A 140,683-nucleotide genomic window follows, 5' to 3' on the forward strand; every position below is an offset into this window, starting at 1 on the left:
TACTTTTATTTATTGTACCCTGCTCTGAGCTTTGTTTATAGGGGGCAGGTTAGAAACAGTTCAATAAACAAATAAAGGCTAAGCAACTGCCTCAAATGGCATATAGTGGGGAGCTGTAGCAGTACCCTGTGCATTTCCTTTGAGCCCTCTGGCCACTTCTGGGCCACAGGGCTTGTTCTATAACTCCTATACAGTACAGTACTTTCAAACTGCTGGATAGCTCAGTGATTTAGGTATCTAGCTGTGGAGCTAGAGACTGGGAGTTCAATTCCTCATTGTGTTTCTTTGACAGGGGCTGGACCATAGGATCCCTTCCAGTGCCACAGTTTGATGACTGACTGATTTAAAATATTTTTACCCCACCTTTCTCCTTAAAAATGTGGCTCACATCACTGAAAGGCAATAGTTGAAAACAATGAGTGGTTTACATCATTAAAAGAAAATATTTAAAGCTAAGAACAGTGAGTATAAAGAGGCAGCTTGCCTCATTAAAAGCCAATATTAAAGCTAAAACAAGTATACACATATTAAGAAGGAACAAACAAATACAACTCTGAGAGTTGGCAAACGTAATACAGTACTAAAGCATAGTAAAAGCAGTAATGCATCCATCTCAAAGTCACACTCAGGGTCCAGTCATTGAGACAAAGTTTGCCTTAAGAGAAAGGTCTTCGCTTTCGGAAGGACAGCAAAGACCGGCCAGCCTGGCCTCCTGTGGGAGGGAGTTCCAAAGTCTGGCAGCAGCAACAGAGATAATGACGATGACTATTGCTACTGTATCATTATTTATCTCATTTCCGGGGGAGAACACTGTCCCCTCCTCAATGTTTTCCTAAAATCCCCCGGCCATTCCTGTTGGCTTCTGTCCCTAGAGTCGGAGAGAGAGGGCGCCCCTTCTCCCTTGGGTAGCAGAGCGGCTTGGGCTGCGTCGGCCCAAGGGAGCGGGGCCAGGCCCACCGGGACACGCCATCGCAGCCCACCGCCGGGACTACTAATGACAGCCGGCGGGCAACACACAAGCAAGGCCCCAGCGCGGAACCGCCCTGACCTCCGGCGCCGGTTATGGCCTCCTCCGGCTCGCCCCACGGCCCAAGCGAGAGGCAGGCCGGTGGCTCCCCCTAGCGGCTCCCGGGGGGCGCCCGCGCTCGGCAGCCTGTGCGAAGAGGGCGCCTCCTCCTCCTCCTCCTCCTCCCTTCGCCTTTGCCGGAGATCGCCTCGGAGGCTCCTCCTGTCGCCGCCGTGACCGCCGCCGCCTCCGAGCCCGCGGTTCCCTCTTTGTGGCGGATCGGCGACGGCGGCAGCAGCAGCAGGAGCCCGCGGGGACCGGAGGCGCCCATCCCTGAGCGACGGGGAGGCCCGGGAAGGAGGAGGAGGAGGAAGAGGCGAGGTAGAAGACCCGAGCGCCCAACATGGCTGATGATTTTGGCTTTTTCTCCTCCTCGGAGAGCGGGGCCGCCGAGGCCGCCGAAGAGGACCCGGCCGCCGCTTTCCTGGCTCAGCAAGAGAGCGAGATTGCGGGCATCGAGAACGACGAGGGCTTCGGCACGGCCGACGGGGCCGCGGGAGGCGTCAGCCTGGAGGCGGGCGATGCCTCGGGTGAGTGAGTGAGTGAGTGAGTGAGCGAGTGAGGGTGGAGGGCAAAACACACACACACACACACCCGCCACCCCTTCTCCGCAACCTGGGAAGGGGGGGCCTACGGAGAGGCTGAGGACCAGCCCCTTCCCCTCCGTGCTGTGAGGATGATTCCCCTCGAAGGGTGTGTAGGAGGGAGGGTTGTCACATCTCATTTATGAAGGTGCTCTCTGCCCCCCCCCCCGCCGCCGCCGCCGCCGCCCCACAGCCCCCACTCCACCCCCACCCCCGGGCTGCGTTTGAGGAAGGGAAGCTGCACCTGCCAGGGCTTGTCAGGGTGAGGCAGAAGGACGAAGCCTGAGGTGGTGTCCCCCCCCCAAAAGCCTGAGAGGGTTACCTGAGGAGAAGGGGGGGAGAGACAGGGGGGAACAGGGGAACCTGGTAGTGGTTTCTGTACCTAATCCCAGAGGCTTTGGTTTGGAAGATCTGGCATGACCACCAGCCTCTGCAGGGATGCAGAGTGATACTATAATTTGTCCTTGATTTGCTAACTTGCCCACATTTTTATCAGGCGGATGTTCCAGTTTTACAGATAGAAGGCACTCAGGAGGAAGGCAGAGATTCTCTCAAGGCCGCAGCACAAAACCATCTGTGGCTGTGGAGAGAGTTGAACCCAGATCTCCCCAGGTTCTGAGCTTTTGATCACTGGAGCACACTGGGTGTCCATGCTCTCTTCTGGGCCTGCTCTGGGCCTCCCCAGGTATACGCCAGGGATTTTACCTGGGACTGCAGAGTGGCATTCATAACAAACACTTCCTGGTGTTTAGAGCAGTCTCAGGTACTCAGGAAGGAAAAATTAATTGGAGAGCATGGAAAGTTGCTTTTAACAAGGGATGTAACAGGATCCTGAGCATCATCCTGCTTCTGCTCATTTATGGATGACTTTTAGCATGTCATTATTTTCACTCCTTTCCCCCCCCCCCAACTCTGTAACTGACTAGGATATTTTTGCCCAATTCTTGACAGTGTGCTGCAGTGGATAGAAAAGTCAATGGAGATACGGGTTCAAATTCTCACTTTACTATAAAGACTCTTGCGATGTGTGGCAAAACCGCTCCTTGAATATATCACAAATCTTGAAAAACTTACTAGGGTTGCTGTAAGTCAGATACAGCTTGATGACACAGAACCAAAAAAGGGACCCCATGTTCAGGGCAAAACAGACTTGGTGTGACCCACTGGGAGAATCCGCTTTCCCATGGCAGTATCTTCCTTAGCTGAGAAAGGAGGGATGGTTGTTAGGCTCAAATTCTGGACTGGGAAAGAGGAGCTGTGGAAGGGAAGAACAAATACGTGTGGGTGTGTCCCGGATGAGGCAGGCTCCGTGATGCCCTGGAATGGCTTTGGGTGGAGTATCTAGAAATGTTGCCGGACCAGACCGAGGCACTCAGGGTGTAGCCAGATGTATTCAGGGAGGGTGTGACGCCAAAGAAGGGAAGGAATATCTGCAAAGCTGAACTTGGTAAAATTGCTCATTCAGGTGACAACTTCCACTATCCCTCAGCCAACACAATCACTGGTCCCAGCCAGATGAGAGATTCTGGAAACTGTAGTCTCAAAAAGTAACTTTGCTGAGCTATGCAAAGAAGTGGCATGGGGAAGATAAGGGATATGGTTATTTATCGTGGGATATCACAAGGAATGACCTTGGAGCCTTTGCCAAATTCTCTTTGTTAGCTGTAGCTTTCCTTTGGGGTTTTTGACTATTTTCAATGCACCCTTATTGCTTTCCCATCTGCCTGGCTCATGGACATTGATCTGACAAAGCTTTTATTTCCTTCTCACTTGGTTTCCTTGTCCAGAAAAGCATCAGCTCCTTAATTTCTGCATGTCATCCTGCTATGATGAAAGCATTGGAGCAGAAGAATAATAGAGTCATAGAATAATGGAGTTAGGAGGGGCTTATAAGGCTATCAAGTTCCACCCCCTGCTCTGTGCAGGAATATAAATCAAAGCAGATCTGGCCAAGGGTTGTCTAAGTTTCCATTGGAGCACTCACCATCTCCCGAGGCGACTGGTTCCATTGTCATACTGCTCTGACAGTTAAGAAGTTTTTCCTGCTATTCAAACTGAAATTTGTTTTCCTGTCACTTGAGCCCATTATTATGCACCCTGCAGTCTGAGATGATTGAGAACAGATCCTGCCCCTCCTCTGTATGACAGCCTTTCAAGCATTTGAAAAGTGCTATCATATCTCCCCCTCAATCTTGCTTTCTCAAGGCTAAACATGTTCAGTTCTTTCAGTCTTTCCTCACTGGGCTTGGTTTCCAATCCTCTGATCATCGTTGCTCTGCTCTGAAGAAGATATGGCCGTCCTTGACTTGAGGCAGAAGCCCCCAAATTATCCTATTCCCAAGCAGGAAATACACCTTCTATTCCACCATTGTTTTTATTTTCAAGATCCTTCTATTGGAGGTACCGTGTTCCCATGTGACTTTTCCAAGTGTCCTGCTAATGGGGCCTCTGAAGTGTTGGAAGGTGTTTAATTTTTGATAAGGATGTTCTTACATCCTTAACAAATTATTCTGTGTTTGATCCATCTCTTCCTCTATATTTTCTGTTCTTTACAGTTTTCATTTAGCCCAGCACTTTGGGAAGGTACACAAAACTTTCCCTCCCTTTATTGGATAGCAAAGCCTTGCAATATACCACTTCAAGGAGAGAAATTGGATCAGTTGGCTAAGATGTTTTTTTAAAGATAAAACAATCTGGATACTGCTTGTGAAACAAGGATGCAAACAATTAATTATATTTCCCAAGGTATTAGTGTTATGTGTAGCAAGGAATTCTTCTTTTCAAATTACTCGCATCTGGCAATGTCTCATAAGAAAACAAGCAAATAAATACAAGCTGGACATAGAAGTGGAAACATAATAAAGCCAGAGGTGGGGCACAAGATGTATTTCAGACATTCTGATCATTCTGTTTCTAACCTTGAAAACAAAAGAAACATTTAAGGAATAATCAGAAAGTGAAGTTGCAGAACAGTTAATTATTAACATTGTTTATACATCTGACCTGGAACATTTCATTTTTAGTTTTGTGTCCTTGTCTTCTTAGGAAAAGCAATGTATTTCATGTAACAGTATTTTTTTTAACTACCCATCTGTTAAAGCCCCAGGAAATGCATTCTAGGTTTTAATTATGTGTTGCCCCTTTCTACCAGGATGTGTTTCTCACATTTCTCTTAGCATAAAGGGAAATTATATGCACATTTACCTGATTATCAGGCTGACTGAATATAATCAGGCTGATGTCTGGGTAAATAGATGTTACACCAGGCTGCGTGTCTCATTTTAAAAATGTTATTTTCCGTGCACTTTACTTCTTTCTATGCATGCATTTCCATTATTATTCCAGTTATCACACAGATTGAACTCTTGCTGGCAAGGGCCCATGTGAGCAATACTTTGGGTTTACTCCTAACTCTGTTTATCTGGAAACATCTTATTCTGCTTTAGTTCTAGCAAACTTAAGCACAGATGACTAGAAAATTGTTGTTGCATGCTGTCTTATAGTGACCCTATGAGTGAGCAATCTTCAAAATGTCCTGTCCTTAACAGCCCTGCTTAGCTCTTGTAAACTTAAACCTATAGCTCCTTTAAGGAATCTATCCATCCTATATATTTGGTCTTCTTCTTATCCTGCTACCTTCAACCTTTCCCAGTCTTATTGTATTTTCCAGAGAGTCTTGTATTCTCATGATATGGCTGCCTCCAGATATGGTTCAAACTTAATTAAGTCTAGGACTCGCTTGTTCATCTTTCTGGCAGTCCAGGATATCTGCAAAGCTCTCCTTCAGTACCACATTTTTTCCTGACTTTTTTTTTTTACTGTCCAGCTTTCACACGTGTACATGGTGATTGGAAATACAAGAGTATGAATGATCTTCGCTTGGTCTCCAGTGACACATCCGTACACTTGATTATCTTTTCTGAATCCTTTGTTGCTGCCCTTATGAGTCTTGGTCTTCTTCTGATTTTTTGGCTGTAGTCTACAGTATTAGAAAGTACCTCCCTTTAAACTTAGTGTGTGTGTGGGGGGTTCTTTATATCCTGTATTTACTTCTCCTGTTTGTCTTTTTACAGAACTGGACAAAGGGTGTTTCTGACCTCTACAGTACTAATATTCAAGAGAAGTTGCATCTTAGCAGTGTCTTCTGTGCACAGTTGCCAAGTAGCTGAGTCCTTGTGTAGATTCTGAAACAGAATGAATCACACACTGGCTTTTATTGAGATGGTTGCCCCAATAGCTGTAAAAGCCAGGTTACTGGGGCATAATTTTAGAGTGTTGGAAGATACGAATGTCTATTGCCCTCTTTTCTTCTGGACATTCAGTATCTCTTTTTACAGCTCCCATGTTTTGCTATTCCTTGCATTTCCCAAGATAAATGAATTCAGCTTCATCCTTTGCAACCCGTAACCCAAAGAGCTAGAGTTAGCCCTGTTCCTCCATCTAATCAAAGACATCTTTCAGGGTCAGACTTGTTCTGCTCCCCTTTAGTATTGGCTAACATATTTCTCTTCTCCCTCTTCTGCAGCTGATATGAAGAGCACAGGGGCCACCGTGAATGGAGATGTATTTCAGGTAAGAAACTGTGCTGGCCTCAGGGAGGAGGCTACCCCAGCTTGGTGCCCTCTGTACGTTTTGGACACCCACCTCCATGATCCTTCACCCTTAACCCTTCCAAGGGAGGGGGGCATTGTTTGAAGACAGATAGGGAGGGAGGGACAGATGGGTTTCAGAATCCTCTTTCCCTAGACCAGAATGGGCAGCTCTTACTGTTGCTGAACTGTAGTTCATATCATCCTTAGCCAGCCTGTCTAACAGTGACAGGTGGCGGGTGTAATAGTTCATCAAGCATTTGGCTGACCAGAAGATCTCTAGCTCTTGGTCTCAACTCTTGGTTGTAGATGCTTAAGGGGACCACATGTACGGAGTTGCAGCTGATGCCTGCTTGAAGGCATGGTAGTGTGGAGAAAGACTGTTACATTTGCAGGAAGGGGACGAATCAGCCATAGGTGCTGTGGAATTGGATATTAAGAAGACAATTTTCGGGGTGTGAGAAGAAACATGAGAATAAGAAAGTTTCTTTTTTAAAAAAAAATGTAGACAATGGTGCACAAGGACAGCAGCAATAAAAGGGGCCTTTTTTCTTTGTAGTGTGAATCTTACAGGTACACTTGTTTAGACACCTAGGGTTGGCAGCCTGTCCTTGCTGAGTGGGAAAATTAGGATCGTTCCTTCACAACATATGAAAGAGAGCAATCACCATGGGCCTATATCACAGCAGTATGTCTGCCAACATTTACCAAGAGTGTGTCCACACCTTTGTCTATTTATAAGTCTTAGAATAAATTTTTAAAATCCTCAGAAATAGTATCATCTGGTGTGTAGGCACAGAGACATACTGCTTTTCCATTGCAGTTTTGTGACAGCACTAAATCATGTGCCTATTAATATAGAAATGGCTGATTAACTATTTTGTACCATTTTTATAGTGTAGTATAAAGTCACTGCACTAGTAGGACTGGGAGTGGTGTTACCCATCTTAGTTCTTTTGTATAGGAGGATACAATGCTGACACCAGCTCTTAGTTGTATTGCACCCTCACTCATGCAAGCTGCAAAGGAGGGGGTGGGCATGCACTGCCCTTTGGGGTGCCACCCCTTGCCATGATCTATAAACCCAACCTGTCTGTCCAGATGGATGAAAAGGTGGCAGCAGCTATGGATCATTTCATTTCCTTTGTGCCATGATATCAGCTTGGTTTACAGTAGTGTAATCCCATTGAAGATGGGTAGACTTAATTAGATTAGTGGATTTGGGTAAAGGTGGAGCCTAATCTGATAGGCTTGCTCAACACTGTAAGAAGCAGCAGTATTTCTGGAAGCAGAGCTCTTTTTTTAAAAAAAAAAAATTGCAACTGCCTTCCTCAGTCTTCCCATCTCCTTCTCCCTGGAGACCAACTGCTGAGCCCAAAAAACAACAACAACCTGCCTTCCTCCTGTCAGCTCACAGATACCTCCAATTCTGAGAAATGTTGTGGGCCATAAGTATCCAGAGCCGGACCGCTGGCCCCAGCGTGAAAGACCAGCTTCAGAATTTTCCACTCCCTTGTAGGAGGCACTTGAGTGGCTGGCTTGGGGAAAGCATATACTTTGAGGGGAGTGGAATTACATCATTGCAGCCATGCTGACCTCTGAATAGTGCTTGCGTGTTCAGTTGTCAAAGCACATTGGTGTCTCTGGGTAGGAAGTAGGTCTTAAGGCAGAGATGACCAGCTCCTTAAGACCATGAGGTTATTTGTATTAATTGGCACTTTCTGCAGCAGACAACATTTGTGATGGAGGTGTCATTCCTCAGGAACAGAGAAGGGAGAGAGAACTAAGTTGGGGAAAGGTGAGGAGGCTTCAGGAAGGATTTGTTGCCGCAGGAGGGCTGAGGAAGACAACTTCCCCATCTCTTCCTCAATGAACACAGCAGTTGGTCTTTAAGGTGCTGCAATGTTTTTGTTTACATTTTTCAATGTTAATTTTGTTTTTGGCTTAATGAGGCAGTCCACGTTTCTACTAGTGAAGTAGTAGAAACTCATCCCTCTCTGGAGAAACATTCTTTTTCAACCTCACCGCCTCTCATGGGAAACTAGGTGTGGCTGAATCTATGTTATAATGACACCGGCTTTGCATCCTTCTTGCAACAACTATGTTGCAATAAAGGAATGCCAGGAAATTGGATGTGGGAACCTGATCCACTAGTTGTCGGGAGCACTGTAAGACTTCATGCAAGATCATCATCGTCTTAGAACTGTAGAGCTGGAAGGGACCCTATGGATCATTGACTTCAGCCCCTGTCAGAGAGGCACAGTCGGGAACTGAACTCCCAGCATCCGGCTCTGCAGCCAGAGACCTAAACTGCTGATCTGTCTGTCCAGCAGCTCAAGAGAAATTCATACTATGAAATTACTATTATTAATCCCTCCAGCAGTGGGACTCTTCTGATGTCCAACCTTCTAATGTCTGCCCTTCTATATGTAATCTAGCAATTGAATAACTCCCTACCTTCACCTTCCAGAGAGATACCTGGTTTTGTCAGTTTTGGAAGAGGTAGCTGTATTAGTCTGTGCAAGCGTATCAGGCAACATCCAAAGAAACAAAACACGTGGCATCTTAAAGATTAACTGTCATATCTTAATGTGAGCTTTCATGGGCATGTCCAGTGTGTCAGATATATGGAAAGAGAATACGTCTGTGCGCATGGAAACAGAGTATGTCTAGATAGGATTTGGGCCCACCACAGCTATTGTGTTGACAGCAGTCAGGTCACGGTTTTTGACTTCCACTGGTAGGCTGACTCCTTGCAGAGTGTTGACTTAGAGCAGTGGTTTCCAACCTTGGGTCCCCAGCTGTTCTAGGACTAAAAGCCCCAGAAGCCCCTGTCACTAGGTGTGCTGCCCAAGATTTCCAGGATTTGTCTTCCAGGAATATCTGGGGACCCAAAGCTGGGAGGCACTGACTTCGGCGTGTGATGAGATTGGCATTTAGCTTACTCTGTGAGTTGTTTCACCCTGTTTTCCAGAGATCACATGACATATTTGTTGCAGAAAACCAAATTGTCCTCAAGAGTATTCCTACCTACAGTTTCCTAACCCCTGTCAGGGGCTTCTCTCTTTTTTTTGGGGGGGGGGATAAGTAGGATCACTCTGGTTTGGTGTGTTGATAGCATGTGTGACCGCTGGAAACAGACCAAAAGGGAGCCTTCTTGCTACCAAGGCTCCTTCCAGCAACCCTATTTAGTCTGCACCAGCCTGCTCCAAATGAAGTAAAATGAAAAAAAAAAAAAAAAAAGATACTGTGCGGGGAGGCTTGTTTTAATGATTTCAGCCTGAGATTGTGAAAATGGTTTCTTATCAGACTGGATGGCATCCAAATAATTTTAAAACCTGCCAAAATAAACCTCCAGTTCTCCTGAGACAAAGATCTCCATGAGAATGCTTGATTGTGACATCACAGGATGTCATCACAGAGGCACAGCGTAGCCATTATTACTTAGAACTTCAGGAACTCTCCTGAGGCACAGGCCTGAAAATAATGTTGTCAGTGGGTGGCAAGGCAAGTTGTATATGTTTTGGAAGCTACATGGTTATTGAAATACAGTGGTGAAATAAGCTCATAAGGACACAGACCTTTTCCTTAGCAGAAACAAAGTTGTCATCTGATATACACGTCAGACTTCCTGTTCCCTCTCAGCTCATAATAGTTAGTGGAGTAGGACAGGATAGTAGAATGTGATGTGTTGCCTTTGAGATACAGGCCTAAAAACAATTGCTAGCTCCAGTTAAACCATAGAAGCATAGAACTGTGGAGTTGGAGGTGACCCAAGAGATATGGAGTCATCCCTCTTGCTGGTGTAGGAAGCTGACAGCTAAAGCAATTCCTGACAGATGGCCACCTAACCTTTGTTTAAAGACCTCCAGTGAAGAAGCATCCACCGCCTTCTGAAGTAGCCCTTTCCAATGTTGAACAGCTCTTATCTATCTAATCTTCCTAATGTTTAGATAGAGGTTCTTTTCTTGTCATTTGAACCCATTAGCAAGAGACCAAACTTGTTCCATCCTCCATGTGAGAGCCATTCATATCACTTCTAGTCACTTTACTAAGCTAAACATAGCCAACTCCCTCAGCTGTTTGTCACAGGATCCAGAGGAGACCCTCTGAATTGGTGTTTTTATATATAGATATATATAGGAAAGAATGAATGAAAGGAAGGATGGAAGGTTTCCTATATATAAAATTTCCTATATATATAATTTTCCTATATATAGGAAAATTTTATGATTAAGCCTAGAAACATATATAAAAGGGATGGAGGGGTGTGTGTGTCTGGGTCTGGGTCTGGGCCCAATCGTAAAACATTTTCCAACTTTCCTTACTATATTCTCAATTCTTAATATTCTTAATATATTCTCAAGTTCTCACGTAGTGTCTCTCTCTCTCTCTCTCTCTCTCTCTCTCTCTCTCTCTCTCTCATAGGCAGGACTAACAGACAGATATTTTAGCGAAATGTTTTGGCTTCTGCCTTCTTCAATTGTCCTGGCACTTTTACCAGAACAAGTGAAGAAGGTAGAAGTCAAAATATTTTGCTAAAATACTTCTGTTTGTTAGTCACTCACTCTGATTAAGTATATGTTTACTGATTTAGGGATCTCCTTCAGGGATCCAAAAAAGTCTTAATTAAGATGCTGCTCTTGGTGTCTGTTTACGTACCCACCCACCCACAAAAGCACAAGCAATGCTTGGGAAATGTAACTTTTGGGACTGTAGCTCTTGGGTCACCTAGCCAACATAGCCAGTAACTTTTCCAAAGCTGGGCACTAAAAGGGATGGATCCACACAGCTGCCTGCATTTGTGGATTCTCTTTGGGAGGTACAGCTGTGGAGAATATTCATTCATTCATTCATTCATTCATTCATTCATTCATTCATTCATTCATTCATTCATTTATTTATTTATTTATTTATTTATTTAACTTATATAGTGATGGGTGCCTGTAATTCAAAATGTACTATTTTACTTTAAACACCTGCAGAGCAGGCTCTGTGAGCGTTTGACTTTCAGAAGGATCTCTTCTCCTTAACGTGCTGGAGTTCTACATGATGGCACATTCAGACTGCCTTCATTCCTCCCCCTCCCCCATCTCTTCTAATCTTGTTTACTGAATGGGGGTAAATAGTCTTTGTCTTCTGGACAACTAAGGTTAGGTCTTGCCCATAATTTTGTTCAAGATTTCTTACTATGATAAGAATTGGATGCTTTTCATCAGGAAAATAGGTGTTGAAGGGACCCTGGCCCTCCCAGTGTTTTCTGCTGCTATCCCCTAAATGCCTCACCATTGGCTGTGCTTGCTACTGCTGAGGGAGCTTGAAGGGCCAAAACATGTGGAGGGAACAGTTCCCCATGTCTAAAATAATAGCCTTGGTGGGAGAGTGTGGGAGCAGAGCCTGGATTTCACACACTGTTGCTTCTGTCTAAAGGAATCCAATGGACCCACAGATGCCTACGCAGCTATTGCCAGAGCAGACCGGTTGACACAGGAGCCTGAAAGCATTCGTAAATGGCGAGAAGAACAGAAAAAGAGACTGCAAGAGTTGGGTAGGAGTAAAAGTTTGTGTGTGTGTGTGTGTTGCACAAATTGACATTGGGAAAATGCAACATTGTGTGCCTGTGCTCCTATAGTGAATGGCTTTTGAGGGGCTGAAGAAAGGGCAAAGTGTGTGTGTGCGTGTGTGCATGTGTGCACACATGCTGAGCCATGGAAGGAGGCTACAAAATTTTGAGGAGGGCTTATGAGACCTCCCCATGCCTATAAACAAGCTGCAGATCCTGGAAACCTCCAGGAGCAGAAACCTGCCAGTTTTGGTTAAATATGGATACACAACTTGCTCTCTCCCCCCCCCCCCGGGAGAGACTGTCCTTGGGAACCCCTAAAGGGCCAAAGAAATGCTCCTTAGGGACTGCCTGTGGCCCACGGGCTGCACTTTGCCCACACTCCTCCTGCAGATCTTGAAAGTACAACTTCTCTAGCCATGTTTGTGTGGCATTCCAGTTGTGACAAGGGATTCCCGTCGTCTCTTTTGGCCTCTCAGTCATGTGCCTGTCTTGTTTTTAGATGCTGCTTCCAAGGTGTTAGAACAGGAGTGGCGTGAAAAGGCTAAAAAGGACTTAGAAGAGTGGAACGTGCGGCAAAATGAGCAGATGGAGAGGAACCGGGTCAACAACAGGTAGGTCTGTGAGGAGAAAGCTTTGTGCTGGTTTTGGGCTCCTACCAATAGGAGCAGAAAGAGCTTCTCTCCACGGCTGTCCCCATCAAAGCATTTCAGGCTGCAGCAGTGGAGCTGCCCCTTGGAGCCGTAACCCAGCTTGACAAACAAACGGAGGCACTTCTGGCCCTGGGGGGTGGGCATGCCCAGGGGTGGGCTGTGTAAAGAAGCCGAGAGGCCGATGGTCTGGGACCTTTTGTCTCCTACCAGCGGTTCCCTACATCATTCTTGTCTGTGGAGTGTTGATGATAGGAAACGGCACCAAATAATGGCTTCCAGTGAGAGGCAGGAAGCTTAGTCAGTCTTTTGGGTAAATCTGTCACTCATGGGCAGTCCTTTCTGCATTATCTTTTGAACACGAACTTTCATTTCTTCAAACATCTTCCAAATACTTACTGCAAACATCCAGCTTTTTTTAAACTTTTATTTACAATAGTCAGCAAGGCTACTCTGGGACATATAATTTGGTAGCTAGAAGCTGCTCTGTTTTAGGCCTGTTGCAGTGGAGGCACTGTGCCAAATATTTTATCTTTGTAAGGGGCTTTCCTGCTGTCTTTCCTGAGTATTTGACAAAAGAATCTTTTTAAGAAACTCATGGCAGCACCTATGCGGTCTTGCCATGTCTAATTCTGTTGCTCCCTGCTCCGAGGTCACTAACCCATCTTTCTCTCTTTAACTCTTTGCTGCCTCTCTGCTCTGCGCTTTCTCCTGTCTCTGGGTCACACCATAGGATTGCTGACAAAGCCTTTTACCAGCAGCCGGATGCCGATGTGATTGGCTACGTGTACGTCTCTCTCTCTCTTGCTCTTTTTACTTTGTGCCATTTCCTATAGGGAGCATTATACGTGGATGACAATGCGCTATGTTTCCCACCTTAAGGGAGCTAGTTAGTTGTACTAGAACTCTAATTCTCCAAGGGAGAAAGAAATCTCATAAATGTCACAAAATGCCTTAACAACCCGACATCAATTTCTTCTTTTTATGGAGAGAACTTCCAGATTTTCCCATATAGTGCATGAATATAGTTGTTTGGCTCTGTAGCATCTTCATTTCCCTGAGACAAACTCAAGTGTTTCTCCAGCATATTTATATTCCATGCCATTCCTGTTTTTAAGAGCCAAAAGGCACAGGGTGATCTCTGTATACTATTTTTGGTTAAATGTATTTTTAAAAAAACTATTAATTGGATGCTGTCTGCCCCTTTTTCTGTACAAGTAATGGTTATTTTTAATGGAAGTAATATTTTGCCACTAGGATAAAAGGTTGCGAGGCCCAGAGTATTCACATAAATTGATAGAAAAACTGACAGAAAGTATTGGAGGAGGGGCTTATGCACTGATTTAAGTAGGGAAACAACATAGTGCAACAGAGCTACTTGTTACAACAGTCCTATTACATTGTGTTGTTGTCATTCTTGTATATCTTGGAGTTGCAAAATCCCAAGGGTCCTGCTCAACAGATATTTGTCCCTCCATGGCTGGCAGGAATATTGTGGTATTTGTTTTGAACAAAGATCCTCATCAGGTGTGTTTATGCAAACATTGGATTTCAGAGCTTGCTTTTTATTACCCGCCTTGACTACTTTAACATGCAGGGCATCTGCCTTCGCTACCTGCAACACTGCTTGTGGCACCACTTATATGCTTGGGGCCTTTCTGCACTATACGTGTGCAGGTACTCTTCAGCTGTTGCATGGGGCAGAATCCTCTTGTTCCCTTGTGTGTGCAAGGACCCATTGCATGTGCTTGTGCAAGGAGGTGTTCAGTACTTTCTTGCACAAGCACTGTTTCAGCAGGGTGATCTGTGGCTTGTGTAGTAACAAGCTGGAGGTCAGGGGAAGCTCCATAGGCAAATGCTATACCCTGTCTGACGTCAGTAGGGAACTGGTTATGGACACCAAATGTCTTTGGGAAAAGCAGGATTCTTATTGTGAAAGTTCTCCATTCTCCTGTCATGTTGCCCATAACATTTCTCAGCAAATACACTTAGCAAATACATTGAAAAGATGGAAGACTCTCAGTGCTACCAGTCTAAAGACAGCATGCAACTATTTCATATTTTCTTGTCTACGAAATGTTTGTTTTAGTGAGAGAAAAGACATACGTAGCAGTAGGAAACTCTAGGAAACCCAGGAAAGTTACAAATGTGAGATTCCTCATAAAATTCTGGGTTTGAGGCAGGGAGACTGGATGATGGAAGCCTTCTCTCAAAGCATTCTGCATGGGCCTGGGTCAGCAAGCCCTGCTGGATAGTTCTTGCCATATCACTGCGACAGACAACAGACAATCTCCCGTCTCCTTCGCCTGAGTTCTTCTTTGATCTTTAAAAAAAAAATCTATACTATTTTGAACTACAAATTATTTAGAGTTGCCCCACCCTGCCTCTGATATAGCAGGCTGGATCCAGCCCACCAGCCTTCTGTTGCCCACCACCACAATTTCACAATCCCAGGCAGGCGGCAGGCACACTGGAAGAGGAAGTTGCTTTATATTGATGTAGACCCTTAGTCGAGGTTCCCTCTAAAGTGCATACCTGTGTGCACACATGAAACTCCCCCCCCCCCCCCGTATAGCCTTCCTCCTCCATGCACTGACAATGATAGCTTCCCATCCCTTTCATTCTGGTCATAGCAGAATCCTGCGCATGGGGGTGAAGTCACACACGTGAGAGGCAGAGCCGTGCCCAGTGGGGCTGAAAAGTAGAGGGAACATTGCCCTTAGTCTAGCCCAGTATTGTTAAAACCAACTGGCAGCCATTTCTTATGGCTTCCGCCTTCTTTCTTAGCTCTACCTGGAGATGCCAATGATTGAGCTTGCAAAGAAGGTGCTGTGCCACAGAGTTATGCCCTCCTCTCTGAACAAGGTGCTTTTCAGACTCCTCACTGGCTGCCATAAATAGCTAGGTTCTGTTGCTTGGTTATGTGTTACTATTTTTGACTTTTTGATGGTATCTCTCTAAAAAAGTAGAGCTTGGAAAAATCACGAGGAAGCTCCTTTGGACATACATTGTTATGTACATCTACATGCCCAGTTTTTTTTTTTTATGTCCACAGGTATTTCCCTCAGTAATCACATGAGTGTCACCTCTGAGTTCACTAGTTCAGGGGTTCCATGTTCCTAATATAACATGGTTTGCAGGCTTTACCTGTCCTTCTGAAAAGAAGGAAGACCTCAGATCATTCCACAAACAGATAAAAATATTAACAGGCCTCTCTCTTTTGAGGTGAGAGGATCTGTCTGTCTATTTCTTCTTTATGGGCCTGACTATTTGCTCACTTGCCTTTTTCTCCAGAGCCTCTGAAGAAGCATTCCTGAAGGAGTCCAAGGAAGAGACACCTGGCACTGAATGGGAAAAAGTGGCCCAACTCTGTGACTTCAATCCCAAGAGCAGCAAACAGTCAAAAGATGTCTCACGCATGCGCTCAGTGCTGATCTCCCTCAAACAGACACCCCTGGCGCGCTAGCCTAGCTGAAGAGGGGCTGGGGCTGGGACAAGGACGCAGATTGCTCTTTGGCCAGCAGGTTTAGCTGCAGCACAAGCTTAGACGGCCACCAGTAAGGAGGACACAAAAGCATCCCATCCCTGCTCTTTCTTCTTTCCCCTTGATATGTTTGTGTCACTCTGGTTGGGTGGCTGCCTGCCTGCCTGTACCCCTTCCCTTGATTTTACTTTGCTTTAAAAGGGTGCATTGGTTTCTTTTGACATATATTTATTAAGGTGTGGTTCCTTGGCAACTGCCCTCTTCAATTTCCACACCTGCCGCCTTCAGGTAAGGCCACTTGTTGTTGCGGTATTGGGGGCATTTATAAGGTTCCCAGTTTTCAAGGTCTGGCCCCTGTATTGTGTCAGATGTGGCCAATATATAGTAGGTAAAACAATTCATCTTTCCACTGTACGAGACCTTCAAGGCAGCACCAAACTGGAGCTTACACCTGCGAGCAGGATTCCCACATTTGACTTCTCAATCTGCAGCTGTTTGTAATCCCAGCAGTGAGTGGTGACTCTTAGAAGCTGCTTACAAGGGAGTGAGTTGGAACTTGGTACCACTTCCCAGTTGGTATGTGACAACTTTGGCACAGTTGGGAAAGGGTATCAGTTAGGAAGTGAGCCCTTCAGGAGGAAGCGTGCAAAAGGAAGAGAGTCCTGTTGAAAACTGAAGTCACTCTAGACTTGGGGTATTGCAGTGGTAATGAACAGTCTGAAAGTGAGGTCTTTGTGAATTCTTGAGAGAGTCATGGGGAGAAGAGAAGCCACACCAAGCCATCACACTCTTCAGTAAGGACTAGTTCCACTGAATATAATGCTCTTTCTCCTAATTGTAAGATACCACTGGATTTAATAACGTGTATAAGCTTAAGTGAGTAAGGAGAATACAGAAGATGATCCCATGCAGGTTGCATTATTACATACAAACAGAAACACTCCTCGAGTGGAGTTATTCCACATTTGCTTAGGAGACATTAAATGCAAGGGTATGATGTTGGATGAATTGGATTTTCTTGTGAGTGCTTTTCAGACTGACAAGTGGCAGGAAAGGGGTGTTGCTTCACTCGGGATAATTTGTCACTGGCCAGGCTTGTGGGGCATCTTTTAGGCATTAGACAAACCAAGGCCAATTCTCTTACAATCCGTATCCACGGAAGCAAGGTACCCAGTTCGAACATAGTAACTTATAAGACACTCCTGTGCATGTTTACTTGGAATTAAGTGTCACAGAGGTAGTGAGGTTGACTCCTCTCTATGTGCACCTAGGGTTCCAGCTTTTCAGCATTTGATACATTTTGTCTGGAAGCTGATTCTCCAAACCATTTGACCTTTGAGATGTTTTTGGCTTATAACTTCCGTTAGTCCTAACCAGCATAGCCAGTGGTGAGAGACTGTAGAAGATACAACACAGAAACATCTGGAGGGCCATAGTAGCCCATCCCTGCTTTAAACATTCAGAGATTTACTGGTGTTAGCCTGTTGCTGCTAATGTCCTTGTTCCCATGACAGTCTCCCACCCCAGCTAACAGGCAGGAAACAGCTATAGCCAATTCCACTGAGAAGAACCCACTCCCCCAGGTTCTGTGTGAGCAAGCAATGACTATAATTTTTCTCCTTTCCATATTATATTTGACTCCTGCAGTCTCCTCTTTTCTAATTGAAGGAAAGCTAATACATTGCTCCAGATTCTCCTTTGGATGCATGTTCTGATGCAATGGTGCACTTGGATTCCTTAATGAAGATTCTGTAACTTAAGCAAATGTATAGGAAGTCATCCTAACTTCAAATACACAAGTCTTTAAGAGAACAATGGCTAGGTATAGCTGTGAGATGACTTGGGGAGTACATGCTTTGAGGAATTTGGAATGCATAGACAGGTAGGAAGATCTGGACTTCCAGTTTGATATTTATTTTTGGTGTACTGGGGCTGAAATTAATCCGTTAAAAATAGCTATGAGTCAGTTGTGTGAGACCTCTGGCTCTAGATATGTGGGATTACAAATCCTACAATCCTTTACCTTTGGTCATGGTGGCTGGGGCTTCTGAAAACAAGTACACAACCTGCCATAAGCACAACATAGATTAGCTAGGTTCATTTCCTTGTGTAAGTTGGTTTCAAAGGGAGCTGCTTTTCTTTTTCCTTTATACATGTTTGTTGCTTAATACAGGGATGACAACCATGATCCTCCAGATGCTTTTAGCGTAACATTCCTATTAGTAATGTAGGCATAGCCACTGGTTAGAGATCAAGGGTGCTGCAAACCAAAACAATCTGGAGGGGCAGAGTCCCTTAACCCCATTTTGATGGATTCCACTTATCATGCATTTGCTGTGCTCATTTTTGCACAGTGAAGCATTTACAAGAAAAACATCTAAAAAGAAAATGAAAGTTCCTATTCCAGTGAATATTTTGAGCGGTTTCCCTGATATGTTAACTTGGAATTTTCCACAAATAGGCTATGTCTCATTAGTGCTTCATCCTGCAAAAATATTTTCTATAATTGAAGTCATCCCATGCCAGGATCAGACAGCGTGTAGCTTCCTAGATGATGTTTGTCAGCCCTAACCAGGATTTCAGCAACATCCAGAAGGTTAAACGTTGCTCTGTCCTGCTTCACAGTACCGAGAAAGTTTTTTTCCATAGGAATGGGCAACTTGGATTTAAAAAAAACAACAACTACAATTTAAGATATTCCCTTACCCTTGGCTGTGCTGCCTACAGTTGATGGAAGTTTTAGGTCAAAAACTACTGGACGGTCTCACTTATGTACCCCTGGCATAGGGGAAAGGCCCTTTCAGATAAGTTATTTCATTCACAGCCCTAGATTTGAAGATTACACACATGCAGGGCACCAGCTTTGTAGTATGTAGGCATCTTTGCAAGACAGGGCTCTGTACGTCTCACATCCCCCCCCCCCCCAAACCCATAGTAAATCCTTCTCTTGCATGTCTTGGGCCTTGACCTGTTGGTTAAAGATACATTGATCTGAAATGTAACATTTGCAGTACTTGCACTACATCTAACATTTCTGGGCCACCAATAACTTGGAAACAGAAATGTGGAAAAAAACTAAGACTACATTGATGAATTTTCATTCTAGGGATGTTCTGGGTATTTATTATTTAGAGGTGAAAGCTGGTAACGAATAATCTATATTCAAACCTTAAGTGACAAGACTAAGTCAAAGATCTCAGCTGCCAGGCCAGTGGTGGCCGCATTTTCCATTGTCAGCTACAGAGAGGTTTGTAACCTAGAGATAACAGCCTGATTACTATCTGGGAGTCAGCAGTGACCTGTGCAACCACTGCAACCTGTGGAAATGTTTTTCACTTATTCTGACATTTAGTTCTGGGTTGACATTTGCGCTGGCATCTAGAAGCAAGAAACATCCTCTGCTTGGAATTGCCCAGCCAGCCCCTGGTTTTACCACCACTCCATCTTGTGTCCAAACTTATGGCGAGGCAGCAAGCTGGGGTGTCACTGGGGGAGGGCAGAAACTTTGTGCAGCGCTGCCTTCACATTCCACTACCCCCAGCTTTAAAATCTGTGACTCTGTTACTATTAATAAACTACCACTGCTCCTGAGACAAAGGGTCACAGGATGGTCTCTTTCATGCTGCTTCTTTGCTGTGGGGAGGGGGGAAAGGGGGGAATAAATGGATAGTCTAGGGGCCACTTGCCAAAACCACTGTGTAGAGGGAAGATGGATACCCATCTCTGAGACCTCTCACTGTCCAATTGCTAGTCCCACTGGAGTAGACCTATTAAATCAGTTAGTGAAGAAGGAACCAACTCTTATATAAATCCCATTGGCCTATTGTAGTTCAGATTACTAATTGGACTCAGGCCACAAACTGATCCTAGGCATGTTTTCTTACAAGCAGGTTCCACTGTGCCCACTAGAACTTACTTCCAGAAAAACACCATGCTATAAGTATATGGAAGAAAATACTGTTGCAGCAGTACTTGAGAATAACAATGATACAAGCAAGAACTAACCTTATTTATTCTATCTACAAAAAAATAAAAAATAAAATTAGTTTTTATTGTGTCTATGGCACACTTCTACAGTTGCAAATACCATTTTTTTTTTAAAAAAAGTTTTCTTCCCAAATATAGTGAAACAGATATGAATAATCATTTTTCACTTTAAGCATTCTTGGGAAGATCAGTGAAAAGGCCATTCTTTTATTATTAATTAATTACCAAAAGAAAAAAAGAAAAAGATTTTTGAAAGCTTGTTAGTTTGTAACTCATCTTTGTACTGTATTTGTCACCTAAGTATGACATACTGTAGTACTAACTGACTGGGGGGGGGGGGGGAGCCACCCTGCCTATACACTTGTCTCCAAAAAATTTTCCGTCCAGCTATTTACTAGTGGATGTTGCTATCTGCAGCTGACTACCAATCAGCTGGCTTTCAGTAATCTAGTAAATTACTTTTGTTGCCTTACTGACAAATAATACAATTTGGTGCTACTCATTTTATGTATAATGGACTGATACAAAGCAACACTTAATAGTTTCAGTTTGGATGTCAACATGAGAAAGCTCACCAAAACCTGGACTACGCATTAATAAATCCTACATTCTACATCTCTGGGTGCTGGCAACTGGCAAGATGAACATGGGTAGTTCTGTAATGAAAAAGATTCAGAAAAACTGGAATCTGAAGTGCAATGTAAATGAAGAACTACTTTTACCAATTTTCAGATACCCATATTTACATATGAGACAAAATAGTCCTGTCTGTAGATATTTATGCTGCACCTCACAAACACACTGTCATAGATGGTGGTTGTAAGAGAATCTATAATACCAAATAAATCCTTATACCGTTGTATTGACCACATTTAGTTAGTTGCAAATTAATATTTATTTATTTATTTATTTGATTTATACCCCGCCTATCAGGGCGACTCGTCCACTCTAGGTGGCTTACAATATAGGATAAAACAATAAAATGCAGAAAAGTACATAACTGTATGATAACAATAGTAATAAAATAGAGGGATAATAAAAGGGGAAAATAAGAAAGATCAGGTACTGACTGGAGGGAAGGCCTGGAGGTATAACCATGTTTTTAATTGGGTTTTAAAGATTCCCAGCGTAGGGGCCGTGTGAATCTCCGGAGGGAGGTTGTTCCATAGGCAAGGAGCCACCGCTGAGAAGGCCCATTTTTGTGTTTTCTCCTTCCAGGCCTCTCTCGGCGTCAGGCTCCTCAGCCTCACCTCCTGGCTCGCACAGGTGATCCGGGTAGACCTTGGTGGGAGCAGGCGTTCCGCCAAGTATCGAGGTCCTAAACCGTTTAGGGCCTTATAAGTAAGCATTAAAACTTTGAAGTCGACGCGGAAACGAATGGGCAGCTGATGCAGTGCAAGAAATATATTGGTATTTTCTCACTCCAGTAAGGAGTCTGATCGCCGCATTCTGCACCACCTGGTTTCCACATCAGTCTCAAAGGCAGCCCCACGTAAAGCGTGTTACAGTGGTCTAATCTTGCCCCCATGTCTAGATAAGGCCGCAGCTGGGCAATCCGCCAAAGGTGGCAAAAGGCAGTGCAGACTACCAACGCCACCTGCATTTCCATGGTGAGCGTTGGGTCCAAATATATGCCCAAGCTGCGGACCCCACTCTTCGCGGCCAGGGTCACCCCCCAAACATAAGTCACCCAAGCCACCAGCCACGGGGGCCCCCACCCTCAGAACTTCCGTCTTGTCCGGGTTCAGCCTCAGCCCATTCTCCTGCATCCATTCCAGTACGGCCCCCAGGCAGCGCTAAAGGGACTGGACGGCATCACCTGCAGTTGGTGAAAAGGAGATGTAGAGCTGGGTGTCATCGGCATATTGATGACACGATGCCTCATATCTCAATGACCCCTCCCAGCGGCCTCATATAGATGTTAAACAGCATTGGGGAGATAATCGACCCCTGTGGGACCCCACAATTGAGATTCCACGGGGCCGAGACACTCTCCCCAAGCTGAACTCTCTGGGGGCGGTCCTCCAAGAAGGAACAGAGCCAGGCAAGCGCCAGGCCACCTATTCCCAACTCGGAGAGCCTCCCCAGGAGGATACCGTGGTCGACGGTATCGAAGGCCGCCGAGATGTCGAGGAAGACCAGCAGAGACATTTTGCCCCTGTCAGCCTCCCTCTGTACCGTGGTGCGGCCTGAAGCCCGACTGAAACAGATCCAGGGCATTTGTTTCATCCAAGTAGGCCTGAAGCTGATCGGCCACCACCCTCTCGACCACTTTGCTCATGAAAGAAACATTGGCGACGGCCTGTAATTGCCAATTTCATCCCCGGCCAAACTAGGTTTCTTATGGGCCTAATGAGTATCTCCTTGAGGGCAGATGGAAATCTGCCCTCAAGGAAAGACCCATTTATTATTACTGTGGCCCATATAGATAAGTGGTTGAATTTCTATTGTTATTTAGGAAACAGATGGTCTTTCAACGGAAAGCATGATTCATATAAGGCTCTCCCTTTCCACCTGTTTGCCATTCAGATTTTTTTAGATGCCTTTGATTTAAATGAGCCCATTAGTCAGAAAGGCATATTGGCTGAAATCCTGTTTAGCATCGTAAATTGCACTAGAGTACAGTAGTTGCACTGAATTAGTGGGGAATGAGCTAGACCTACTGTGACTTATTATCCTAAAGTCAGCCACAATTAGAATAACATTTGAATCTGTAGAATTGCTGGAGGAGGTGACTCATCAAATCACCATTGATTTAATAGGCCTACTCTAGTGCATTTTACTATGCTAAGCAACAAGACCTCAGCCATTCTTTTCTAAGCTCATAATATCAACTGTAATACTTTCCAAATAGAAGAACAAATTTTGTGTGGGCAGGGGATGCCCAATAATTTTGACAGCAATTGTTTTCTCATATTGACATAAACCATTTATTCTTAAGATAAAGAAAAGTGATTTCAGCAGATCTAATGATTAAACCCTTTATTTCCATGTGTCAGCTTTTCTCAATCGTACACCTAATGGATACAAAAGTTAACCAAAGTTGATTCTACCATGATACATATAGGTAGTCAAAAGAGTTTGCTCCTTTAATAGCTCAATAACGTATCAAAAGCCTTATTCAACAAAGCCAGATGCCAGTAGGCTAGTTACAGCACACAACATAGCTTTCCATGTGCATCTATGGACAGCCATGGCTAAATTGACTATACAGAAAGATCTGCACTGAAAATAAAGCTTTGAAAATAAAGGGGTTTTTAAAAAATTGATTTACTTAAAAATATTTTATGTGATACTGTGTCCCAATCTACACATCTATTTTACTTCCATAATCCCATCCCTTATTAACTGCATGAGCAGCATTTATACCCCTGCAAATATTTCATTGGACCACTGTCTTCATCAATCACAGTACACAGCACATAAGCAAACCTTATGCAACTTTAAGCATGCTATCCCATATATGTGTGCTCACAGGTGAGCCTCACTGATTTCACTGGGGCTTACTCCTAAGTAAGTGGGTGTAGGATTCCAGCCTGAATCACATTACCCTTTGAACAGCATTATGTGTAACCTCCTTTTCTCTACCCTTCCTTTTCAACAGCTTGATTGCAAACGGAATTGAGAACAGGGGACTGGAAACTGGCACAAGTTGTTCATAAAACAAGAAATCCACCAACATGTGCAAGAGAAGCACATGGCTATACCAAAAGTTGGCAAAGAGAACAGAGTACAGAACAAGCTTGTAATTCTGCTGCCTTTCAGCAAGTAGAAACACAAACATGTTCAGCAAAAAGATGTAACCCACCCTAACCCTTACTTGTGGACATACTTTAAAAATACCAGTCACAGACAGTGGATTTCTAACATTACATAAGATTAAAAATGTTATTGATTTTGTTTGTTATGCCTAGCCCAAGGCCCTATAATAATATTATTTCCAATGATTGTAGAATTATGCAAGTGCCCACAAGGAAATAAAGACACCCCTTGGTTCCAAAAAGTTTTACTTATTCTGGACACTGTGACACTGGACTTCCCAGGAAAATCAGGCTTACAATAAAACTGTATTGATGCAGGAAAAAAATAGATTTTTAACAGTATATGCTGAATAAATTAGGAGCCAGACCAACAATCTGGAAGCATCCTAGCAATGGATGGTCTCCTCAAAAGTATTGAGATTCCATCCAACAACATGTGGCAGGTTCTCATTCCAGGGTAGAAGGACCGACTTCTCTCTTGCATGGTAAAAAGAAGTCACATGTTAGTGCACACTGGCAGTTATCTTCACTTCTTGGCTGCCATCCCCGTAAACAGTGAGCCCATCACGATGGCAGTAAGAGTCAGACCTTGAGCTACAACTCGTGCCCGCATCATTAGCTGGGACCGGCGAGTGTCACCCCTCTTGAAGCAGATGAATCCATAGGTCAAAACACCAAGTGTGACAAGGCAGCCTAAGGGGAAGGACAAGAAAAAGCAGTCTAAAAGAACACACCAGACTCATGTTACCTCTGTGGCACAGTGGTTAAACTGCAGTGCTGTAGTCAAGACTCTGCTCATGATCTGAGTTCGATCCCAACAGGCTCAGGTAGCTGGTTCAACGTTGACTCAACCTTCCCTTCTTCCAAGGTGGGTAAAATAAGCATCCAGATCGGGGAGGGGGGGCACATGTAGCCTGCATAATTAAATTTTAAACTGCCCAGATAGTACTTTAAGTGCTGTGGGGTGGCATATGAGTTGAAACAATAATAAAAATCTTCAGATAGTCAGTCTTTGACTAGAGAAACCTTTGTTCACCTACATTTATCCTCAGGTTCCCCTTCATAGAACTGATTTCCTTCAAACAAACTAAACTAAACTACCTGGCCTCAGGGCAGGGATGGTAAAGAATTCCACAAATAGAAAGGATTAGGACAGTGAAGCCATTCTTTTCTGGCATCCAGTTTCTTCAAAGAGGGAATGGCTAAATGTATACTCACAAAGGCAGCTTTATGCTTCACAGAGTGTCCTCATTCTGACAGGCAAAGTGGTAATCACATGGTAGTTTAAATACTCCAATTTTTAGCTTGAGAACCACTCCTTTAGCTGCATGGATAAGTTTCAGTGCATGAGTAATATGCTGGGGTCCAGCCCTAGAACATGCCTGGCTCTCCAGATGTTGTTCAGACCTCTGTTCTTATTAACCCTAGCTAGCAGAGACAATGGTGAAAGATAATGGAAGGTGCAATTCACCAACACAGAGTCTCCCTGATTCAGATATAGCCAGACTTCACATGTTGTTGTTGTTTAGTCCTTAAGTAATGTCCGACTCTTCGTGACCCCATGGACCAGAGCACGCCAGGCCCTCCTGTCTTCTACTGCCTCCTGGAGTTGGGTCAAATTCATGTTGGTAGCTTTGGTGACACTGTCCAACCATCTCATCCACCAACATGTGCAAGAGAAGCACATGGCTATACCAAAAGTTGGCAAAGAGAACAGAGTACAGAACAAGCTTGTAATTCTGCTACCTTTCAGCAAGTAGAAACACAAGCACACATTCAGCAAAAAGATGTCACCCACCCTAACCCTTACTTAGCATGTGGTCACCCTAACCCTTACCTGTCTCATCTTATGAACAGACTTCACACAGAATCTAATAAAAACCCTGTGACAAACTGCTAGATATACAGTAGCGTACTGCCTAGAATCTTATGGACAAGTAACACTTGTATAAAGGTAAAGGTTCCCCTTGACAATTTTTGTCCAGTCATGTCTGACTCTAGGGGGCGGTGCTCATCCCCGTTTCCAAGCCATAGAGCCAGTGTTTTGTCCGAAGACAATCTTCCGTGGTCACATGGCCAGTGCAACTTACACACGGAACGCTGTTACCTTCCCACCAAAGTGGTCCCTATTTATCTACTTGCATTTGCATGCTTTCGAACCGCTAGGTTGGCGGGAGCTGGGACAAGCGACGGGAGCTCACTCCGTCACGTGGATTCGATCTTATGACTGCTTGGTCTTCTGACCCTGCAGCACAGGCTTCTGCGGTTTAGCCCGCAGCGCCACCACGTCCTGTATAAAGGAAAACTGCATAAATCTTGGCAGCAAATTTCTACTCGCTAAGGAGGTATTGGTTGCATTCCTGTCTGAGCACCCAACTATGTGATTCGGCCCACACCTAGGAATGCAACCAGCAACTCCTTGATTTCCTGCCACGATTTATGCAGTTTCCCTTACACATGTATAAATCTGCAATAGGATTTTGGCCATTTTGGCCATTGAAGCCTTCATATACAAAAATCCTGTCAATTTCTCAACAGTTCTCTTAATCTTCAGTCTAGGCTACTGTTGATCATTTGACAACTTGAATCCAGTTTCCCCTCTTTCCCCTTCGCTAGGAAATATCTGGCTTCGCTCCCATAACCTTGGGCAATATTCTGGCATTGCTTAGAAGCAGGTTAAGCGTTTCTCATAATTTTTAGTACCAGGAGACACCGCTCCCTCTCTCTCCTGTTGAAGTCGATCAAACGGTTTCGTAATTCCCTGAACTCGGTCGCTGCATGTAACACACCCCACACGGGATTTCTTGCCTTCGATGAAGTTTCCTGGGCCTTCCACAGTTATGCAACAGGCAGAGACATTCAAAAGGTGAAGCCTCCACTAGCGCGGCATTTTCCCACACTGGCACCAGCATCACCCGGTGGTTGCCAAGGAAACCTGCAGGGGCCCTGACCGGGGGGGGGGACCCCAACCTCAGCCTGTCCCCCCCCCTCCCTCCTTAGACCGCTGATTTCCCCTTCCCTCGCTCACCCTCCGGCTCCTCCCGCCTTTCCCGGCCTCCTTCTCAGGCTCTCACCAATGGGCACGAAGGGGTTCTCCTTGAACTTTCGTGGAAATTTTTCGGAAAAGGTCTCCGTCCTGTGCATGGAGGTTGGAGTAAAACCTTCAATCACGGGGGGTTTGTTGGGGTCAAACGAGGGTGGAGAGCCCTGATCCATCGTCACCTACACCGAAGGGCGTGCAGACCAGCAGACTTCGCTTTAGCCACTTTGAACCTCTTCGGCCGCCGTACAAACGAGGCGATGGGGAGACGATGCGATGTTTCTGACCAATCATCTCTATTTTACTAGGATCTCGAAACGACCAGCATGCAATACGAGCTGCTGGTTCTTCCCCCACACCGCAGGGTTGCTGGGAGATGTAGTCTTACTAACGCATTCCGGACAGGAATTCAACCTCATTGTACGGCAAGGAGAACTACAATTCCCATCGGCCATCGGGGGAAAGGCTCTATCTCTCGTGGTTGCTCGGATTGCGCCGCGGAGGCTTCGACAGTAGGAACCGCGTGTTATTAGACCCTTGGTTCCGTCTCGGGGGCTGCTGCTTCTAGTCCGGTACCGCGATGCCGAAACTCAAGAAGAACCGGCGGCGCAAATACAACTATAATGTCAACCGGAAGAAGCTGAATAAGGCTTTCCGCAAACGGGCGGCGCCTCGAATAAAGTGGTGAGGGACTAAGAAAGAAGAAAACCTGGCTGGATTAAGGGGAGGGCGAGGGACGCTCAGATCTGGCTTTCGGTCTGGCACTAGATATCTTGTAGAAGAGATTTTATAGATGTTGTCAGTGCGGGACGTTGCTTTTTTAATGTCCTTTGCAGTAGTACTTTGTTGTGTCGTTTCGGTACTGATTTTCCAGAGGTCCCTGAAATGTGCTGGATCTTACTCATTGTGTTGGAATCAGCGCTGAACTGCAGGGCAGACTGCGGTGAAGGGTGCTGTAATTAAAATATGTTTTTTTGGGGGGGGTCTAAAGCTAAAGCTATCAGACTTCCGATGTTTCTGTGGATGAATATTATGGCGAGGGCTTCACATTTAGTAGCTTCCCGACGACTTTTTAAATGTATAAGGGCTGGAACCCTTCACAATGACAAAGCTGTTTGTCAGTGATGGAGTTCCAGGACGTACCGAACAATAACATTCAATATTTTAGAGATCTCCCAGGGCAGGGACATGCCAAGTAAGTCAGCTGTATGGTGGTTACCAGAAGAGACTTTATTTGTTCATCTCTGCAGTTCCCAAATCCGGCAAGCCTGGGATAGGACCAAATCTGTATCACAGAATTTGGCTGAAATGGGCCTGGCTGTTGATCCTAACAAGGCTATTCCGATTCCAAAGGCAGCACGAAAGGTGAGTGCTTTGTGAGCTCCCAAGTGCAAAGGTATGAATCAAAGTTTACAGGTTGGGACAGCACATAGGTTTTGGCTTGGGTGTCAAGTGCAATGAGAGGGAGGGATTAATGACACCCTAACAAATCAGTGTATATGAAATTCTACCAATTTTGTGGTGCCCTTAGTGCACAATTGATGTTGACATTGAAATCCAGATGATCTGGGAGATAATTAAGATGCGTTTGTGGTGACTGCATATTCTCAGAAAATTACAATGACTTGAGTTACATTGGTGTTCATATAAGGTTTGTGTGACTTTCTGCAGCTAATTGCAGCTAACTGACAAGATGCCAAGGTGAAACCCAGTTGTGTAATGGAGCAGGTGACCAGAGACATGACTGACATACCCTAACATGTGGTCACTTACCCACAATTAGCCATGGAAAATTACACAGTTCTGACATGAACACCAATAGGATTCTGGCCCTTGTGTCTAGTTTTGTTCAAGTACACAATTCTTGCACTTTTCTAAAGACAAAGCATGTGTAACTTTGATGTTCAGTAGTGTGTTACTGTCTAGCATAGTTTCTGCAAATCAGCATGATAGTATTTTAAAAACAACCATAAGATGAATAAACACTGGAATGTTAAAATGAAGTTCAGAGCTTGAAAAGTTATGAAGTGATGTCCATATACACTATATTTCTGTGTACAAGTTCAAGCATATCTTCTCCCTTTTTTCACCCACAAAAAAAGGTGATGAAGATGGAAGTGGATGGACAAGAGACACAGACAAAAACTGTACGGAAGCCGTATGTACTAAATGGTTGGTATTGCCTTTATTAAGAATGTGCCTGAATGAACAGTGCACTGATTGGAGTCAGTGTGTGCTATGACCTTTAGGTGACACTGAAGCCCAGTCCTTGTCTGGGTCCATGCAAGGATTTGTGTTTCCAGTTTTCTGTGAAGACTCCATCCCTGTGAATGTGGAAACATAAATGATAAGACCATGCTATAGGCTGGACATTGCTAGCATGACAGAAGGGCACAAGCAGCAGCCTGCAGAGATGGGTACGAGGGGGTGCTGATAAGTACTGAGCCTTTCCCAGAAGAAAATTGAGCTAGAAAGCTATAAATTGCAGGGTGTGTTGGCCAATTTGTCTGTATTCAATGGTGCAAAAACCTATGATTTTAACTTACCTTTCATGTTCAGGTCCAAAGTGAACATGGCGGCACCTCCAGAAAAGTTCAGTGTGGAAGAGCACAGGACCATAACCAAGTTCCTGTTTCTCCAAGGGAAAGGTGCAAAGCAGATCCATGATGAAATGTCACAAACTATGGGTGACAGTGGCCCTTCATATGCAACAGTTAAACACTGGGTTGTCAGTTTTAAAACTGGCCCTTGAGAAACCCAGTGGAAGGCTTGTTTCTGTCTCTGTGCCTGCAAATGTAAAAGCCATCCATGACATGATCATGGAGGACCACCGAATATCAGCCAAAAGTATAGCTATATATCTGAGAATATCATGTGATAGAGTTGGTGCCATTATCCACAACGACTTGGAAATGAGAAAGCTGGCAGCAAAGTGGATCCCCATACTTTAGACAACCAAACAAAAGAGGAAATGTGTAGAGTCATCAGTGGCTGTTTTGGAACATTTTGCAAGAAATGAGTGATGAGACATGGATCTACTGTTATGTTCCTGAGACAAAGGAACAGTTTAAGGAATGGAGGCACAGTGGTTCCCCCATGCCAAAGAAGTTCCGAGTGCAAAGTCAGTGCAGAAGCAAATGGCAACAGTTTTTTTGGGGGGGGGGGATAAGAAGGGAGTTCTGCTGGTTGTCTACCCCCAACAGGGTTCAACTGTCAGTGCAAAATATTACTGTGCTTTATTGACAAAGTTGAAGCAAAACAAGGAAAAACATCGAGGAAAGCTCTCCAAAGGTGTTATCCTGTTGCATGACGACACCTCGTCACACACTGCAGGTGAAACAATGACAAAACTGACGTCCTTAGGCTTTCAAGTGATGCCCCATCCACTCTATTTTCCTGACCTGGCTCCTTCTGGCTATTATATGTTCCCTAAACCCAAAAAACACTTAAAGGGACAATGATTTGGGAGTGTTCTAGAGGCAGCTAATGCTGCAAATGAGTGGTTACACCAGCAGTCGTAAGAATTTTATTTGCAGGAACTTAAGAAGCTGCAGGACAAATGTCACAAGTGCATTGACTTCCTGGGGGAATATGTAGAATAGTGTGACAGTTACAGCTTCCTAGCTTTTTTTTTTTCTGGGAAAGGCTCGATACTTATCAGTACCCCCTCATATTATGTTTTATTTTCCTTCCATTCATCAAGAGAAAGGCCCCATCAGCTTCCTTAAGGCAGCCACAAGGAAAGGAGTGAGAGAAAGACTTTAAAAAGACAAAGAGCATTGTTTTTGATTACTTCTTGGAAGGGCAATGCAGGGAGTCTGCTGTTCTGCACTTGTTCTTTCCCTCTACCCCTCCCTAGCTTTCCTGTTCCCTGGGTGTGAAATAAATGATGCTGCAGCTGCAGACTTCCATGGCATAATCAATTATTTTGCAACAGGGAAAGTGAAGAGGAATCATTTCAAAGATAAAGAGATAACTCCCCTTATCCATTGCCTCAAGCTCATTGTTTTCCTTCGTTTTTCTTCCTCCTTTCCAACTTGTACTTGTGACATGTCACTGCAGAATTTAACCCAAAGGGATATGTGGGTATGTTCTAAGACCTCTATTCAGAGCACATTACCATAGTCACTCGAGACTGAAGGATGCCTACAGTTATGTGGGTATGACACTCTGCCATGTTAATGCCTATTCTTTTTTCTTTGCCTCCAAATCATGGAAAGGCACAAATATCCCTAGTTCAGTTTGTATTTACACATTTGCCTGAAAACAGTGTAGAATGTATTGTGTTGATGGAATGCTACATAGTGAAATCCTGTATCTGAACTATTGGAGTGCATAGGTCAAGAGCTGTAGTTGCCTTTGGAATTGCCCAAGTGATCTCTGGAGGCATTTAAAATGTTTTGTTATAGGGTTTTTGAATGTATGGCGTATCTCATAGACTGTACTTGAAGTAGAACCTTCCCCATCCTCTGTTAGAATGTGAAGAGTAGCTCACTAGCCACCAGGATAGCCCTCTAATCTTTAGCACAGTAAAACTGCTTAGGGATATAGAAAAAACTTGATCTTACTCTCCTCTCATAGTTCCCACTTACTCAAGCTATAGTTATTATATGTGCTAGATTTAACATTTCAGATCCTCAAGTAGTTAAACACATATTAAAGTTTGGACTAAGTTTTTACAATGGACTTGTTATGCCAGGCACTGTGGGCCATTTACATCTTTCATAGAAGATCTGGGCATCTATTGCCAGAAGGAATGTGAACAATTCCCATCTCTTAGTTGAATCTTCCTGTTTTAGTTTGGTCGTAACAGGTTCGTAAAGTGAGCAAATGTTTCTCTCTATCTCATTGTCTTCTCTTCCTAATGCTCAGAGTTGGAAGCTGAGGCCAGCCTTCCAGAGAAGAAATCACAGACCCTCTCCACAGATCTCATTGAATATGTCCAGCACATGATCAGGAATCATGCTGAAAACTACAAGGTAGGCACACCTGTTACAATAACTTGGAAGGACCGAGAGCTCTGTTTTGAATGTTTGCAGCTCCTGCCATTAAAATTTCAAAGCTTCAGAACTTTTAGATATGTCTGATAAATAGTTGATGGCATTAATTGTCCAGCTGCTTCTTTCTTCCTTTCACTCACGCTGCCCTGTATAACTTTTTCCCTCTCAGAAAAAAAAACATGATTTCTCTGAGTGAAATTCTTTTGGAAATTCATCTACCCTCTCAGTGAATCTACCTTTTCTGATTGCACTCTTGTGATTGCCTTTTTTGTTTGTTTGTTTTGTGCACAACAGAGGGCAATAAAAGCAGAGGTACAACAAAGCACAGCCAGATAGTTCTTCCAGGAATTAGCCGAGTCCTTGAGGCTCAGTCACTTGAGCGTGTGCCTGTGTTTATGTATCACTTTGCACCCCAATTTAGAGAGAGTAAATGACATGCTAAAAGAAATCCCTACTTCCCCCCCCCCCCCAGAAACGTATTGGAAAAAACAGGGACTGTTTCCCCAGGTGTCCTCTGAAGGGGTGGGGGAGAGCTTTTGGAGCAGCTTGGTTAGGAACACCTGCAGGCCTTAAGTTGCCAGTTTCCTTGAGGCTGACTTGGACTGTTTACTTTCAGGGTGTGGGAGGCCTTTGAGAGCCATCAGTTGCCATAACTGCCTACTCTTCTAATTTTTCATTTTATTGTTTACCCTCCAGGCTATGGCTCGTGATGAGAAGAACTATTATCAGGATACACCAAAGCAAATAAAGAGGAAGATTGATGTGTATAAACGCTTCTATGCTGAGGAGTACCAAGCCTTTGTTGCTTCTCTTCAGCAAGAAAAGATGGATCAGCAGTGATTTTACTTACCTCGGCAATGGGCAGAAGAACCTTTATTGCTTATAGCTCTTATTACTAGTCTGTATTTAAGTAACTGGTGGCCAGAAACTGAAATTTGACTTGCATCCCATTCTGGCTTTTCAAGAGGGAAGTTTGGAAGGTATCTGTGGTGATGATGTTCCTGGCAAAGAGTGCTGCTCCATTCAGCTTACAGCATTCACCCAGTCTTGGGGTGCTGTTTCCTTTGGAGAGATCCTGTTCAAAATAAATTCCTTTTCTGCGCCTTGTATCAGTACAAAGCACAGCTAAAGGACATGTTGCCCGTGTTTCCTACTTGCAGAAAGGGTGCTGGGGTTCTTCAGTGTGTAAGCCTTTACTGTGATGAGCACATTGCATCAGAATCTGGTTTTAGAGAAGCTAACTTTGCCAGAGAGCCAAAGCAATGAGAGCCAAAACTGGAGGGATATGAACAGAGTAAGGAGGAGACAGGCCACCAAGAAAATGGACGCCTCCAGTGATATTTAGGCGGCTTTATTCGGGAGAGATAAGGCCACCTGTGTAGATGGTTTGTTAATTAGCAAACTAAGATTAGCTGCAGGTCCTGTTTATGGTAGTAACTCAGTCTAGGGAGGGGCCTTGATTGTGTTACAAGATCACATACCCCAGATGTTAGTCTGTCAGTTTTAGGGGTAAGATCCATATTCCACTAGTAGGAGCATGCTGAGATTTTGCTTCTCCTGTGGTGACTTCAAAGGGAATTCTGTTCCACCCTTGAGCCAAGGAGATTTTTTAAAAAGGTGTATAAACATTCCCCTCCATAAATAAGCATTTTTTAAAATATGCTGATTTACCCAATCTATGAAGCTGCCTTTGTTCAATTTTTCTGGCATTAGTCTTTCAATACTTTTAAAATTTCATTTGGAAGTCAACCCTGAAGTACCACTTTGCAGATGGAAAGTTGACATCAGCACAACACTTGTACTCTTTTTAGAAATACTTGGGAGGGGGAGCCATAGGCCTCTGTATGACTACCTCGCCAGAAAGGCCTTTTTTGCCAAGATAAAATCTTTCAAAGGGTCTGGAACCCAAAGGTTTCCCTGTTGCCTCCCCTTGCAGCACTATGGTAGGATGGTGTATTCCTGCGATTCCCCCAGTTGTATGGAATTCAAAGCCACATTTTTTGCATGAGAGGTAATGATTCAAATTTTATTGGAACAGAAGGGAGCAAACTTGTATAAACATTTGAGATTGAACGGTCTGTTTCACACAGACCACACAAAATCTAGGGCTAGGGCCCATTCACACAAACTTTGTGTATTTTCTGATGGAATAAATTAATATCAGGCAATCCGGTTCAGTGCAGGCAATGTTCTCGTGCTGTGAGTAAAGGAACATTGGGGGGGGGGGGACAATGGCAATGTTACTTTCATGCCTGAGGGAGCAAGCTACCTTTATTGGACCAGCTGACTGAAGACACAGACCTATTCCTTTCTCCAGTGCAAAGCCAGTTTCTTCCACCTTCAAGTTAAAAGGCAACATCATTGGCAGTTTTAAGTGTGGTACCTTGTCAGTTGCATATTAGGGCCACTGTTGTTTGGCTGCAGCCTATACCCGTGTCTTTACTTCTGTCTCAAAGCAAAAACACATTGTAGATAGCCCTTGATCTGAATGACTGAGAACAATCATAATACCACACCAGAAGAGATATGTTCAGCTACATTTGAGTAGAGTGCATCTGAGCGCATCTGTTCCTGCATAACATCCAAAATGTCTTCTCTCCCCTTGGCTAGCTCTTATCTGCAGCCTTGCTATAGGTGTGTGCTTCAGAAAAGCAGGAGACCTGGAACTGTGCATTGCGTACTATGGGACAACAATTCTTACAGGAAGACACTTGGCAGTAGTGAATATATAGGAAAGACTGCTCACCCCAGAGGCATAGCTGCTGCAATACAGATAGTCAAGCAGGAAATGGTAATCATGCAAGGACATCTGGTATCTTGCAAAGGAAACTATGGCAGCTATGCTACCAACTACTCACTGGGTGTGGTCATTAGCTGGGGGCATAACCTTTTTAAAGTGCTGGGACATCTCATCAGTGTAGTTGGGTGCACACATTAAGACCCCTTTGTGGACACCACATCCAACTTTCCACTGACTCCAGCTAGGCAAGATCAGCCTTCATCTTGCCCAAAGCACAGCAAGGGATTCTAGACGGCAGTCCTAACCTGTCACTGTGTAGAGTCCCTGTTTTCATTCCTATTTGTTACTATATATCTTACGATTGTAGGTCCTGTAAGAAAAATTGTAGTCCTTACTACAATTATTGATGCTGTAGTTTATTAGGACTGTATTCTGCGGAGGTCAGGAGAGCAGCTGTCAACAGCGATCCTCCCAGGCTGATGCAGCAGCCACATGATCTGCCCCGACTGGATTTCCTTCTTAACTCATACAGAAGGCTCTGTCTCCAGGGTCAGACAGGAAGCCGGGCTCCCTTACTCTAGGGAATGCTTGAAAGGGAGCTTCTTTAAATAAAGAGGAGCCTAATGCTGCCTTACAGCATGGAAAAGTAGCTGCCACAAGGAACAGAGTCAGATTGGATCCATCCAGTTAGAATCTTAAGTTGTGAAACTTTTAGATCTGAGCAAGGAGTTTGATCAGCAGGCTCTTCAGGTGGAGAACACTGTTGGCGGTGGCCAGGCCAGCATATGTAGCACTTGTGGGCAAAAGAAAGAATTCCCTCTGACGGTTCAAGGTGTGCAAGCCCAGTTCTTTACGGAGTTCTGCCATACTCAGCGCATCACTCTTGTCCTAGAATATATGGACAGACGTTCATTTCATCAATAGCCCTCTGATTCGTCCTCTTAAGAGAACTATATTTTGCCACATGCATTTATTTACCAACTTTCATGCCTCTTGACAAGGATTAGCATGTGAATTATGGCTGGGGCAGATACAATTACAGCTGACACTAACCATGCAAAGTTAGGGACTAAATGCCAAATCAGTTCAATATAGGCAAACTCCATGCAGAGGAACAAGGAATTTAGATAAGTGAGGCCTTTAGACCATTCATTCATTTGTTCATTCGTTCATTCATTTATACCCCGCCCATCTGGCCTAAAAGACCACTCTAGGTCTTTTAGGCCAAAGGTTCTTCAGATGAGGAACCTTTGGCCCTCAAGCTGTTTCAGAATATAGCTCTCACAGCATCTCCCCACTGGAGATGCTGGATGATGTGGATGGGAGTTGCAAGTCAAAACATCAGGAGGGCCAGTGGTTCCCTGCTTTGCCCCAAATTTGGAGAGGAACAATTGTGGCCCTCCAGAAAGTGGCAGATGGCTATTCCCATCATTCCTTGCCATTGGCTATCCTGGCTAGGGCTGCAGAAGTTACATATCATCTGAAGAACCACAGTTGCCTCTGCTTGCTTTGTACAGTCAGACCTGAAAAGGTCAAGGAACCCACCTGTTTGTTAGCCAACACTATCAAAGGTAGCTGAGGATCTTCTGCAAGCAGGCAGTGGAGCTCCTGCCGGGCAGTGGGAAGGCGAAGGCCATCTGCAGAGTCCACCACAAAGACCAGAACGTGAGATTTGCTCAGATATTGGTTCCAGTAGAAGCGCAGATTCTGGCTGCCACCAACTGAGATAATGAAGAGGTGGATGTCAAAATGTGTAGTAAATGAGCATATAGCATGTTTGTGCCCCGTCTCCAATGTCCCAGGACAGAGAAGGATTTAAATGGGGACAGGCATTTGTTCAGGTAGGCGAGAAAATAGCCAAGAATAGTTTTCTCCCCCAGTGCAAAAAGAAGTAAATTCATTTCACGTCTAGGTCTTCCAGACACCAACCACCACAGCCATACAACAATGCGAGGTGTGATGGTTTATAAAGAGTCCTGCTTTTCTCTCCTGCACAACAACAGCACCCAGTTATTTCTGTTTCCTCCAGTTATGGAGGGACTCACCCTCTAGGAGATCCAGTTGGAGCCCATCTGCCTGCAGCTGCACTGAACTGAATCCCTGAGTGGGTGCGATATGCTTCTTTGCTTCTGTACTGCAGACATAGTGAATGATGCTGCTCTTTCCGGCCCCATCCAAGCCCAGAACCAAAACCTGATATTGACAGGAATGTGGCTATAAAGAGAAAAGTTTGAGATTAGTCCAAGCAAGTGGTTCCCAGCCTTGGGTAAGCCAGGTATTCTTGGACTGCAACTCCCAGAAACCCCAACCAGCACAACTGGTGGTGATGGCTTCTGGGAATTGCACTCTAAGAACACCCAGGTTACCAAGGATTGTAAACCACTGTCTAGCCCATGTTGTGATTATGCAAGACACTTCTGTGCTTAATACATGAGTGGTTCTCTCTATTCAAAGGATTACAAAACCAGACCTTGTCAGCTTCTTGCTGGTAATGTGCAGAGTTCTGCACAGGTGATCATCATGGCAGCTCATTAATATTACAGTCTGGACCCGTTCAGGCCTATAAAATTCTCAATATTCTGACAGACCTCACCATCAGCTGGGGTGTAAACCTGTTATTGTTGGGAGCAGTGACCACCTGAGATAAACTAAAGTATGGGCAACACTGACAGAGCTAGGATAAAATGGTGTGAGATAGAGGGACTCTTTGTTTTCTTTTTCTGTTGCGAGAAGAAACATCAGAAGGTTCTCCTCTTCTCGTAGGAACCGTCAGGGACCAAACAGATGCAAAAAAAAGCAGATGATAGCGTGAGGCTTTCCTCTTCTGTAAGAGGCAATTTTCAGGAGCACTCCCACCATCACCTCCTAACCAGCCAGTCTGCCCCACTTTCAAGGCCAGCTACAATGACTTTCCACTGCAAGCAAGAGGAGCATCTTAAACTAGGTGTGAGGAATACATGTGCCTCCAGATACCATTCAAGAGCAGCTCCCATCAACTCTAGCTGGCACACTAGCACTGAGAAAGGATGGGTGCTAGAACCCAAACACGTCTGGAGGAGCACAAATTTCTCACATCTGGTTTAAGACTGATTCGTGGGTTCTTGTAACGTTGGCCTCTTAAGTGGGAGTGAGAAAACACATTACTAAATGCTAAGCGGGCTGAGAAAAAGGATTTGTCACTCTATCAATCTCAGAGGTAGGAATATTTGGCACTGTAGAACCTATTGCCGAAAAGCAGGAGTGATTTCTTAATCTTGCAGGTAAATTATTCACTCTGGGTAGCCGTGGTAAAATTAATGACAAGCTGTGCAAAACTTGAAGGGTTGATGCAAGTATAAATAGGATATGCCCTAGTTTAAGCTTGCATCACATTTACAGAAAAGAGTATTACATTACATATGATAAGCAAAGACAGCCACATCCTAACAGCCTCTGTTCTCTTTGGTTAGTGCAATTGTCTATGACTCTGAAAGCTAGTCAAAACACTGGTGCTGGCAAAGGGTATGTGGGGTGGGGGGCAAGGGAAATGACTGAGATGCATCAGCACACCGATGCAATTTGCCCCCGTGGATTTGACTGTTCCAAATTAACTTTGGCATGACATGACTAAGAAGCAGGTGGAAAAGATTTAATGGCTGGCCTAACGCTAAACACGGAAGGAGCCAATTTAATCCTCCTAGCAAAGGTGATCCACAGCCAGGGTTCTTTCACAAAGAAGGCATTGTCTTGTTTCCCCACCAACCAAATCTTTCTTGACAGGGTGGTGGAACATGTAACAAGACTGCTAAAATCTCTTCAGTTTTCAGACAGGGTCATGTAGGAGGTGGCTTTTCTTCACCTATCACCACTCCAAACAACGTACGTCTTTATAGGGGAAAACCAGTATCTTGAACTGTGCCTTGAATCACACTGGAATTAAATTTAGTTGGCATGGGATTAGTTTGATACCACCAAAAGCTATACTAGAAATCAAAACTGGCACTTTACATTAGTCGCCGTTTTTGAGCAATCTTCAAGGGCAGTAACACAGAGCGCTCACTGCAGTAGTCTAAAGGGAAGATGACTGACACATGGATCATTGTGACCTCATTCAGTCTTCAGAATGACTTAAGAGGATGAATTAGCTCAGGTGGCAATTGCAGTAAAAGTAACTTGCTGAAGCTTCTAAGAAAGTAGAATACCAGCTGAACTGAGACTGAAGCTCTTTTGTTTACTAGCACTATTATTATTCGGCAGCCTATGCAAAGTTCTGCGAGCTCTCAGTACCAGCTAAAGTAACTTGTCTTAAGCTTCATGGGGATGTTTGTCTATCCGGATAACGTTCCACTTCCAGAAACCCTCAGCAATATGGCTAATGATATGGGACTGTGGGAGTTATAGTTGAAAGTGTCTGGTGGGGCAAAGTTATCTCATTCCTGCTCCAGCAGCATTTAGGCTCCTTCCTGAGAAAGGGGATGGAGGCCATCTGGATAGATGTCCAGGGAGCTGGCTCCAGGAAGAGCTGCCAACCTCAGTAGAAGCCTATCCAGAATGTCACTTAGGGTGACGACAAGAGCTGCATCTCAAATAGCAAAATGAGAACTCCTGCCTCTCTCCATCTTCGTATAGCTGCAGTACTTGCTTTTGTGCGTGCTGGATCTCCTCCTGTTTAGTTTTATGCAATGACTTCAAGCTCTAAGTTTAGAGGAGCAACGCTGTGCCTGCTAGTTCCATCGGCACTCAACCAAACCAAAGTGAGATGGACACTCTAAGGCTATCTCCACATCTTCACTGAGATACTTTTTCACACATTCTGTGAGAATCCATGTACGGGTCATCTCTTGGATCACAACTGTTCTTGCGCGCGCTCTCTCTATATAGCATCGCTGAAGCAAGACTTTCATAAGAGGAAGCCATGTTGATTCTCCCCCGGTTGTCAGGGTGCTTAAGAATTCTGTGTTCAGCCAAGATTTGCAATTTACAGAGGCTAGTTAGTTTGTTATCGCCTCACTTCCTGCAGGTCCTCTTTTAAAATGTGTTGAATTCTTTGCTCTCTCATCTTTTGTACAGAGAGGCATGTCTCTATGTATTTGTACCCAGTATTGACTTTCTAAGCATTCTTTGGTTATTTGCCACATGAATCTGGTAATCTTAGCCCTGCAACTATACCTCTTGTCATCTCTCCCTCTGTAGGGGTTCTTTAGCACCTCCCCACTTCCCAGAAGGTTACTCCTGGTCACACGTGAATAATATGAACATTACCAGGGTTTCCTGGGTAGAGAGTACTCAGAATTGGTTTATGATTCCTTTCTTCTGGTGGCCATGTGCAGCTCGCCCCACGGCTATATACACGTCGACTCTTCTTCCTGGGAGGCACAGTTTGGAACTCCCCATCTCTGGCTCTGCAGCCAGAGACCCAAACCACTGACCTATCCAGCCAACTCTGTTAACGAGGACATGGAATACCGCGTAGGGAACGCCCGCCTCTGATGTGTGGATGTTGCTGGGATACCCCCTCAATCGCATCCACAACATCTTCGGAAACCCGTGTCCCTTTCAGTTAGCTACCAAGCGCTTGTGCCGTGTCTCCTCGGGAGGCAGGGGACGTATCTGCGCGCCCCCCCCCCTTCGGCCCACCTTACCTGGCTCTCCTTGGGCGCCTTGCGCTCTAACTCTGCCCGCAGCTGCTGCTCCCAGCGTCCCCTCCAGCCGATACAGCTGTCGTTGACGTCTCGGAAGTAGATCTTCCAGGCGATGAAAAGGAGGGAGCCCAGGGCGGCCACCGCGGCACCCAGTGCCAGGCTCAGGTGCCTGAAGGCGCCCGCCGGAGGAGCCATGGCTCAAAGGAGCAGATTAAAGCCACTTCGGATCCAGCACAACACCCGCCCCAATCCGGATGTGTCCACGGAGAAAAGCGCCCTACAAGCCGGCTCGGTTTCTCCTCCTTCCGCCTTCCCTTCCCTTCTCGCCCCGCAAGCTCGCAACCTGCCTCTGCCTGCGGGGCGAGCAAGTGCAGCCGCCGCCCGCCTCTCTCCACCCGATGCTGAGCGCTTTGGTCGATCCGAACCGAACCGCCGGAGAGTTTCCCGGCCGGTGGCAACAGCAGCGCTGACGTCACTCCTGGCCTTAAAGGGGACTCGCCGGCTCGGCTTCCCTCCGGGGAAGTAAGCGCGAAAAAGAGGCGCCGGTCCACACCCCGCGGCGGCGGGCTCCTTTCCGCGAGGGGAAGGAAGCGCCGTCGCCCCTCGGACTCTCACCAGCCGGCGTGAGTTCCAAAAGGCTCGCCTAGTGCAGCCAAAAGAACGAAGAGTCCTGTGGCTCCCTGAAGTCTAACGTGCCGATTACAGCCAGAGCACCGGGATTGGAAAGGGCTCGAGAGTCACGTTACACACCAGTTTCACCTGACTGGCGTTGGTTATCCAGGGCGTTGGAGAGAAGCTTTCCCAAGCATTACTTTGAGAGGTCAGAATTTGGATCTGGAATTTTTTAAAATTTATTTCATTTTTATTTATTTTTATTTTTATTTTTTTGCTGCTAGAGGATATGTTCGATCCACTGAACATCTCTCCAGTGGGGACTTCCCCTATTTATACTCTATTGTGGTAATAAAACCTGACTGCTTTGCCTGCCTTCTAAGACCAGTTTTTCTTCAAAGCCGGTATGGTGGTTTGACAAAAACTGCAGCCCTGAGTATGCTTAAGAAGGGCGAAAAACCTGCCTGAACTCAAGATTCACTTTCAGGTAAACATGAACAAGAATGGGTGGTACTACTTGATTCTTAGGTGGGGGTTCCTCCAAACCAAGTGTGGTCAGGGCCCAACTATTGGACAACAAGATAAGCGGAAGGATGTTTACATGGTGGTAAACGCTACTGAAATCATTGGATGAGGTGAATGTATGATTAATATGGCAACGAGGATGAATCAGCTAAAAGAAATAAGGACAGAGAGAGCAGTTGGCTTGTTTTAAAGCAGAATCCACAATGATTCAACCCTGGAGCCAGTTTTCCATCTCAGGAGTGAAACAGAGGACATGGAAAGTAATAATAAAGAAAAGTGCTTTTGAGCATATGCAGAGGACCTCCTCTTGACCACTGAATAACCACAACCACAATTTAGTTTCTTACCACCTTGTGCCCAAGATCTGAAGAAGTGTTACATCTTTGATTGTGTACATATTTATTTAATTAATTAATTTAATTTATACCCCGCCCATCTGGTCTTCCGACATACACAGAAATCTAACTCAGTGGTTCTTAACCTTTGTTACTCGGATGTGTGTGTTTTTTTTTAACTTTTTTAATTATATAAATCCATCCATATTGGTTTAACATCGTGTCACCAGGGTACAGCTTATAATCATTTGTAAAACAACTACTACACACATTATACTCCTAATCTATACAACATCCTTCTAACCATTGATAGAATAAGTCCCATGTTTGGTAATATTTTGTATCTTCTTTTCCTTTGATTTTCAGTGTTAGTCTGTCCATTTCGGTGCAGTCCAATATCTTTTTAATTATTTCTTGATCCGTAGGTGTTCCCTCATTTTTCCAGTACTGTGCATAAATAATCCTCGCCGCTGTTAGAATATGCAGTATTAAATATACATTTTGTCTATCAACACTTTCTGGTATTATACCTAACAGAAAGAGCTCTGGCCTAAAATCTACATGTTTTTTGATTATTTTAACAAGCCATGTATGTATTTTGTACCAAAATTTTTTTGCTTTATCACAAGTCCACCAGAGGTGATAGTAGGTTCCAGTTTTTTTTATGACATTTCCAACATTTACTTGACCTGTTAGAGTACATCTTAGCTAATCTATCAGAAGGTAAATGCCATCTATAAAACATTTTATATAGATTCTCTTTATAAGATGTTGCCATTGTCATCTTATAGTTTCTAGACCACAGCCCTTGCCATTTTTCTAAGTCAATATTGTACCCAAAATTTTTTGCCCATTGAACCATCATTTCTTTGACCTGTTCATCCTCCATTTTCCAATTTAGAAGGTATTTATATACTTTCCTAATTAATTTGTCATCTGATGTTAACATTATTTGGTCAAAAGTTGTCTGTTCTTTATAAAAATCGTACATTTTTAGGTCCCGTTCTATCTTGATTGTATTTGCATTATAGACCACCACGATGCATCTAACCCCTGGTCTATAAGGTCTTGTTTTGGCTTTAATTGCCTATCTTTGTCTAAAATATCTGTATTAAGTCAAAATTTTTCTAACATTCAAAAGGTTGGGATGAACAAATGCTTCTATGGGTGAAACCCATCCTGGTATTTTTGTGTACATTTTCATTTTTATTTTTTCCCATATTATATACAAGGAGTTTCTAATATAATGGTTTTGAAAATACCTATGAGATTTGGCTTTCTGATACCATAAAAAGGCATGCCAACCCAACTGCAGATCATGTCCTTCTAAATACAGAAGTCTCTTGTTTTTCAGGCTAATCCATTCTTTCAGCCAAGTTAGAGCAGATGATTGATAATATAAGGTCCAGTCCGGTAGACCAAATCCTCCGTTTTCCTTGGATTCTTGGAGCATTTTTAGTTTGATTCTGGCTTTCTTCCCTTGCCAAATGTATTGTAGTATCACTTTGTTTAGATCGTCAAAATATTTCTTCTCTATTTTCACTGGCACTGTTTGGAACAAGAAAAGTAGCTTTAGCAAAATGTTCATTTTGATTGTTGCAATTCTTCCTAATAGTGATAGTTGTAAGTTTTTCCATTTTTCTAGATCTATTTTTATTTGGTTAAATAGTTTCATATAATTATCTTCTTTTATAGTTACACATCTAGCAGTTAAATATATTCCTAGGTACTTAACTTTTTTAACTATTTGTAAATCTGACATCTTTGAGAGTTGATTTTTTTGCTTGGCTGTTAAGTTTTTCACTATAACTTTAGTTTTTTCTTTATTTATCTTCAATCCTGCTACTTTCCCAAATTCATCGATTTTGTCCAGTAGTCTCAATGTTGTTTCCAATGGGTCTTCCAATATAAACACCAAGTCGTCTGCAAATGCTTGTAGCTTGTAGCTCTCGTCCTTTATTTTGGTACCTTTAAAGTTACTCGGATGTTTTTTAACTGCAACTCTCAGAAACCCCAGCCAGCACAGTTGGTGGTGAAGGCTTCTGGGAGTTGCAGTCCAAAACTCCTGAGTAACTCAAGGTTAAGAACCAGTGATCTAACTGAAACTTTTAAAAGGGATGTTACTTAGGCCAATTCTGAATCTATGCAGAGGCTTGAGTTTTATTTCGCCACTTTTGAGCTAAAGTAATGATAACTAATTGAACTGGAGTACTTTATTGTGGACCAGGAGCTGACATTTCAATTCCTCACTGTTCCTCCTGAGAGAGGAGCCAGTTTGTGTGTACCTTGGAACAGCTACACAGCTTCAGGGCACTTCCAGAAGAAGGGAATGGTAAATCACTTCGGATACTCTGCACCTAGAAACCTTTGGAAAAGGTTGCTGAAAATAAGGAATTGATATTTATTCCACATATTGTGGAGAATGGCCCTTTCTCTTGGAAACAGGAAACCTCCCTTTTCAAAATACTGTAAATTCCATCTCCTCTTTCTGACCTACAAAACATAATTTGCAATAGTACGAGCTGAACTAGAGTGTTAAGTCTTCTAGGCATTAAGTAACTATGCAGCCTTCCAAAGGTCACAAAACATGTACTGTATGGTTCTGTTTAGATATAGCATATAACACTCCCATTTCAGAAGTGTGGATGCAGGCAAAGGGGTAATTTAACATGTTTGAGATTTAAAATACATTTGCAGCTGCTTTGTTTTTCAGAATGTAGGTCATGCTCACCAGTAGTTTCAGAGAGGTAAGGTCTGCAATGTTAAGTGCCACAGTCTCTCACTAGATAGGACCATGTCATCTTCTCTGCATTCCCTCCAGATTGTATATGTATATAAACAAAGCAACAGTTGGAAAACAGTAATTAGCAGGTAGACAATCAAAACAATTAGGCAAAGGAAAAAATAGCGTCTGTTGCAATAGTGTCCTTTTCAATGTCAACTTGCATAAGGCAAGCCAGACAATGGTAGAAATCCAGTAGCAAGTAAAAAGTAGAGTAGATTCATTGAATCAGTGGAAATTTAGTGAGGCAACACGTGTTATGTTCCATTGATTCAATGGGTCTACTCAAGAGGGGACATGGTGGTGTTGTGGGGGTGGTGCTGTGGGTTTAAACGCAGAAGCCTCTGTGCTGCAAGGTCAGAAGATCAGCAGAGCATAAGATCGAATCCAGGTGAGGGAGTGAGCTCCCGTTGCTTGTCCCAGCTCCTGCCAACCTAGCAGTTTGAAAGCATGTAAAAATGCGAGTAGGTAAATAGGTACCACCAGACGTAACCATGGAAACTTGTCTATGGACAAATGCTGCCTCTACGGCTTGGAGACAGGGATGAGCGCGCGCGCACACACACACACATACACCCAGTCAGACACGACTGGACTGGAAATATCAAGGGGAACCTTTACCTTTACCTTACTCCCGTTACTAATCACTATACTGGATTTCAGTCACCCAGAGGGCCAGAAATATTAATCTTGGATTTGTTGCATAACACTACACCTCCTTCATTTTAAACGACTGAGAAAAAGAGTTTTTATTTTCCCCTCCTCCTCCATATAAAAGAGCGAGCTTTCTTCGCAAGAGGATTCGCGCGGCTTTGCAAAACCAGAGCACAAGGAATTCCCGCCTCCCACCATTGTTGGCAAAACCGAAGGGGAAAAGGAGACCAAAACAGACAAGATACGGTGGCACTTTAAAGGCTAACACCTTTATCTGGCGGGCAGGTTCTGCGCAACCTCCACCCTCTCACGTTCCACCCGCAGGAACGCTCGATCACACCCACCTCAGGCGCCGCCCTCCGAACTCTCGCGAGACTAGCCGTTGATTTCTACAGCTCCCCCTGCCGGAACCTTTTCATCGGCGCCGCTGGTCCAGCGATCTCGGGCCGGCCTGGGTTGTTTTCTTCTTCCCGGCTTCCAGTGTTGCGCCATGGCCGCTGCGGAGCTTTGTGGGCCGCGGCTCCTCGCGGCGGGCTTCCTTCGCCTCCTCCTTCCCTCCGATTCGCGGCCCGGGCGGGCCTGTTAGTCCTCGGGGGGGAACCCGCGTCGGGGCTGCAGGCGGCCCAAGACAGGTAACCCGGAAAGGCCGGCAGCCTCGCCAGGGCCGCCGCTGGGCGTTGTTGACGGCGGAGCAGGAAGGGCGGCGTTGGCTGGTAGCCGGAGGACACCGGCGGACCACCGAGGCCCGCTTGGCCGCCTCCTGGGGCGCGTTGGTGGTGGGGGACTCGGGCTGACTCCGAAGGGAAAACCGGTTTCGTTTCCGGGGGGGGGCGGAGGGGGCCCCGAACCCTCCTCCTCCTCCTCCTCCTCGCGGGGGTTCCTAGGCGACCGTTTTCAAAGCCAGCACAGCTGGTTAAAGGATGCCGTGGACGGGGCCCCGTCTGAATGCCGGCCTCGGATGGCGGCGGCGGGGCTCATGGCGCGGGTGGGGTGGCGGTTTTCTCACCCGGCGGCCTCTCCCTCCGCCGCCTCCTCCTGCTCCCCTTTGGCTGTCGCCGTGTTTGTGCCTTTCGCTGCGCCCCCCCCCCGCCGCCGCCGCTTGCCCCCTCTTCCAGAAAGGGGTCGGAGGGTCTGTGGAAACCTCGGGGATGCCTCGGCATCAACAAGCAAGCACGGCTTTCATTTTCCCGGCAGTCGCGGCGCCTTGGAGCTTGTGAGGAGAGTTTGCAAGAGGCCGGGAACAGTTGGCCGCCTCTCGGTATAGTCAGGGGCTCGAGGGACCGCCGTTGGAGGAGGTGGAGGAGGCGGCGGCAGCCCCTTGCTGTGGAGCAGTTCCGGGCCGGCCGGCCCGCCTGCCTGGCCCCTGGCGGAGGACCATGTGGGGCTGTTCTGTCCTGCCAGGGCCGGGGCGCCAGCGTTGGCGGTGAAATTAGGCCCCCACGGGACCCCGGTGGTGTGCTCCGTGCTCCAGAGGATTTCAAGAAGTTTGGGCAAAGCCCTCTGGCTGGGCGTCTTTGTTGAGGGTTCAGCTTTCAGGCTCCTTTCTTCGTTCAAATAAATCAGATTTTTGTAAATTTAGACACAGGTGTGATGTTTATTGGTGTGTTCAACAAATAACTGGTGTCAACAAAATTATTCCAGCGTTTTCCTTCTTCTGACGACCGGTCAGCCAGGGGCTTCCATTCTTCGTCTAGGAACCGGTTCCCTTCACCCGAGTTCCACGGACCTGGCCAATATATAGATATGTTGTCGTCTGGGCCATCCACCCACACAGAACATCCAACGGGTGTGTGTGTGTGTCTTCCAGGGTCCTCCTTCACCCTCATTTTGTTCATCTTCCATTCCAGCCTCTCCTTCTTTTCTCTCTCTACTCTCTCTTTTTCTTCTCTTAGCTTTCTCCTCCACTCTCTGGCTTCTGCTTCTCCCCAATAAGAGGGTCTCAGGGGAATTTCTCTCCTTTTTCTATAGTCCGCCTCCTCCTTTGGGACCCTCAGCCTTTCTCATGCTCCAATCCAGGGTTCCTCCCTCCAGTCCCACTCCCAACCTGGTGGTAACTGTTCTTCCCTCTTGATATCTGTTGTTCCTGCCTCTTATCTCCACTCTCTTCTTCTGCTCTATTCCCACCATTTTCCCTGCGTTCCTTCAGTAGTTAACTTTTGTGTTTCTCCTTTTATTTCCTGTGTATCTGTCCCTTGCTGCTCTGTTCTCTTGGGAGATGAGGCGGGCAAACTCTATCTCGGCAATAAGGGGAAGGGATCACACTCCAGCAAGAGGGCAAACCCGCTCACCACCTGTCTCACAATCTTAAAGGCCCTTCTTATCCTGCCATACCTATTCCGCAGTGCCTTCTGAAGTGGCATTAACAATCTCTTTATGTTTTATCTTTCTGTATAAATTGGTCAAGATGCTGATGTAACAAGTCGGATATTGGTAACTAGTTAGGCAGTTAGCGTATTTTGAGAAGCTGTATAAAGTACCCATCGCTGTGCGACAATAGTGATGGATAGAAAGAAATGAAGAGTTAATTTTGCTATGGCATGTTACTTTTATCTTACTGACATTGATAAATGTAGCATCTGAATTCTAGAGGAAAACTTTATTGGTTTGTGGTGAATTACCCAACTTAACCTGTTATGGTTTAAAAGCAAATCGCTGGAACTGATAGCCTTAACTTCCGCTGAAGAACATAAAACTTATTTCAGTATAGCAGGCCCTGATTGCAGTTTTGTAGATTCCTCAAATGGTAATAGGTGTAGGCAGCATCCTCTGATCCTGGGTTGTTGTCACTAACATGCTAACATGTATGATGTGTTTTCACAAACACCTTTTAATTTATCTGAGTTCAGGCTTCTGTGATACAATAGCCCTTTCACCTAGTCAAGACAACTTCATGTATTACAGAATTTCCACATGGGTTGCATACTGTTTTCTCCTTTGGAGGCCAAATTCCTCTTTCTCTTGCCTAGTTATGCTAGCAGAAAGGAAATGGTTTAATTTGAAGGGCTAATTAATATAGGAGTCTTCATTGTGTGATAATGGTGTGTGACCAGGAATCCAAGTGGGGACTCGTTCATTAGTGGCAATTTATTGCTGCAAGTTATGCTATTTCTTTTGCCTTCTTTTTGTGTATTTTGGTCAGAGTTTGTATTTAAATAGATGAAATGACTCTTAGAATAGTTGGTGATACTGGTTAAAACATATGTTCATTTCTGGTGTAGGTAAAGATTGTCTTTTCTGCCTTGGTTTAGTAAAGATTTTCTTCTGAATTCTTGTCAGTTTGTCTGCATGGAACTTCGCGGGGATGGTTTGCTAGTTTCAGCCTCAGCAGCCGAATGGTCCTTCTTTGACATCTTTCTCTCATCACACCTTGTGGTAAGACGTTTCTGCTTTGCTCCTATAAAAATCATTAGAATGATATTTCGATTGATTTCTGATGAGTTAGGTTATAACAGCATTTAATTGATTTTTATTTAAGTCTTCAAGGCGATTGTTAGTCATCTTCCATTCTATGAAAATTACGCATGTTGAGATGTCTTAGAATATGCTTGATTTTATTGTAGATGAGGCTCCTTTGTTCTAGTGTAAATTCTGCAGATCAATGTGCCCTCTGTTTTTATTAGGTAACATCAGTCCAATTCTGGATTTTCATATAAGTGAGACATCTGACGTTGCAGTCATGACTTCAAGACAAGGAGATGTTCCTGGTAAAATTAAATTTTCAAGTACAATGTGAATTCTTTGGTGAAGTGTGGTATACAACAAGCTGTTGATAAAAAGCAGCAAGGAACCTTGCAGTGCCTTGCATCATGATCTGTGGACTTCCGTCCATGAAAGCTTATGCCAGACAAAACTTGTTAATCTTTTAGGTGGCAGAAGACTTTATTGCTTTGTTGCAACAGATCAACATGGATACCTCTGCTCAGAAAATAATCTGTAGTTCCCTAATTCAGATTTTCTAATTTTGGGGTTCTTATGAGGGTCCATCTGTATTAAGCTTGCACCCAGAGATCTGGTGCTCCCACTAGTAATATTTTGTTCCAGAAAAGCCTCTGCCTTGGAGAACTAGTTATTTGTGGTAGCAGCTGTCATTTTTCTTCTTTTTTAATTGGGGATACTAATGATCAGTAGCTGCTGTGTCTGGATGATCCTGACTAATCTACTAAAATGAGCTTGTGCTCTTGTGAGAGAAGTTCTTTGAATCTGACCTTCTGTTCCTCAAAGGTGTTTTCAGGCTGCCTATGGGATTACGTATTTCATTATGTTAAAGTGCATACTGCCATGTCCTATTTTACCTTGCTTCTAAGTGCATTTATTGAAATTGGATAGCTGGTATGTCACTTCACATGAATATATGAAGAGAAAGGGTCATTGACTGACTGGGGGAAGTGTCATAGACAACACAGATCTCTCTTAGCAGTGAATAATCTCTCAATTCCAGTATTATAGAATTTGCTTGTTTGTTTTTGAGGACCTGTTTAATTTTTCTGTGAAAATAAAAGTGATCTATAGTTGCACATGCTCACCTTTTAAAACTATTTATATTTACTGGCTGCAAAATCCGTGCTTTTGAAATGCTATACAATTTTTAAAAAATATTTCCAGGTATACAGGATGTTTGTAGTATTATATATTTTTAGAATTGTTGTGATTTATTTCCCTTGATTTGTTAAGAATGAGTTGGTCATGATCAAAACATTTGTAAGAACTACATTACTTTCCCCAGAAGAACTTCTTAACAAAAAGACTAGTTCAATGTTTACTACTTATAAAGTAAAGCTCCAAGCAGCCCCATCCACTTTGAAATGTCCATCTTTGTTCTTAGCTATTGAGCATGGCTCTGGAAGCCTTTTAGGAAAGATGTCCCAGCCAATTGCAATGAGCCGTCGGGCATTCAGTTATGATGATGCTCTGGAGGATACAGCACCAATGACTCCTCCTCCTTCAAACATGTGCTCCAGCATCCTCTGGAAAGAGCCAGTCATTCCAGAACGAAAATATGAGCAACTTTCTAAGGTATGAAGTCTGTAGAATGAGTCCATCAGTGGCACAAGTTTTTTGGAAAATTTTGGTTATGGTGTTCCAGTGAGGACAGAGTGATAGTCGATGTAAACCAACTACTTCACTGGAGTACATTGGAGGGACCATATGTTGATGCTGTGGATGCTTTATTTGCAGCTGGAATTCTTGAGAGAGAAACACATCTTTAAGACAAGAAAAAGAACAGCAGGAATGGCATTAACTGGTCTCACCTGGTGAAGTGTCTCTTGACACTGAATAGAAATGCCACAATTGAAAAGCACTAAGATCCCTAGATAGAGTAACTTTGATGGAAGGGATAGAAAAGAATCACATTTTGTTGAAATGCTTCCTTTCAAAGGCTGAAAAGAATAGTTTCGCCTTACAACAGTGTATTCTGAACTTTGTTTTGGAAATGTTAAATGTTAAAACTGTAGAAGCACTCTATTTAGTTTTGTTCTTGATTCCACTTAGTCATTCTGTAAATACTAATGTTTTAACATCTGTTATTGTTTAAATATATTTAGATAGAATATAGGAAAAATAGACATATGTGGGAAAAACTGGAAGTCTGCTATTCAGAGACATGCAATACAGTTGCCTTACACAATTCAAATAAAACTAAATATTTAAGTTACCGAGTTTTAAAACAGGGGCCCAAAATCTTTATGCATGCATAAGAGAAACTGTGCAGGGTTCTTGCTGACAGCATGCTCCTATGCAACAGCTGGTTGTATGGCTGATTTTTGTAATCAGTGCCTGACTGCACACATAAAGGAGAGCCTCCTGGAGGAGTAGAAATGCTTAGGCAATTGTGTAAGCAAACAGGATTCTAGCTGAGGTGCTTTCTAAATACTGTATATATTTGCAAGGGTTGAGTAGCTGTGGCAGGGAATTAATTGTGAACATTCTGATTTTTGAATTTATTGTTCAAGCAGACAATGAGTTCAGTGGATAGGAACTTCGTTTGCTTGTTTGTTTTTGAGGACCTGTTTAATTTCTTTTTCTGTGAAAATAAAAGTGATCTGTAGTGGCACATGCTCACCTTTTAAGACTATTTATATTTACTGGCTGCAAAATCCGTGCTTTTGAAATACTATACAATTTTTTAAAAATATGAGGTAGAGTAGAAGAACACCAAGAGCAGCATGTTGAGTCTGTTCCTACAGGTGTAGTTTTCATTTTCAGATTCAGCCCCTTGAGGATCAGGAAAAATTTGTGAAATTCTCCTGGGATAATTTTGCATCTTTGTCCTCAAACTGCACCTGACTTCCTCTGTACAGGTTGAGGAAGGGGAGATTAGCATGCATCCATCTGCCATAATTCCCTCATCTTCCACTGAGTCTGTGAACAAGGTTCCAGTGGTGAAGGCCAAGGCCACCCACATCATCATGAATTCTCTCATTACAAGTAAGAGCTTCTATTCATTGAATAGGCTAGCTAATCTGGCCATGAAATTTTGCACTAGAAACTAGTTTCCCTTATTATATTGGTTACTACTGTACTCTGAACTATGCAATCCAGTTGCATCTGTTCAAAAGGACTAAAAGCAGATTAAGTGTTTTAAGGTGGGAATGGGCAATTTGTCGTCCAGCAGATGTCATTGAACTGCAGCTTCCATTTGGCCCATCCAGCATAGCCAGTGGTGGGGATGATGGGATTTGCATTCAGCCAACATCTGCAAGTCCACATGTTGCCCACCAGTATTCTAATGGAAGGAGACAGAACGTTTAAAGTCCTAAGCAAAATACTATAACAAAATAGAAATTTATTTCAGATTCTTATCCTCTTTTATATCTAAATCTTAGTTTGTGAGCTAGTAGAAGAAACATTGATAGTTCCTCATGATTTCTACACCACTTAATTACTCATTGTGTGGCAGTGTTAATGGGCCTGTACTGCCGGCTCTTACTTGTTAGCTTGGGTAATGCATTCCATTTGTCTGGTAAATGTTGTCTCACCATGAATGGTTGTGAAAGAAAAATGGTTGGTCTTTATGTGTATTAGTAGCTATTAAATCTTTTTGGGAAAGATAATGAAGTGAGTTGATAGTAAATTATACTGAGAAGCTCAATAGGCAGCTTAAGAGTACACTTTCTGGAAGTCAAGCTAACCTACAGTGCATGAATCAGCATTAATGTAAGTTTTTTTCTGCCATGCTGGATGTGTGATGGCTTATTGTTTTGGATGGCTGTTGTGGAAAGTACTTCTAGAACAGACGTCTGGAATGGCAGTCTTAACAGGTGCAGCATTTTAAGATATTTCAGTGATAGGGCATCTGTTTTGCACACGAAGAATCTTAAGGTTCTCCATGTGACAGTTCAGCCTGAAACCCAGGAAAGCCTTTCAGTCCTGACAGTATTGGACTAATGATTTGACAGGCCAGCAAGGCAGTCCTTTTCTCTTAAGATGGTGGCTACTAATGCATTATTCAGTTGAAAAGAACCACAGAGGAAAAGGGACAATGTTTTGATCTATATTGCAAAAGTTGGGAAGACAACTGTGTTGTTTTTTTCCATTAGAATATGCTCAGGATCTTCTTCATACAGGTGGCACGTTCTCCCTTGGCCATGATTTTGTTTTTGTACATATGGACTTAAACTGGACAGTTTTTGGTACATGACAAAAGGTGTTTCCATAAAGGTTTTAAAAAGCGGTGGATAACTGGTTGTCCAGGTGTTGGGAGTGCAGTTCCAAATCCTTGTCATTGGCTATGACAAAGGAGAGCTGCAGCCTGGCAACATCTGGACAGCCATAAATTGACCATGCCTAGTTTAGAACATCTGGCTTTGGATTCTAAAAGAATAGTATCTCTTATAGAACAAACCTCAGCCAAGGGACATTGTCCTAAATTGTCTTGATCTTCTCTTGTAATCAAGTCCTGTTGTTTCCACCAGCTAAAACTTCCATCACCAGAGTATTTCAGAGTAAGATGTTATTGCTCTGGCTCTTTACTATAGGTGGTGCAGATGGTTTCAAAAACTCTCAAAACATAATCTTTTATTTCCCTCCCCAATGGTAAATGCTGTATGACATTCTCTTGAAAATCTGTGGCAGGCAGTAGTGTTTTGTGGCATGTGTGAATGTGTCATGTTGTCCGTTCTAGAACAAACTCAGGAGAGCATTCAGCGCTTTGAACAGCAGGCAGGGCTGCGAGATGCCGGATACACTCCCCACAAGGGCCTCACAGCAGAGGAGACAAAATACCATCGCGTGGCTGAGTCACTCCATGTAAGGTGTTTGAGCCCCACTGGACTTCAGTTAGTTACTTTAGTTGGTAGAGGTGGTCAGGGACTGTGCTATGTGGAGGGATGGAATGTTTGCAGATGGATGTCATTGACACATAATTGGCTTCTTCTGATATTTCACAATGTTATTGATCGTATGCTGAACACATTTTGAATTGATGCTGGATCAGGTGCTAGCAATGAAGTCGACTGTCTAAATTATGGAACAATAACTTCATACTCCCCTCCCCCAGTCCAGTCTGTAGAGGGTCTGGTGGAATCTATGGGCCTGATTGTAAAGTCCCATTCCTGGAGTGGAGTACCTTCCTCTGTGTAATGCTAACCCTTGCAGCTAGGATGGAGAGTGATATGCAGGGAATGTCAGTCACCGTTACTTTCAGTCAGTTACTGGTAATAACTGTAAGATTTCATCCTGTCTCATTTACCTTCCTAATTGGGAACGTGAGTGAGGTAGGGAGAAGCCTTATTAGTTCTAATCACTGATCAGAGATAATGGGATTTCCTTCTTATGTCTCTTGGTGTCCAGTAGACAGTGAGGGGCAGAAAGGACTGCTTACGGCTCTTGGTTGAGAAAGTGGAAATGGGCACTGGGAGAGGCCAGATGACATTGGGGAATGGGCCTAGAGCCCCACATCTCTGTCTTTGTGTCATGTTGTAAGGAAGTCTTTAACGGGTCAGAAAATGCTTCTGTTATGCCTTATTAATGTAATAAATGCAACTAATTTTGACTGTTTGCTTGCTAGATTAGAAAACTCCTAGTAGCACACCTCTGCTCCTTTTAACAGAATCTGAAGATGCAAAGTGGAGAGATGGCAAAGGAAGAGAAACAGGCGTCTTCTACCCAGTCTACTCCAAGCAACACTCCACATTCTTCTCCCAAGCACACATACAGGTACATTCCCCAAGAAGAAAGAGAAGGGGACTTAGAATTGTGCTTAAGGAGTTGGAATCCCAGTTTCCTTTGCGCATGATGTTTTCACATGAGGACTCTGTTCAACTCTTCCATACTGTGTCTTTGATGATATTAAATTTTCTGTTTTTTTCATGGCAGGGGCTGGTTTAGTCAGGGAACCTCCAGTTCCATTACTGGTCCCGATTTTGCGGCCATGGATTCCAGTGGAGATGGTGAGAAAATACCATCTGAAAAATGGAGCCTCTTTGGACCCAGAACTCTTCAGAGATCTGCTACAGACACAGGTATAAGCATGCATTGAAGCAACATATTTATCATTCAGCTATATGCAGTCACCTATTTTACAGAGGATGAGAATAGCAAACAAGTTCACCTTTGGCTTGAAAGGCTAAAGACAGCAAGACACAAGACTATAGGAAGTGTTGAAGTGAAAATAAAAAAACAGTACAACTGTGGCTGCAGTTGAGAATTGAACTGGACCTGCAGAAGGGAACACATGCATCAGATGGCCTTTTGTAATATGTGTTTGCATCCTTCTGGAAGCCCTGAATGTTCCTTTCAAAAATCAGTCAGAAAATGAACATTTGGTTGGGCTCATAATAATAGCCTTTCACTATATCTGATTGTGCATTTGTAGCAGTAAGGATATGTACTTTCATTTCTGTAATTGGCATCACTACTAATAAATATTAGTATTTTTTCCTTCCTGTGCAACTTAATGTAGCAAGAAATGTTTGTACCATTCTTTCCTGATTAATGTAGATGTTATGCTTGTTTAGTGGTGTTCTGAAAATGTAGAGTGGATGGACTCTCTTAAACTAGCTGGATTGTTGTTCTAATATTTTCAGAAATGTTGGTGCATCTTGTAGTGAAAATGAAATCCTACTCAGCACAAAGCTACACTAGATGAAGTACAAATGCAACATCCTTTCCTTGCAGTGTTAGTAGTAACTTGCACATATAATGTAGGAATACACTGAAACATTTTTTCATGACAAACAAAACTGTGATAGGGCATGACTGATAATAGTGTTTAGACCTTGTTAAAATGCCAGTTGTGTGAGCTAAAGATAGGCATGGTGGTTTGCTTCTATTTCCTTTTGCTTATTTCCATTGCACACTTTTCTTTCCTCAGGTGGTTTCACCATCCAAGCCTACAAGGGTGCCCAGAAACCAACCCCAATGGAATTAATGCGTGCCCAGGCCACTAGGATGACAGAGGATTCTGCAACTTTTAAGCCCCCCAAGATGGACATTCCAGCTATGGAGGAAAAGAGGCGGTCTCCACGTTCTCACAGTCTCAAACCCCGTGACCTGAATGTGCTTGCTCCCACAGGATTCTAGGGACACTTCTGATTAAAGGGCAGTAATATTTGATAGCAAACTAAGTGCTATTAGGCTTTCCCCCCATTCCATTCAAGCTCACTTGACAGGAAGGTATGTCTTCTAGCACCAAAATATACTGGCTGATGAAACACTGTCTGGGAGATTTTTTCAGCTGATTGATCTCTCTCCGCCCCCCCCCCCCCAAGTTTCTTCTGGACAGCACAAAATTATACCATTCTGCCAGTCAGGTTCTTGCATTCTGTGCTTTTGTGTTCAAAGGAAAAACTGGCTTTATTGGCTTGAATATCTGAGCTACTGTTCTTACATAGATTCATATCAGTTCATCGAATTACAGTATGTGATGTTCCCTTTTGAGAACTTTCTAGGGAACCTAGGATTGACTGGTATAAAGGTCTATCAAGAGCCTTTTTCTTGAAGACTTCATTAACCTGCTGCACAAATCACTGCTTGTCTATTTCCACTTTGAAGAGATCCATGTCTTAATATTTGAACATGAAAAAAGAAAAGACCCGCTTTCAAGGCCTGTGACATGAAACATATTGGTTTGTGATCTTTTGTTTTTCCCATCAAGCGGTTTGCCCTATGTTAAGGCTGCAACCAAAGTAGGATGAGCAAGCAGCTTTTTTTCCAGATTGGCAGAACTCTGCCTTAAAAAGTGGGAGGGAGATCATGGCAATGGTATTTGGCCAGTGATGTTTTGGGAATTCCTAATGCACTTCTCAGGAAAAGGATGTAAAATGGTTATTGAGAAAGAGGCCATGCTCGTTTCTATTTATGCTTCACCAGAGGACAGACGGATCTGTGTGAAGTGTTAGAGTGTACAGATAGTCCAACAACTGCTCAACTTAGATGTGAAGATTATTAATAACAAATTATGTAAGGTGTTTTCACAAATTTCTACCAGCTGTTGAAGACTCTGTGTATCTGTTATGTACTTGGAGAAAAGTGGGAGATGTTCATTTTTTTCCTTGATACAAACTTTTAAGCCACAGGTTGGCTTTACATTACAGTAATGAGATTGCAGCTTTAGAGCATCTCTTACATAGAAGCTTTTGTCATTGTTGAATGGCATGTTTAAAATGACTTCCCACTAATTTTTAATGCCCTAAAGAGGGCCTGTGTCCTATTTGCACCCACATACTCTTTCTATAAATCATGGATGGTGAGGTAGCCTTGCCTCACCCAGCCTTCTCTCTTGCTCCCTTTTCAAAATAGCATCTTTATGTGCATTGTTTTGACTGCACTCTAATCCAGGCTTTTAGTCATGTCATCACTGCTTTTGTGTAGTAAGATGCAACTGTTTGGGTAATGTTTTAATTTATTTTGTGATATTTTGTGGTCATGTCTCTGCCTAACGCTTCCACAGAATAAACACACCTTGTGAATGAGTTACGTTGCCATTATTGTAGCAGTACAGCATTCATTGCAGTACCATGATCTCGGTCTGCTCATTGCTAAGGTTACAGTACTCCATCCGTTTACTTAAGCCTTCACCTATTGTGTTGACTAAGATTTGACTTTTTAATTAATGTGCACAGGAGAAGCTAATTTCAAGTGTCCTTGTAAATACAAAATCTGTCACCTTATTCCACTCTCCAGCTGGTAAAATAATTTATTACAAAAGCTATATAAAACTCACATGGAAACAAGTATAGACCAACAAATGTAACCATTGGGTCTAAAATTAACATGTTCAACTGCTAGTACAAAGCATGACTGGAATGCAGAGATAGGGATTTTATGTTCAGTTTAAGAATTCTATTCAAAGAGTCATTGCTTAGCTTTTTCTGTTTGGAAGAGGTCTATCTTTTTAGCTCATCAGTAGTCCTCTTAGATATTCATAGCAGTGAGGAACAATACTTGGAGTAGCTCGATCTTTTCCAGGATGGGTGAGGGAATTGGCTGCCCCAAGATTTTAGAGACGTGTTTCTGGAAGCTTTGAACTTTGCACCTGATATCATATTCTTCAATATAATCTTCTCGCTGTAGCTTGGGTTTAACAGCCTTTGAAATTAAAGGAATCCGGTCACGAATAGAGATTCGTAAGTGCCCTACAAAATGAAGAAATGGAGAACGATTGTTGAATGACGAAGGGAATCGGTTTTAACTGTAAGGGCTGTGTTTACTTTGCAGTTAGGATGTTACAGGTTTTGTTCATAAATGTCCTCTGGAAAACTGAAGTCAAGTTACTGGAATACAGTACAGGGTTATCACTTTTTGGAAAGTCAGGCAACTGGAAATTTTTCAGAAGCCAGGGAAGTTGTGATTAAGATATACTTGCCTAGTTTATCTTTGGTGGAAGTTGGCATGGAGAAGTAACAAAGTATAAGTGGAATTTAATTACAGTACAGTATGTCCTTTCCCAGTTCTACCTTTGTTTCCCCAGTAACCAGCTTACTGTCTTTGTTGAGGTCTGGCCCTACAGGATTTGCAAGGTTAGTCTGTAGCTTTCGCAAAACAAAACTGGTTTATATGTTGTAGAGCAACATATAAACTGCAAGCATTTAAATGTTTTCATTCCTACTTGCTAGTACAGTGGTGCCTTGCTTAACGAGTGCACCGTATAGCGATGTTTCCGTATAGCGATCCCTTTTTCGGGATCGCTATACGGAAACATACCTGATCTTCGCAATGGGGAAAACCCGCATTGCGAAGATCTGGTATTGCGGCGGCCATTTTGGAGCCGCCGAACAGCTGATCGGCGGTTCCAAAATGGCCGCCGGAAGCCCGGAAATGGCTGCCGGCAGCCGTTTTCGCGCCCTGCCCTTGCTTAGTGAAGGCGCGAAAATGGCTGCCGGCACCTGGAATCCTCGCTGAACGGGTAAGTAATGAAGGTATTGGAACGCATTAAATGAAGTTTAATGCGTTCCAATACCTTTCCCCTACCCGTTTAGCGATGATTCCGTATAGCGAGGGTTAATCCGTTCCGGATTAACCCTCGCTATACGGGGCACCACTGTACTACATTTAGCTTATATATAAAGATAAACATGTTTCTTTGGATTTTGCCTCATATGTGTGTACAGACTAACACAGCTATCTCTTCTAAAACATGTTGGGTGCATCCTTGTGTATAGGAGGATTGTCTTTTGTAATTGAATTGCAAATGAGTTTTGCTGCTATTTGATTTCACTGAGAGCTAGCACTTTCTTCAAGCAAAGTGAAGTTTGCAAATAGGATTGTTTGTTCTTGCTGGAGTTTACAGAGAACCAGCTCTCTCACCCTCTTCTCACCCTCTTGCCCTGCAGATGAGGGTTGTCTGCTTCTACTAGATTGCAGAAATGATCTGTAAGCATTTTAACACCATCTCCTTCCCTGCTGCTGATCTATTCACTGTCTTGAATTCTGGAGGATTTGAATCTGTTGTAATTGATATAATTGTTGCAGTTGATCAGGCATGCTCTCACACACAAGACAACATTTGGAGGCTAAACACCATCAGAAAGAAGAAACAACTCAGAAGAAACTTGAGGAGAAATTAGACACTTTAAAAAAAGACTGAACAAAGAAGCAAAAATAGAAGAGGAAACAATTTTAAAAGTTGCAAAACAAAAAGAACTGTAAAAGTGATGGTTTTATATCTTAAATCTTTATTTTAAAAAGAATACAGTGGTGCCTCGCCTAGCGATTGCTCCGTTTTATGGCGAAATCGCTTAGCGATGCTGTTTTTGCGATCGCCTTGCAATGTTCTCTATGGGGAAATTTCGCTTTGCAATGATCACAGGGAAGCGATCATCACAAAGCCCCCATTTTCGCACAGTTGATTGGTGGTTTCAAAATGGCCGCCGGGGAAAAAACATGGCCGCCCGCTGTGTTTAGGGACGGATTCCTTGCTTTAGAGGCACCGAAAATGGCGGTGCTATGGAGGATCTTCGGTCAACGGTGAGTTTTAAGCCCATAGGAACGCATTGAAGGGGTTTCAATGCGTTTCTATGGGCTTTTTAATATCGCATAGCGATGTTTTAGTTCTGCAGTGATTTTTGTGGAACAAATTAACGTCGCTAAGCGAGGCACCACTGTAATCTGATTTGATTTTTATTTCAGTGACCATTTGGAAAGAACATTGGAATTTCATTTTATATACCTTTTACTGTATCTTTAAAGGAACAACGAACAAAATCATGTTTCAGAGATTATTTGAAGTTTCGATTTTGGTGTAATTTTTAGTGCAGTTTTGAAACATTTCTACAGATATTTAAAGAAGCTCACAATATATTTTTGCAGTTGAGACAAAAGTTCATCGGGAAATGGAACGTTTTAATTGCAACCCTAGAATAATTTTGCTCCTTTCCACCTCTACCATTTATTGGATTTTCTCCGATTTGACCCATGAAGCTGATGCTTAAGTATGGTGTTAATGGGGGAAAAAGGACAAAAGCATGCAGTTCTCTGACAGGTGTGAGGAAAACTGCTATGTCTGTAGGTGGTGGCTTAATAAATGATGAATTAGCATAGATGAGATGGCCTAGAAGTAGTTTGTTTGTTTGTATTTGGTCAGGTCAGGATCACTCTAGGCAGCTAACAACATAAAATTATACAAGAGGTATATATATATATATATATATATATATATATATATATATATATATATATATATATATATATATATATATATATATATATATATATATATATATATATATATAAACAATTTTTAAATAGCAAAACATTAAACAAGGTAGGGGAGACAATAGGAGGGAAGAAAAGGAGGTCAGGAATTATCTGATGGGAAGGCCTGCCGAAACATCCATGTTTTTAATTGATTTTTGAAAATACCCAGCGAGGGAGCCACACGAATCTCAGGAGATAGGTTGTTCCAGAGGCGAGGAGCCACCGCCGAGAAGGCCCGATTTCTTGTTTTTGCCTTCCGGGCCTCCCTCGGCGTTAGGCTCCTCAGCCTCACCTCCTGGCTCGCACGAGTGACACGGGTAGATCTCGGTGGGAGTAAGTGTTCCGCCAAGTATCGAGACCCTAAACCGTTTAGGGCTTTGTACATTAGTGTTAGCACTTTGAAGTCGATGCGGAACTGGATGGGCAGCCAATGCAGTGCGGCCAGAGTGGGTGAGATATGTTGGTATTTTTTCACACCACTAAGTAATCTGGCTGCCGCATTCTGCACCACCTGTAGTTTCCGCAGCAGCCTCAAAGGTAGCCCCATGCAGAGCGCATTGCAGTGATCTAATCTTGAGATTACGAGCGCGTGCACCAAGATAGTGAACGCCCCAACATCAAGGTAGGACCGCAGCTGGGCTATCCGCCTGAGGTGAAAAATGGCGGTACGGACCACCAATGCCACCTGGGATTCCATTGTACGCGCCGGGTCCAGATGGATCCCCAAGCTGCGGACCCCATCCTTGGCGGGCAGAGTCACTGCCCAAAAAACGAGGGAGTTTCCCAAATCCCCAACTGTGGGGGCGCCCACCCTCAGTACCTCCGTCTTGTCCGGGTTCAGCCTCAGCCCGTTCTCCTGCATCCATTTCAGTACGGCCTCCAGGCAGCGCTGGAGGCACAAAACGGCATCTCCTGCAGTTGGTGAAAAGGAGATGTAGAGCTGGGTGTCATCGGCATACTGATGAAACAAGGCTCCACACCCCCTGATGACCCCACCCAGCGGCCTCATATAGATGTTAAACAGCATTGGGGAGATAATCGACCCCTGTTTGTTTGTTTGTTTGTTTGTTTGTTCAGTCGTTTAGTCGTGTCCGACTCTTCGTGACCCCATGGACCAGAGCACGCCAGGCCCTCCTATCTTCCACCGCCTCCCGGAGTTGTGTCAAATTCATGTTAGTTGCTTCGATGACACTGTCCAACCATCTCATCCTCGGTCGTCCCCTTCTTCTCTTGCCTTCACACTTTCCCAACATCAAAGTCTTTTCCAAGGAGTCTTCTCATGAGATGGCCAAAGTACTGGAGCCTCAGCTTCAGGATCTGTCCTTCCAATGAGCACTCGGGGTTGATTTCCTTTAGAATTGATAGGTTTGTTCTCTTTGCAGTCCAGGGAACTCTCAAGAGTCTCCTCCAGCACCACAATTCAAAGGCATCAATTCTTCGGCGGTCAGCTTTCTTTATGGTCCAGCTCTCACTTCCATACAACACTACAGGAAAAACCATAGCTTTGATTATTCGGACTTTTGTTGGCAAAAGTCTCTCCTTTTTAAGATGCTGTCAAGGTTTGTCATTGCTTTCCTCCCAAGAAGCAGGCGTCTTTTAATTTCGGGGCTGCTGTCTCCATCTGCAGTGATCATGGAGCCCAAGAAAGTAAAATCTGTCACTGCCTCCATATCTTCCCCTTCTATTTCCCAGGAGGTGATGGGACCAGTGGCCATGATCTTAGTTTTTTTGATGTTGAGTTTCAGACCGTTTTTTGCACTCTCGTCTTTCACCCTCATTACAAGGTTCTTTAGCTCCTCCTCACTTTCTGCCATCAGAGTGGTATCATCTGCATATCGGAGGTTGTTGTTATTTCTTCCGGCAATCTTAATTCCAGTTTGGGATTCCTCCAGTCCAGCCTTCCGCATGATGTATTCTGCATATAAGTTAAATAAGCAGGGTGACAATATACAGCTTTGTCGTACTCCTTTCCCAATTTTGAACCAATCCGTTGTTCCATATCCAGTTCTAACTGTTGCTTCCTGTCCCACATATAGGTTTCTCAGGAGATGGATAAGGTGGTCAGGCACGCCCATTTCTTTTAGGACTTGCCATAGTTTGCTGTGGTCCACACAGTCAAAGGCTTTTGCATAGTCAATGAAGCAAAAGTAGATGTTTTTCTGGAACTCTCTGGCTTTCTCCATAATCCAGCGCATGTTGGCAATTTGGTCTCGAGTTCCTCTGCCCCTTCGGAATCCCGCTTGTACTTCTGGGAGTTCTCGGTCCACATACTGCTGAAGCCTACCTTGTATGATTTTGAGCATAACTTTGCTGGCGTGTGAGATAAGTGCAATTGTCCGGTAGTTGGAGCATTCTTTGGCACTGCCCTTATTTGGTAATGGGATGTAGACTGATCTTTTCCAGTCCTCTGGCCACTGTTGAGTTTTCCAAACTTGTTGGCATATTGAATGTAGCACCTTAACAGCATCATCCTTTAAGATTTTAAATAGTTCAACTGGAATGCCATCACCTCCACTGGCCTTGTTGTTAGCCAGGCTTTCTAAGGCCCACTTGACCTCACTCTCCAGGATGTCTGGCTCTAGGTCAGCAACTATATTGTCTGGGTTGTCCGGGATATCCAAAACTTTCTGATATAATTCCTCTGTGTATTCTTGCCACCTCTTCTTGATGTCTTCTGCTTCTGTGAGGTCCCTTCCATTTTTGTCTTTTATCATGTCCATCTTTGCACAAAATTTTCCTCTAATATCTCCAATTTTCCTGAACAGATCTCTGGTTTTTCCTTTTCTGTTATTTTCCTCTATTTCTTTGCATTGTTCATTTAAGAAGGCCCTCTTGTCTCTCCTTGCTATTCTTTGGAAGTCTGCATTCAATTTTCTGTAACTTTCCATATCTCCCCTGCATTTTGTTTCCCTTCTCTTTTCTGCTATTTGTAAGGCCTCGTTGGACAGCCACTTTGCTTTCTTGCATTTCCTTTTCTTTGGGATGGTTTTTGTTGCTGCCTCCTGTACAATGTTACGAGCCTCTATCCAAAGTTCTTCAGGCACTCTGTCCACCAAATCTAGTTCCTTAAATCTGTTCTTCACTTCTATTGTGTATTCGTAAGGGATTTGGTTTAGATTATACCTGACTAGTCCAGTGGTTTTTCCTACTCTCTTCAGTTTAAGCTTGAATTTTGCTATGAGAGGCTGATGATCAGAGCCACAATCAGCTCCAGGTGTTGTTTTTGCTGACTGTATAGAGCTTCTCCATCTTTGGCTGCAGAGAATATAGTCAATCTGATTTCGATGTTGCCCATCTGGTGATTTCCATGTGTAGAGTTGCCTCTTGTGTTGTTGGAAAAGGGTGTTTGTGATGACCAGCTTGTTCTCTTGACAAAACTCTATTAGCCTTTGCCGTGCTTTGTTTTGAACTCCAAGGCCAAACTTCCCTGTTGTTCCTTTTATCTCTTGACTCCCTACCTTAGCATTCCAGTCCCCCAGAATGAGAAGAACATCCTTCTTCGGTGTCAGTTCTAGAAGGTGTTGTAAATCTTCATAAAATTGTTCAATTTCAGTCTCCTCAGCAATGGAGGTTGGTGCATAAACTTGGATTATTTTGATGTTGAAAGGTCTGCCTTGGATACGTATTGACATCATTCTATCATTTTTGAGATTATATCCCATTATAGCTTTTCCCACTCTTTTGTTGACTATGAGGGCTACTCCATTCCTTTTACGGGATTCTTGCCCACAATAGTAGACATGATAATCATCTGAGTTGAAATCACCCATTCCCATCCATTTTAGTTCACTGATGCCCAGAATGTCGATGTTTATTCTTGCCATCTCCTGTTTGACCACCTCCAACTTCCCAAGGTTCATAGATCTTACATTCCAGGTTCCTATGCAGTATTGTTCTTTCCAGCATCGGACTTTCCTTTCACTTCCAGGCACGTCCACAGCTGAGCGTCCTTTCGGCTTTGGCCCATCCACTTCATCAGCTCTGGAGCTACTTGTACTTGTCCTCCGCTCTTCCTCACTAGCATGTTGGACGCCTTTTGACCTGAGGGTCCCATCTACCAGCGTCATATCTTTTAGCCTTTTGTTTCTGATCATGGGGCATTCTTGGCAAAGATACTGGAGTGGAATTGCCGGTTCCTACCCCAGGTGGATTGCGTTTAGTCAGAACTCTCCACCATGATCTGTCCGTCTTGGGTGGCCCTGCACGGCATAGCCCATAGCTTCTCTGAGTTACTCAAGCCCCCTCGCCACGACAAGGCAGCAATCCATGAAGGGGATCGACCCCTGTGGAACCCCACAGTTGAGGCTCCACGGGGCCGAGACACTCTTCCCAAGCTGCACTCTCTGGGGACGGTCCTCCAAGAAGGAACGGAGCCAGGCCAATGCCAGGCCACCTATTCCCAGCTCAGAAAGCCTCCCCAGGAGGATACTGTGGTCAATGGCCGCTGAGATGTTGAGGAGGACCAGCAGGGACACTTTGCCCCTGTCAGCCTCCCTCAGTAGGTCATCACACAGGACGACCAATGCCGTTTCTGTACCATGGTGCAGCCTGAAGCCCAACTGAAACGGATCCAGGGCATCTGTTTCATCCAGGAGCGCCTGAAGCTGATCGGCCACCACCCTCTTGAGCACCTTGCTTAAGAAAGAAACATTGGCGACAGGCCTATAATTGCCAATTTCATCCGCCGCCAAACTGGGTTTCTTTCTAATGAGCCTAATGAGTGTGTCCTTGAGGGCAGATGGAAATCTGCCCTCAACGAAAGACCCATTAATTATTGTGGTGGCCCATTCGGTTGTTTTCGGCCTGGCTGCCTTGATTAGCCAGGCCGGGCAAGGGTCCAGGGAGGAGGTGGTGGCACGGCAGCGATCAAGCGCCCTGGCCACAGTATCAGGTGTGACAGGCTGAAAGGAGTCAAAAGTCACCAGGCAAGACGGAGCGCTGGACATCTCTGCTCGACCCACTGTGTTTAAAAAAGGAGAGAGATCCCGGTGGATGGCCTCCACTTTTGATTTTAAAAATGCTGCAAATTGGTCCGTTGAAAAACTAGGGGGAGGCCCATCACTCAGACCAATTCTGGATAGGTCGCGTACTATACGGAATAGTTCCGCCTGCTGGTTGGACGCTTCGCTTATCCGGTTAGTGAGGTATGCTCGACTGGCAGCCTTTACTTTAGCCAGGTAAAGGTTAGTAGCGACCTTGACAGCTATCCAATTAAAATCCATCAGGTCCTTTCTCCATTTGCACTCTAGCCGTCTCCTGACCCGCTTCAACGCCCAGAGATCCTGGTTAAACCAGGGCACCGGGCAGTCTCTGCAACGGAGAGGGCGTTTAGGAGCGACCATGTCTACAGCCCCAGCTGCCGCGGCAGACCAGCCATCAACTAGAGCCTCGACAGGAGCACCAGCCAGGTCAGCTGTGACACCTCTCATGGCTTCCTGGAATCCAACCGGATCCAGTAGCCTTCGAGGGCGGACCATAACAATGGATCCAAGCTCCCTGCGAGGGGGGAGGGCCATTTTGAGGGTGCATTTTATTAGGTGGTGATCCGACCATGACAAGGGTACCGACTCAAGGTCAGTCACCATCGGACCACTCTCGCTCCCATTGGTGAAAAAAAAACAGATCAAGTGTGTGGCCACCCATGTGGGTGGGGCCGTTGACATGTTGGGACATGTTCAAGAAGCTCATGGTCTCCAAGAACTCAAGAGCTGGCCCAGAAGTCTCTGCCCCTGCATGCACGTTGAAGTCCCTCAAAAGCAACAGCTTCGGGGACACCAACAGTGCCGCGGAGACAAAGTCCACCAGCCCCGGTAGGGAAATGGCTGGGTTGCGGGGAGCACGGTAACCCAGCAAGATCCCAATTCCGTCCCTGGCCCCAATCAACATGTGGAGAGCCTGAAGACCCGGCTTTACCACTGAGGAGCGCCTAGCAACCTCCAGCAGATACTATAGTAACATATTTTGATTGGGTTATGCACTGTGCAGATGAGCTAACAAGCCATAAACTAGCTAGCTACTCACCTAAAACTATGTTGCGATAGCTCAAGAACAATAAACTCAAGTGGTGGAGCATTTCATCCCATCGCTGCCACGTTGCTTCATTGTCCTGTGAAACAGATAAGGTTATTTAATTTGAGAGTTTAAATTTGTTCTAGATTGACAATATTTTCTCAAACCGGAATACTATGAGGTAGGCCTGTGTCTTTATTGGGTTTGCAAGAAAGGTGAACTGGCACTGAATTGCATATAAATATGGGAAAGGATGAGCTGAAATGCTTTTTGACTCAGAATGGACAAAGGAAACAAGTACTTGTGTACCTGGTATTTCAGCTGCACAGAAAAAGTCTCCAGAAAATGTAGGATCTTAGTCAAAGATAAGGGCAGTGCAGTGGGTGCTGAGCTGTGCTGGAAAATGAGCTCCAGGACTTTGCATCGCAGGAGATCACATTCTATACTGGCCAGAAAAGCTTCCCTGCAAGACAAAATAAAATAAAATAAAAATAAGGAAATGATAAAGTTTTTACAAAGTCTCTATAAGTTATTCCCAGTTATCTAAAAGAGGTTTATATCAGAACATATCTACAAAACCAAAACAATGTTGAAATAAATATGTGAGATCAATGTTTTTGGAACAGGGAAGGTGCCCTGGAAGAGTTGTGTCTTGACCTACCTGCAGGGTACCAAAAGGGAAGGTGCTGGCGCCGTAACAGTCTCTGGAAGGGCATACAAGAACTCTGGGGCAACCCCTGAGAAGATGCTGCTGATTACAAAGACTATTTTAGCCTCCATGTACATGAAAACTAAAACAGCTTCCTCAACTGAACCTTGGATTCATGAGAGAGTCAGGTACCTCCCTGAACTGCCTTGGAGCACAGATTACTTGAGTGCTTTTACAGGTTAAAGTCAGTCACTTGAACAGCCAACAGAAACACACTAAAAACGTGGAAGCTTCAACAATGAAGTAACAATCAACCGGTAACACTGGAGTTTGCTTCAGAGATGTCTGTGAAATTCTGGGTTCAGAAATACCCCTTAAGTGAAAAACTTGTTCTTTCTGTCTAATTTGAAACGGGCTTTAGTTCCCCATAATCATTATTTTGTTTAATCAGAACCGAATTTAAGCTTATTCATCTTCATTCAAATCCTCACTGCACTAGAACACATGTTCAAGCACAGCGTAGTCTACTTTGGAGCTGGTGAGCAACTAGAAGTCATGTTCATGGCAGTGCACTCCACAGCTCTTACCAGCCTCTGTCAGCATGAGTTAGGAAGACAAAAATCGGCATCTGAGAAAAAAACAACACAACTGTCATAGGGAGGTGAAATAATCTCACAGGACCACTTCCTGAAACACCCATGAGAAAGAATGAAACCATTGCAGCAACTAAGGCCCTCGTCTGCTCAGGGCAGTCAAGAATCATACCCTGGTGAACTAGTATTAAAAGTTACTAAGAAATTGCATGTTGCTGTCTCTCTCCAAGCAGAGGTCATTCATCTGGGTGTCCAAGGATGTAACAGTATCTGAGAGAAACAGCCAAACTGTAATGGAGCTAAATAATCTGCTTTGTCCAACACCTGGAATTACCATGTAAGGCTTCTTGAACATCAGTTCAAGAACGCCCTCACCTCAATTCAGGCAGGGCAGTTCTCCAGACAAAGAAACCTCTAGTACCACATCTCTTTAACTTCAAATAATTTAAAGAGATATGGTACTAGAGTAATCCTGTTGACTTCAGTGCATCTAGCAAATGCAATGCTTGCACTGAGTAAGGAGGCATCACAGAATCTTTAAAAAGCACGTATGGGGTGGAGTGCATGGACAGCAAGATGTTTCTCTCTGTTCCACACAATACAAGAACTTGGCAGTGAAACTGATTGGCAATAGATCCCCTACAGGCTAGAGAAAACATTTTTTTTCTACACTGTGCTTAGTTTATGGACTTCAAAGCCAAAAACCACACACACTTAATTCATGAAGGAAGCATATAATAGCAATGACTGCTGTATGAAAACAAAGCTGGTGAAAGGCCCTCTCTGCTCTAAGTCCATCCAGGCAATCTTTGTCTTGTTTTCACGAAGAAGGGGCGGGGGAAGAGGAAGAAATTTGGGGAAAGCAAAATTGACTGGGAAGGCAGAAATGGCTTTTCTTTCGGACAGCCAGGATGCCTAGTGCGGTTATAAGGGGACTGATGGTTTTCCCTTCTTTTTAATCATCTTAAAATGTCAAGCTCTGGATTTTAGCACACTTTCAAAATGTTACCAATGATGACGCATTATTCTTAAAAGAAAGAATAAGTTGGGGGTCGAATCATCCACCATCCCAAAGAACAACACTACATAATCATGTAGTGATCTTTCCCAGAGGCATGAGAAACAAAGCCTAAAACAAATCCGTAGACCCTGTTTTGTTATTAACTGAACATATTAAGAAGCTAGAAATTCTTTTTTTCCTCATGACGTGGGAAAAGCATTAAGAAAGACCACCTCAAATCAGAAGCCTTAGGATTTCAAGTTTTGTTGAAGTATTTGTGAAGGGTGCATATCTTGCTCCAGAACATCTTCATCTCTGCCTAATTACAATATCTGGAGCTGGGAAATCATGGCTGATCAAACAGGGGAAGTACAATTTGTATTCTTCATCTGCTCCTTCTTTCTTTGTATCACAATTTAAAATTATGGAGGTATATAAAATATAAATTAAATTCAAACAAATTTAAATACTGAAATGATTAGAGTGTTTCTAACCAGAAGCAGGCTAATTCAATAGCATTAACTCAGCTGTTTGCTGGATTTTGTTTTGTACATTTGGTAGGGCATAAAAGCCTGCATATAAATGCTGCTTGTGATTGAATTTTCCATATATTCTCATTAAAGAGAAACTTTTTAATACAGATCTGCATTAGTCCCTCTAAAGAGAAGACACAGATTTTTGCACAGGATCTGCTCCTTGTCCAGAAATGTGTGAACACCAGTACAACAAATGCAAAGCCAGAAACATGAGAGGACCACGAAAGAATCAAGAAAATCCTCAGCAGTACTGAGGATTAAGGAACTTGAGATTCATTATACATCTCTTACCTCTGAGAGCGCTTAGGAATACTCAACAATAATGAAAATATCCGATCTGCAATCTTATTGGCACTGCAGTTTGGAGATGCATCCACTTCTACTGCTATTGAAAGCATCTTCTGGAGAATTGCCACCTCCCTAAGTCAGAGAACCAGAAAACAAAGCATTACTAAGCACAGCTCTACCTTACAACAGAGTTTCAACCCTTGGTTCAAGAATACAGCTGCTCTGGAAGGGCTGGAAAACCTGGTTGACTGCCTGAAGTATAACAGACCCAGAACATTCAGAGCTTGTTACTTATTACATGCCTCTGCACACAGGATGTGAATGAATGAGGGTTATACCCATTTCAAGCAATTTGCTCACCAGGTGCTGGCTAAAGAAAAAAATGAGGAACAATGTAAACAAACAAGCCCCTCTTTGAATTCCTAATTTATTTATTTATCAAGAATAGATTATAAGATTATAATAGATTTTAAAAGAAAAAACTATAGAAGATAACTAAGTATTAAAAAACAAACATGTACATTGTCAATAGTTTAAAACAACGGCTAAATCTAGTGTAAGTCACAAGCAGAGTAGGGCAAACTAAATCAGTGAAACTTACAAAGGAGCTGACTCACCAAATCTTCACTCATTCAATGGACTTTTTCTAGTTGCTAATTAGTACTGGATTTCAGCCAGTCTATTCTAATAACACACACATTCTTTGACTGTTATAAATATATACTGTATATTGCCACTACTTAAAATGTTTTTGTAATTCCTAAAGAAGGGAATAATACACCCTTTTGAAATAGGTGGGTATTTCAATTAACACCACAGGCCTTTCAGTGTTTGTGTCTCTCTTCATTTAGCCTTGTTGGGCAGATATTCCAATCCAATCCACACAGAAACGTGTGAATCTCTTTCCCATCAAGATTGGTCAAGCCACCTTATTATGTGCCAGCCAGAGCTTGAAACAGTTACTTTCCTGGATGGTAAGTCTCAGAATCTCCTAACCAGGATAACCACTGATACCCCAGTGCTTTTGGCCTCCAAGCAAGGGGATTCAAGTGTTTCTGCAACTGCATGGAGCCCCATCTGCTTGGAAAGTTATTTCATGCAGCATCAGCCAACCTGAGGGCCAGCATAAGAAACAGGCTAGGGAGCCCAGTTCAAGCGAATACCGATGTCTGTAGTTGGCCTCTTTTGAAAGCAGGACAGAGGCTTTACAGGCTTAAGCTTCAAAGCATTGTATGTCACAGCAAGATGCTCTGTGCTACCTGTGCTATCTTTAGGTACCTATGTCCTAAGTCCTTCATCATATCCAAATGCACTCAAGGAAACTGGTCTTTCCCTAGAGCACTTAAATAGAAGGGAATGTCTCATTATACATCACAAAGATCAGGCACAGCTTTGTTTAATTAAAAGCTAACATCTTCGGGAAAGAAATCTATGTCTAGAATCCTCTTACTTACTTATGCTGGCATAAGACCAACTGTGTTAATCTCAGCTACCAATTGCCACCAGTGAAGAAATCAATGCTTGTGCTTTTTGCTGGGCATCGTGTTATGACTGGTGTGTGAAAAATACAAGCATCAGTTTCTTAATTAAGAGCAACTTGCCATGGAAATTTATGCCATTGGACTTCTGCTGGCAGGCATAAGGAATACAGTTCTGGCCTAAGATGCGGACAGAACAAGAGACAAGCTCCTCTGCTTACATTTTGGTCTGACACCGTGACGAGACAACCTCGTTTTGTGCAATCCGGTCTAAGTGCTGTTCTGGTGTGGAACTGTAGCTCTCCCCCTTGGATGTTTCTGAAGAAGGACTTCCAGCTTCCTGCTGTCTTCGGTGCTGGGAAGACCTGACTCCAGTGATGGCAGCTATGATCCATTCAATCACTTCCCTGAGGCAAACAGAAATATTAGTTGGGATGTGTTTATGTGTCATGTGCAGCGCCGCAGGTTTCAGTCTGGCTGCCAGGCATGGAGGGAGGCTTGAGGATATAAAGTGCTGGTTACCTGACATTGCTGAAGCAGCAGTCACAAGAAAGTGTCGTCTTGGCAATGGATTTCTTCAGAAGGCTTTGCTTGGCCATCTTCTCGAAGTCATCTTCTAGGGTTTGAATCACATATTGCAAAAAGAGAGGTTCTCCAGGAAACTTGTTTTCCTAAGCAGAAAGACAATTGCAGAAACAGAATACAGTAATGAGCATACTAAAAAGAAAAAGAAAAAAAAAGCAAAGACTATACTGCTCATTCCTTAATCTTCAAAGCCATATCTGCTCTTATTTCCCACCAAGTCCCCATAAAGGTAATTTATTTATTGATTGAATTTATATCCTGCACTATCTGGTAACCAGGCCGCTCTGGGTGGTTAACAACAGTATTAGGAACAATATTAAAACGCGATAAATTAATACATAACAAATAGGGAAATTAAAACAGATGGCAAGAAAGGTGGTAAAAGAGGTGATGGAGAGGATGGCAAAAAGGATGGTAAAAAGGGAGGCAAGATCTTAGTGCTCTGGGAAAGCCTGGTGGAACAGCCAGGTCTTCATCCCTCTTTTGAACCCATCCAGCGAGGGTGCCAGGCAGATCTCCATGGGCAGATTGTTCCACAGGCAGGGGGTGACCGCCGAGAAGGCTCGATTTCTTATTCTTTCCCTCCAGGCCTCCTTTGGGGCCAAGGCCCTCAACCGCCCTACCTGTGAAGAACGTGTATTATGGACAGATCTGGCCAGGAGCAGGCGTTCTGATAGATACATAGGTTCCCCTTGACAAATGTCCAGTAGTATCTGACCCTAGGGGGCAGTGCTCATCCCCATTTCCAAGCCGTAGAGCCGGCGTTTGTCTGTAGACAGTTTCCGTGGTCACGTGGCCAGCGTGACTAGACATGGAACGCCGTTACCTTCCCACCAATGTGGTACCTATTTTTCTACTCACATTTTTTACATGCTTTCAAATTGCTAGGTTGGCAGGAGAGTCCCCATATACTTTACCTTTAAAATGTCTTTTAAAAAAAACTGCAAGAAAAACCCTTTCAGCCTAGCATTGGGAAATTTTATTTTTTATTTAAAAAGGGTACTTTCTGAGCATTTTGGAAAAAAAAAATTAAAACCTTAGGGGACATGGGAGGTGATGAGGGTCCACATATGGGTACTTGGTAGCAGTATGGGGCCCATGAGCTGCATTTTACCCATGCTTGGGCTCAAAAGATGTTCATATAGCTAGATTTATATGACCTACTGACAACACTAAGGCATAAAAGAAAGGGAAAAGATTTTCAGCACTTGCTCAAAAGATAGAAAGCAAGCCAGTGCCTGAGTTCACGCACGAAAATATTGGCCTCAAATAGTACTGCTCTAATCTTAAAATAAAATTTTGCTGAAGAAATAGTGCTCCAATAGTGCCCATGACAGTTCTATGCACATGGTTAGCAGAAATCCTGTATTTTCTTTCTTTTTTAAAAGAAAGCTAGAAGAGCTGCAGCTACAACATTTGATGCACTCATACATTCTTGGGGCAAGAGACGCTTCATTACTAGGAGCAAAAAAAATAAAAAAAGACAGTCAGCTGTTGCCTGGGCCACCCTATTCCTAGCCAGGAAGCTGGGGCATTAGTAAGAAGAGTCAGAAAACATCCCAGTCAGGAAGACCATACCATCAAAGGCAGGTGTACAACCTGCAGGCTGTGCAGCATCACACTCCCTATTCATGCCTTGGATGGCCAAGATTTGGCTACTATAGTACAAGCAACTGAAAGCCAAGCATTTTTGGGATCCAAGCCCATAGACTTACTTCTCACTGTTGAGAGGGGCTGCGGTCCCCCTCCCGCTATAAGACAAGGTAGGCCAAATACTCCTGAACCTGCCTGGAATTACTTCTGCCCTCTCTGGGCCTATTCAACATGTCACTAGACCAGCTCTTCGTTATTGGCAATGATGTGGAAGCTTAATCAGATAATATTTGTTCCCAATTCTTTGCAGTTAACCCCCGGCATGAGGATGATTTGGTTGAAAGGCCAGCATAAGAACAGCACACTTCATTGCAAATCAAAGGCAGGCAGAGTGCTAACCGCTTAAAATATCTTTTTTTCTGCAGTAGGATGCAAGCAACATACCTCTTCCTCCTCCATGACCATACGTAGCAGCTTCCAGTCCCACACCACGGTGTCAGCATTTGCTGGGTGAAGTCTAAAAGTCAGAATTAACTGTTGTAACTCTTTTAAACTTTCATTCTTTCCAGTAAGCAGTCATTTAGAAACATCTGCTGTATTGATTTCTTGGCCGTAACGTGTATGTGTGAGAGGGGTTTACTTAGTCAATAGACCTAATTTGTGAAGAATTAATTAATATCCATATTATTTTACTTTGGGGAAATGAACATTCATCATCACTGCATGTTTTTCTGTTTAGCAGTTGTTTTCCATTGTAACAAAATGTGGGTCTCTTGATTACTGAGTGTGAAATAGCAGGCCTCACATGAATGAAAAGACCAAGCCATGAACATGTGTGGTCTTTTCAAGACGTGTAGCTGTAGCTCCAATGGTGGACAACTTCCTGAGGTCTGGGGGTGCCATCTTCCTCCCAGGACACTGGAGGACCACATCTTGCAATTTTAAAATACATATTATTATTATTATTATAATTTTCCCCCCTCCTAAGTGAAGGTTTTGCCATATTTTTGCCCTACACAACCTGCTCTGGTTTCTGCAATTAACCCCTCTAAGGTGCCTTTTTTTAATTCCAGATTTTTTTTTTGTGGGGGGGCAACCCACCTAAAAGAGATCTAAGGGCTAGAAATGTGGCAGATATAACCTCAACTGGTCATTTGGGAACAAATATATATATACACTTTTTTTCCAGGATGTTGGGAATGAAACAGGTGGATGAGAGCAGTATATTTTGCCCACTCTTGCCTTAAGCAATCACCTACATCCAGTCAAAATCAGAGTTCCAGTTTACATGACAGCTTTGAAAAAGAGAGAGGAGGTTGGTCAATGGAAAGGATTAGTGGTATCCTGCAAAATGCCCCCTCAGTGGGATACATACGCCTGGATTTTCATCAACAACAGGTAAGCATCCCTCTGCATCTCTTGTTGCACATTGTCTTGCTCTCGATTCAGGAGAATGTCCTTGACCACAGAGGTGATGATCTCCTTTGGTGGGTAGTGCTGGGAGGACACATAATCCATAAGGAAGTCCAAGGTTCCCTGGAAGAAGTTCTCCTCAATAGTGCTAACCACAGTACTCAGTCTCCGGTGTGGGATAGGCTGCACATTCAACTGCCTGTTCTGTGCACACAGAAACATATCTTCAGAAAGCATTATCCCCATTAAATACTAATTAATTAAAGCAAAACTGGTGGTTTAGTATCAAACTCAGGTGACAGTTTTCTCTCTCTTTTTGGGGGGTGAAAAATAACAAATGTTTTTTTCTGCTAGAAATATGGCCCCCATTCAAACTACGTGCTATTGCTCAAATGAAACCTACAGTATTTGACTGTACCAGTTAGAGGGAAACATCCCTTCCCTTCTCACAATGCTAGATGCCCCAAGCATGATTGAGGAACATGAATCATCCAGAAATTACCTGTCTCATTTCCTGCACCACGTTTTGGAGAAAGGGGTGATGTACAGGCACACCTTGGAAATACTGCAATGTCTTCAACCAGGCCTTGATGTCCATCTGAGTAGGGGGTTCCTGAAAGTCTAATTTTGCAGCACTTGGCACCAAGTTATTCACTTCCCGCAAAGGCTGAATGGGGCTTGGGGAGGGTTTCTGAAGTGGCAGTGAGAGCTTGGGGTCGAGATGTCCTTCAGGTGGGCAAGGATTGAGACCCTCCTCCACATAGTCCAACACTGCTTGGTATTCACTCCCTTCATTAGCTGAGGAGAAGATGTCAGAGTCCAGCTGGGGACTTCCCAAAGAGCCCAAATCACTGTTACAAGCTGTATGACTGCTGCTTTCAGAGTCCGCACGATAGTTCTTGGTGAGGGAGAAACCATTGCTTTGAATATAGAATCCCTTTATTGCTCTTTTTTTAGAGCAAGGTGATTTACAGTCTCTGTCGTACATGCCAACTGTCACATCCATTTTGATCTCAGCATCTGCAGGGGTGAAGATTTCAGGATAGCACAGGGTTTGGGCATAAACTGGAGTCGAGTGCTTTAGGTCCTCAGTAATACAGCCACCATTCTGAAGAGGACTGATGATGGTTTCTTCAGCCTCTGTCAGATCAATGACCCCAGCAAAGGAGTCCTCGCCAGTCAGGTCAATTATCTCCTACAAAAAGGAAAGGCGTTGGGAAGAAGACAGGAAAAATTTCATGATGCACCAGTCTCCAAAAATGAAACAAATGCTCTCATTCTGCCTAATTCAGTTTTACCAAAACCTGCATTGTTTAACCCTAGCAGCCTTCAGCAATCCGGTGCCTCCCAGATACATTGGACGACATCCCCCATCAACCTCATGCACTTGAGCCAGTGATCCTGTAGTACATCGCTCAAAAGGCATGGAAGACACCAAATTAGAGAAGGGTGAAAAGGAAATGCTCGCATCTCCCAAGTTCAGCCAGTAACTTTCCTGCAAATACCAAGGCCAGATAAAGTGGTAGATGGAGAAAGTTGCCGAATGACAAATGAAAGCTGTGGTCCATCACTTTGAGGATTCAACTGTGTTAGAACCTGAATGGCTTGCTGAGGAAATTCTGCAGGATTTTCTGATCTGAACTGGACTGGATTATTGGTCAGTGATACAGGACTCCCTCCCTCCTTCCCTCCCTCCCTCCCTCCCTCTCTCTCTCACACACACTTCCCCTCTTCCCCACCTTGCCCAACTGGTTAGCAAGGAAACAATCACCCTTGCCTGGGTACCTCCCACTCCTCTTTCTTGTGGATGATTCTGAGCTGCCTATCCATCTGCCTTTAGAGACTCCTCCCATAGCAACAGCCTAAGTTTCAACAGGCAGAATCTAAGGCTCCATTTATTAAAATGGGGGCAGGTGATGCCGGGCTGGGATAAATGTGACCGGTCTAGGCAAAAAAGGGCAGCACGAGTGACTATTTGCATGTACGATATGACACCACAGGTTGAACGCTTTTTAAACGCTTTTTGTGGCCAATACCCACAAAGAGAAGGAAGGCACCGGTGAAAAATAGGCAACAGATAATCAGTAAACTTTAACCAACACTAGGAAGGGAATAAAAGAAGTTCAGAAAGCAAGAAAGGAAACAAAAAAAATATATTTCTACTTGGCAAGTGAGGCTAATGTTCTGAGTGCTGTTGCTTTGGCAGAGGATGAAAAAGAACTGAGAGGCTGAGGGGAGATGTGCTTGGACACGCGTGGTGGTGGGGAGGGTGTTCTTGACGAAACGATGCAGTTCTGACATGTTCTGAAAAAGGCTCTGTGCAAACACAGATCCTGTAAGTATGAATCACAGAGCCCACAAAGAACCACACTGCACTCTGTGTGCTGGGTGGGGTGGGGTGGGAACACACACACGGCGCACACAGTTCCTTTCTAGCTGAGAAGGCCCTGTCAGGCTAGTGCCCACACAAGTCCATTCTCTTCTGTTTAGTGAGGGAAGGAGGGCGCCTGTCCGTCCCCTCGGTGGAGAGCCCTCACCTCCCCACCTACACGGAGGCTTCATCCAATGCATACCAAATGGTGCCTTCCCACAACCGTTCGTCTTTCATGGGTGATTACAGTTCCCATCACTCCCATCAGCACAAGCCTGCTGGCTGAAGTAGTGGGAGTTGTAGTCCAACTCATCTGGAGAAAAACAGACTGCTTTCTCTAATCTGCTTTTCCAATCTGCTTTGCCCAACTTGCTTTTCTTCAGATGAGTAGGACTACAACTCCCACAACTCCAACCAGCAAACTGGTGCAGATAGGGGGTGATAGGAGCTGTGCTCAAACACAAGGATGACAACCGGTTGTGAAAATGTGCTATATGGTACCAAGGCAACAAACGCTGCAGAGGAAAGCAGAGAGAAGGCATAATGATCTATCTCTGGCCTAAATCCAACTCCTAAATCCAATTAGAGGAGACCTACAGAACCAATAGGATTTCTATAAATGGTGACTTCCCATTAGCAACTGACTCAATGGCTCTACTTTAGCTGGTTCCAGCAATTGGGTTTAGGCCTTTATAATCAACAATACTGAAGCGGAAAGTTTCCTAACTTTTGAAATATAGAAATAATATGGCAGCACTGTGGAGTTATCTAATCATGAGAAAGAGAAATTAAAGAAGCCCTCTCTGCAGATTGCACATCAGAATATAAAGCTGTAGGCTAAACTGCTCTGGTAACACTATCAGTCCTAGTTGTTCCTGCTGTTTTCACTACTGCAAAACAAAAGGAACTGGCACATCCACAGAAGTCCAGATTATAAATGAGAGACGAAGTCTCAGAATGTAGAAAATAGAATCAAGTTCTTTATTCTGTATTCTTTAAATGGGTTATTAAAAAGCTCTGGCTCTTGCCATGGACAGAGTTACTGGGAACTGTGAAAGGTCTTTACTAAAAAGGGAATTTGACTGGATCCTGAAACTGAACACCATAGTACCTCATGGGTTAAACAAAGAAATAGACTTTCTCCCGTTATTATGATAACACTGCTGGGCTGGTTATCTCCCCGCCTTCATCTTTACGTACAGCTGTGTACAAATGCCTCCTTTCTCAGTGCCTGAACTTTCAAACATTTTCAATCAGTTTTGGAGCTGATATAGACCAAAGAAAGGTGCAAAGAGTATAAAGAAGCTCAGTATGTGTTTTATATTTTGTCTAATATATTTTATCATGCCTAATATGCTCAATATAAATGTATGTACTGTATTTATGTAAAATTGAGTCCCAAGCAAGATGTATATATATTTTTTCAAAAGAAAATGTGAATGATTCAATATCTAACGTGGTTTTGTGTTATGCTTAGCTCCTGGAGAAGGCTTCTCCAAAATGTGTTCAGCCAGAGCTTTTTAACTACCCATTTAAAGAATACAGAATAAAGAACTCAATCCTATTTTCTACATCTTGAGACTTTGTTTCTCATTTATAATCTGGTTTTCACTACTGCTACAACTAACTGGAAATCATGTCAAAATGTATTGTTGTATGAGAATCTGGATTCCAAACAAAGACACTTTACATTGCTGTATGCGGCTGTATCAGAGTTTTTTTGGGGGGGGGAGGGAGGCAGGGAGCGTGTTGCTACAATTTCCAACCAGCAGAATCAAGAATCAGTGGATTTTGGGTCCAAAAATGAAACTATCCCTGTCAAGCCTATGAAGCCTATGAAAAGATGTTGCCACATCTTCATGTGAGCTTTTTTTGCAAAAGGCAGGAAGCACTTCCCAATGAAGGCTTCCTGGCAATACCAAAGAGAAGGCACCATGCAGCTAACTGCAAGATGCCCTGCGAATTTAAGTCTGGTAAGAGAAACAAGACAAAACAAAATAGAAAAAGCAATGTGTCCCTGGTGAAACTAAGTGCAAACAGGAGGCTTGTATGGAAGCATGCCAGGGATGGGTAACAGGAAAAAAGAAGTGGACAGGCAATCCCTCTTCTGTTGTGTAAGACAGGCAGAGCAACAGCAACATCTAGAGGCAAAGAAGCCAAATCAGAGCCGGCTCCAGAACAGGAATGAAATCTATCTCCAACAGGCAGTCTTATGAGTATTTTAACTGTGCTCTAATGTGAACACACTATCTTGACTTCCATACAGGATGTTATTAAGGATTCATCAGATCTTGCATCCTCTGGAGCCATACCTCTGCTTTGCATACATAAAGCCTCACATCCAGATCTTCTGAAATCTCTGGTTTTAAAAGATTGGTAGATGTGACAGCCTGGGAAAGATCTGGATCACTGCAAGACTGACATGAAGAGGTACAACATCAGAGTAGATAATCATAGACTAGGTAGCTCTAGCCTATACAGCAGCTTCATACACTCTCTCCAGCACATGCTTCAGCATTTAGAAAGGGCTAGAACTTAAAGCTCGTACTGGTGTCTAGCTTCCCAACGGCACTGCTCTCAGTATCACTATTCTTTCATTTTAGGCAATTCATCTTTTATCATGCAACTCTTAAAACTGTAAAGGACAGATGAGAAAGCAAAAGTAAACAGTGACAGAAATAGGGTCAGAACGCTGAATGAAAATTTTAAGCACCTGCCACACTGAGACAAAGACAATAACCAATGCAAAGAAGTAGAGGAGAACAACATAAGGGGGGGGGAAGGGGAACAAAGACATCTCTTAAAAAAAATCCGAGAAATCAAAGGGAAATTCAAGCCTAGATTAGGAACACTGAGAGACCAATAGGGAAACCACTATCTGACCAGCAAAAAATAAATAAAAGGTGGAAACAGTATATTAAAGATCTATATAGAAGAGATGGAAAGATGAAAAACTCCTATTAAAAGGAATCCTATGATGAAGAACCTGCAGTTCTAGAAAGTAAAGTGAAAGTTGCTTTGAAAGCACTGGGATAGATGGTATACTGATAGAATGATTTCAAGCCACAGAGACTGAATCTGTCAAAATCTTAACAAGAATATGCCAACAAATATGGAAAAGAAAACAATGGCCCACAGACTGGAAACACTAAATATACATTCCAATTCCCAAGAAAGGAGATGCCAAGGACTGCAAAATTACAGGACCACTGCTTTAATTTCCCATGCAAGCAAAGTGATGCTCAGTTGTTGCAACAAAGGTTTTTACTTTATATGGAGTGAGAAATGCCTGATATTCAAACTGAATTTGAAGAAAGAAGAAGCACTCAAGATCATATTGCAAATATCTGTTTGTTGTCAAAGAATTTCAGAAGCTCAGCCTATGCTTTATAGATTAAAGCAAAGCTTTTGACTGTGTAAATCATGATAAACTATGGGTTCTTCTGAAAGATATGGAAGTGCCTCAGAACTTGATTGTCCTAATGCATAACTTGCATTGTGGACAAGAAACCACCGTTAAAACAGAATATAGAGAGACAGAATGGTTTCCTATAGGCAAAGGTGTCAGACAATGTTGCATTTTATCTGTTTATCTGTTCAGTCTGTACACAGATATGAAAAGCCGGACTAGATGCAAATAGAGGACTGAAAATTGGTGGAAGAAACATCAGTAATTTAATCTATGCAAATGACACCATCTTTTTTGGCAGAAAGCAGCAATGACTTGAAATGACTTTTAGTCAAAGTGAAAGAAGAAAGTGCCAAAGCAGGCCCTGCAGTTTAATATTAAGAAGTCAATATCATGACTATCAACTTGAATGTTGACAATGAAGAAACTAAAATAGTCAAGAAAGTTTGTATATCTTGGTTCAATCATCAATCCAAATGGCGACTGTAGCCAAGAAATCAGAAGAGACTGAGACTTGGAAGGACAGCAATGAAGGAACTAGAAAAAATCATCAAGTGTGAAGATGTCAAACTGGAGGATAACAGAATCATCCACAATATCCTATTTCCAATCACCATGTATGGGTGTAAAAGCTGGACAGTTATGAAAGCTAACAAGGAAAAAAAGATTCATTTGAAATGTGATGCTGGAGGAGAGCTTTACAGATATCCTGGAGTGCCAGAAAGATGAACAAGTGGGTCCTTGATCAAATCAAGCCTGAACTACTGTATATCTGGAGGCAAAAATGCTGAAATTGAGGTTCTCCTACTTTGAGCAGATATTAAGGAAACCAGATTCTCTGGAAAAGACAATAATGCTGGCAAAGGTGGAAGGCAGCAGGAAAAGAGGAAGACCAAATACTGACTCCCCAAAGGAAGCCAGAGGCTTGAATTTGTAAGTACTGAGCAGGGTTGTTACTGTATCTAACTACCAAATTCAATTTCTACAAGATCTTTAAAATATTTTTGTATTGTTTGCTAAATGACTAGAACAGCCACTGTCCACAAGCCAGTACTCAGATGTTTGTAAACTTTTGTAGATTCATAACACAAAAACGTTTGTATTTTGTTTTTGCTTGTTATATTATTTTCTTGTTTATCTCTCTCTTTGTCTAGATCCTGTCTTTTTCTTGGTTGTTCAGAATTAAAATATCTGTTTAAAGTGTACTTGGGAATACTATGGTCCTTCAAAACAGATTGCAAACTAAACACAATACTAACAACACACTATCTGAGTAACAAACAGGCAGTTTCCTAACAGACTACTTCTAACCGACAAGTTCCAGACTATATAACTGAATAACATAAATGTCATTTGTTTTTAATCCGTCTGGCAGTTAACTCTCTTAACATCTGTTGGCTAACACGAGATATATTCTGATTGGTTACATAAATTAGAATATGTAAATTACATAACTCTAACATTCTTGTATGAACATACATGATAGGTTGAACTTATATATTCCAACATACATTAAGCTAAAACTAGAGTCTCAGTAGTTACAAGTAATCTTAGTTTGTATTCTCAAATGTTATGTAATGTTACAGTACTTTATTTAATTCCTTTCTGCAATAACTACTGCATAACAATGTTACTTCATGACTATAATATAATGAGGAAAAAAACTTCCTTTTGTGATGCAATAGTAAAGGTTTTAGGTGTTTCCTTTGTGGCCACAGGCCTTGTTATTTAGCAGTGTAGCATTCTGCTAAGAGTATCTATTTGGTTACTTTTCAGTAAGAAAAATTAATTTTTTTAGATTGTAATGCTAAAAAGGGTACTCATGACAACTCAAAGTTTTAAAGGAAATGTTCTCCTTGAACATAATACAAATATACAGCTGTAGTCTTATGCATACTTACTGTGGGACAGTGTTACTTAGCCTGTGGTGTAGATGTTTGTGTTCTTAGTGGGGGATTTTTAGTGTGTGGGGAGTGCTTGCGGATTTTTATGTGTGTGCATGTGGGTCTGGTCTCTGGGTGTCTGTGTGAATTTCATTGTATGTGTGTACTATGTACTGTATATACTTATAATGACAATAAATTTATTTGTATTTATTTGTATTTGGAACACATCTCTAAAATTAACAGAATTTTATGTCAAGTAAATATGCATTGGAATGCATGTAAAAGCACAGTATGAAATCTTTCAAAGTGGCTGACATGTTAATCTTTTTTGCATATGTAACAAAAACAACATAACAACAACAACAACAACAACAACAAAAGAGAATATTGAGGCACTTTTAAAACTGATAGATTTACTTCAGTGTGAGTTTTCATAGACTTACAATTCACTTCTTCAGATAGAAGTAACCTGAAGAAGTGGATTGTAATCCCCAAAAGCTTGCAACACATTCTTAATATTAAAGGTACCATAAAAGACAAATAAAGGTTCTTTGGGGCAAGGAGATGAAGGCAGACTAAGCAACAGTCCAAAATGGGGCACTGAAAAAAGAAAATTATCCCTAAAACAAATAATCAATACACAACACCTGGAGTATTACACAAGGAACATGGAAACAGTGGGGATTATTGTGGAGAATTCACAAAACAGAAAGCAGTAGTGGACACATTCACACATCATGATAAGCCAATTTGTATTAACAACACTCGTTTAAGCCACAGACAACCAACTAATCTGTGAGTTAGTCTTTCTATTTTTGGTTTCTTTTTTGTTTGTTTCTCTCCCATTTCTTCTTCCTGTTTCTGTTGCAGGCTGAGAACTTGGGAAGTAAATCAAGGTTATAGATTTTGGCATTGAGAAAAAACAACTGTTTCAACAAACCAGTGTGTATGAGCCAATAAGCTATAGAGTCACTGTGGTTAGTAAACCATGGCTTGTTACCAGAGTAGGGTCACTAGATCACTGGTCAATAAACCACACCATGATTTCTTGATACTATGGTTAACAGTTTTTATAGTAAAAATGAGCAAACTTTGAATATCTACCATGACCATTTGGGAGCGAAGGGCTTCTAAATACAGGATATTAAATGCAAGTCCAATACATCACTTTGAAACAAGAGAGAAAGTGGCTAACAGTCATTCCTTCCTCAGTCTTCTTGCTGTTACTGTATAACTCTTCCTAGTGGAATCTCTTTAATGTTTGAAAGATGCGTTAGAATGAAGGAACCAACAGAATTCCACTGGGCTAGAGAAGAGCTGCTGTTGTTCCTTGAGCTACAGAGATCATAAATGTGCCTCCTCAATCAGCCCTAGAAAATTGTTCCATCACATTGATTTTGTATTGCAGAGTGGTAGTCCTGGAATTCATCAGAAGCCTAGACCTTAATTCATGTCTCTAGATTCTGTAGACCAACAACTTGTTTATTTGTCAAGAATTCGACCACCAAAAATTCTGATCACTGGAATAATTTATCAGAATAAAAATAGGAGGATAATTTGTCACTCAAAATTCTGGGAAAGAGGTTCTGATTTAAAGGAATATTGTGAAAAATAAAGGTACAGTGGTGCCTTGACGTACGACCATAATCTGTTCCAGAAGATGGATGTAAGTCGAAATGGTCGTAAGTTGAAGCACCATTTCCCATTGAAATGCATGGGAACGCAATTAATCCGTTACATTTTTTTAAAAATACAGTTTTTAAAAAAATAAAAAAATAAAACACTGCAAGCCCCATAGGAAGGTGCTGGGGCGGCAAAAAACGAAACAAACTAAAAAAATAAACATTGGACTAAGTCCCACACTGAAAAAGAAATCAACAACAAACAAAACTACACAGCACAGAAACATAACACCCCCCCAGCCCAAAGCCACCCTGCAAAAGCCATCCAGAACAGTTTAAAAAAAGAAAAAAGCAGCACCTTACCTTACCAGTCTGAAGCCTCCTCTGATTGCACTCACTCCCCGGCAGGGCTGGCCATGGTGGAGGGCAAAGCCGGGACAAGCGGCTGGACCATCCCGGCCAGGCTCAGCTTCCTGGCACTGGTTCCTCCCCCCCCGCCACTTCCTCCTCCCAGTCCAGCCACTCACCTCCTGGCGGCGGGGACCTCATCAGGAGGCGAGCCTGGTCGGGATCGTCCAGCCGCTTGCTTCCTGGCACTGGTCTGCCGCCGCCGCCGCCTCCCCCCGCATCCCTTTTCCTAACTGTTGGGGCGAAAGAGCTACAAAGAAGCAGCCTCACCACCAACGGTTTGAATTTTCCCGCCTTTTCCCCCTGCCCTTTTCTGTTCGGAAGTCAAAGCTCCAGCCGCAAGTCGAAGCAAAATTTTGCGGCCGGAGCTGGTCATAACTCAAAATGGTCATAAGTAGGGGCGTTCGTTAAGTCCAGGCACCACTGTAAAGGTAAATGTTCCCCTTGACATTTAGTCCAGTCATGTTTGACTCCAGGGTGCGGTGCTCGTCCCCGTCTCCAAGCTGTAGAGCCAGCGCTTGTCCCTAGACAGTTTCCATGGTGACGTGGCCAGCACAACTAGACACGGAATGCCGTTTCTTTCCCACTGTGGTGGTACCTATTTATCTACTCGCATTTACATGCTTTCAAATTGCTAGGTTGGCAGGAAAAATTAAATAAATGAAAATTAAAAATGACAAATGTTTGTCTATACTGATAAATCATTCATGCTTCAAATCTGAATCCTTATGTATGTAGCTGAAACAGCAACATACAGTATGTACACAAGAAATCATTAGCTTGCTCAGAGGGAATCCCACTTTTTGCAGAAGTACAGGAAACTTTAAAAGCCGAAAGATCTTTTTAAGCAATGCTAAAGGACATAAATTATATAGTAAAGTCTGATTTTGTTCACTAAATACAAAATATAAATTGATGGATGCAAAGCAGAGTGCAAAATTAAGAAAGGGAGGAATAAAATGTTGTGGAAGAGCGTAGACAGAGCCCGGTACCCTTGATGGAAACATATAATGACAATTCTATGCAGATTGCACCAACTGGGTCTACGAGAGAATAAATAATAATGTTACTTTAAGAAGAATTAAAGATGCCAGTAGTGACACTTCTCAGCAGTTTACAAAGAAAATGCAATACATCATGGACTTTGACAGCCCAGTGGTTTGTCAGCTGGAAACAATATGGATTTAAGGAGGAAGTTTTTATTCATGGAGCTTTTATTGATCAATTCTCATTTATTATTTATTTGAACATATTTATATCCTGCCTCTTAACCCACATTCAAGCTAGATAGATAGACAGATGGCTAGATAAAGAATCTTAGAACTGCAAAGCTGGAAGGGACCCTATGGATCATGGAGTCCAGCTGTCACGGAGGCCCAGTGGGGAACTGAACTCCCAACCTCTGGTTCCACAGCCAGATGCCTAAACCACTGAGCTATCCAGCAGACAGACAGGCAAACAAACAGACAGATAATCAGGATATTAGAATCCCTGACAGGGTGGGGCTTTACCTGGGGTCTCCTTTGGCTTTTGGTTCCCAGTGATAAATACAAGAAACACCAAAGTGGGTTGTGGCTGGCTGGGTGGTTTATACATGTCCTCTTTCAGTTTCTGGGTATTCCAACTGCAGCTCTTCTGCTAGATTTCCAAGCCAAAAACAAGTCTGTGATTGAAGAACCTTTGTCTGGGAATGACTGCCAGAGCAGCTAGATGTTGGAGGCCGTGGCAATGCTCTTGTCTTGCTTCTTCCGGCTGCTGCTTGCCACAAGAGGAAATCAGCAGCACGGGGCGGAGCGTCCTGTTATTTTGCAGATAGTCTAGCAGCCATTCTGTTGATGCATCATTAGGCCACAGCAAGTCTCAAAGGAAATACAGTTTTGTTCCTCTTATAACAACTGCATTATATTATCTGTATGTTTTGGTGTTACTTAGCAAGATTCAAATAGAAAACTATGATTTCCATAACATAAACCCTGTTCTCTCCCCCACTCAACCTCAAGATGTAAGTCTGGGCTTAGCCAAGGTTAACGTTTGTGGTTAGACTGTGATGGGGTTCTGCACTTGGGCTGTGATGCTAGCATTACTTCTGAAAGAGTGATACAAGGCGAGTCGCCCACTTTAATTCTTCCATTTCCATAATTCAACACCTTGCCTTGAAATAAATCCTATTCTAACTAACTGCATTAAAAGAGAGGGGCTTAGCAGCTCTTGAGAAGACAGCTGATTTCAAATATTTATATACTGCTTTTCTGCCCACTGAGCTCAGAAATCGGCTTAAAAGAAAATCACAATATAAAAACAACACACACAAACAGAATTTTAAAACCAGATTAATGTTTTTAAAAAACCTAAATGCTAAAACTTTCACAAAGTAATGTGAGTTTTAGATGCCTACCAGAAGTCCAACAAAGATGGGATTAACCTGACTTCCCTTTAAAGCAGGGGTTTTAAACTCAATTTATCTGGGGGCTGCTAGAGTCTGGGTGAGGCTGGGCCGCATCAGATTTTCTGCCAAGCGGAGGAAGCCGCCCAGGAGTTTCCTTAGCCAACAGACAGGTGGGCTGGCTGGCAGGCTGCAGTTCTGGATGGAGGGTGCAAGAGGTGCTGTCTTGGGAGAGAGCCGACGAGTGAGGCAAGGCTTTTTTTAAACTCCTGACAGTAGAGGATGTGTTCGCGCTTTGGGGGGGCAGGCAAGGTGAGGGCCACAAACTATCGCGAATACCTTATGGGGTTTATTTGCTTTTTGCTTTGCTTTTTTTGCATTTCCGATGGTTCTTGCATGGTTTGTTTGCTATCTCTTTTTTTTTTTTTTGCATTTCTGATGGGTCTTGCACGGTTTGCTTGCTTTTTTGCTTTGCTTTTTTGCATTTCCGATGGGTCTTGCATTCTTTGCTTGCTTTCTGCTTTGCTTTTTTGCATTTCCGATGGATCTTGCACAGTTTGCTTGCTTTCTTACTTTGCTTTTTCTGCATTTCTGAAAGGTCTTACACCATTTGTTTGCTTTCCCCCCCCCCCCCCGGCCAGAACGGATTAATCACATTTCTGATGGGTCTTGCAGTGGTTTGGGGGGGGGGGTTGTTGGTGATTTTTTTCTTTGGCAGGAATGGATTAATTGCATTTCAATGCATTCCTTATGGGAAATGGTGCTTCGACTTTACAACCATTTTGAATTACGCCCAGAGTTCCAGAACCAATTAAGTTCGTAAGTCGAGACACCACTGTAACAAATATGCCAGGCTAACAAGTCTGGGAAATGAGTTCAACCATTTTTTGCACCATTACTAACAAAATTTCTCTGTAGTAACCACACCACCTCAGCTCAGAAAGGAGGTGAACTTGGAGGAATGTCTACGAAGCTTATCTTAATTGCCAGGGAGGTTCATGTGCAAGTGAGCAGGTATTTAGATGCTGAGGCCATTTAAGGCATTGAAGATCAATACCAGCATCTGAACCATGCTCAGAAGGAGACTGGTAACAAATAAAGTTTAATTACTACCATCGTGATCTGGTGGCAGTCAGTCCCCAGATAATAGGCTACTTGCCACACAGTCAACCACCTTGAACCCATAAGATATGGCCTGTAGCAGTAGTCTAGCCTTAGAATATAGAACATGAATAAGTGTAACATGTAATGACACTATTATATCACAATGCAGAGTTATTCAACAAGGACATCCTTGTGGAGAATTTCACTCTTTCAGTTCAACACATTATATTGGCATTAACATAAGAACATAAGAGCCCTGCTGGATCAGGCCAAGGGTTCATCTAGTCCAGCTCCCTGTATCTCATGGTGGCCCCACTAGATGCCTCTGGGAGCACAAGAGACAACTAGAGACCTGTCTCCTGATACCCCTCCCCTGCACCTGGCATTTTGAAATACCTTCCTTTTAAGCCTGGAGATTATGGCTTGTAACCTGTGATGGACGTGTCCTCCAGAAATCTGTCCAATACCATTTAAAGGCATTTAGGCCAGATGCCATCACCACATCCTGTGGCAAGGAGTTCCACAAACTAACAACATGCTGGATAAAAAACTATTTTCTTTTGTCTGTTCTCACTCTCCCAACACAATTGGAGTGGATGTCCCCTGGTTCTGGTATTGCATGAGAGGGAAAAGAGCTTTCTTCTGTTCACTTTATCCACCCCTGCATAATTTTATAAATCTCAATCATGTTCCCCCTCAGGTGCCTTTTCTCAAAAGAGCCCCAAACTCTGTACCCTTTCCTCATAAGGGAGGAATGCCCAGTCATGATTTTAGTCACTCTCTTCTGCACCTTTCCCAGTTCCATTATGTCTTTTTTTTGAGGTGCAGCGACCAGAACCGTACGCAATACTCCAGATGTGGCCTTACCATCGTTTTGTACAATGGGATTACAATGTTGGCTGTTTTATTTTCAATCCCCTTTTTAATGATACCTAGCATGGAATTGGCCTTCTTCACTGCCGCCACACACGGGGTTGACACCTTCCTCGAGCTGTTCACCAGCTCTCTTTCCTGATCCATCACGGACAGCTCAGAACCCATCAGCTGATGAAGTAAGTTTGTTTGTTTTTTTAACATTTTCTTATATTGAAACACATTTGCCATTTTGCTGCCCATTATCCCAGTTTGGAGAGATCCTTTTGGAGCTCTTCACAATCCCTTCTGGTCTTCACCACCTGGAAAAGTTGAGTGCCGTCTGCAGACTTGGCCACCTCACTGCTTATCCCTGTCTCCAGGTCATTGATGAACATGTTGAAAAGTACTGGTCCCAGGACAGACAGATCCCTGGGGCGCACCGCTCTTCGCCTCTCTCCATTGTGAAAACTGCCCATTGACTCCTACTCTCTCCTACTTCCAGTTCTCAACCAATTCTCAATCCATAAGAGGATGTGCTCTCTTATCCCCTGACTGTGGAGTTTTCTCAGCAGCCTTTGGTGAGGGACTCTGCAATCTCCAAGTCCCCCTTTCCCTCCCTCACCATCCAGAGGGCCAGCTGCTTCTCTGGCAGATTTCCTGCTTCTAACATATTTAAAGAAGCTTTTATTCATCCCCTTTGTATTGCTGGCCATACCTTCCTTCTTTGCCTTGCCTTCCATATCATTTTCTTACATTTCTTTTGTGCTCCTTTTTAGTTTCCTCATTTGGAAAGGATTTCTATTTGCAGAAGGAGCCCTCCTTGCCCTTCAAAGCCTCTTTAGCCCTGCTTGTTAACCATGGTTAACCATGCTGGCATCCTCTTGGACTGAGTTGAGCCCTTCTTTCTTTGGGGTTATAAATTTCTGCTGGGCCTCTACTACCGTTGTTTTAAACAGGCTTCATGCACTCTGGTGGGACTGGATTCTTTTTACCTTCCCTTTCAACTTCTTTCTAACTAGTTTCCTCATCTTTGAATATTGTTACAGAAACTGTATTCCGCTTTATGGATTGCTACTCCATCTTTTGCCACTCATCCTCATTCTTTTTCCTCCTAATAATTTATTTTTTAATTCTACTTTCTTTAGCAGCCTTTTTGATGTCAGGGGAAAAGAAGACTTTGATTTTAGTTTTGTGCAATGCAGCACCTTTTGAACCCTTTGGCTTTTGTGGATTCAGACTTTATCACCCACTTTTCTTTTACTTGCCTAGTCCAGATAGTAATCCAGTCTGCCCTGTAACTTAAAAGACTTGGACAAAGTACATCACCATGATCTGATTGTAGTAGCTGGCAGCAGCCTGACAATGTATTTTTCTCTCACACACACATGAACACACACACACACACACACACACACACACACACACACACACACACACACACACACACACACACACACACACACACACACACACACACACACACACACACACACACACACACACACACACACACAGAGTGCACTCCCTCAAAGTGGAAGCTGACAAAATTCTGTTGACACCACCTTAGTGCAATCCAGCTGTTCCTGAGGGGGGGAGGCTTCTGGTATTGATGATATAGAGGAATATTCAGTCAGTTTCATTAGTGTTTTTTCCTTCATCCTAAGGGTATCTACGTAGGCAATGGTCTGAATCAATTTAAAACAAAAACAAACAGCCTGGTAGGCAGAAAGACAGCCAATGGTAGAGGGTGCCTGTGCAGAGCTTGCTCATCCCTAAGGAATGAGTGAAGTCGTGTTAGTGGAACTGTCACACACCCGCACTCCTTTGGAGTTGTTGCCTGATACTCTCTAGATCCCCAGCTTCTTTCCATCAGACCGGGGAAACCTTGGGAGAACTACCAAATTCCGAAGAAAGAGTTTGCTTTTTCTCTTTGTCTCTCATTACTGCCCCCCTGCATTCTGTTAGAACATTTTAGACCAGGGTTAACACACAAAAATGCTCAGTAGATGCCCATATGGCCAGGTTCTGAATTAAGGACTTTTTTCTGCCCTCTGTGCTCTAAAATTATTCCAAGGCATGGGGAAATTTTAATGCAATTTACTGAAAAAAGAAGAAATACAGAGCAAAACAAAAGAATGGATGGTAAAATGCAAAATAATGGCAAAAACAGCATACAAAAAATATTCAGGCTTTGGACTTCAACAGGAAATGTCACACTCCTGGAAAAGTAACAGATCCTGAGTTATCATATCCTGGATACCTTACCACTGAACGCTTCTACCCTAAAGCCAAGCCATGCAGCAGGAAGAGAGTGCAAAGCTCAATTTTTGTTTTGCTGTTCTTTTTTGTTCAGCTCAGTTTTCTTTCTCTACCACAATATCTTATTTCCTATCTTTATATGGTAAAATGCCTCAGGCTACAAGCTTGCTGTTGCCTGAGATTCTAATCTAATTCCTTAATTTCTTGCGAAAAAGACAGATAATTAGTCATTCTCCTGGATGGTTGCTTCTCCTCCTTTGTTTAAGCTATTTACCTGGAGGTCAGGAAATTGAGGTTTGCATGTAAAAAGCCAGTCTCCTTAGTATAATTTGACATTCATATTCTTTCTGCCATTGTTATTCTATGGCAGAGGCTCTTATACCCTCTACACAGTATACAATTCAGTGGAATTGATCTGTATATCAAACAACTCCATTGTTAAATACTCAAATACCAACCAAACACTATCTTGGTATTTTGATGCCATGTATCTCTCTTTTATGTCTGAGGAAGTGCAATTATCCACAATATCTCACATTAAAACATTAGTCTTTAAGATGCCACTATGTTTTTGCCTTTTTTATTCGTTCTTTCGTTTTTATTTTGTTTTTACTATAAAAATACACATCAAAATTTCCCTTGGAGATACCTCTGCTCAGAATTCGAAGCCGACTCTTTTGAAGTAGGAGTCTCATCTCCCTTTGCCATCTCCCCAGATCAAACATTTACAATGGTTTTCCCGTATTATACATTACAACTCAAATCATATCAATAGAAATTCACAGCTCCTGTTTCCCATAACTTAATTTCTTGACAATAACAAAGAAAAAGCAGTCCCATTGGATTCCAGGTCCTTTTACAGCTTCAAAATTCCCACTCCCCCAAATATTCTGATTGTTTGCTGACAACTGCATTTGCAAGACTATTGCATGAAAAATTTCCCACACGATTTGACAAAGACAGGTCAAACAAAAGAAGGGAAACAAAAAAAACCTATTACATTTTCACATTCTCTTCTTTCATTAATACAAATCACTCATGTTTAAGAGACTCTCTTTTGCAAAGCAATGCAAGGCCATGAACATGAACAGCCTCTTTCATACTTTTTTTCTTCCATGTTGACACAAAAGTCTCATCCCTGCAAATGCTATTAACATAGAACATATGTTAATAAGTAATGCAAAAAAAATGTTTATCAGGAAGTCTGACTAAACCTCAAACTTGAGGAAGTCTTCAAGTTCCTCACCCAGTCCCAACCAAATCCATCAAACCCTGGTACTAGCTGAATCTGAAGGTGGGAGATAACACCAAGAGTGAGGGTTAAATGAAAGCATAATAAAATTTCAAGCAGTAGCTCCTGAGTTTGCTTGTTTTTAGATAGTCATGTTACTCTTCTGTGTGTTACGTGCCATCCAGCTGCACCTGACTTATAGCTATTCTAGTAGGGTTTTTAAGGTAAGTGAGATATTTAAGGAATGATTTTACTAGTGCTACCTGCACACACAACCCTGAGAGTTTTCATGGCTCAGCAGACTTTTGAACCCATGTCTCCTGAGTCCACTCTATCCACTACACCACACTAGGTACCTACCATAGTCTATCCAAGCATAACAAAAAGAAAGCAGAAACAATAATATTATATTTGTGAAGGCTTTCACGGTCAGGATCTAATGGCTGTTCTGGGTTTTTCGGGCTCTTTGGCCGTGTTCTGAAGGTTGTTCTTCCTAATGTTTCGCCAGTCTCTGTCAGCCACTCTGTGCTCTGGTGCTGTCCTCTGAAGATGCCGGCCACAGAGACCGGTGAAACATTAGGAAGAACAACCTTCGGAACACGGCCAAAGAGCCCGAAAAACCCAGAACAACCAATAATATCATAGTTTCTCTAACTGTGGCTGTCCTATTCTTGGAACATCATGAGAAGGTAGGATTCTCTGGAAAAGACAATAATGCTGGGAAAGGTGGAAGGCAGCAGGAAAAGAGGAAGACCAAATACGAGATGGATTGACTCCATAACTGAACCCACAGGCTTGCCTTTACAAGAGCTGAGCAGCTCTGTTGAGGACAGGACCTTTTGGAGATTCTCATTCATAAGTCAGTGGTGAATTGACAGCACATAACAACCTCTAAAACTAACTGACAGTTCATTGATGGCTTTCATAGATTACAATTAACCCACAAAACCTGACACTGAAATAAACATTTGAGTCTTAAAAGCCCCATCATACTTTTCTTTTGGTTTGTTTTTGATTTCGTTACAAATCAATCTGCTTGCTTCCCCTTGATCAGGTGTAGAAGGTGCAGAAAACAGCTTTTCTCTGAGACTCTGGAAAGCTCTCAGGAAATCAAAACGGGCAACACTCAAATGACAGACAAATAGCGTCCCCTCCCTGGTATAAGGCAAGCACCTGTTGTTCCTGCTTTAATACCCACGAAGCTGCTCTGGCACAAGTCAACAGCAGCAACATGCATAAACAAGCATGAGCTTAAAGGTGAAACTGATTCAGGAGTGGAGATGCAATACTATAAGGCAACGTTTGCAGGACAAGACAAGAGCGGGCAACCCAAGGAGAATTCGCGTTGCAGGGAAGCTCAAGGATCAGGAAGCTAACGGCAAGTTCCCCATGCGCCAACTTTATCACTCATTTCATTGAAACAGGAAGGGCAGCTCCTGCTCAAGGGACGCGGATTTTTCCTGAAGATCTGCCATGTCCCGTTAAACACTCTTCAGAAAAATCTCAACCCCATCGGCTGTTCACTCCTTTGGCGGAAATTCAGGCTGGTCGCGGCGGTTTCGGCGAGGACATACACAAATGCAAACTCCAGAAAGGCGATTGTTCTGGAATTGCAAAGCCTCCCCCACCTCCCACCCCCTCCCGCGGTCCTGGTCCCAAGATTGAAAACGGCGGGCGAGAAGCCCCACCACAGGACCTTTCAGGAACACACACTCGGGCGTTGCCAGCCCACAATGAAATGCAAATACGAAACAAAACAAAAATACAAAAAAGGGGGAGACAGAGTCCCCCCCTTTTTTTTTGCAGAAAGCAGAGCGACATGACGGACGGAGGAAAGCAACTACAGTACACAGTGCGACCCTCTGAGGGAGGCCTCCATCTTTAGTGCTGGCAAACTCCTCCGAGCCCGGGCCGCTCTTACCAGAGGGTCCTTGAACCGCCGCCGCCTCCGCTTTCTCTTCCTCAGCTGGCGCCACCGGCGAGGCTGCGAACGGCCGCCGGAGCTTTCGCCGTCCGTGCTGGATTCGGTGAATTGAATTGCACCTTCAGCCATAGCGCCCTTCCCAATCGGCTCTGCCCGACAGTGGGCGTGACCAAGGAAAGGGGCGTGGCCGAATCGAACTCCGGCGGCGCAAGAGTCCGGGGGGGGGGCCCTCAAGAGTCGGGAGTCGATCCCCGACTTCCTTGATTACTGTGACTTGGTTTCTGATTCAGCGGCCGCCTTCCGATTCTCTGCTTCAGGAAGGCGGGACCTAACAAAATTTTGGAAACCCCCCCTCCCCTTTTGGTCATTGCCCAGAGACCTCACACCGCCGGTTTCCTTCCAAGTCATACCATTATTGTGCCTGCTTTCTGCCTCTCCAGCCCGTAGTATAACGGTAAATTTATACATGCAGGCATTGCCAGCCCACAGGCACTTATCACGACAATTCCCGTAGCGATCTCTCTCCGTCCATAAGGAGAGTCCAAAAATGCTGGTAGCTAGATGGCAAGTGCATATCAACAAATGACAATCAGCTCTTTTTTTAAGGGCAATGACTCCTTATTGCCTATTTAAGAGTAACCCACTGTCTAGTAACTTTGCAGTACATCTGGGATAGGTTGCAACAATATATTGTTCCTGGGAAAATCTGTTTCTCTTCTAGTTTCTGTGAGGATTGAAGTTAAGCTTTGAAGCAACAGGTAACCACTTGGAGGTGTGTGTGTGTGTGTGTGAGGGGGAGTAATGGGAGATGATGCCCTGGTCCCTGCAACTCAGAAAGTCCTGTGACATCAACACTATGAGCACTGACTGCTCTCCAGAGCAGAACCTACGAATGGAACCAAGTGAATGATAGTGACATCACTTTTAGATCAAGTATTTTCAGTGAGAAGTATCTACTTTTCTTTGCATGCCAGGAATGATTTCCTAGGAAGCTGTTTCACCCTTAGGGAAAAATTGTAACTCGCAGTAGTTTATTCAGAAGTTCCATGGACTTACTCCCAAGTAAGCAGAGCTTAGAACTGGGCCACAGTTCCCAGAATCCGGTATGTATTAACCAGACCAATTCTGTGACTGCGGTTATATTACCACTCCAACTATTGTTTGTTTATAACTCTAATAAAGCAATGAATGCTGTACTGTTTGCATTTTACTTACTACTCCATTCCTTTTCAGATCTTGCTGGTTCCAGTTTTCCACCACTTAGCTGATCATCTTCATGTGATGAAAGGAGGCAGCAGTCCATCAAAGCTTGAACCAAATAAAACCTGTTACTCTTTAAGATGACACAAGCCTTGTTATTTTTGCTTCAGCAGCTAACAGAATCACAGAATCATAGCTGCTGAAGCAAAAATAACAAGAACTGTAATCAGTTTAGAACTGCAGAGCTGGAAGGGACACTATGGATCATCAGCCCCCCCCCCATCAAAGAGACAGACACAGCAGGTAATTGAAGTTCAAAGCCCCAGTATCCCTGGCAGATGGTCATCCAACCTCTGTTTAAAAATCTTCAATGAAGGGTATTCTGAGGTATTAGGTATCTAGATTGTTATTACACCTCAAAACCATATTCCCCCCCCCCCCCCATCTAAGTCAGTTATAAAGATATTTAACATCACCCAGGCTTAGGACAGAATCCTGAGGCAGCCTACTTTTCACTTTGTATCCAAAACAAAGAAATGCTAATAATACAAGATAGTAGCTGGAATCCTCTGAGCAGCTTGCAACAGTCAATTGTGGCTAATTGACAAGATGCTGAGGCACATCCTGTTGGTGCAAATGGATGCGTTATAGAATGCTGTAGTTTGTCAATTAACCACAAATAGCCCCAGCAATGAATGATTCAGTATAGCCATTTTATCACTTTTCTAAAACCTAAAAGTACTTTGAAAGAGAGCCAAACTATGTCTCAAAAGTGGCAGAGGTTATATGTACAAAATTGGGAAACTATTCTCTGCAGATGTTTGCTTCTAGCTTCCAGATGTTGCAAAGGAAGGAAAATCTATGTTTCAGAGCCGACATGACCATGATTTCAGGTAAGTCAGAAACTGAAAACAGGGCAGGCCCAAAGTGCTGCACACCTAGTTAAATCAGCAATTTGATTCAAGGCAAAGGTCGTTATGATGACTTTTGGGCTCATTGGCTGGAGACCAAGCAAACAGTGGGAACAAACAGAGTTTTATGGTGTCTTGTTTTGTTTGCACGGAGTCTCACTTGGGAGTTTAGGAAGTACGTAATTGGAAGGGGCATCCAGGATTTAGCATTGGCCTATGGGAGATCCAGCACTATAATCAGTGAGAATAAAGGCTCAGTGACAAGTTATTCAAGACAATAATAAATAGGCAAATGTGTTTAGCAACCAGGAGGGGAGGCCAGGACAGCTGATCCTTCCTTGGTAATGATAGCAAATAGTTTTCCTTTCCTTTCCTTTCCAAGTAATCAAAGTCAGTAAAGAACAACAGCTGAGAAGCTAGAAAGCCAGCTGAGCTGATTCTCCAGTGGGGAATCTAAAAATTTCTGGACATTTTGAAGCCATGAATTGAGAAAGCATTCCCCCCCCCCCTTCGATTACCTGGGAAAAATAGCAATGTTGGGGACATAAGAAGAGCAGTTCTAGATCAGGCCAAGCGTTCATCTAGTTCAGTTTCCGGTAACTCACAGTGGCCCCACCAGATGTCTCTGGGAGCACATGAGACAACTGATTGAACGTTTCAATGGCCTTTGGCTAAAATTTGAATAAAATTTGAATTTGATACCCCTCCGCTGCATCTGGCATTTGGAGGTACCTTCCGTCTAAGCCTGGAGATTATACGTCCTCATCATGGCTTGTAACCTGTGATGGACTTTTCCTCCAGAAATCTCTCCAATCCCCTTTTGAAGGTCTCTAGGCCAGATGACATCACCACATCCTGCGGCAAGGAGTTCCACAGACTAACAACATGCTAGGTAAAGAAATATTTTGTCTGTTCTCACTCTCCCAACACTCCATCTGAGTGGATGTCCCCTGGTTCTAGTATTGTGTGAGAAGGAAAAGAGCTTCCCTCTGTCCACTTTATCCATCCCCTGCATAATTTTATACATCTCAATCATGTCTTTTCTCAAAAGAGCCCAAACACTGTAGCCTTTCCTCATAAGGGAGGTGACCCAGTCCAGTCATCATTTTAGTCACTCTCTTCTGCACCTTTTCCAGTTCCACAATGTCTTTTTCAGGTGCAGTGACCAGAACTTTATGTAATACTCAGGTGTGGCCTTACCATCATTTTGTACAATGGCACTACTGTATAATGTTGGCTGTTATATTTTCAATCCCATTTTTAATGATACCTAGCATGGGATTGTTCTTCTTCACTGCTGCCACACACTGAGTTGACATTGTTCACCAGCACACCAAGATCTCTTTCCTGATCCATCACGGACAGCTCAGAACCCATCAGCTGATAAAGTAAGTTTTGGTTTTTTTGTGCCAATGTGCATTACATTTTCTTATACTGGAACATATTTGCCATTTTGCTGTCCATTCTCCCAGTTTGGAGAGGTCCTTTTGGAGCTCTTCACAATCCCTTCTGATCTTCACCACCTGGAAAAGTTTTATGTCATCTGCAAACTTGGCCACCTCACTGCTTATCCCTGTCTCCAGGTCATTTATGAACATGTTGAAAAGTACTGGTCCCAGGACAGACAGATCCCTGGGGCACACCGCTCTTCACCTCTCTCCATTGTGAAAACTGCCCATTGACTCCTACTCTCTCCTACTTCCAGTTCTCAACCAATTCTCAATCCATAAGAGGATGTGTTCTCTTATCCCCTGAGTGTGGAGTTTTCTCAGCAGCCTTTGGTGAGGGACCGCATCAAACGCCTTCTGAAAAGCAAAACAAACACATCTACCACTCATTTTTAAATTCACAGAAACTTATTTTACTGCTTTAGCAGTATAAAATGTCTAGTCAAAGCTCTGCATATAACCCTTGTGGTATTTGGCATATTTATGAAATGTAAAAATATATAAAGTAAGTTTTTGATAATGAAAGTAATAAACATGCTCTGTACATAAAGTGAGGTCTGCAGAATGCTGCACCCCTTGCAACTGAAGTGTCTGGCAGTAACACTTAAGCAAATGAAGTTTCTGCTGAGGAGGGCAAAGGAAAAAATGAAAGAACACTGAAGTCACACATTTAATAATAAACAAAGGGGTGGTGTCTTGTTTGGATAGAAATGGTCTTGCCTCTGCTGTGGCTGCCCCAGAGCAAAGTTCACGGGAAGGTGGCAAGCAGAAATCCACAAGCAATGGACTCCACCTCCACCCCACCACTGATAGGCTCCCAGTTCCCACTAGGTGTAGATTGTTTTACAAATAGTGCAGTTCCGGACATTTGAGTGATTACAGGGCTGCTCTTTTACCACCTAGTCCAAAAGTGACACCCCCAATTCTTCCTGTTAAATGGCACTGTTGAAACTGTGTAAGAACAAGTGATCCAAATAAACCACAGGACAGATGAAGGTTACTATGTTCATTTTAGAGAGTATGTACAGTACGCATAAACTTGCACTCAGTCTTTGTATTGTGAGTTTTAAAAAAACGGTTGACCACCTTGAGCATGCTGAACAGGACTGGATTCCAGAGGCTCCTTTCTTTATTTACTAGATTCACTTGCACCACCCTCTGTTTTCTTTTCTCTCTGGCAACATGAATCATGTAATAGTAACAAAAACAAAGAAATGAAAACTGTAGATTTTTACTAGGCAGGTCAGTGATGCCTAACTAACAGCGGCATTACCTGGACTGAAAAGCGATAAACGCAAAATGCTTATTCTTTTCCACCGATTAAATTGAGAGCCACCCTGACGTTAGTCAACCAAAGAAACCTTCTTTTTATTTGATTAGACAGCCACAGTATTTCAGAAGATTGCAACGAAAAATAAGTTTTATTTGTACTTTTACGCGACATCTGGAGCATTCGTACTGGAGCATTCCCACGAACGCCCGCGAGCGCTCTTCTCATATTCTCAGTCTCGGGACGGGGAACGTTCAATCTTCCGGATGTTTTGCGCTTCAACTCCCAGAAGCTCCAAATCAGAATGGGTAAAGCAAGGCATTCTGGGAATTGTGGTCCAAAGGGGTTCCCAAGCGAGCCAGAGGGCGGGCAGGATGACGTAAGGGAAGTACAATCTGGATTTCCCGGAAGGGACCCGAGAGGCCGCGGGCTGGGCTTGGCTCGTCCCCCCGCCCGGTTGCCATGGCCGTGTCGCCGTACGTGCAGGCCATGCAGGAGCTGTTCCGGGCGAACACGCGCAGCCGCGAGTTCCCAGCTCACGGAGCCAAGGTCCACTCGGTGGCCTGGAGCTGCTGCGGCCGCCGCCTCGCCTCGGGCTCCTTCGACAAGACCGCCAGCGTCTTCGTTCTCGACAAGGACCGGCTGGTCAGTTCGGCCGGGAGGGCGGGGGGGGGGCGTTCGCGCCCTTCGTGTGGGGACTCTTCGAGGGGATGGGATGTGGGGGGGTGCGAGGACCCGAGGTGAGGCAGCCGGCGCTAGAGGACAGCGGCCCTCGCAGTAGCCGGAGAGGGCTGTTGAACCAGGTCTGCTCCGGTTGCGCGCGGTGCTCTCCAGCCTCTCCGTTGCTGGCACTCTGAGGGTGTCCTCTCTTCCCTTTGGCTGACCGGTCGCATGTTGTGAGAATGGCTGAGGGTCGGATTCCAGAAGATCCCCTGTCTGGAGAATTAGTGCAGGGAAATCACCCCAGAGGGAGACCACAGCTGTGATACAAGGACATCTGCAAGTGGGATCTGAAGGCCTTAGGAATGGACCGCAACAGATGGGAAATCCTGACATCTGAGCATTCAGCCTGGAGGCAGGTGGTACATCATGGCCTCTCCCAATTTGAAGAGACCCTTGTCCAGCAGGCCGAGGCAAAGAGGCAGTCCCAAAACCAGCAAAATCAGGGAGCTGGACGGGACAGATTGTATTTATCTTCAGCGTGGAAGTGATTGTCACTCTCGAATCGGCCTTCTCAGCCACACTAGATGCTGTTCCAAGACCTCTATTCAGAGCACGTTACCATAGCCTCTCGAGACCGAAGGATGCCAATGTTAAAAGCGCTGTGGCACAGTCGTCACATTCTGGTTCTTTAAGGCAGCGGTCCCCAATCTTTTTCAGACCGTGGACTGGTTGGGGGGTGTGGGCTCTGTGCGCAGGGGGACCCCTGTTCTCGCAGGGGGCATGTCACACTCATGTGTGGGTGTGTCACACTTGTGGAGGGGCGTGTCATGCTTGCGGGTGGGTGTGTTGCGCTTGTGGAGGTGCTTGTCACGCTCGTGGGTGGGCGTGTTGCACTCACGTGCATGTGCAACACACCCACCCACACGTGTGACAGGCCCACCCGTGAGCACGACACACCCTCCGTGCGTGCGCGGGGGGCAGAGATCCATTTCCATGGCCCAGTTCAAGTAAGCCCACGGACTGGCACCGGGCCATGGACCCTTGCATGTTTCTTGGAGGAACACTGTTTCACAAAAGCTTTTTATTTCCTTGGAGGGACATCCCCCATACGTGCACACACATGTTGTGTCATTCCATTATTTATACCTTGACATTTCCTGTCTAGGTGACAGGCTTCCTCCCCCCCCCCCCCCAGTGCAGTTGCTCAGTGTGGCAGAACAAGATTTCATTGAATTTTCCAAAGCTTGACTGTCAGGGCAGAAAGGGGGAGGCAAGAGGAATGTTTTGAGCAGTTCCAGAAATCCTTGCACAGAGATAAGAACACATAGTGGTTTCTGGCAATAACATATGATCTCTGAGTGCTGCAGAGTGGGAATGTAGAGGTCTTGGAGTATCAGGGTAAAGAACTGGAGCTTCTCAAAGACAGTGAACAGCAGTAAATTATTCCAGTTATAACGGTATACTGCATAGGAAGGAGAAACTGATGGGCTTTCTTTGGCCCATTGCCTCAGGCTTACCACCCCTGAAATAATTTATTGTAAGCCGCTTTGGAGACCTTTCATGTTAAAAGGTAGGGTATACATCTTTAAATAAATAAAATAGGTAGTATAGCTTAAATCTGACAAGGTTCTTTCAAAATGCTAAAGGAACCTTGAAACAAAAGCTGAGCTCTTAGGCATATATATGGACCTGGTATATGGATAGTTTTTAAGTTTACGTGCTCCTTGATTGTAAAATGCTGAAGAACTTGTAGAGCTTGTATTTGTGTGTCTGCATGTATTCATAGGCACATGCTTAATTATCATGATCAGCAGTTTAAAAGTCTACTTTGTTCTGTAGGTGAAGGAAAACAATTACCGTGGCCATGGAGACAGTGTGGATCAGTTGTGCTGGCACCCCAGTAACCCAGACTTATTCGTCACAGCATCTGGAGACAAAACCATTCGTGTCTGGGATGTTCGTACCACTAAATGCATTGCAACAGTGAACACTAAAGGTAAATGGCATTAATATTAAGAAAAGAATAGCATTTTGAATCTTTCAAAATGTTAATTTCTTCTAAGGTTTGCAAATGTTAGAAACAGCAAGTTGATCCTGGGAAGTAGTCATTTTCCACTGGCAGTGGTGAGTGATGCCCAAGGATTTCTTCCCACTCTGTTTCCTCCCTTAAGTTTTAGGTCTTTCTTTCTTACAGCATTTTACTGCAGCTTTGTTTCAAAGTTATTGACTGGACATAACAATCATAGTCATCAGTTTCTGTATCATTAAAATGACACTGGTCATGGAACAGTGTTGCTAGAGTAGATATGAGGGCAGAATTGGCACGTGGATCAGCAATGGCATTTGTTTGCTTTGTAAGTAGCTCTGTTGCAAGTTCTATTGTTGCTTGTTAGTAACAATTTTAATTGGATTTTTTTTGTCTGTAAGCATACTATTCAATTGTATTTTAGAGTTTGCTGTAAATGTTTGATGTGCCACAAACTCTTTGTTGGTTTTGCTGCAGCAATTTAATATGGCTTCTCCCAACCCCTGGAAATTGTCACCTGTTTTATGGGGTCATCTTGATTTGCTTTGTTACATTAGGAATCTTTACCTGAAATCCACTTTGTTTTTTTACACACTCAGAAGGCATAAGGCATAGTATTCAGTTCTTCCTAATTGGCAATTAACAATCCCTGCTGGGATTCTCAGATATGCACCAAGCCAACAGGGGTGCACAATCCTGCCTGAGAATCTCAACAGTGATGTGTTCATTGCCAGCTAGGAATGACTGATTGCAACATGCTTTGCCTTCTGCATGCACAAAACAGCAACAGGATTTCAGCCTTTGATTTCAAGGGCAGAAGTCTCTGTGTTGGCCAAACTGTTGTTGCCCCACATGTTAAATCAGCATGCTCAATTTTCCTTTCTCTCTGCTTTTTAGGGGAGAATATTAACATCTGCTGGAGTCCTGATGGCCAGACCATTGCAGTCGGGAACAAGGATGATGTAGTCACCTTCATCGATGCTAAGACACATCGATCAAAAGCTGAGGAACAGTTCAAGTTTGAGGTGAACGAGATCTCTTGGAACAATGACAACAACATGTTCTTCCTCACCAACGGCAATGGTTGCATCAACATCCTCAGGTACCCTCAACATGGCCTTTTCTAGGAAGGGCAGCAAGTGAGTTGGCTGTCTTGCCATTTGGTCTTGGTGGTGGATCAGTGAAAGTGCTCGCCTTTTCTCTAGAACTCACATGTCTCTCAGTAGCATACCAAGGCTTCAGCAATTTTGTTTGATTTGTCTCCCTGTTGTGGGATACCATAGTAAAAGTACCTTTTGCTATACCTTTCTCTTCCCCCTCCCATCCCCTGATTTTTAACTGTTTCCAAGGATGGCTGTAATAGCAGCCCTGCATGTAGACAAGATCTGCTGCTAGACTTGTTCATTCTTCTGCATAGAGTTATAGCATGTAAAGGTCCTGGATAGTGTGGATTCTTGCCCTCCAAATGATGGTTTGTGCTATCCCTTTCTTCCTAAGTTAGCTTTACTGGAGTCTCCAGTATATGTTTCAGGGGGTTAAAAAAAATCAGAAAATATATCCAGTTTAATCAGTTAATCCTCATGAACTAGGATTTTTTAAAAAACACAACCCTTGATTGGGATACTTACCCCAATGAAAATTTTAATGTATTGAATATATTGAGAAGTAGCAGTAGGGTTGGGGCAGTCGGGTTTGGGTAATGTAAGGCTTTGATGTACACTTCTTGTATTTCCTAATTCCTCTTCCTATGCCTGATAATCAGAGTAATTTGCTCCTGCTTCTCTGCATCTTTGTTCATTGAAAAAAGGACATGAGACTTTTAAAAAAGAAAAATCCCAATTTGTTATATTGGGTGGGACAAAAAATTACTCCAGTGTAAAAATGTGTTGGGACGTTTCTAGTCCATAACTGCCTTTCCCCCACCCCTGTACTTGGCAGAAAGCTGAAAACTGGGCACACAGTGTACAACTTTCTTGCTTACAGTGCTGCACATTACTTATGATGTAAGTCTGTTTCTGTGTGGATTCTGCGACAAAACCTGACTGAGGAACTAAAATGTCCCATCCTAGTGCATGAGAATATCATGTCAATAAGATGATCAGTAAGAGAGACAAGTTTGGATGTGGTGAATGCATGGGGCGGTGTGTGGAAAAATCAAAGATCTTTATGTTAATAATTCAATAAACTTAAACTTGGTGAAGTTTTTCTCTCACAATGTTATGTAGGCACCCCTATGAGAGATATATTTGTGAGGAGAAATATAAGCTCTCTTATATCACCAGTTGTATCTCTTCACATCAGACAATGCAGATCTGCAGCGTGTTCTCCTGTATCTGACTCAATGGAATAGAAGCAATGTTGTGCCACCTTGTTTTGTAAAGGATAGCAAAATAAAGTATATCCTCTTACATGGTTTTCATTTATCCTCATTTGTGATTCAGACATCTATTTAAACAATTTTATGTTCTTCCTTTACACTTGTGATGTCTCTAGCTCAGTAGGTGGCAGCAAAATAAATTGGTTCTTTACACATTGTAATTTGAAGCTTCAAGGACATTTAGGTGGATGGTGCGCCATCTGAGATTCTGCTGTGTAGTTGGTAAACAGCAGGGAAGTAATTTCTATTGAAACATAGCTTGTGAAAAAATGGATCTTCCCATCTCACTCCATAGTAATCTCTCTTGTTTTTTAACAGCTATCCAGAACTGAAACCAATCCAGTCAATTAATGCCCACCCCTCAAATTGCATCTGTATCAAATTTGACCCAATGGGCAAGTACTTTGCCACAGGAAGTGCTGATGCCCTGGTTAGCCTCTGGGATGTGGATGAACTGGTGTGTGTACGATGTTTCTCTAGGTAAGTTGTTGACCTCCGTTGCTTGTTTTTTCCCCCCGACCATGTACATAGATGTGTGCAACCCTTCCTCACTCCGGTACTCTTCGGATGTGTTAGATTGCAGCTTTTTTTTACCCAGCCAGTAATGCACGGCTAAGGTCTGCACTAGCTGGAATAAATGTATATGCCTTCTTTCTCTTTGTAAGTGAATGTGATATCCAAAGTAATGTACACTGGGACAAGACAACTCGATTTTGTTTATATATCGATGTGATCTGACCCGAAATGTTAAATCACAGAGTTATAAAATAATTGAGTTGGAAAAGGCCTATAAGGTAATTCAGTCAAACCTCGTGCTCACTGCAAGAATCCAAGATGAAGCAGATCTGATAGTTGGCTGCCCAGTTTTCTCTTGTATGTTAGGAAGTTTTTCTTGATATTCAGCTTAAATCTGGCTTCCTGTTGCTTGAGCCCATTATTATGTGTCCTGCACTTGGGGATGATTGTGAACAGATCCTCCCCCTCTTCTGTATGACAGCCTTTCAAGTATATGAAAAGTGCTGTCATATCTTCCCTCAGTCTTCTTTTCTCAAGGGTAAACATGCCCATGACTTAGATAAAAGACATGAACTCAATTGAAATCTTTTTGCAGTGGTAGCGAGGTTGACTGATTTTTAAATAAAGGTAATCTTAAATTAACATGAAGCCAAAATTTGTTTTGATCTAGTATTACATTTTAAAAGTTAATCTGTTTCCTAAGAGTTCTGTAGTTACATTAACAGTTGCAACATGCTGATCAAATTAAGGAGGATTTTTATTCAGTTTAAGAGCATAAACCAAACACTTTATTCACACAGTTAATATCTCTGCAGAATTCTCTGATATGAGGTCTTCAGACTTAGATAGCATTTAAAAAGGACTGGACAACTTCATGGAGGATAGTCTGTCAGCACCAGTTAGGCTTTACACCAAATGGAACCTCAATTGCTAGTGGTATTGTTTTTTGTCTCTGATGTGCCAGATGCTAGAAACAACAAAAGTAGGAGAGGTACTTGCTTTATCCACTGTTTACGCAAAGTCATCTTACTAGTCTGTGTTGGGAACAGGATGCTGGTTACAGAGTCCTCTGTAATATGCCTCCCCCCCTTCTTCTTTTTCTTTCAGACTTGACTGGCCTGTGAGGACATTAAGCTTCAGCCATGATGGGAAGATGCTGGCTTCTGCATCGGAAGATCACTTCATTGATATAGCAGAGGTAGAAACGGGTAAGTGCTGCTGTTTCCACTTTGTGTCATGGAAGTGATTTAGGTTTCAGTCTTAAGCACAGTCACTATTGAACACACTTACTTCTAAGTAAACATGTATATGTTGGCCCAAATCCTGTTACCTAGTTATTCTGGAGTAGCTTAAACGGTGTGACTTTTAGAGGTGAACTGTCTCAAGTTAAGAAATAACTGTAAACATTATCATTTGCATGAAAGTGTTTATGGTGATTTCTTAACTTAGGGCAGTTTGTCTCTATAAGTTACATCATTTGCTCAGCAAGAGGATTTTGGCTATTGTATGTGTTTTCTTTCATTTGTTGGAGGTATGCTACATACCTGGTTTTAAGCAACTTTAGCAAAGCTGTTTGTATCTGGTTTGGTAAAGCCCAGGTAGAACATCCATGGTGGGCTGCAGAGGAGATATTGTTCAACTGTTATAGGTCTCACAGCAAAAATGCTTGTAAAATATGGTCAAACAGCCCATATTATAGCCACTGGGAATTTTATGTAAAATGAATCTGTTGCAACATTCCTATTCAGTGGCACTCACTACCTTGTCTTCTGTAAAGGCAGGTCACTGACAGTGTCAGCGCTGCCGGTGTGCGGATTCTAATTGCCTCTTGTATTTTTTAGGGGAGAAGCTGTGGGAAGTGCAGTGTGAGTCCCCCACCTTCACTGTGGCCTGGCATCCAAAGCGTCCCCTACTGGCCTTTGCCTGTGACGACAAAGATGGCAAATATGATAGCAGCAGGGAAGCTGGCACCGTGAAACTCTTTGGACTTCCCAATGACTCATAACAGACATCTATTGGAGACCAAACCTAGGACCTGGAATTCTGAGTCCAGGCAGGATTTTTACAAGCCATGTTTGCTTTGTTTCTACGTTAGGTTCATGCTCTACTTTCTAGAGCAGGAGCTGTACTGTGGCTTGAGAGTTTCTTGTCCAGGAAGCCTACTTTTTGAATTGCCCAGCCATCCTAAAAGGCACAGAGGCTGGCTGAGTAAATGGCATCCCTCTGGTGTCTTGACTCTTCACTGTTTTTTGTCTTGAACAGGGGGGACTACAACTGCTAATGTATTCTACTGTCTGTAGGCTGTGCCTTCCATTGGGAAATCAACTCTAGTTACTTCTGTGTATTAGGCAAAAGCCTCCTGCAAGTTTTTGTTACTATGTCCTTGTCATCCCCTTATGCCTCTCCTTGACTGTGGAAAGGCAGATGTATCCTGGCTTCCCATAACCATGTTTGAAACCTTCCTTTATTCTTGAAGGAATACCTCACCTCATTTGGAGGTAATGTGTATGTTTCATGCCTTTTTAAAAAGACTAATAGAAGAAGTTAGATTGGGAAGTAAAATCAATTTTTTTGTATGAGCTTGTTTTTATACCTCCAAGAATAACTTTGTTTTATTAAATAAATGAACAAAGAATCTCTGTGTCCTATAATTTTAAAATGGCATTGTTAGTGTACTGCTGGAAAAAGAATAACATGAATGCCAGTTGAAGAATAGCCTGTATAGGCCTCTCTCACCTGTAGTGATGTGATGAAACTGGAAGCTGCAAAGAAGTCTAAACTTGGGAATGCACTTGACTAATCTGTGGGTTCCTGGAAGCCTCTGTTTGGTTACTTTGGGTCAGAATGCCTCACCAGATGGTCTAATCCAGCAGGCTACTGTTAACCATAGAGCTGTGCTGAATATTCTTCTTTCAAATTTTCAAACAAAAATTAGTTGTGCTGGGAATAGTTTTGTAGGAATGGTCTGTATAAGTGTTTTGCAAGTGTAAGAAAATTAGTGCCTGCAATTCCAACTGTTGTTACCCATATATCACTGATGCTGCTACACCATTTTCTCCAGATTTCTTTCTATTTCTTGTGTTATTCACAGATAATTGTAGGCCATTAAGGATCACATAGGAACTTGGTTTCATAGTGTAATGTATCCTGTCACATTAGCTTGATTATGTGCTCATGTCACTTGGGACAACTAAATCAGTTCAGAGTGCTTTCTGAACAGACTAACATTTTGGAAGTAGTTACTGAAATAAAATATTAAAAGGGATATTTTTTTCATTCATGGTGTTCATCAAAAATAATGAGTGCAATGTTCACTCAAAAATAGGTGGTAGTTTTAGTTTCATGTTAATACTGTGTTTCCCTGAAAATAAGACAGGACCTATATTAATTTTTGCTCCAAAAACGCAGTAGGGCTTATTTTAGAGGGATGTTTTATTTTTTTCATGTTCCAAAGTCTACATTTATTCAAATACAGTCATGTCATCTTCTTCTGGTTGCTGCACAATGGTGGTGGAGGGCAGGGTTTCACTTCACTAGGGCTTATTTTGAGCGTCGTGAAAAATCATACTAGGGCACATTTTCAGATTAAGTCTTATTTTTGGGGAAACAGGATAGATAAACATTCCTGTGATTACTGATTAAAATGCTACAATGCTTTCAGATGTCTTGAGATTCACTTGCTAATGTCATGGTATTTTTCTCTCTCAATCCCTCTTCTGCTGCATAACAAACACTTTCTTAAATCCAAATTCATTAAACCTAGCTGCAATTGAAAGAATTAGTTGATGTGTTGTTGTTGTTTAGTCATTATGTCATGTCTGACTCTTCATGACCCCATGTACCAGAGCACGCCAGGTCCCCCTATCTTCCACTGCCTCCCGGAGTTTGCTCATAGTCATGTTGGTAGCTTTGATGACACTGTCCAGCCATCTCGTCCTCTGCCGTCCCCTTCTCCTCTTGCCTTCACACTTTCCTAACATCAAGGTCTTTTCCAAGGAGTCTTGTCTTCTCATGAGATGGCCAAAGTATTGGAGCCTCAGCTTCAGGATCTGTCCTTCCAGTGAGCACTCAGGGTTGATTTCCTTCAGAATGGATAGGTTTGTTCTCCTTGCAGTCTAGGGAACTCTCAAGGGTCTCCTCCAGCACCACAATTCAAAAGCATAAGCAATCATAAATATTGAACTAGAACTGGAAACACATGTGAGATATAATATGGACTAGAGATGGGGGTATTCATATTTGTATATGAATACCCCCGCACAGGTGGACATAACAAGGGTCTGTCTACTCACCGTCCACTGCTGCTGCAGGCTCTGCGCTCCCTATCGCTCCGGAGCTCGCGGTGGATTAACTACTCCTGGCAGGAGGCAGGATGACGAGCCTCTCTGCCAGGTCAAGTACAAATACCCCCATCTCTAATATGGACATGATGATGGAACTAAAAAGGCTGAAGGAAGAAGAGGAAAATACTGGCCTACATAACTCAGTGGTTTATGTCTTTGGCTGTGGGTGGAAGAAACAAGTAGCCTACCCCAGGGTTCAGTCCTGGGCCCTGAGCTCCTCAACATTTTTATTAATGGCCTGGATCGGGGTGTCGGGAATGCTAATCAAATTGTGCATGACACAAAATTGGGTGGAATAGCTAATACCCTGGAAGACAGAAATAAAATTCAAAATGATTTAGATAGGCTGGAGCACTGGGCTGAAAACAACAGAATAAAATTTAACAGGGATAGGCGCAAAGTATTGCTGCTATGAAAAAGAAACCAAACACAGTTACAAGATGGGGGATACCTCGCTCAGCAGTACTACAAGTGAGAAGGACATTGGAATCATCGTAGATCACAAGCTGAATAAGCACCAACAGCGTGACGTGGCAACAAAAATGACAAAGTATAGTTTCCAAATCCTGTGAGGCACTAGTTCCCCTCTATTTGGAACTGGTTAGGCCTCATTTTGAGTACTGTGTCCAGTTCTGGACACCACACTTCAAGAAGGATGCTGACACATTGGAGCAAGTTCAGAGGAGGGTGACAAGGATGATCAGGGGGCTGGAAATCAAGCCTTATGAGGAAAGACTGGAAGAACTGGGCATGCTTAGCCTTAATAAGACAAAGGGGTGATAACGATAACACTTTTCAAATACTCTATTTCCCTGTAAATAAGATCTAACCTGAAAACAAATCCTAGTACTGTATGATTTTTCAGGATGCTCGTAATACAAACCCTACCCCAAAAATAAGCCCCAGTTAAGTGAAACCCTGCCCTCCACCATTGTGCAGCAACCAGAAGAAGATAACATGACTGTATTTGAATAAATGTAGACTTTGGAACATGAAAAATAAAATAAAACATCCCCTGAAAATAAGTCCTAATGTGTTTTTGGAGCAAAAATTAATATTAAACCCTATCTTATTTTTGGGAGAACACGGTACTTGAAAGGCTGTCATACAGAGTAGGGGCAGGATTGTTCTTGATCATCCCAGAGTGCAGGACATGCAACAATAGGCTCAAGTTACAGGAAGTCAGATTTTGGTTGAATACCAGGATTCCTATCTCTTAGAGCAGTACAGCAATGGAACCAATTACCTCGAGAGGTGGTGAGTGCTGCAACACTGGAAGCATTCAAGAGAAATTTAGACAACCACCTGCTAGATATCCTTTGATTTGTATTCCTGCATTGGGCAGGGGGTTGGAAGATGCCCTTATAGGACCCCTCCAACTTCATTGTTCTATGATTCTATGAATAATAATCACCATCATTTTAGAACTGCAGAGCTGGAAGGTACAATTTGGATCATCAAGGCCGGCACCTCTCAGACTCAGTGGGGAACCAAACTCCCAATTACTGAGCTATAATGGCTAAGGTGGGCCAGTATTTTTCTTCTCCTTTCTACTTCAGCCTTTAGTTCCAGTGTCATGTTGGAATGTCTATCAAGATTGCATGTTTATCAAGCATTTCCCTTGTAATTAGCTTATTTGTGTACAGTATCTTTTTTCTGAGTAACTCAGGACAATATACATGGCACTTGTCCCAACTTCCTTTTCATAATAACTGTAAGATAGACCACGAGCAAGTAATTTGTTCATGCTGTCTAAATCACAGGGCTCAACAGAAATTTGCACTGAGTCTTCTGAGTCCAATGGCAACATCCTCCTAATAACTTTATACTTACCCATTTTGCAGTAGCTTAGTGTACATGCGATCTATAAGGACCGCTTGTGGTAATATAAAAATCTAGCTGTTTGATGTACAGTGCTTTAGTGTTCTTCTGCTGTCCACCTACAGTAAAATTTTCCTGGTCTTCAAGCCTTTGTCCCTTACTTGCTCTCTGATCACTAGCTCTGGGACATACTAAAATCTTAGGAGTTCTTAATTTTTTAATGGAGGTCAGTATATGAACATTTAAAATAAATAATAAATTAGTGCTGGTGCAAATGGAATTTTCTCATCCTAATACTGGAAGTTGCAAGACATCAAGACCAAGATGGTCTTTATGGTTTGGTGCACATCTTTCAGCAGCAAATTTCCAGACACCCTAGATTTACCATGTCCTTCAGGCATGTTATTTCCATTAGAGGGCAGTGTGGCTCCTGTATATAGATACCGGTAATAGATTTGTTCTGCCAACTTCCATGGTGAATTATTTTGAAAATTATCTGCTTATGGTATTCTTGTTCATTCTTCTTTCCACCTACTGCTGTAGTTGTTTTCTTGCAAGTCGCACTTATTTGTATACTGCCTGTTATGTTACCATTTCTAGGTGGTGAAAAATTACTAATAATATTCAAACAATATATAATTACACTAAAATCTAAATTTTGAAAAGTAGTTGCTGTGTTGATCTATATGGTGAAGAAAAAAAAAAACCTGCAGTTCAGGAGGATAAATAATAAGCATGGGCTCAGATATATGATTAAAAAACAACTAAACCTACGGTATATTGATTGCCATTCTTGTTATGTCGTGTCAAGTTGCTTCTGACTCATGGCCACCCTGGAAATGAGCAACCTCCAAAATGTCCTGTCCTCAACTGCTCTGCTTAGCTCTCATAAACTCAAGCCTGCACTTTCTTTTAGGGAGTCAGTCCATGTCATAGTTGGTCTTTCTCTTTTCCTGCTGCCTTCCACCTTCCACAACATTATTGTCTTTTCCAGAGAGTCCTCCTTCCTTATGATGCGCCCAAAGTAGGACAGCCTCAGTTTCAATTTTTTTTTACTCCAGAGATAGTTCACACTTGATTTGATCCATGAACCACTTGTTCATTTTTCTGGCAGATCAGAAAATCCACAAAACTCTCCTCCAGCTTTGCATTTCAAACAAATCAATATTATTCCTTTCAGCTTTATTAACTGTCCAACATTCACACCCATGCATAGTGAAGATCACAAATACAAGAGTGTGGACGATCTAAGTCTCCAGTGACACATCCTTTCACTTGATGATCTTTTCTAATTCCTTCATTCCTATCTTTTCGAGTCTCAGTCTTCTGATTTCTTGGCTGAGGTCTGCATTTGGATTGAAGATTGAACCAAGGTACTGTATGCAAAATCCCTTGATTATTTCAATGTCTTCACTGCCAGTACTAAAGTAGTGTAGTTTTTCTGTAGCCATGATTTTTGTCTTCTTAAGATTCCACTGCAGTCCTGCTTTGGCAATTTCTTCTTTCATTGGCTGTCATTATAAGATCATAAATTCTCAGTTAAATAGAATGGTCTTCATTGTGAATGAACTTAATGTTCGTACATGTCTTGTATCAAAGAGGAAGCTTTTGCAAAATATTCAGGGGAATAGTGAAGCATGTGCATTGCATGTGCTTTCTGCACCAAAATAGGTAAAGGTGGCAGTGTAGAATGCATTACAGTAATGAAGGCATGAGGTTAACAATGCATGCATTACAGTGGCCAAGCCATCCTTCTTCACAGGAGTTGTTGCTGGCATACCAGCCCAACACAGACAAAAATACACTGTGTCTCACTGCAGCTGTCTGGGCCTCTAGTGACAATGACAGGTTTAGGAGCACCACCAGACTATAAGCCTGCTACTCCTGGGATGTACAACTTTCTCAGAACAGGCAACCTCTCTAATACGTGGGCATAAGGATGACATCCCAAGGGCCCCCTGTTTTGCCAGTTTTTACTCTCTTGACCTCACATCCACATCCTCACTACGTCTAGACATTTATTCCAAACTTGCATGGCCACTTCTGAACCAGATGCACCAGGGAATCAGATGGGTGCCATCAGCATACTGGTGACATCGCACTCCAAAACTCCTAAGGACTGCTCCCTGTGGCTACATACAGATACGATGTAGTAGTGGGGACAATGTATGTTGCAGTACTCATGACAGCCCTACCAGGGAGCAATGATACAGTTACCCAGTGTACTGTATAAGAGCAACCCATTACAAAAAATGTAATCATGACAGAACAGGGTCCCCAGACTCCTTTTAATGAAGTTGGTCTAAGAGGTTATGACAGATGATGGTGTAAGAAGTCCCTGAGAGTCTGAGCAAGTGTCGCAAGGTTAACAACGCTGCTTGCCTTTCTTGCTGAATAAAGTTTATCTACTCTTATGACAGCACCTCAGGTAGCTCCAACCCCCCCCAAACCCAGATTGAAACAATTTAAATAATTGATCAGTATCTCAAAACTGGGTCACTGGTACCATCCTTTTGAGCACCTTGTCCCCAAGGGAGGCACTTCCGACTGGGCAATAGTGGTCTGATCCATCTGGGCTCAGCGACTGAGGGAGCACACAATCCCCCATTTAGGCTAGCCAGCTTCCCCCACATTCTTGCTCCACCTTGGTCAACATGGACCCTGAAGTAGGTTGAGGGGGGCAGGTGGTCAGCCCAACAGTTGCAACTGCTTTGTGTCCACTACTTTGAGCCTCAACAACTGAAACTGATCCCATAACACTGATATTAGTGCATTGGACACCTAACTTGTACACATTTTGGAATCTAACTTGTCAAAAGAATGACTAACTTCACCCTCAATTTCGTCTTCTCAGGGTTTAGGAGTCCCAGCTATTGGGATCCATATAATAACCCTTAAAACCACTGAATGAGTGTGTGAAAAAGCAGCAGAAGCAGCAAAACAAGCCTTTGTTTTGGCCTTGATGCTCTGCAGTAGGCATGGCCTTGTGCTCTGGTATATGTGTGTAGTGGCACGTTCTCTTCCAGTCATGTTCCAATTACTTCCCAGGCTACTGCATTGCTTGAGGTGCCCCTGAATACTAGGGAGCAATGTGGGTTTTGAAGTGCCAAAGAGTATTGCTGGGGGGGACTGCCATGCCAGCCATCACCTCACAACCTTCCATAACGAGACTCAGGCCTTGACAGCAAGGCTCATCAACTGTTACTTACTGGGAGGGGAGCATAGAACTCAGAGGGTCCCACTTTTGGCTACATCAGCAGGGAGACTTTCTAGGTATAACTTTGATATCTGTCATCAAGTTGCTCCAATCTATGACAACCTTAATAAGGGTTTCAAAGTATATGAGATGTTCAAGGAGTGGTTTATTATTGCCTCCCTGTCCCCAGTGAGTTTACAAGGCCAAATAGGGATTTGAACCCAGGTTTCCTGAGTCCTACTTAGGTATGCTATCTACTGGCTCTCTTAGTCAAACTCTTAGTCCAACTATGACGAGGAGGGCACACTCTGTCAAGCACTGCTCCATGTGACTTACTGTAGTATCAGGAGCTAAACTGCGAGTTACATTCTTGTTTCCTTGTGCCTGGATTAAATTGTCAATCCCTTATTTTCTTTAAAAACCTTGGACAACATCCTTTGAATATCCCAGTTTCCTGCTCATACTCTGCCTTCTCTCATTACTGTATTGTATTATATTGCATTGATATCCTACCCATCTAATGGCAAGTAACTACTCTGGGTGGTTTACAAAGTATGTCCATAACATTCAACCCAAAATACCATGTTAAAAACATCAATAACAGATCAATTGTAAGTGTAGTATAATATAACACAACACGCACACATACCCAGATGGAGACAGCTAGATAAATTATAAATTACGCAAGATGGGTTGAGGAGTCTTTCATGTGGGGAGGATGGTCCTGAACACTTTTTTGAATAGCTCTGATCTGGCCTGCTTCCTGAAGGACAGAAGGGAGGGATTTTGGCATATATCAACAGGCAGTGAGTTCCACAATGTTGCAGCTGCCACCAAGAACTCCAGGTTCCTGGTGGTCATTTTCTGGGCCTCCCTCAGGGTAACCCCCTGCAACAATGAAGCCTTAGATGGTCCAGTGGTCTGGATAGAACAGGGGTCAGGGAACTTTTTTACCTCCCCCCCCCAAATTTATATAAGCCAACATTACCCCCTTGATTTGAAAGGAAGGAAATGATACAGTATTTGATGAAGCCACCCTTTTTTCCCACCTTAATTCAAGCCTTGCCTGTTCTTTTCATAGTTTTGAGTCAGTCTCTCTCTCTCTCTCATACACACACACACAAACACACATCCACCCACCCTCCCTCCCTCCACCCTTTTTCCTGCCTTAATTCAAGCCTTGCCTGTTCCTTTTTTCATAGTTTTGAATCACTCTCTCTCTCTCTCTCTCTCTCTCTCTCTCTCTCTCTCACACACACACACACACACACACACACACACACACACATATGTCCACCCACCCATCCATCCTCCATCCATCCATTTTCTCCATCCATTTTCTCCATACATTTAAATAAGCTTGATGAAGCCCTCGGTCTCTCGCACCTTCCTTCCCCTCGTTAACTTGATCCTTTCTCGCCTCCTGCTTGCTTGCATTCATTTCCAGAGGAAGCAGTCATTCAAATCCCCAGATTGATTGATTGCTTGGGGCTATTCCACAGCTGTAGCCAATTAAGCAGGCTTATCTCCGATCTCTGAACGAACGGAGGATTTACAAGTGCCTGCTGCAACTAGGAAGTAACAGGGAGAGGTGGCTTACAATTTGAGATTTGGCTGCAGGAGTGGGGGGTGGGAGGGAGGGGGGTAGCGGTCTGTTCATTACCCCCAGGATTTTCACTTTTACCCCATTTGGGGTGATTTATCCCTGTTCCCGGACCACTGGGATAGAAGATCTTAGAAAGAGTTGCTCCAACAAGGACCAAGGGAACTTGTCATCACCCCTAAGTGCCTATAGATAGATGTTACTGGCTCCCATGTCCCTTCATCTCTAGCCACCATAATTGGTGGTGAGGGATTGTGCCAATGCAGTCCAAAGTCTGTTTGAGGGCCACAGCTGCTGACAATTGGTCTATAACACAGTTAGTATGGCACTACAGAGAAAGAGAAAAGCTCATGCCTTTGAGCCCTTCGCCTTTGATGCATTTCCAGGCACTTGCATGGTCTTGTAAATTGTGAATGCATGCATGAGCATATGCAGGAATGTGCTGATTTACTGCAGTGTTTCTGGGCTATGTGTAGCTGCCATTGTGGGGAAGTTCTGTTGTTGTTGTGGAGGCCATTGTTCAGTCCCAGTGTTGAGCCAATTAAAACCAGATACCCATTTTGCATCAATTGTTCCCTTGCCAGGCCAGCTGCTACATTAGTAAAAATGGTTAAGAGCCTCTTCAAAGTGCTGAGATCAAACGGCTGTGCTCCATGAATTATAAAGATGGTAAAAGCTGTTGCCTGCGGAAAATGCCACTGGCATAGGCTGGTGCCCAACCGCTCTTCTGAAAGGAAGCCAGTTCTTTGCAGAGGATGGGGGAATCCACCAGATGCCCCACTTCTTGGCTTCTTCATGGAAGTATTACAATATTTAATTGGTTGATTTGCATGGAATTCAACCTTTCCACAAGATAAATCTCTTCTGGTGGCTTACAGGAAAAGGAGCACGGGTTAGAGTTAGCCTTTGCAACTGAAGCTGGGCTGATCAATGTGAATCTCATGACTGACACTGTACTCACACTGTTGTTGTGTTAAATTTGGAAGTGCAGAGAATCATTATGCTAGACCTCATAGCTAGCCTTGCCCAGGGAGCACTGCTTAGTGCTTGGATCAGAGGCCACCAGGGTGCACCATGGATCTCCTGGCACAGTCGGAAAAGAATTCTGCCTGAAACACTGTTGAACTGCTGACAGTCAGATCTGACAAATTTAGACGGAATGGACTATGATTTCAGTCAGTATAAAGCAATTTCCCATGTTCCTACACTCTATGAAACGTCTTTCGTGCTTAGGCTGAGCAAAACAGCTGGCATCTTTTGCATACAAAATTGGATTCCAGCCACTGCTCTATTATCATTCTTGTATATAGGATTCAACCACATTCCTGACAAAGAAAAAAGTAAGATTCCTCACACTACGTAACCAGGGCTCCCTAGTGGCATGTACATATTGGCACTTGGGTTGTGAAAAAATCCTAAATTGAAATGGGCTGAATTCTGAGATGTCTGAGTGGAAACAGGACTCTGAAGTGGACCAAAGTTGAATCTGACTTCTTTTGAATCTTTCTTAATAGTACCTCTGTTAGACCACTAAGAGGGTAGCTAGACAGGTATTTAGCCTGCTGTTTTGTTTGCTGTGAAAACAAACTAGTTCATTCATGAAGTCAGTGATCAGACAACATGTTTGCGGGACTGAATCAGTTCACTCTCAGAACATTCCTACCAGCACCTTTTTGAGACCTTGTCAGGGGTTTCTACTTTTTTGGTGTGGGTAAGATTGCTCCATTTTGATTTATTGCCAACATGTGCAAATGCTAGAAGAGAACTAAAGCAAGCCTTCCTCTTTGAATTTGCCAGTGTCATGGAGTGGCTCAAGAGGAGACGCACTTCTGGATATAGGCTCTGTGAAGGGGCACAGGAAGTAAATAATTTTTAAAGTATGTATCAGGGAAGTGCAGAAGCGCTGCATCATTAAAAAAAAAACACAAAGACAAATGGAAAACTTCCCCTTTGTAAGCAGGAGGAGATAGAAGAGGGCAATGAGGGGGATTTTTGTTTGCTTTTCTCTTTAAAGTCCAGTCATCAACCTGCCTACAACTGGATCGACTCATGCAGAATTGAAAGCTAGCCTCTGTATGTGAGCTTTTAGTGGTCTAACAAAGCCTATCACCCACTCTTTCCTTTGGATTGTGTACACAGCTTTTCTTCTTCTTTTTTCTCAGTGAAAGAAATTCAAAGGGACCAAATACGTGCTTCTCTGAGTGCTCTGTAGGGGGAAAAAAGCTAGAGTGGGGAGAAAAGAGAGGGAGAGAAGGGGTGCAGTTGTGCGATTGACAGCTTCGCCTTCCACCTGTGTTCCTAGGCTTACAGTGAGGATAGAAGCTTAGCTCTGAGAAGTGGTGGCAGGTGACATAATGGACCCTGTTAATTAATCAGTTGTGGTTCCTCAATGCTGTGTGACAGCATTATTTGGAAGCAACAGCAATGCTAGTAGAGCCAGCAAGGAGCAGAGTAAGAAGTGGGGTGTGTTGTTTAGAATTCTCGCCTTGGATGAGTCTTCTGGCATCAGAGCCCAGAGAGGGGTGTCAGGCTGAGGCAAATGGTGCGTGGTGTGGTGGGTTGGGGGGTCAGGAAGGGTGGCATATTGGGAGTGCTGCAGCTCTGGCTCCCACCAGGCCTCTCAGCAGGCAGCACATGTCCATGGCTCTCCATGGCACTAATCATAGCCATTATCTAATTCTATTTTGAGGAGGGCTGAACCCTCCAGACCCAAGAACTGCTATTATCCTCTCCTGCTCTAACTGCTGCCTTCGCCTGCGCGCACAGCAATCAGCTCCCATTGTCTTCCAACGGCCCTACTGCGACTGCAGCCCCCCAGGAGCCTGGCAGGCAAACACAAGGCCAGGAAAGCTTCCTGCCAAGCTCAGGCAGGCTGGGTTCCTCCTCCTGGTTACCTCAGTCAGACACAGCAAGTCTTTTGCTGTGTTCACAAGGGCCTGATGCAAAATACCCCTCCCCTCGAAGGCATCTTTCATGAGATAGCATACCTTATTTCTGAATCAACCACTGCTTCCTTCCTTCCTTCCTTCCTTCCTTCCTTCCTTCCTTCCTTCCTTCCTTCCTTCCTTCCTTCCTTCCTTCCTTCCTTCCTTCCTTCGGGCAGTGCATAGGAACGCAATCCATCTCAAAGGAAAACAAGATTGGTGGGGGCTGCCTTTGAGTTCTTCTATGCTTTCCTCCTTTTCTGTTGGAAAGGTAGTCTTTTGGTATGTGCGGCAGAAACTGGAACATTGACAAAGGTGCCTGTTCAGGTCCCACTGTCACAAGGGCCATGTGTGTTTCACCCTGGATACATCTAGTCTTTTAGGGTGCAATCCAAACTCCACGACAGGCTCGCTGTGGTGAGTTTGAAATGGGCTTCAGTCCCTTGTCTAACCTCTCTGTGTGACAAGCTACACTTGCTGAATTCCAGCTTTCTGTTGAACTGGTAAAGATTGGGAGCCCCTCCTCTTTTGCACCTGGCAACCTGAGAACATCTTCATCTGGACATGGTTCTCGTGGCTTCTCAGAAAAAAAGACCCTCTGGAATTCAGCGGCATCTCTTTCCAGGAAATGCTGCACAGGATTGCAGCCATTGTTCCGCATGGGGAAGGGCATGCAAGGATAGGGTTGCTTGACCAGCTGCCATGTAGGTTTGGATGGCAAAAGTCTTGTTTTTCTCAGTATAAGATACAGTCGTCTGGAAATGAAAGTACACCCTCTTTGAATTCTATGATTTTACATAGCAGGACATAAAAACAATCTGGTCCTTAGTGGGTCTGAAAATAAGGTAAATACAATCTCAGATGAACAGCAACACAAGACATATTACACCATGTCATGATTTATTTTACAAATTAGAGCCAAAAGGGAGAAGCCATATATGAAAAACTAAGTATACCCTTCCTGCTTCCATAGGAATTAAGAGGTGAATTAGCACCCAGGTCCTGCTAACCAAATGCCCTTGAGTAACTGATAATCAGCAGATGTGACCACCTCTATAAAAGCTGAAGTTTTAGCAGTTTACTGGTCTGGAGCATTCAGGTGTGTGTTAACACAATGCCAAGGAGGAAGCACATCAGCCATGATCATAGTGTAGCAGTTGTTGTTGCCCATCAATCTTGGAAGGGTTAGAAGGCCATTTCTAAACAATTTAAAGTCCATCATTCTACAGCAAAGCTTATTCACAAGTGGAAAACATTCAAGACAATTGCCAGCCTTCCCAGGAGTTGGTGTCCAAGGTCAGACCATGCAATACTCAGAGAAAAAACCAAGAATTACATCTCAAACTCTACAGGACTCAGTTAGCATGTTAAATGTTAAAGTTCACGATAGGTCAATTAGAAAAAGACTGAATAAGTATGGTTTGTTTGAAACTGGATTGTCTTCTTAATGTTTTAATTTGATAGTAATTCATCTATACTTGGCACTGTATTGAGTTTAATCTATATTTACAGATTAAACTCAATCTTCACATTTAATGTGCAGATGAATATTAGCAGAGACAACTGATGCTGAATTCATATACACCTCATAATATTGCGTGAATATATAGATGTATTTTAGCCCCTGGTTGTACAGGTGTATATGAATTTATATAATTCATACACACCTGTACAATCTATAAATATAGATTAAACTCAATACAGTGCCAAGTATAGATGAATTATTATCAAATTAAACCATTAAGAAGACAATCCAATTTCAATATTTTAATATTTCTAAAATGCTTTCAGAAATAATGTGGAAAGCCACTCTTGTTAGTATATCCACTGGCTGTGGATCCTTTTTCAGGCACAATTCAAAGTGCTGGTTCTAACCTATAAAGCCCTAAAAAGCTTGGGTTCAAGCTATCTCAAATGCCACCTATCCCATTATGAGCCTGCTCAGGTGTTAAGATCATCAAGAAAGGCCTTTCTCTCGGTCCCACCATCTGCACAGGGAACACAGGAGAGGGTTTTCTTTGTTGCTGCTCTGAAACTTTGGAACTTCCTCCCACTGGTTAGGTTGCCTCCATCTTTGCTGACCTTCTCTGAGCAGGCAAAGACTATTTATCTTCATGCAAGCTTTCCCTGAGTGACTGGTTGCCTGAATGAGAATTTTAAATGGGTCATTAAGCATTACCACTTTGGATGTGTTTTTAGTATTGCTTTTGTTTACCATTTCTTACAGTGGTATTTGTTTGTTCTTTTTAAAATATTTGCTTACTTATTGTTTTCAGCTTTAAATATTGCCTTTTCATGGTGTAAGCCATCTTTTTATACTCATTGTTTTAGATTTAAACATTCTCCTTTAATAATGTAAGTTGCCTTGTGTTTTTTTTAAGGAGAAAGGCAGGGCAGAACGCAATCAATCAATCGCCAGCAGATTTAAGTGTTGCTTCACATTCTTGTTGACTGATGTTTTGGCTGAGTGATTTTGCAATTGCAGATTAATTCTCCATTAGCAGGTGTCACTGGATATTATCAACAGTATCAGCCAGCAGTAAAAGTTCTTATGATCAGCAGAGAGGTGGTACATTATGGAGCACTAATGGATGAATATATCACATACATTATTTTTTTTCTGGATCTTAAAATATTTGATATTGACATCTCACACATCATATCATAATTACGATACTATCATCATCAAGTCTATGCATGATGCTCCTGCTCTAGTGTATATTGTGTACATATATATATAAACATGGCCTCCACATAGACAGATTTCATAAAAATGTCACCTTATTGTTCTTGTGTGCTATCAAATTGCTTCTGACTTAACAGCAGTCTATGAAAGGATGACTTCCAAAAGGTTCTGTCATTAACAGCCCTGCTCAAGGCTTGCAAACCAAGGCTGCTGTTTCCTTCATGGAGCCAATACATGCCATGTAAGGTCATCCTTTGCCTTCAAGTTTTCCAGCATCATTGTGTTTTCCGAGCAGCCTTGTCTTCTCATGACATTGTATTCCTGTACTGACACTTACAGCTGATTGGTTTAGCTTGTTTGCATTATCTTCTCCTAGGGAACAATGGGAGTTTTGATGAATGAGGATTCAGAGGATTCTGTGCTACAGATTCTTAGCATTTTCCCTCCCCAACGTGTAAGCCTTTGAGGTTCCCTGAGGAAGGCATGATTATTAAATTGGGATATGTGTATAATGTAGTTACGGCCTTAATGATCAGGACTTTCTTTTCCTTCACTGATCCCTGCACAAACTCAGTGGAAGAACAGCCCTCCAGCCTGCCTTGAACCAGGGCCAGCCCTACCATTCAGCACAGTGGGCAGTGATGACATTATCTTGGCTGTGTTTCAAGCACTCTCTGTTCCCTTATGCTGGTGAAAAAAGCTCAGCATGATACATTACAAACCTTGAAGCTTCTAACTAGCTTGGTGCCTCCAGGGTGGAAAAGGATGCTGTTGTCCCATTGCCAGCAATGGCTGTAAGATTCTACTGCCAGCCCAGTCAGCTTCTGTACATGGCACGGAGAGGCGATGCCATTATACCTGCTCAGACAGCAAAATGTCTTGGAACAGCCTTGACTACTAAAGGTAAGTCTCACATTCAGAGAGGGCACTGATGCCAAGGGTAACCTTGGGCTACCGTTATTGGCAAAGCATCACCAATCTGTCTTCAATGCAGTGGCCAAACTTATTGCATAGGATAATTTAGATGCTTATATAAGCAATGCTTCTATGTCTGGAACGAGAGCCAAGATCCATCTCCATGGGTGCAAAACTTTGGACAACACTTCCACTGAGTATCTCTCATTCTTTGAGCTTGTGTTAGGCTTATGCTAGAAACAGAATACATTACCAACTTCAATCATTCTAGTCTTCAGGTTTGCAAGCAGAGAGAGAGAGAGAGAGAGAGAGAGAGAGAGAGAGAGAAAGAGAGAGAGAGAGAGAGAGAGAGAGAGAGAGAGAGAGATTTTTAGCCTCTTTGCCAACTGAGTATGGAGGCATGTAGGAAGGGCAAGGTCCTGCCCAAGGTTTCTCAGCAGCAACAGCAGTAGCAGTAAGCCTGCCTCTGAGCCAGGTGAACTGCTGGGTTTTTCACTGACCACTTGCCTTGTGTTTATCACTGATAACCTCTGAAGACAAAGCTGGGTTGCTCTTTCTGGCACCTCTTAAATAGCATATGGCCAGCACTGAGGGTCCTGCTGGGGTGCAGAGCTCAGAGAACGAAATGGGCCTTGTTCCCAGGTCTGTCAGTCTGACACAAGATGCACAGCAGTGGTCAGGAATGTTTACTGTATTATTATTTTCTTGCACAGCCTGAAAAATTTCCCCTTTGGGAACTACAGCTTCCCATGGCCATGCAGACTAGGGGACTCTAGAATCTTCCACTCCCCCCAACCTCAAAGGAGCATTTCTTGACTGGTCTTCTGGGTTTCCGGATGGCTCATTTTATACCTTTTGCAAGTGGAGCCATGTCAGATTAAGGAATATGGGGACAATGCACTGATTCAGAGTCTCAGGTCCACATACCACTGACCTTGACACCATTAATTCAGCAAAAGCTATGAGTGGACTTACAGGATAGGACAGAGGCAGCTTTGGCAACAGCTCTCCCTGTCTGCTAGAACAATGATACTCAACATTGTGTCCCCAGAAGTTCTTGGACTAAAACTTCCAGAAGCCTTCACTGCTAGCTGTGCTGGCCAGGATTTCTGGGAGTTGGTGTCCAAGAACATCTGGAAACCCAAGGTTGGGAAGCATTGGCCTAGAAAAACCAATGAAGATCACTTACCTGCACGAAGACAGAGAGCTGTCCAACTGAGGATGAGGGTTTCATGATAAGCAATATATTCTCACAGCTTCTGTTCTATTTCAGTTATAGGGATGCCTTGTATAATTGGTCTAGATCTTTTCTGAATTGTAGATTTTCTGTTTGGTGCCACGAAACATTTTGTGTTTGTGTTTGGTTGCCACAAAACATTTGCACGGTGACACATGCCTTCCTTCTGTGTAATACTGGGTTGAATTATAGAACAAAAACCAGAAAGGACTGTAAGGTTCCTCAGGTCCAACCATCTGCCAAAGTAAGAAGTGCACAACTACAGCATTCCTCACAGGTGGAAATCCAATCTTTGTTTAAGAGTGTCCAGTGAGACTAGTGCCTTCTGAGATAATTCATCCTGCTTTTACAAGTAGGAAGCTCTCACTAACATTTAGTCCTGAATATTCTTTCTGGTCATTTGTTTCCATTAATTGGGGTCCTACACTCTCAGGCCTCCAGCTTCCATGTAATATCCTTTCAAATATATAAGGATGGCTATCCTATCACCTCTCAATCTTCTTCAGACTAATATGTCCAAATCTCTCAACCATTCCTTACAGGGGTGGGTTTCTGGACACTTTTTTATTTGATTATCCTCCTTTAAACACGCTCCAGACCTTCAATATCCTTCTCAACCTGCAGTGTCCAGGACTGGACACAGTACTCCAGATGATGTCTGACCAAAGGAGAATAAATATATAAGATTTGGAGAAAATAAATATGGAAAGAATAAAGAAAGAAGTAAAAGATAATGGTTTAGTAAAATTGCACTGTATAAAATGAAAATATTGCCAAAATTTAATTTTTGTTTTGGATGATTCCATTTAAATATTCAGAATGAGAATGGAAAGAAATACAAACAATAATAAATGAATTTTGTGACAGAGGTAAGAAAACCAGGAAACAAAAAGATGTATCTATCACAAAAAAGAGGTTTGAGTTGCCAAATATTAGTAAACATTATGTAGCAAATCAATTAAGAATTATTCTAGATATCATAACACAAAATAAGGAAATAATATGAACAACAAGAGTTATATGAAATGGGAGATTTACAAGAAATTATTTATTTATTAATTAATTCTATTTATATCCCGCCTATCTAGTCGATTAAGACCACTCTAGGTGGCTTACAACAAGGGGTACAACAATGAATAAAAGCAGTTTTACATAAAAGAAAACTTTCAACAATTGGGTTAGACACTAGGAAAGAAAAGAAAAGGGGAATCAGGAATTAACTAGGGGGAAAGGCCTGCCGAAACATCAATGTTTTTAGTTGATTTTTGAAGATACCCAGCGAGGGGGCCGCGCGAATATCAGGGGGTAAGTTGTTCCAGAGGCGAGGAGCCACCTCCGAGAAGGCCCGATTTCTTGTCTTTTCCTTCTGGGCCTCCCTCGGCGTTAGGCTCCTCAGCCTCACCTCCTGACTTGCGCGAGTGACACGGGTAGATCTTGGTGGGAGTAGGCGTTCCGCCAGATATCGAGGCCCTAAACCGTTTAGGGCTTTATACGTGAGCATCAACACTTTGAAGTCGATGCGGAATCAGATGGGCAGCCAGTGCAATGCGGCCAGAGTGGGTGAAATGTGTTGGTATTTTTTCACACCACTAAGAAGTCTGGCCGCTGCATTCTGCACCACCTGAAGTTTCCGCAGCAGCCTCAAAGGCAGCCCCATGTAGAGCGCATTACAGTGGTCTAATCTTGAGATTATGAGCGCATGCACCAAAGTGGTGAGCGTCCCAACATCGAGATAGGGCCACAGCTGGGCTACCCGCCTGAGATGGTAGAAGGCGGTTCGGACCACCGATGCCACCTGGGATTCCATAGTGAGCGCCGGGTCGAGATGGATCCCCAATCTGCGGACCCCATCCTTAGCAGGAAGGGTCACCACCCCCAAAAGAGAGGGAGTTTCCCAAGCTCCTGACTGTGGGGGCACCCACCCTTAGTACCTCCGTCTTGCCCGGGTTCAGCCTCAGCCCGTTCTCCTGCATCCATTGCAGTACGGTCCCCAGGCAGCGCTGAAGGGACAGAACGGCATCTCCTGCGGTAGGTGGAAAGGAGATGTAGAGCTGAGTATCATCAGTGTACTGATGACACCGGGCTCCACACCCCCTGATGACCCACCCAGTGGCCTCATGTAGATGTTAAATAGCATTGGGGAGATGATCGACCCCTGTGGAACCCCACAATTGAGATTCCACGGGGCCGAGACACTCTCCCCAAGCTGCACTCTCTGGGGACGGTCCTCCAAGAAGGAAGGGAGCCAGGCCAATGCAAGGCCCCCAATTCCCAACTCGGAGAGCCTCCCCAGGAGGATACCGTGGTCAATGGTATCAAAGGCCGCTGAGATATCGAGGAGGACCAGCAGGGACACTTTGCCCCTGTCGGCCTTCCTCAATAGGTCATCGCACAGGGCGACCAGTGCCATTTCTGTACCATGGCGCAGCCTGAAGCCCGACTGAAATGGATCCAGGGCATCTGGTTCGTCCAGGTGTGCCTGAAGCTGGTCGGCCACCACCCTCTCAACCACCTTACTTAGGAAAGAAACATTGGCGATGGGCCTGTAGTTGCCAATTTCGTCCGCCGCCAAACTTGGTTTCTTCCTAATGGGCCTAATGGAAATCTGCCCTCAAGGAAAGACCCATTAATTATTACAGTGGCCCATTCAGTTGTTGTAGGCCCGGCTGCTTTGATTAGCCAGGCCGGGCAGGGGTCAAGGGAGGAGGTGGTGGCACGACAGCGATCCAGCGCCCTGGCCACAGTGTCAGGCGCGACAGGCAGAAAGGAGTCAAAAATTGCTGGGCAAGATGGAGCGCTGACATCTCAGCTCGACTCACTGTGTTCAAAAAAGGAGACAGGTCCCGGCGGATGGCCTCCACTTTAGATTTAAAAAATGCTGCAAATTGGTCCGGTGTAAAACTATTAATGAATTAATTCATTAATATATAAAAATAGTATTAAAATAATAATTTAAAAAAGACCCAGAGTCCCTTTATAAAGAATGTATTAAGAGATTTGGAATACTGTAAATCGAGAGAAGTACTATGTCCTGGAATATTATCCCTAACTCTAGTAGTGGAGTTGGAGAGCTGGGGAAAAAAAAAAGATAAATATGTTAAAAAGAAAGAAGATATATAAATGGGAAGACTGGAAGGAAAAAAAATTAAAACTAAGGAACAATTAAGAAGCATATTTGCAGGAGAAAAAATAAGTTGGTTAGATTTCATGCAATTAGAACAACAGTTAAAACAAAGCTGGGAATTTAGATCAGCAGACAAGAAATTGATTAAAAATTTGAAAATATTAAAAAATATGGAGAATGAGATTGATGGGAGAAAGGGGAAAGGAAGAACTGGCATAATTTATAGAAGATAGAACAGGAGGATCAGTTACAAGGCTTAAAACAATATGAGATAGAGAGGCAGGAAAATAAATAACGAGGATTGGAAGAATATTTGGAATAGAAGGGCTTTTAAAATATGTCATTTGAATAAAAGAAAATGGTTATAAAATAATGAGGAGATTGTATTTAACACCAGTAAAATTAAACATTACAGATATTACATATTCTAAGAAATGTTGGAGATATGATAATGAATTGAGCACATATTTGCATTTGTAGTGGAATTGTGAAGTGATACAAAAGAGGTGGAGTAAAGATTTTTGAAGAGATTAGAGAAATATTGGAAGTTAATATGGAAGTCACCCAAAATAGCATTGCTAATTTTAATAGAATATGTCGATGTAAGTAACATTAAAAAAAGAGAGGGATAATGAATATGTTAAATAGCAGCTTGATTGCTTATCACAAAAAATTGGAAGCAAAACTGGGTTTTCCATGAACGGTATAATGAAATTTGGAATGTTGCAATTAATGTTAAATTGAGTTCTGAAATCAAGATTTAAAAAGGAGAGATAAAGATAAATAGATTTAATGAAATATGGGATTAATTTATAAATGCTATATTGGGTAAAGGGAAAGGGAAAAAGCTGGACCGAGTGTATATGTAGTTTTGGAAGGGATATGGGGACAGTTAAAAGATGGATGGAAGGTCATGTATAAAGGAGGGAAAAATTATGTAAGTTTTTGTGTTATTATTTTTTATATTTAATTTGTGTGGATGGTATGTGTAATTTAATGTTGTAATTTAAAAAATAATTTAAAAGGAGAATGATTTCATACTATTACTCCCTTTGATCTCAGTAGTGGACCTCCGTTCCTTATCCTTTTTTGAACAATGTCTTGTTGCTCAAATCAACCTGAAGAGACCCAGGGGACTGCCTGAATCGCTTACTTGACAAATTATAAACATGGTTTGCACAACCCCCTCCCCTCCCCATTAGGTAACTATTTATTAGGAAGGAATACCTTAAAAAGTTTTAACTTCCACACTATTCTTTCTCCCAGGCCTACGCTTGCCTATGGAAGAGCTCTCTTTTCTTCACAGCCAGTGTGGTGTAGTCGTTAACGCATCGGACAAAAGCGTGGAACACTTGGGTCAAAATCCCGAATCGGCCGTGAAGGATACGGGTGATCTTGGACTGGCCATAATATTTGTGATCTACCTTGCCGGCATTTTGTGAGGAAACTGTGAGAAGGAGGAAAGCCATGTAAAATAGTTCCATCTTTGAACTCTTCAAGAAACAGTAAAAACAGAAAACCAGGATTCTGATCCTAATTAGAGAAAACCTATTTCCCACCCCCAAGCCTTCTAGAAGCAACAGGGATCCAGGCCTTTTCTCTGCCTCTTTGGTAAACCTGGCACTGAGGGCAGTTCTCCAGCCATCTTGAGGAAGCCCTGCTGCCATGTCCGTCTTCATCCTCTATTAGATGCTGCCGCCGATGACCACGAGCCCGTCTCCCAAATGTGCTTCCAAAGACAACTGACACAGGGCAATGTACAAATTCCTTTATTCCGTTATTTCTCCAAAGACTAGTTAGAGCAGAATGGTCACCATAGGGTGGATGGATGGAGCCCCTCAAATTTGCACTGCCCCCTATGCCTGCATCCTCTGCCCCACACAGGCAGGGAAAGGGGAGTGGCTGGCTCCCTGCTTACCTCCCTCCCCTAGGTTAAAGGAAAGACAGACTGATGCACAAGCCCCCCCCCCTGGCTTGGAAGCCATGTGCTTCACTGCCTTTGGTTTCTGTTCTCTGAGGTCCCCCTGCAACGGTCAGCCTGACAGGCCACTAGAAGGCTCAGTCCGCACCAGATCCTTCCCTGGGGGATCCCACTGAGCACGCTTTGCCCCATCCCTGTGACAGACACCCTTCCGAGGTGCAAGTGGGATGACTAGCTGATCAGACACAATGACTCTAAGGAAGCAGAATGGATCACATAATGGACCACACAATGCAAGAGGTTAGCGCAGAGGGCAGCTGGCACTCCTGACCCTTTGCACAAGTTAGTGACAGGCAAGCAGACACAGAGAAATCCATGCATGTGAGAACTAGGCAGGGCCCCTCTGGCAATGCTCTTGACCAGGCTGGGAAGGGGGACAAGGGTGAATTTGAAGGCTGAAATCTGTCCATTCCGCTGTGCCCGAACTGAGCCCCCAAGGGACATCCCACTCTGGAAAGAAATAAAAAATGCTTGGAATACACACAGGGGCACATTAGGACAGACACACTGGTGGACAAAAAGACTTGAGCATTTTGCCTGATTTGAGGCTGAGACACACACACCATGCCTACCAAGATGTGTGATGTGCAGTGACATGGTCACATGTACGTGGCTCACTTTGCCTGCATTGCCACATGCCCACAGAAATATGCCCCCATTTGTAAAGAACCAGTCTCTTTCCCTCTCTCTCTCTCTCTCTCTCTCTCTCTCTCTCACACACACACACACACACACACACACACACACACACAAACACACAAACACACATGCAGTACTGCAAATGTTCATTCCTATAAATGTGCGTATTTTCCACACACAATTACAAGGATACACATGATTGTGTAGACACAAGCATGCATTCAGAAGTTTTTATGATACGCACCAGATATCATAAAAGAGAGTACAGGATTCTAGAAAGACAGAAGTTCAATGTCCTTTATCTATGTGATGATGGGGAGAGGCTGTACTGCCCCTTTCCAATCCCACTTCTGCCTCCTTCTCTCCCCCCTCCCAATACCAAACTGCACCTTCTTATTAGGTAACAAGAATGATGAAGCACTGGAAATGGTGGTTTTTCCGGCTTATTTCCACGCCTTGCGAACTGCTGTCTTGCAGCTCCCTCCAGTGCCATGGAGCTAATGCTCAAACCTTGTTGTCTTTATAGGAAGGCCCACACAATGGTTCTTCCCAACACCAGCTTTATCTCTCTCCACCCCCCAAGATTCATGCTGGTGTGGGGAGGAGCCATAGATTAGGCATGTTTTGTGAGGTCTGGAACAGCTCATTTCACCTTAGTGATGCAGGAGACACACATCACAAAGGTCACATGAGAAGATCCCCCATTACGTGGCCCCCATGGAGGATGCCACATGGCGAAGCCAGGTTTCATCCTTTCGTGGTGGCCACAGCCATGCAAAGGCCCTTCAACAGTGCTTACTTAGGACAGGCCAATGGGCAGAAGCTTTGCCGCCCATGGCATTCAGGGGCTCACGGGCATCCAGCAGCCTGCTTGGAGGGATGGGAGTACCCAACCTATGAGGGTGCAGTGGCCCTAAACACATTGAGAGCATCAGCAGCGCCACCTTAAGGTGAGATGCTGGCTTCAGCATCAGCCCTTTGCCCCATGTGAGAGGTGGATTTATTGCAGTTTTTCAACATGCAGCCAGGAGGATCAAGTAGATGGAGGACATGTACCAACCCAGGCAAAGGAGTGACAGTATGATACAGGGGTCCCTGCCAGCCACCAGTATGGAGCTTTCAGCGCTCCCATTGGTCAGTCATGCCACACACTCTGCCCTGTGAGATGACAGCACACACAATGGCAAGCCATACCATGTGCTTTGTGGACAAACAATGGATTAATGGGCCAGCCCTCTCCATTTCCAGCCTGCTCCTATTTCCACTCTGCCTGTGGTCCCTATGCCCGCCCCCCCCAGCCCTGGGCTCCATGGGGCCATACGGTGACCATCGAGTGAGTGACTAGCAGAGACAATAAGACATATGATAGGCATTGTGGGTGATTTACCCTGTTACAGAGACACCAATGAGGAAACACGCACGGGCCACACAGTGGGCGGCCAGAGACACAGACAAGCAGGCTAGGGGACAAGGAGGGGGGCTCCCCCCTAACCCAGGACGCTCCTTTGTACAAGATGAGCGAGCGTGGCCTGCCAGAGTTTTTAGTATTGATAGTATTGCAGTCTAACTGATATGGCTTTAACTATTAGGGAGGGAAGGTAGGTAGGCAGGAAGGATAGGTGGATGCTGGATACAGGGCAGTCACCCCCCAGTTCAAACTCAACCCCAACAATGAAAGCGAAAGCCCATGGGTACCAGGACACCCTTGGCAGGGAGGCATGATCAGGACCTTCCTTCCTCAACCAAACTATGTACAGAAGAGACCCACAGAACTTCCCCAAGGAAGGCTGGGCTCTTGACTGGTTGCTTTCACTGCTGGCAAAGGACTGTTGGGTGTTGGGCAAGGAAGAAGCCAGCCAGAAGCTCGTTGCTCTGGTGTGTGGCTCTGGAGGAGGAACTGGGGAGTCAGGGGCAGGGAGTGTATTCCATGACAGCACAGCCAAGGGGAAGACCTGGCTGTGTGCTAGGGGAGTCTGGAGATCACCACATCTGTGGGCTGAACCAGGCTGTGGCAGTGGAAGAGTGGAGAGTCTTCCCACAGGCTATGAGGCAGCTCTTCTCTTAAACCGGTGTGTGTGTGTGTGTGTGTGTGTGTGTGTGTGTGTGTGTGTGTGTGTGTGTGTGTGTGTGTGTGTGTGTGTGTGTGTGTGTGTGTGTGTGTGTGTGAGTGAGTGAGTGAGTGAGTGAGAGAGAGAGAGAGAGAGAGAGAGAGAGAGAGAGAGAGAGAGAGAGAGAGAGAGAGAGAGAGAGAGAGAGAGAGAGAGAGAGAGAGAGAGAGAGAGAGAGAGGTTTGTGCTAGGGCCACAGGGTACGTGAGAGGTCACAATTCAGAGATGGGTTTATCAGGTTTAGTGAGCAGATGTAGGGACAACCCCTGTTCCAAGAGGCAGATCTACCTAGCAAGAGTTGACAGCAGGCAGGGGTTCCTCCCCCAAGATCATGAGACTCTTCTGCCCCAGGGCTCTCCTGCACTCAGCTTAGCCCTTTTCCGGAATGATCCTCTGGCTTGCCATCATCACAGGCTCTGGTCCACAAGGGAAATGTTCTCTAGTTCTTCCAGTACTTTCCATACCTCTGTTGTACTGAATCGTGGTCATGTGGCTTACATCCTGGGATGAACATCCAAGAACTTTTAACGGTATCAATTTATGTCCTCCTATTTGAATCATTATGCCCGGCGACACCACAGTACTGGTTTATTTTCTCTCTTGCTTCAAGGGGCAATTTAGGCCCCTTTATATACATATATTAAAAAAGAATATCAATACATTGATATATCAGGAACAAAGTTCCCTCTAAGGTGCACAACTGCATGAGTGTGACTCTGCTCCCTCCACACAGCACAAACCGCCCCCACCATCAGGGGGTTTACCTACGTATCAATGTATCGGGCATGAACAATAAACAAAAAATTATTTTGCGTGCCGCAGTAATGTTGGCCACCTTCCTGGTTTCGATCTGAAAAGAATCGGGGCAGGTCATGCGCACATGGAATCCCAGTAAAGAATGCACAGACACAACAAAGGTACAAAATAACACAACCCTCCTGGCAATGGGGAAATTTCTCGCAGTTACACTGCTGGCTGGGAAAATGTCTTGATCTTGATGGCACGTCATATGACTAGAAGAAAAAAAAAGCAATGAACTAATTGGGAATTGCTAGAGAACATTTCCCTCATATGATGAGGGCCACAGATAAAACCTGATATTTCCTGACTGGAAAACAAGGTCTCTCTTCAACCATCATTGAGGCCCTGGAAGGCTAGGATCCTTTTCTCTGTTCCCTCTTTTCACACACATCCTTTGTTTCAGAGCCACAAGTGGGAAGGCAGAACCAAAAGGTGTGTAACTTCCATCCCTCCATCATCTGTATTTGGACAAACTGGAGGGAACGTTATCATCAAGCTCCATTTGAGAAGGAAACAAGGGTGTCTGTGAGGGTGTTGGGGGGGGGAAGAGAGAGAGAGAGAGAGAGAGAGAGAGAGAGAGAGAGAGAGTTTGGGGATAGAATTTTCTGATTTTACCTCATAATTCTCAGTGCACATATGTCTGCATTGGTTTTTATGGTGTGAAATTGTTCCCCCCTCCGCTGCAACCTACAGCATGTGACAAGACAATCCTATATGCCAACAGCCCTTGGAAGTTTGGATTAGGGGCAGGGAGGGTGGGTGGTGCTCTAATTGATCACTGCTTTGGTTGGCGACGGAATGTATATGGGCTTCTTTTGCCCCATGGAAATGGGCAGGAACAGCATCCTGGAGGGAAATGGGCACGCCATCCCTCCCTGGCAGTCAGCGTGGCGCTGAGGAATGTTGAGGAGTGGAGGGGGAAACTGTGTTGTGCAGAGCTCTGGCTCCCCCCCCCCCCGGTATCCCGTGAGGCTGTATCAGTAGTTTGGTCCCAGGTCCCCACCCCTGTTCACCACATGGTTGGTTCGCTTGTTTTCCTTGTGCAGCCAGTGGGCACTTTGGCACAACAGAACTCCAGCTCCCCCTGGGGAAGGCATTGGGGAAGACGGGAGGGGGAGCCAAGCTCCCGGCAGTGCCCAGCCTGTAGCTCCAGGGAGCACAGGGGGTTAAGTGGGAGTGGTCTTTTTTTTTTTTTTTTTTTGGTCTGAAGGGTAATGGGAGGTGCAGGAAGGGGAGAATGTCCTGTGCCCTGTGTGCTTCTCCTGGAGACGGGTGATGGTGGGTGGTGGCTTGGCAGGGCCCCCCGTGGCACAAGGACAGGTGTGTGAAGATCTCCCCTTGGAACAGAACCCAAAACAGAAAAAAAAGAGAGAGGATCAAATGAAGTCAAGAAGGAAATGAAACCCCCCCCACCCCACCCAAGGCCCTAACCCAGGCACTAAGTGGGCAGTGCCAGGGCTTGGCAGGTGGGGCTGCAGGCATGGCTGTTACTTCTTGAACATGTCCTGCAGTGGACCGGGCAGGTACTTGAGCACTGTGTCAAGGATGCTCTCCTCATCCTCGTCGTCGTCGTCGCCGCAGCCTGCTGGGATGGCTTTCTTGGGACGCGTCAGGCTCCCCTCGCACGGCTGCTCCAGGGCTGCCTTCTCCTCTGCCTCTTTCTCCTCTTTCTTCTTTAGGCCATACTGCAAGGGTTAGGAGAGAGAGTTCAGAAACAGGCCAAGGGAGGAAGGTCTAGGCTAGAGCTTGGAAAGTTACTTTTTAAAAAAGATATCAATTTCTGTTGGTTGTTATAGTATTTTAAAAATAATTCATTGGCCAGAATCCTATCAGTGCTTGCATAAAGTTTGTGTAATTTACTGTGGCGAATTATTGAGATGCCTCAGTACATCTTGGTTATGCAATGGGGTGCTTGATGCAGCACCTTGTTGATTAGCCATGGCATGTTATATAAACATTGCATGGACACCAATAGGATTCTTGCTTATTGTTGTTTAATTACAGTATTTTAAAAGTAACTCCTTGTATTGCTTGTTGAGCTGCTTGATATTCCTTCATCATTCTTTGTAACGTTTTGTTACAAAAATAACATAAAATTTAAAAAAATCCCTCCCAAAACACCTCTCTCAGCATTCCTTTGAAAGAAATTTATTAAAAAGTAACTAGAAAAAGTTGCTTGTTCTTCTAACAAAATAACTGTTCTCATTGCTTACGTTGTGCTTGAAATGTAACATTTCTGGTCTTGACTGAAGGCAGCGAAGGCTATTCCTAGGTGACCTTACCCTCAGCACCTGGTCCTGAGAACGCCTCAAAGTCGAGATTGTTGCCAGTGCTACAGGACTCTTTGGGGTTCTGCCAACAGGGGTGGTAGTAGTGAAACAACAGTGAGATGGGGAGGCATTTCTAAATCAATCTGCCAGCCAAGCTAGTCTGTGGGCAGCAACCGAGTGCCCTATCTGGTCTCATAGTTCCCAAGGAAAAGATCTACAGACAGGGCTGAGCTGACGTCTTCAGGAACAACAGTTCTCATCTTGTCAAAGAAAGTTGGGCAACCTAGGGCTCTCCAGATATTATTCAACTACAACTCCCATCATCCTTCATCAGTGGCTATGCGGCCTGGAACTGAAGCGAGTTGCAGTCTAACAACATCTGGAAGGTGACACACCACCCAGCCCAGGTTAGAATATCATAGTTGAAAGTGCCTGTGGCATTACATATTACAGTGGTGCCTCACTTGACGAGGATAATCCATTCCAGCGAAATCACTGTAGAGCAAAATCCTCATTAAGCGAAATAAAAAATCCCATTGAAACGCATTGAAAACCCATTCAATGCGTTCCAATGGGCAGAAAACTCACAGTCCAGCAAAGATCCTACATGGGGCGGCCATTTTCAGTGCCTGTAAAGCGAGGAATCCGTCCAAAAACAAAGCGGGGAGCCATTTTATACAGAGGGTGGCCATTTTGAAGCCGCCAATCAGTTGTTTTAAAAAGATCGTCTAGCGAAAAATCGGTTCCCGAAGCAGGGAACCGATCATCGGGAAGCGAAATTTGCCTATTGAAACATCATTTTGCGATTGCAAAACAGTCATTGTTTCATCATTTAACGAGGCAATCGTTAAGCGAGGCACCACTGTATTTCCTCCACTTTCATTAGGATGATAGGCACAAGCCCCTCATGGAAACTCTGGAGCCATGCAAAATCTGGGCAAGCTGAACTTACAGTGGAATTAAAGACACACTGTGCCACGTGTTCTTTCGTATCAGCTGGAATCTCCTGTTCCCATCTCCTCCAGCTGGCACAATATTGTGGGCTAGGCACAGGCAGCACCTTCTCTGCTATCTGCTACTGCGACAGGATATTGAAGATGGCAGATAAAGAGCGCCAGGTCCTAATGTTGCTCTTACAGATGCAAGGATGGTGCAAGTGAGGAGTGGGGCTATGAATGGCAAAAGCAGAAAACACACACACAGATGAGGGTGATGGAAAGGGAGGAGTAACCTTTTAGGAATAAGGTCTTTTCACCAGATGTCAAGTTGATGTACTTTCCAGAGTTGATGCCAATGTTGCAGGCATAGATCGGTTTGGATACAGTACAATAAGTCTCTATCTTGTGATAAGTACTAGCCATGCCAGCTAGGGAGTAATGGGAGCTGTAGTCTAGAAAGCAACTTTTGTAAACTCTACTCAAAACATCAGAAGAGCCCTCCTGGATCAGGTGAGGAAGTCATGATCTAATTCAACAACATCCTGCAGCCAACCTGCAGGTGCCTCTGGGAAGTTCACTGGCAAGGAAAGGTTTCTTTGTCCCTCCCCAGGATGGCTCAGGTGTTGGGTTCCTGGAGTCTGGATTTTGATTCCTCACTGTGCCTCCTAGGAGAACAGCCAGCCTGTGTAGCCTTGGACAAGCTGCACAGCCCCAGGGCACCCTTCAGGAAAAGGGAATGATAAACAACTGATAGAGTGCTCAATAAATAGAAAAGGGTCACCCTAAGCCGGAATTGATTTGATGACACACATTCATCAACCAACAACTGTTAATTGTAAAAACTAGAAAGTAACAATTTAATCAGTTAAAAAAAAGACAGCCAAGATCACACATTATTTGCTTGTTTGTACACATGCATTTGTCTCTTGCTAAATTCTGGAGATTGTGTCCTTGCTTTGTCCAAGGACAGCGGAGTCAGCCGAGCCTCCTGCCCTCTCCCTGTACTGTAGTCTCCAGAGTGAAAGGCAATGGGATGCCCGTGTCTGAAATGAGAAGAGACTCAGCAAAGGCACCTAATTACCTTCACATCATCATTCTGATGATGGTACCTTGAGTGACCTAAAAGAGGCTTAGGTACTCTTAGGCTTAGGTGATGTAGTGGATAAAGTGACAGATTAGGACTCAGGAGGCCTCAGCCATGGACATTCACTGGGTGGGTGGAACTGCTAAAGCCACTCCTTAATTATCTCTCCTTGAAACAGCTACGAGGGTGGCTATAAGTTGGTTCTGACTTGACGGGACAGAACAGCAAGAACAGAAGAGGCTTACAGACAGGTAGACCTCTAGTCAGACCGGCACGGATATACAGGTCTTGCATACATGTAATTCTAAGATGTGATTTACACAGGCATGCTTCCAGAGGCAGCCCAAGACACTTTGTTGTCTGACACAAAAGAAAAAAAAAGGCATCTCTTCCCTAATCCCTATAACACAAATTGCCCCAAATAGGGGTTAGTCTCATTTCAGGGCTTGTGATGGAGCAGCCTCCTCCACCACGCCTGGGGCACCCAGGCTGGCTCAGAGGAGCAATACAGATTGTATGGCATACATAGCTCTGTCCTTTAACAGAGACGAAGAAATGGGAAGTTCAGGAGCAGCAGCTGGGAGACGGCCACTGTTGCTGTGCAGCATCTGCCCCTTGAGGCTGTTGACTTACTCTGCCAAAAAGTTGGGCTGGCCCTGCGGGTTCCATCACTGAGCAACTAAATCAAGTCATGACTTCCAACTCCCAAACTACACATCCAACAGACAGAAAATCTTCCTGTCCCACCAAGTGCTTTTCAGAAGAATGTTCTGTCAGCCTTGCAGCATATAGCCCTCAGGCAGCATGTAAGGCTGACCCTAGAAGACAGGACAAAGGATTTATAGAGAGTCTGGAGCCTTCCTGCCGATGCCTCTGACGTTCAGTCTCTGTTAATCATGAAAACAGGAGATGATTCTTCTGTTCGCCCAGTGTGTTAACTATCAAGCCTTCCTTTGCCAAGTCTGTCTGCTGACACACAGTTAGTTGATAGTTTGTTTTGGTTTCCAGTGCATATTAAGTCTATGCAGAAAGTTAAGTATATTTGGTCACTGTTGTTCTCTTTATTTCCAATCATCTATGCTTTCCTTTTCCGCCACACTCACATTACAAATCAGTCAGAAGAAGGGCCAATATTTAGGACAAAAGCAGGATGGCAGTGTGCAAAAACTCTTTGCTGCCTCCCAAAAGCATGGTGGTTCCCAGCCCCACATGCCACAAACTCATGAACAGGTCTCCTCTTGCCTGAGCAGGAACGGAGTCTGCAGACAAGAAGAGAATCATTCAGGAGTGTGTGCATGGAGGCCCTGAGGGGACAGCAGTTCTGAGGTCCAGGATGCGCAGATGTGATGTCTGCTGAATGAGTTGTCACTCCTGCAGTGCAGGCTCTCAGGATTGCTACTGAGGTCAAGGGGGGGGGGAAGTCAATGCTTTTCTGGGAACAGCAACAAGAATGCCCTACCATAAAAGTGATAACAGAGGGGTACAGAGGGGTACAGAGCTTGTGTGTGTGTGTGTGTGTGTGGGGGGGGGACTCTGCCAATAGCAGGGTAACTTCCCTCAGCATCAAAAGCTGAACTACGGCCACTACAATAAATATGAAGATTGTCAGAGCCGGAAGGAGGCATTTCTAAGGAGGCATATAAATGGAATTTTCTGACGTCTCCCTTCAGTCCACAGAAATCTGGATGTAGGTGGCTTTTTGCTGGCTGCTAAGAGCAGAGGGAGAAGAGCAATTGTAGAACTGTATAGAGTTGGCAGAGGCCCTGTGGGCCATCTAGTCTACCTAGTGCGAGGCGCCACAGCTAGAGAACGCCTAATAGATGGTCATCCAACCTCTGTTTAAAAACGTCCAGTGCAAGAGTCCACCACATTCTGAGGTAACCTGGCCTACAGTTGAACAGTTTTACTGTGTATGTGTGTATATGTGTACATGTTTGTACATGCATAAACCCACGGAAGGACTACACGTAAGACGTGGCCTTTTACTGACAACCAGCAAGCCAGTCACTCACCTTATCACGGATCTGCTGCCGGACCTTTTCCCGCTCTGCCTCCATGCGGGCATGCTTTGCTTTGCGTTCTTCCTCTTGCTGGCGCAGGGCTTCTTGTCTCTCTTCTTCCTTCTTCTGGGCATCAGGGTCTTTCTCCTCTTCCCCGCCCAGCATTTTGCCCATGTCCTTGGTGGCCCCTGCGTGCAACATGAGAAAAATCATGCCATCAGACAATACTGGGAATCTTCTGCTCAGCTTGGAGCTTTCCAACTCTTCTTGATTTTCCCTGCATCTCATCAGACTGGGCTGTGGGCTTCTGGTACAAACAAAGCACCATTTCCCACCTCTGGAGAGTGGTGGTGGAAACATCATTGGCATGGCCCACTTAGGAATCTGAACTTTCTGCCTGACTACAAATGAGAATGTGAGGATTCATTATTTCAGAAGTAGAGTGGCTCCCTTTGCCATGCTGAGATCAGACAGGAAAACCACACAAGGGTTTCATAGCTGCATGAGTGCTGGAGGATCTCAGGTGGAAATTCCATGTCATGCACCTCTCCCACTCGATCTTAGTCACTCCAATATTCAAGGCGAGGTGTAGGATTCAGATGTGTAACATGTACCCATTTTGTTCTATTCGTGCCCCTACAACCCTGTTCTTGAGTACTGATAGGGAACCTCATTTAGGCAATGGAATTAATTTAAAGACATTCTTGGAAGCCATACTGCAGTAGTGGGTAGGGCCAAGGGAGAAAGGCTGTGATAAAAACGATGTTGTTGTTAGTCCCAAATAGAGTGGATCCACTGAATCAACTGGTAAAATAAATTCTAGCATAAACTAGCATAAATCCTACTAGTTCAGTTGGTCTCCTCTAGTTGGGAACAGCAAGTGGATTCAAGTCAAAGCTCTTGCCACCAGTAATTAAGCATCAGGGGTTGCATTTCAGTTTTTAAGAACTGGGGTGGGGGGAGAGAGTAAAAACCCTGGGAAACCACCAAATCTTGTTATCCTGAGAAGGGTGTATGGCATCTAAGAAAGCCCAGAGGGTGGAATCTGGCCACAGAGCAGAATGTTTCCTATCGGGGATGTGCATGGTAGTAATTTTTGTATGTCTTTTGTTTCAGGTTCTTTCATTTACTTTTGTTTTCATATTTTTTGTGTACCAGTCCATTCATTTTGCACAAAAGGGATGAGCTTTTTTTAGGTCATCTGTTTCAGGTTTCCCATTTATGTTTTCTGACATTCCAAAAGTTTCCCCAAACCCTTAAAAACGAATACAAAAACACACACACACACCCCAAAATGAGGTAAGGCAACAATCAATCTACTCCAAAAGGAGGTAACAGTACATGAGAAAGGGGGAAAAACAGCATTAAATTTATGCAAAAGAACCTGACCCATCCAATCAAGCAATTAAAAAAGCAGTAAAGCAGCCAAGAATTAGAGTTCAGTGCCACCCACCTAGCACAGCAGATACCCTTTGAGCCTGGGCAGCATAAGAGAAAAACGGCAAGGAAGCAGCCAACCAGCCAGGTCCTGACTGCCTGGCACACAGAGACACCCATACACTAAAGCAACATCAAGAACAACAAGAAAGAAATGCCCACACGCCCCACTGGCACACTAGCATAGTCACAAAATCAAATATCCTGGCCTATACACCCCCACAAAAGCAAACACAACAGTCCATGAAACTCCCACCAAAATACACGATTTTATCACAATTAATACACAATAAATTAACCAACTGGGGACGTGGTGGCACTGCGGGTTAAACCGCAGAAGCCTCTGGGCTGCAAGGTCAGAAAAAACCAGCAGTCGTAAGATCAAATCTACGTGACGGAGTTAGCCCCCGTCGCTCCTGCCAACCTAGCAGTTCGAAAGCATGTAAAAATGTGAGTAGATAAATAGGTACCACCACGGTGGGAAGGTAATAGCATTCCGTGTCTAGTTGCGCTGGCCACATGACCACAGAAACTCTGGCTCTATGGCTTGGAAATGGAGATGAGCACTGCCCTTTAGAGTTGGACACGACTGGACTAAATGTCAAGGGGAACCTTTACCTTTAACCTAAATTAACCAAATAACAAATTTAAAAGATCAATCACTCACACAGAGAAAGCATGGCTCCACAGGGAAAAAGGTTGGGAGGAACATTTCCTACACACAGCCCCCCTCTCCCTAAAACCAAGAAAAGTGAGTAAGCAAGCAAAATATAATCAGAGCTCTCTTAACAAGCAAAACTACTAGAATATGGGGAGGGCTCTGTCCCTTCTAGCATCTGATGCCTTCTCTTTTCTCCTTTGAGTCATGCATACAACTATAGGCAGGCAAGAACAAAAACAATCCAAAGAAAGGGGAGGGGGAAAAACAACAACCCAAAGAGGAGAAAAATCCCCCAAAGAAATCAGTTGGGGGGAAAAAAATCCAAAAAACAATTTCAAGGAGACATGCTGGCAAAGGCAGGCTGACTACCACTAGCAAAAATAATTCAAAAAAGTAGGAGAAAATTCCCTCCAAAATGGAGACAGGCAGGCAGCCAAGCAGAGGCAGAAATCCATGTTAGAGAACACTAAGAGTTTAGCACATAATAATCCCATCCACGAGGAATGGCTGAACCAAACAGAGCATTCTCACTGGCTTGCAGGCCCTTCTACAGATTCAAAACTCCTACTCCCCCCTCAGATGTTCTGATTGGCTGGTGATAGTCCTAGGGCCAACAGTATTGGATGAAATCTTTCTTGGGCAATTTGTCAGGTAAAGGGTGAATGAAAGGTTACAAAAAAGATGGGAAAATGAAAGAAATACACAAAAATCCCCATAACTTTTGCATACTCCATTTCATAAACACACATCATTTGTATTTAAGAGGCTCCCTTTTGGCAG

The 140,683-nt window shown here is 43.7% G+C and overlaps 8 protein-coding genes and 2 long non-coding RNA genes across 19 annotated transcripts in view; 4 read left to right on the forward strand and 6 right to left on the reverse strand.

The window, feature by feature from the left end:
* The first annotated feature begins 1,271 nt into the window (after window positions 1-1,271).
* Window positions 1,272-19,533, forward strand: CLTB (clathrin light chain B). 2 transcript variants are annotated; one of them, XM_020791088.3, is made up of 6 exons: window positions 1,272-1,596; window positions 6,176-6,222; window positions 11,670-11,787; window positions 12,305-12,416; window positions 13,186-13,239; window positions 15,747-19,533. In XM_020791088.3, the coding sequence occupies exons 1-6, from the start codon at window positions 1,410-1,412 to the stop codon at window positions 15,916-15,918; spliced, it is 690 nt and encodes a 229-aa protein (XP_020646747.1). In that variant the 5' UTR covers window positions 1,272-1,409; the 3' UTR covers window positions 15,919-19,533. The 2 variants fall into 2 exon arrangements, with proteins under 2 accessions (XP_020646747.1, XP_020646755.1); XM_020791096.3 differs by lacking the exon at window positions 13,186-13,239.
* Window positions 19,534-23,913: 4,380 nt separating this feature from the next.
* Window positions 23,914-27,014, reverse strand: HIGD2A (HIG1 hypoxia inducible domain family member 2A). The gene is made up of 2 exons (XM_020791135.3): window positions 26,759-27,014; window positions 23,914-24,377 (listed from the first exon to the last, which is right to left on the reverse strand). Exons 1-2 carry the CDS (start codon window positions 26,898-26,900, stop codon window positions 24,211-24,213), a joined length of 309 nt encoding a protein of 102 aa, XP_020646794.1. The 5' UTR covers window positions 26,901-27,014; the 3' UTR covers window positions 23,914-24,210.
* Window positions 27,015-27,116: 102 nt separating this feature from the next.
* On the forward strand, window positions 27,117-33,903 carry NOP16 (NOP16 nucleolar protein). Its single transcript, XM_020791123.3, has 5 exons — window positions 27,117-27,408; window positions 27,975-28,089; window positions 28,827-28,896; window positions 31,597-31,703; window positions 32,421-33,903. The coding sequence occupies exons 1-5, from the start codon at window positions 27,305-27,307 to the stop codon at window positions 32,562-32,564; spliced, it is 540 nt and encodes a 179-aa protein (XP_020646782.2). The 5' UTR covers window positions 27,117-27,304; the 3' UTR covers window positions 32,565-33,903.
* ARL10 (ARF like GTPase 10) lies at window positions 28,888-40,411 on the reverse strand. Of its 2 annotated transcripts, none has more exons than XM_078385583.1 (4): window positions 40,086-40,411; window positions 36,510-36,678; window positions 36,010-36,185; window positions 28,888-29,048 (listed from the first exon to the last, which is right to left on the reverse strand). In XM_078385583.1, the coding sequence occupies exons 1-4, from the start codon at window positions 40,278-40,280 to the stop codon at window positions 28,890-28,892; spliced, it is 699 nt and encodes a 232-aa protein (XP_078241709.1). In that variant the 5' UTR covers window positions 40,281-40,411; the 3' UTR covers window positions 28,888-28,889. The 2 variants fall into 2 exon arrangements, with proteins under 2 accessions (XP_078241709.1, XP_020646769.3); XM_020791110.3 differs by lacking the exon at window positions 28,888-29,048 and adding an exon at window positions 33,721-35,352.
* Window positions 40,412-41,975: 1,564 nt separating this feature from the next.
* LOC144586778 (uncharacterized) lies at window positions 41,976-44,678 on the reverse strand. The gene is made up of 2 exons (XR_013541805.1): window positions 44,289-44,678; window positions 41,976-43,105 (listed from the first exon to the last, which is right to left on the reverse strand). It is a non-coding gene; the product is annotated as an uncharacterized LOC144586778 (long non-coding RNA).
* An 806-nt stretch (window positions 44,679-45,484) lies between these two features.
* On the forward strand, window positions 45,485-56,905 carry KIAA1191 (KIAA1191 ortholog). Of its 2 annotated transcripts, XM_020791148.3 has the most exons (9): window positions 45,485-45,625; window positions 48,270-48,365; window positions 48,614-48,697; window positions 49,816-50,006; window positions 51,293-51,419; window positions 53,116-53,240; window positions 54,043-54,149; window positions 54,309-54,454; window positions 55,306-56,905. In XM_020791148.3, the coding sequence occupies exons 3-9, from the start codon at window positions 48,670-48,672 to the stop codon at window positions 55,512-55,514; spliced, it is 933 nt and encodes a 310-aa protein (XP_020646807.3). In that variant the 5' UTR covers window positions 45,485-45,625; window positions 48,270-48,365; window positions 48,614-48,669; the 3' UTR covers window positions 55,515-56,905. The 2 variants fall into 2 exon arrangements, with proteins under 2 accessions (XP_020646807.3, XP_072846070.2); XM_072989969.2 differs by lacking the exons at window positions 48,270-48,365; window positions 48,614-48,697 and having other exon boundaries at window positions 45,517-45,625.
* Window positions 56,906-57,111: 206 nt separating this feature from the next.
* Window positions 57,112-93,913, reverse strand: SIMC1 (SUMO interacting motifs containing 1). 2 transcript variants are annotated; one of them, XM_020791516.3, is made up of 10 exons: window positions 93,722-93,913; window positions 74,775-75,467; window positions 74,235-74,476; window positions 73,304-73,376; window positions 71,204-71,352; window positions 70,903-71,088; window positions 69,207-69,335; window positions 66,447-66,600; window positions 66,150-66,234; window positions 57,112-57,568 (listed from the first exon to the last, which is right to left on the reverse strand). In XM_020791516.3, exons 1-10 carry the CDS (start codon window positions 93,851-93,853, stop codon window positions 57,348-57,350), a joined length of 2,064 nt encoding a protein of 687 aa, XP_020647175.3. In that variant the 5' UTR covers window positions 93,854-93,913; the 3' UTR covers window positions 57,112-57,347. The 2 variants fall into 2 exon arrangements, with proteins under 2 accessions (XP_020647175.3, XP_072846062.2); XM_072989961.2 differs by lacking the exon at window positions 93,722-93,913 and adding an exon at window positions 85,480-85,734.
* Window positions 93,914-96,723: 2,810 nt separating this feature from the next.
* On the reverse strand, window positions 96,724-98,813 carry LOC144586780 (uncharacterized). Its single transcript, XR_013541807.1, has 2 exons — window positions 98,715-98,813; window positions 96,724-97,640 (listed from the first exon to the last, which is right to left on the reverse strand). It is a non-coding gene; the product is annotated as an uncharacterized LOC144586780 (long non-coding RNA).
* Window positions 98,814-98,949: 136 nt separating this feature from the next.
* THOC3 (THO complex subunit 3) lies at window positions 98,950-106,772 on the forward strand. The gene is made up of 6 exons (XM_072989970.2): window positions 98,950-99,198; window positions 101,056-101,212; window positions 102,140-102,344; window positions 103,938-104,099; window positions 105,243-105,343; window positions 105,977-106,772. Exons 1-6 carry the CDS (start codon window positions 99,016-99,018, stop codon window positions 106,138-106,140), a joined length of 972 nt encoding a protein of 323 aa, XP_072846071.1. The 5' UTR covers window positions 98,950-99,015; the 3' UTR covers window positions 106,141-106,772.
* A 20,965-nt stretch (window positions 106,773-127,737) lies between these two features.
* Window positions 127,738-140,683, reverse strand: part of CPLX2 (complexin 2) — a 170,188-nt gene continuing 157,242 nt past the window's right edge. For 5 of the 6 annotated variants that reach the window (XM_078385585.1, XM_072989971.2, XM_078385586.1 and 2 more), the window contains 2 exons: window positions 137,818-137,993; window positions 127,738-133,198 (listed from right to left, as the gene is read on the reverse strand). In XM_078385585.1, coding sequence (XP_078241711.1) covers window positions 133,001-133,198; window positions 137,818-137,993 — 374 coding nt within the window. In that variant the 3' untranslated portion in view covers window positions 127,738-133,000. Of the gene's footprint in view, window positions 133,199-137,817 lie in introns of all 6 variants that reach the window. The other variant, XM_020791180.3, reaches the window with a different exon arrangement.

The sequence above is a fragment of the Pogona vitticeps genome, chromosome 2 (assembly GCF_051106095.1).
Source record: "Pogona vitticeps strain Pit_001003342236 chromosome 2, PviZW2.1, whole genome shotgun sequence".
NCBI lineage: Eukaryota > Metazoa > Chordata > Lepidosauria > Squamata > Agamidae > Pogona > Pogona vitticeps.

What these genes read in the sequence shown, in the direction of transcription:
- KIAA1191 (XM_020791148.3), top strand. Translation starts at nt 48,670, where the DNA reads ATGACTTCAAGACAAGGAGATGTTCCTG. An exon ending in GCGTGGCTGAGTCACTCCAT is followed by an intron (nt 53,241 to 54,042) that starts GTAAGGTGTTTG and finishes TCCTTTTAACAG; the next exon opens with AATCTGAAGATGCAAAGTGG. An exon ending in TCTCCCAAGCACACATACAG is followed by an intron (nt 54,150 to 54,308) that starts GTACATTCCCCA and finishes TTTTCATGGCAG; the next exon opens with GGGCTGGTTTAGTCAGGGAA.
- SIMC1 (XM_020791516.3), bottom strand. Translation starts at nt 93,853, where the DNA reads ATGGCTGAAGGTGCAATTCAATTCACCGAATCCAGCACGGACGGCGAA. An exon ending in TGGTCATGGAGGAGGAAGAG is followed by an intron (nt 71,353 to 73,303) that starts GTATGTTGCTTG and finishes CTTTCTGCTTAG; the next exon opens with GAAAACAAGTTTCCTGGAGA. An exon ending in CTATCGCAACATAGTTTTAG is followed by an intron (nt 57,569 to 66,149) that starts GTGAGTAGCTAG and finishes TTCATTTTGTAG; the next exon opens with GGCACTTACGAATCTCTATT.
- NOP16 (XM_020791123.3), top strand. Translation starts at nt 27,305, where the DNA reads ATGCCGAAACTCAAGAAGAACCGGCGGCGCAAATACAACTATAATGTC. An exon ending in GAAGCCGTATGTACTAAATG is followed by an intron (nt 28,897 to 31,596) that starts GTTGGTATTGCC and finishes CCTAATGCTCAG; the next exon opens with AGTTGGAAGCTGAGGCCAGC. An exon ending in ATCATGCTGAAAACTACAAG is followed by an intron (nt 31,704 to 32,420) that starts GTAGGCACACCT and finishes TTTACCCTCCAG; the next exon opens with GCTATGGCTCGTGATGAGAA.
- ARL10 (XM_020791110.3), bottom strand. Translation starts at nt 40,280, where the DNA reads ATGGCTCCTCCGGCGGGCGCCTTCAGGCACCTGAGCCTGGCACTGGGT. An exon ending in CCAACTGGATCTCCTAGAGG is followed by an intron (nt 36,186 to 36,509) that starts GTGAGTCCCTCC and finishes TCATTATCTCAG; the next exon opens with TTGGTGGCAGCCAGAATCTG. An exon ending in TAGTGTTGGCTAACAAACAG is followed by an intron (nt 35,353 to 36,009) that starts GTGGGTTCCTTG and finishes CATATATTCTAG; the next exon opens with GACAAGAGTGATGCGCTGAG.
- HIGD2A (XM_020791135.3), bottom strand. Translation starts at nt 26,900, where the DNA reads ATGGATCAGGGCTCTCCACCCTCGTTTGACCCCAACAAACCCCCCGTG. An exon ending in GAACCCCTTCGTGCCCATTG is followed by an intron (nt 24,378 to 26,758) that starts GTGAGAGCCTGA and finishes CCTTCCCCTTAG; the next exon opens with GCTGCCTTGTCACACTTGGT.
- THOC3 (XM_072989970.2), top strand. Translation starts at nt 99,016, where the DNA reads ATGGCCGTGTCGCCGTACGTGCAGGCCATGCAGGAGCTGTTCCGGGCG. An exon ending in GGTTGCATCAACATCCTCAG is followed by an intron (nt 102,345 to 103,937) that starts GTACCCTCAACA and finishes GTTTTTTAACAG; the next exon opens with CTATCCAGAACTGAAACCAA. An exon ending in TGTGTACGATGTTTCTCTAG is followed by an intron (nt 104,100 to 105,242) that starts GTAAGTTGTTGA and finishes TTTTTCTTTCAG; the next exon opens with ACTTGACTGGCCTGTGAGGA.
- CLTB (XM_020791088.3), top strand. Translation starts at nt 1,410, where the DNA reads ATGGCTGATGATTTTGGCTTTTTCTCCTCCTCGGAGAGCGGGGCCGCC. An exon ending in TGAATGGAGATGTATTTCAG is followed by an intron (nt 6,223 to 11,669) that starts GTAAGAAACTGT and finishes TTCTGTCTAAAG; the next exon opens with GAATCCAATGGACCCACAGA. An exon ending in GCCGATGTGATTGGCTACGT is followed by an intron (nt 13,240 to 15,746) that starts GTACGTCTCTCT and finishes CTTTTTCTCCAG; the next exon opens with AGCCTCTGAAGAAGCATTCC.